The 140,197-nt window shown below is 35.6% G+C and overlaps 20 protein-coding genes across 25 annotated transcripts in view; 12 read left to right on the forward strand and 8 right to left on the reverse strand.

Moving 5' to 3' along the window:
• Positions 1-8,320: 8,320 nt before the first annotated feature.
• On the forward strand, positions 8,321-10,022 carry LOC130718181 (protein COFACTOR ASSEMBLY OF COMPLEX C SUBUNIT B CCB3, chloroplastic). Its single transcript, XM_057568696.1, has 3 exons — positions 8,321-8,458; positions 8,532-8,572; positions 9,415-10,022. The coding sequence occupies exons 1-3, from the start codon at positions 8,398-8,400 to the stop codon at positions 9,955-9,957; spliced, it is 645 nt and encodes a 214-aa protein (XP_057424679.1). The 5' UTR covers positions 8,321-8,397; the 3' UTR covers positions 9,958-10,022.
• A 722-nt stretch (positions 10,023-10,744) lies between these two features.
• On the reverse strand, positions 10,745-19,592 carry LOC130717337 (cleavage stimulating factor 64). Its single transcript, XM_057567538.1, has 10 exons — positions 19,406-19,592; positions 19,075-19,153; positions 18,421-18,595; positions 17,615-17,648; positions 17,258-17,502; positions 17,100-17,177; positions 13,874-13,909; positions 12,964-13,452; positions 12,092-12,349; positions 10,745-11,221 (listed from the first exon to the last, which is right to left on the reverse strand). The coding sequence occupies exons 1-10, from the start codon at positions 19,440-19,442 to the stop codon at positions 11,072-11,074; spliced, it is 1,581 nt and encodes a 526-aa protein (XP_057423521.1). The 5' UTR covers positions 19,443-19,592; the 3' UTR covers positions 10,745-11,071.
• Positions 19,593-21,756: 2,164 nt separating this feature from the next.
• On the forward strand, positions 21,757-28,087 carry LOC130718214 (eukaryotic translation initiation factor 3 subunit C-like). Its single transcript, XM_057568736.1, has 4 exons — positions 21,757-21,898; positions 22,013-22,070; positions 22,175-23,977; positions 26,859-28,087. Exons 2-4 carry the CDS (start codon positions 22,047-22,049, stop codon positions 27,849-27,851), a joined length of 2,820 nt encoding a protein of 939 aa, XP_057424719.1. The 5' UTR covers positions 21,757-21,898; positions 22,013-22,046; the 3' UTR covers positions 27,852-28,087.
• A 3,983-nt stretch (positions 28,088-32,070) lies between these two features.
• On the reverse strand, positions 32,071-35,600 carry LOC130718215 (NAC domain-containing protein 17-like). The gene is made up of 5 exons (XM_057568737.1): positions 35,027-35,600; positions 33,935-34,212; positions 33,530-33,811; positions 32,896-33,445; positions 32,071-32,563 (listed from the first exon to the last, which is right to left on the reverse strand). Exons 1-5 carry the CDS (start codon positions 35,220-35,222, stop codon positions 32,190-32,192), a joined length of 1,680 nt encoding a protein of 559 aa, XP_057424720.1. The 5' UTR covers positions 35,223-35,600; the 3' UTR covers positions 32,071-32,189.
• A 2,373-nt stretch (positions 35,601-37,973) lies between these two features.
• On the forward strand, positions 37,974-41,734 carry LOC130718216 (very-long-chain aldehyde decarbonylase GL1-9-like). The gene is made up of 3 exons (XM_057568738.1): positions 37,974-38,234; positions 38,422-38,779; positions 40,978-41,734. The coding sequence occupies exons 2-3, from the start codon at positions 38,555-38,557 to the stop codon at positions 41,524-41,526; spliced, it is 774 nt and encodes a 257-aa protein (XP_057424721.1). The 5' UTR covers positions 37,974-38,234; positions 38,422-38,554; the 3' UTR covers positions 41,527-41,734.
• Positions 41,735-42,330: 596 nt separating this feature from the next.
• On the forward strand, positions 42,331-44,725 carry LOC130718218 (co-chaperone protein p23-1-like). The gene is made up of 6 exons (XM_057568741.1): positions 42,331-42,463; positions 43,605-43,791; positions 43,873-44,038; positions 44,120-44,163; positions 44,251-44,308; positions 44,411-44,725. The coding sequence occupies exons 1-6, from the start codon at positions 42,459-42,461 to the stop codon at positions 44,524-44,526; spliced, it is 576 nt and encodes a 191-aa protein (XP_057424724.1). The 5' UTR covers positions 42,331-42,458; the 3' UTR covers positions 44,527-44,725.
• Positions 44,726-45,939: 1,214 nt separating this feature from the next.
• LOC130718217 (probable F-actin-capping protein subunit beta) lies at positions 45,940-48,903 on the reverse strand. Its single transcript, XM_057568740.1, has 8 exons — positions 48,663-48,903; positions 48,323-48,393; positions 47,565-47,678; positions 47,286-47,368; positions 47,120-47,193; positions 46,848-46,967; positions 46,523-46,618; positions 45,940-46,291 (listed from the first exon to the last, which is right to left on the reverse strand). Exons 1-8 carry the CDS (start codon positions 48,789-48,791, stop codon positions 46,208-46,210), a joined length of 771 nt encoding a protein of 256 aa, XP_057424723.1. The 5' UTR covers positions 48,792-48,903; the 3' UTR covers positions 45,940-46,207.
• Positions 48,904-50,154: 1,251 nt separating this feature from the next.
• LOC130719909 (F-box/kelch-repeat protein At3g23880-like) lies at positions 50,155-51,285 on the forward strand. Its single transcript, XM_057570504.1, has one exon. The coding sequence runs from the start codon at positions 50,155-50,157 to the stop codon at positions 51,283-51,285; it is 1,131 nt and encodes a 376-aa protein (XP_057426487.1).
• A 1,119-nt stretch (positions 51,286-52,404) lies between these two features.
• On the reverse strand, positions 52,405-60,258 carry LOC130720797 (uncharacterized). Its single transcript, XM_057571494.1, has 15 exons — positions 60,102-60,258; positions 59,830-59,889; positions 59,612-59,702; positions 59,157-59,229; positions 58,567-58,612; positions 58,238-58,348; positions 57,321-57,405; positions 56,788-56,884; positions 55,908-55,968; positions 55,637-55,767; positions 55,053-55,170; positions 54,221-54,344; positions 53,364-53,471; positions 53,195-53,272; positions 52,405-52,991 (listed from the first exon to the last, which is right to left on the reverse strand). Exons 1-15 carry the CDS (start codon positions 60,156-60,158, stop codon positions 52,948-52,950), a joined length of 1,284 nt encoding a protein of 427 aa, XP_057427477.1. The 5' UTR covers positions 60,159-60,258; the 3' UTR covers positions 52,405-52,947.
• A 1,419-nt stretch (positions 60,259-61,677) lies between these two features.
• LOC130719910 (uncharacterized) lies at positions 61,678-64,060 on the reverse strand. The gene is made up of 3 exons (XM_057570505.1): positions 63,802-64,060; positions 62,887-63,212; positions 61,678-62,088 (listed from the first exon to the last, which is right to left on the reverse strand). The coding sequence occupies exons 1-3, from the start codon at positions 64,058-64,060 to the stop codon at positions 61,876-61,878; spliced, it is 798 nt and encodes a 265-aa protein (XP_057426488.1). The 3' UTR covers positions 61,678-61,875.
• Positions 64,061-64,750: 690 nt separating this feature from the next.
• LOC130720215 (ras-related protein Rab7-like) lies at positions 64,751-69,144 on the forward strand. 2 transcript variants are annotated; one of them, XM_057570840.1, is made up of 7 exons: positions 64,751-65,044; positions 65,130-65,156; positions 65,912-66,041; positions 66,147-66,293; positions 66,664-66,744; positions 66,816-66,961; positions 68,783-69,144. In XM_057570840.1, the coding sequence occupies exons 1-7, from the start codon at positions 64,992-64,994 to the stop codon at positions 68,844-68,846; spliced, it is 648 nt and encodes a 215-aa protein (XP_057426823.1). In that variant the 5' UTR covers positions 64,751-64,991; the 3' UTR covers positions 68,847-69,144. The 2 variants fall into 2 exon arrangements, with proteins under 2 accessions (XP_057426823.1, XP_057426824.1); XM_057570841.1 differs by having other exon boundaries at positions 64,759-65,044; positions 65,942-66,041.
• Positions 69,145-70,608: 1,464 nt separating this feature from the next.
• LOC130718208 (uncharacterized) lies at positions 70,609-77,125 on the forward strand. 5 transcript variants are annotated; one of them, XR_009012539.1, is made up of 10 exons: positions 70,609-70,875; positions 70,977-71,028; positions 71,719-71,792; positions 72,644-72,745; positions 73,000-73,143; positions 74,215-74,266; positions 74,788-74,861; positions 75,848-75,937; positions 76,150-76,216; positions 76,851-77,125. XR_009012539.1 is itself a non-coding variant. In XM_057568728.1 (10 exons), the coding sequence occupies exons 1-9, from the start codon at positions 70,748-70,750 to the stop codon at positions 76,185-76,187; spliced, it is 759 nt and encodes a 252-aa protein (XP_057424711.1). In that variant the 5' UTR covers positions 70,609-70,747; the 3' UTR covers positions 76,188-76,209; positions 76,851-77,125. The 5 variants fall into 5 exon arrangements, 4 of the variants coding, with proteins under 4 accessions (XP_057424711.1, XP_057424713.1, XP_057424712.1 ...); XM_057568728.1 differs by having other exon boundaries at positions 76,145-76,209; XM_057568730.1 differs by having other exon boundaries at positions 76,150-76,209.
• Positions 77,126-77,241: 116 nt separating this feature from the next.
• Positions 77,242-83,858, forward strand: LOC130718209 (uncharacterized). The gene is made up of 9 exons (XM_057568731.1): positions 77,242-78,461; positions 78,589-78,640; positions 79,496-79,569; positions 80,115-80,219; positions 80,505-80,516; positions 80,833-80,964; positions 81,765-81,816; positions 82,217-82,290; positions 83,248-83,858. The coding sequence occupies exons 1-9, from the start codon at positions 78,295-78,297 to the stop codon at positions 83,507-83,509; spliced, it is 930 nt and encodes a 309-aa protein (XP_057424714.1). The 5' UTR covers positions 77,242-78,294; the 3' UTR covers positions 83,510-83,858.
• Positions 83,859-88,923: 5,065 nt separating this feature from the next.
• On the forward strand, positions 88,924-93,181 carry LOC130720720 (polyadenylate-binding protein 3-like). The gene is made up of 7 exons (XM_057571408.1): positions 88,924-89,397; positions 90,011-90,789; positions 90,961-91,038; positions 91,139-91,228; positions 91,632-91,931; positions 92,030-92,251; positions 92,680-93,181. The coding sequence occupies exons 1-7, from the start codon at positions 89,121-89,123 to the stop codon at positions 92,908-92,910; spliced, it is 1,977 nt and encodes a 658-aa protein (XP_057427391.1). The 5' UTR covers positions 88,924-89,120; the 3' UTR covers positions 92,911-93,181.
• A 1,978-nt stretch (positions 93,182-95,159) lies between these two features.
• Positions 95,160-98,123, forward strand: LOC130721292 (uncharacterized). Its single transcript, XM_057572056.1, has 3 exons — positions 95,160-95,520; positions 97,284-97,448; positions 97,832-98,123. Exons 1-3 carry the CDS (start codon positions 95,227-95,229, stop codon positions 97,928-97,930), a joined length of 558 nt encoding a protein of 185 aa, XP_057428039.1. The 5' UTR covers positions 95,160-95,226; the 3' UTR covers positions 97,931-98,123.
• A 10,277-nt stretch (positions 98,124-108,400) lies between these two features.
• LOC130720492 (F-box/kelch-repeat protein At3g23880-like) lies at positions 108,401-109,783 on the reverse strand. The gene has a single exon (XM_057571141.1). It carries the CDS (start codon positions 109,688-109,690, stop codon positions 108,590-108,592), a length of 1,101 nt encoding a protein of 366 aa, XP_057427124.1. The 5' UTR covers positions 109,691-109,783; the 3' UTR covers positions 108,401-108,589.
• Positions 109,784-114,686: 4,903 nt separating this feature from the next.
• LOC130720645 (uncharacterized) lies at positions 114,687-116,037 on the reverse strand. Its single transcript, XM_057571317.1, has 2 exons — positions 115,880-116,037; positions 114,687-115,659 (listed from the first exon to the last, which is right to left on the reverse strand). Exons 1-2 carry the CDS (start codon positions 115,961-115,963, stop codon positions 114,949-114,951), a joined length of 795 nt encoding a protein of 264 aa, XP_057427300.1. The 5' UTR covers positions 115,964-116,037; the 3' UTR covers positions 114,687-114,948.
• An 11,280-nt stretch (positions 116,038-127,317) lies between these two features.
• On the reverse strand, positions 127,318-128,154 carry LOC130719911 (F-box/kelch-repeat protein At3g23880-like). The gene has a single exon (XM_057570506.1). The coding sequence runs from the start codon at positions 128,152-128,154 to the stop codon at positions 127,318-127,320; it is 837 nt and encodes a 278-aa protein (XP_057426489.1).
• Positions 128,155-130,782: 2,628 nt separating this feature from the next.
• On the forward strand, positions 130,783-131,473 carry LOC130718256 (embryogenesis-like protein). Its single transcript, XM_057568790.1, has one exon. It carries the CDS (start codon positions 130,896-130,898, stop codon positions 131,349-131,351), a length of 456 nt encoding a protein of 151 aa, XP_057424773.1. The 5' UTR covers positions 130,783-130,895; the 3' UTR covers positions 131,352-131,473.
• Positions 131,474-132,446: 973 nt separating this feature from the next.
• LOC130719912 (uncharacterized) overlaps positions 132,447-140,197 on the forward strand; it is a 20,451-nt gene continuing 12,700 nt past the window's right edge. Inside the window, exons 1-10 of the mRNA XM_057570507.1 lie at positions 132,447-132,563; positions 132,658-132,925; positions 133,033-133,129; positions 133,222-133,343; positions 133,442-133,526; positions 133,616-133,751; positions 133,840-133,994; positions 134,062-134,179; positions 134,317-134,532; positions 134,610-134,759. Of these exons, the coding sequence (XP_057426490.1) occupies positions 132,501-132,563; positions 132,658-132,925; positions 133,033-133,129; positions 133,222-133,343; positions 133,442-133,526; positions 133,616-133,751; positions 133,840-133,994; positions 134,062-134,179; positions 134,317-134,532; positions 134,610-134,759 (1,410 nt within the window). The 5' untranslated portion in view covers positions 132,447-132,500. The remainder of the gene's footprint in view (positions 132,564-132,657; positions 132,926-133,032; positions 133,130-133,221; positions 133,344-133,441; positions 133,527-133,615; positions 133,752-133,839; positions 133,995-134,061; positions 134,180-134,316; positions 134,533-134,609; positions 134,760-140,197) is intronic.

The raw sequence follows: 140,197 nt of genomic DNA on the forward strand, positions 1-140,197 counted from the left end.
AAATAATTTTTTTGCTTCGTCGGAAAATTAAACAAAAAACTAAGGCACAACTACTGGAATCCCTACATAGTCCCTAAGGATCATGGTCTCTAAATCATGGAAAGGAGTAACCAGGATTTCCACACCGGTCTCTCTTTTCCTAGACGCAAGCTTTGCCATGCAATCCGCAGCCCCATTACAATCTCTGGAAATCTGACGAAGGATTACTTCCCATTCTCGCGCGATCCAATCGGCCACCTCCATAGCTAGTGGAACTAGAGTGAAGTGACTGGGGTCTTGAATGAGCCTCAAGGCATTTGCGCAATCACTCTCACAAATAATTTTTCTGAAACCTTTATTCCACGCCATCTCCATTCCTTGACGCAGAGCTTGCAGTTCTGCTACAATGGCATTACCACCCTCCTCTGTCCAAGTAAAGCCCTGGATCCATGTGCCTGTATGATCTCGCAGCAATCCCCCAGCACCCATACGATCCACATCCTCCAAGAAACTGCCATCAACATTCAGTTTTACCCATCCCTGATCTGGTGGTTCCCATCTCTAGCATTAATAATATTATTATATTAATTTAAAAGTTACACCAAATTGGTAAATAAATTCCAAATTTACACTACCAAGGTAAAAAAGTCTAGTTTTTAGTTATTAATAACATTACATGTTATTCATTATTATTATTATTATTATTATTATTATTATTATTATTATTATTATTATTATTATTATTATTATCTTTCCGATGAAGCAAAAAAAATTATTATTTTTGAAAATATTAATTGTTAATTGTGGAAAAGTTCAGTTTCTCATATTTAAAAGTTATTATTATTATCATTTAAATTTTAATTCTTAATGACAAAGTAAAATGAACTTGAGAACAATTGATCAAATATTTTTAACTAAGAAATTTAATATATAAATATTATAAACAAATAGAATATGCTTTTTTGAACTCAACAAATAAATAGACTATGCTAATAGTGAAATGTGCTACTCTACAAAGTGGCATAAAATAGATCAAGTACAGAAACCACAATTTTTTGTCTATTTAGTCTAGAGATTTTCCAATTAAAAAACCAAACTTGCAGCTGTGGTTTAAAATTTAAATTAAAATATATTGAATATTTTTTTTATCGAATATTGAATAATTTATCAAGTGATGGTTCTAGCAGGGCCACAAATCTAGTCATTCGACTAAAGTGTTCCTCAAGGGCCATTTGACTTAGAATTCAAAACTAATTGTCCGGCCCAAAGATTCTAAGGGCCCGTTTGGTGGCCAGGACAGGATAGGATAGGACAGGATAATAATCATATAATGTTGTTTGTTGCGCCAGCAGGATAGGATAACACAATCTTGTCTCCTATCCTATCCTGTCAATCATGTGTAAAAGTTTTTCTGAGGGGGCAATTAGGATAGAACAAGATAGGATACCAGTTATATATTTTCTTTCAGTATCCTAACTCCAAATTAATTTATTTTAATATTATATAATTTATCATTTATAATAATATTAATTAATAAATATAAAAATATTAATTTAACTAAAATGAAAAATAAATAAAATTATTATTCATAAATAGTAAAATAGACAACTCACTTACAAATATTGATTTATTAATAATAATAGACTAATTTAATATTTTCATCTCCTATTATTTAAATATTATTTATCTATTTATATAATAATTTAAATATAAAGTATTTTTGAAATAATAATATTTTTAATTTAGTTAATTTTTACTGTTTATCACGTGTCACAACTAAGTGAAAACCATTGATTACAAATATTGATTTTTTAATAGTAATAGATTAATTTTCTATTTTCATCTCCTATTATTTAAAACTACTTATCTACTTATTGTTGAATGTTACTGTGTAATCCAAGTATTAGTGAGTTAACTAGAGTGAGGTTAACTATGGTTAATAGGTTGAGTTAGCACTTACCTTAGTTAGTAAGTAGCTTTTATATTCTGTTGTGATTGTTAAGCCTATATAAAAGGCATGTATCATTCTGTTTTGAATAATGAGAATATTCTAATTCATTCTCAACTCTATCTCTTCTTACTGTTACTGTTTTCTTGTTCTTTGAATTCCAACAAATTGGTATCCAGAGCGTGTTTTCGATCTTGGACCTGAGAACTCTTGAACCCACCATCGTGTAGCTGTGCCATGCCGTGAAGATGATTCAATCTGAGGCCTGTGTTCCACAGCACCAAAATCTCGTTTGGGTACTTGATAGATTCGATTCTGGGTCTGCGGATTCCGTCGAAATCACCACCCTATTGCTGCGTGCTTGATCAATTCGAGATTGAACCTGAGGGTTTTGGGCGTGATTGTCTTGGGGCATCATCCGATTGCTGCGTGTATTGGGTGTATTTGCTGAGTTCTTGGACAATTTGCGAGTTGTGCTGTTCAGCCAGATTGGGTTTTCTTCTTCACGTTGAACTGAGGTTCTTACCAGGTTGGTTCTCTCTTCTTCACGTTGAATTGGGTTTTGTTCATACTCAGAGGAATTCAGATGGGTGTCAACGGGAATCTGCCTACCATGACTCTTCCAATTCTCACTGGAAAGAACTGGGATCGATGGGTGGTTCAGATGAAAACCCTTTTTGGGTTCCAGGATGTTCTTGATGTGGTGGAGAATGCTTTTACAGCACCTGGTAATAATGCAAGTGAGGAACAAAAGACTGCTCACCAAGAGATGAAGAAGAAGGACATCAAAGCTATGTTCTTGCTTCAACAATGTGTAGATGATGCACATTTTGAAAAGATCACAAATGCTGCATCCTCCAAGGAAGCGTGGGATATTCTGGTGAAGAGTCATACTGGCGGGGAGAAGATGAAGAAGGTAAAACTCCAAACTCTACGTAGACAATATGAACTCTTACAAATGGAGGATTCTGAGAAAATTGGTGATTATTTCACCAAGGTTTTGACTATCACAAACCTTATGAAAGGTTGTGGTGAGTCTGTTACTGATTTGATGATTGTTGAAAAGATCTTGAGATCTTTGCCATCAAAATTCGATTTTATTGTGGTTGCCATTGAAGAATCGAAGGACATTGATAAGTTGAAGGTAGAAGAGCTGCAAAGTTCTCTAGAGGCTCATGAGATGAGGCTCAATGATAGGAATCCGGGAAAAAGTTCAGAACAAGCACTCAAGGCCAGTGTCTACAAAGATGACGACAAGAAGAAAGGAAAAAGGTGGAAAGATAAGAGAGGCAACAACAAGGGAAGGTGGAATCAGAATCAAGATAGAGGTGATCCTGACAAAGTTGAATCTTCAGAAAGAAAAGGAAATTCTGGCAGAACCTATGACAAGCAGAAGAACACTGACAAAAGGAATATAGAGTGCTATAATTGTCACAAGAAGGGTCATTACTCTTATGAGTGCAAAGCTGCAAAGTCTAAGCAGAAGAAGCATAAGGAGAAGGAGGCTCATGTGGCAGAAGATGATTCTGATTCTGATTCTGATCAATTGATGCTCATGGCAACAGTGGCACAAGAAGACTCTCCTTCTTACCAAGTGATGCTCATGCCAACAATTGCAGATTCTGAGAATTCTCTCTCAGAATTATGGTATTTGGATACTGGATGTTCCAGCCATATGACCAGCCATAGAGAATGGCTTGTGAACTATGATTCGTCCAAAAAGAGCAAGGTTAAATTTGCCGATGATAGTTCCTTGAAGGTTGAAGGCAAGGGAGATGTGATAATTCAAAGAAAGGATGGAAAAACTGCTATGATTTCAGATGTGTTACATGTGCCAGACATGAAGTACAACTTGTTGAGCATTGGTCAGTTAATTGAGAAAGGTTTTTCTGCTGTCCTCAAGAATCGTTGATTTGACTTGTTTGATGCTAAAGACAGACATGTGCTGAGAAGCAAACTGACAAAGAATAAAACATTTCGAGTCAACATCAAAACTGTAGCAACACAGTGTATGGCAGCAGTTGAGTCAAGGGATGAATGTTGGCTATGGCACTCAAGGTATGGACATTTGAATTTCAATAGTTTACATCAGCTAGGAACTAAGGGAATGGTTTCTGGTTTACCTATTACATCTATGCCTGAGAAAGTGTGTGAAATATGTGTGGCTGGAAAACAAACTAGGAAGTCATTTCAGTCAGAATTAAACATGAGGGCTAATGATGTTCTTGAGGTAGTCCATTCTGATATATGTGGTCCATTTGAAACACAATCACTAGGAGGCAAAAGGTACTTCATCACATTTGTAGATGAATTCAGTAGAATGACCTGGATTTATGTGATAAAATTGAAGAGTGAAGCATTTGAGATATTTCTGGAATTTAAAGCTGCTGTTGAAAGAGAAAGCGGAAAATTGATAAAAGTACTCAGAACGGATGGTGGTGGTGAATACAATTCTACTGAGTTTGAGTCTTACTGTAATAAGTGTGGAATTAGACATGAAGTCACAGCTCCTTACACTCCACAACACAATGGCCTAGCTGAAAGAAGGAATAGGACAATCCTTGATATGGCCAGAAGCATGATTAAAGAGAAGGGTCTACCTCAGAAGTTTTGGGGAGAAGCTGTTTCTACTTTAGTATACATACTGAATAGATGCCCTACAAAGAAGCTTGCTGGAAAGGTTCCTATGGAAGCATGGACTGGTAGGAAACCAACTGTTAGCCATTTTAAAGTGTTTGGTTCCTTGTGTTTAAGACATGTCCCAGATCAGAAAAGGACAAAGTTGCAAGATAAGAGTGAAGCCATGGTGTTTATTGGATATCACCCTACTGGAGCATACAAATTATATGATCCATCTAGAAGCAAAGTACTGATAAGTAGAGATGTGCTTGTGCTGGAAAATGAGCATTGGGACTGGAAAGGAAAGGCAACCAACTTGAAACAATTTCCATCAGAATTGTTTGAAGAAACAGTTTCAGATGTTGGAACTTCTAGTGATGTTCAATCTCAAAGATCACAGAGGGTGAGGAATATACCTGCAAGGTTTGGTGATTATGAGATGAACAAGGATGATCAAGTGACTGATGAAGGTGATTTGATTCAAAAAGGTGACTTGACACATTGTGCACTAATGGTGGGGTCTGAACCTCTAGATGCTACTGAGGCATTGAAGCATACTGTGTGGAAAGATGCTATGGTTGAAGAACTAAGATCCATTGAGAGGAATCAGACCTGGAAGCTTGTTGATCTACCTCCAGGAAAGCACCAGATTGGTGTTAAGTGGGTTTTTAAGAGAAAACTCAATCCAGATGGATCAATTGCCAAGCATAAAGCAAGGCTTGTAGCAAAGGGATTCTTGCAGAAACCTGGCATAGATTTCACAGAAGTATTTGCACCAGTCGCAAGGGTTGAAACAATCAGATTAGTTGTGGCAGTTGCATGCTTTAGAGGGTGGCCAATGTTTCAGCTTGATGTTAAATCGGCCTTCTTGCATGGACCTTTGGAGGAAGAAGTATATGTGAGCCAACCACCTGGCTTTGTGAAGAAAGGCAAGGAGAGCATGGTTTTTCAGCTGCAGAAAGCCTTATATGGCTTGAAACAAGCTCCTAGAGCTTGGAATAAGAGAATTGACTCTTACATGTTTCAGTTGAAATTTTTAAAGTGTACTGTTGAACATGGGGTGTATGTCAAGGAATCTCCTGAAGGTGGCTTAGTCATGGTGTGCTTATATGTAGATGACTTGTTAGTCACAGGTTCCAACTTGGCAGAAATTGAGAAATTTAAAAGGAAACTAGAATCTGAGTTTGAAATGACAGATCTAGGACACTTGAGCTATTTTCTTGGCATGGAATTCACAGAAACTGCAGCTGGCCTGGTTATGCATCAGAAGAAATATGTGAAAGAAATCTTGAGGAAATTCAATATGTCAACTAGCAATCTTGTCTCTAGTCCAATTGAAGTTAATGTGAAGCTGAAGAAAGAGGAAGACAGTGAATCTGCAGATGGAACTTTGTTCAAACAGATAGTTGGTTCTTTGAGGTATCTATGCAATACCAGACCTGACATTTGTTATAGTGTTGGAGTGGTTAGTAGATACATGTGTAATCCTAAGAAGGTTCACATGCTTGCTGCCAAGAGAATCTTGAGGTACTTACAAGGTACTATGGATTATGGTTTACTGTTTCCATTTGGGAAAAGTAATGTGAAAACTGAAATGGTGTTGACTGGCTATGCTGATTCAGATTATTCTGGTGATTTGGATGATAGAAAGAGTACATCGGGGTATTTGTTTTTGCTCAATGGAGCTCCTATCTCATGGTGTTCCAAAAAGCAGCCTGTTATAGCGTTATCTTCATGTGAGGCAGAATATATTTCTGGCTCTTTTGCAGCATGTCAGGCTTTGTGGTTGGAAGAACTCTTGAAGGAGATGAAGATAACTATTCAGACACCTTTGAAGTTGCTGATAGATAACATTTCAGCAATAAGTTTGGCTCAGAATCCTGTCTCACATGGCAGAAGTAAACATATAGAAGTGAGGTTTCATTTCCTCAGAGAATTGGTGAACAAGGAGCAATTGAAGCTGGTTTATTGTTCCACAGAGTTGCAGCTAGCAGATGCCTTCACAAAAGCCTTGAAGGCTGATAGACTTGATAGCTTAAAAAGGAAGATGGGTGTTGTATCCCTTAAGTACTTGGCTTAGGGGTGTGTGTTGAATGTTACTGTGTAATCCAAGTATTAGTGAGTTAACTAGAGTGAGGTTAACTATGGTTAATAGGTTGAGTTAGCACTTACCTTAGTTAGTAAGTAGCTTTTATATTCTGTTGTGATTGTTAAGCCTATATAAAAGGCATGTATCATTCTGTTTTGAATAATGAGAATATTCTAATTCATTCTCAACTCTATCTCTTCTTACTGTTACTGTTTTCTTGTTCTTTGAATTCCAACACTTATATAATAATTTATAATTTAAATATAAAGTACTTTTGAAATAGTAATATTCTTAATTTAGTTAACGTTTATTTCTTAATTTAGTTAACGTTTATTGTTAATTATCACGTGTCACAACTAAGTGAAAACCAATTGGTTAGGTGCATTATTTTATTTAAAATATAGGCTATCTTCAAGACAATAAAATAGGCTAATTAAGCAATTCTCATCCTTGCATTTGATCTTTTGGTATTTCTTTTTACAAATACCTTTGTACTTCTTTTTATCAGTTACCATCTTCTCAAAAAGCAGCAAACAGAGAGACATTCAAGACTACCCTCATGACTAAATCTAAAATTGGGATTAAATTCTTTCCTAATTTTATTTTTTGGACTAAAGTCATAGGGTCAGAGCTTCCAGACAAGGATATTCTTATCGGTCGAGACATTCACGTCCAGTGCCAAAAGCTTAAAATTCTCTCAAATGGAATCAAGTACAAAAGAGACTTTAAGCCATTTTATTTATTTTAAAATATAGACTCATTCATGAAAATGTAAAGAAATTAAATTTAATAGAATGATCAATTTTTAAATGTATTTTTTATTCAAATATAAATCTGATACATTTTTTCTTATCATATCATGTCCTTATCATGTGTACCTCAAACACAGTATATGATAAGAGTCTATCCTGCTTTTATCATATCATGTTGCTATCATGTTCACATATCATATCTTATCATATCATATCCTGAGCACCAAACGGATCCTAAAGGATACATAACTAAGGCTTTCATCATTTAATAAAACAAAAAAACTAAGGCTCTGTTCGAATGTCCGATGCATTTTTTAGTTTTATATTTTAAAATTAAAATTAGTTTTCAGTTTTAAAAAACAGTCAACATTGAAAGTCAATAATTAACAGTTTTGTAAGTTCACGATAGTGGGTAGTAGATACGACAAGTTAATAGACGGGTAGGTTAGAAATGGTGTTAGAGGTCGATGTTACCTAATGGTAGTAACAGTAGTGGAGACAACATTGGTATTAGAGGGTGGTGGTACGTAGAGGAGGAGGTGGCGATGGTGGCAGCGGTGCAGGGTGGTGGTTGTGGAGGTGGTAGTGCAGGTGGTGGCACCAACATCGTGATGGTGGTGGTGGCGACGATGGAGATAGTGGTAGTGGATGTTACTGAATGGTGAAGACAATGGTGGTAGTGGTGAAAAAAAAAATCCCAGCAACATTGAGAAGGAAAAAAAAATCTGAAGTATTGAAAAAAAAAAGAATTTTTCACATTATCTTATGTACTTTACTGTTATTTTAAAATATATTCTATATAAGTATTATTTTTCAAACACTCAAAATTATTTTGTTTTTGCAAATAATCAACTCATACATGTTTTAAAATTTTAAACAGAAATGGATTTTATATATTAATTTAGTTATTTATAAAAAAACATTATCAACTAAATTAACTGTCCCATGAAACACAATATATATTTACTTTCCTCTCTTCCCTCCTTATCTGATCAGGGTGTTGCTGACAGATGACAATGGCCACGCAATCTTATCTTGTGAATCTGAACTCCTTCCATGCGGGAACCAGAGGTAAGCATGCAGTGAATGCCCAATTCCCTTTTCTATCTTCATTTCACTCTTTTTACTTCTTTCCATTTTGTAGGATGGAAACCTTCGCCTACCAAGTTTGGCTTTGGTGTCTGGGTGAGTAACTAAACTTGGCACACTCGTTTGAGGTTTATGTCTTATTTGTTGCTTTTGTTTCAATTCATGTTCATTCTTGCTTTCTATGTAGAATAATGTCTTAATGATGCATGTGTTGAAGAAAGAGGGACTTGCAATGTGTGAAAGAGCTTTATTTGGAACTCTTACATATTCTCCACTTAGTTTGCTTAAACCTTTGTTTACTTGGACCATTAACACTATCCATACGCTCACAGACACACACAAAATGCAGCAATTGGGGTTTAAGTGTGAATTTATTTTCAGCTATTGGGTAGTTTCTTAGGATTTGGATTCAGATAGTTGAAAAATGTTTGATCCACCCATTGTCACTCCTAATTGAAGGTCACAGTGATTTCTAGGCTACCAGTTATGTTTAATGGCTTAATGCCAGTGTGTTCAAGATTTCAATGATTCCTTTTATCATTTCCCTTGTACTTTCTTAGGACAAGGTTGTCTTCTTGGCATCTTTTCAGAATTTGGGAGCTCATTTTGAGCTAATTATCTTGACATCTAATTTTGCTGTACTTTCTACATTTCCTTCATCTTGTAGTGGTTGTTAACTCATCTTTGATTGACTTCTATGCTTATTTCAAATGCTGACATATTGATTAGTGCTTCTACAGTTCTACTATTGACACAATTTTATTATCTCCATAATGTTTGTTTATATTGGATTTGCATGGTTTCCCCTGTGTTTTTGCTTCTACATTTGCTTAACTCATTCCTATTTTCTTAATAACAGTTTCCATTAAGTTCAACCAAGTGATGTCCTCTGAAGCATTGGTATCTCAGCCTAACTTTTTGATTTAAAAATGTTGCAGAGAAGCTCAAAGTATCCTGCTAAAACAAATCTCCATAGAAGTTCTCCAGTCATGCATTGTTGCTCATGTTACACACAAGTTGGAGCTTCTGCAGACATAACAACATTCTCAATATTGGATGCTGTTGCTACACAAAATTCTCTTTATTCAGATGTAGACTTGAATACTCTCAAGCTTAGTGTACCAGAAACTTTACACGCCGCCTCCACAGATTTCATGTCAGGGTTGGTTCTTGCTGATATTGATCCAGCTACTGCAAAACTAGCTATTGGGTTTCTAGGTCCCTTCCTCTCAGTGTTTGGTTTTCTCTTTATCATAAGAATCGTCATGTCCTGGTACCCGAAACTCCCTGTGGGAAAGTTTCCATATGTAATAGCTTATGCTCCCACTGAGCCTCTTCTCATTCCTACCCGGAAAGTGATTCCTCCTCTTGCTGGTGTGGATGTTACTCCTGTGGTGTGGTTTGGATTGCTCAGTTTTCTTAACGAAATATTAGTTGGTCCTCAAGGACTACTAGTTCTCCTTTCCCAAAAAGTCAATTAGCTAGTTACATTTTTGGAATCTGTAAATGACATAATTCTCAATCCAATCTTCTTGTTGGATTCATAGATATGCTGCAGATATCTTAAAACTAACATCTAACACACTGCATACGTATTAATTTACATGCACACCTTGTGGTTCTATCAAGTAGGTTGGAGATTTTTAGTTGAAAAATTCAGCTTTCATGACTCGTACCTATAAATAATCAATTTGATTTTTGAAAATATTTTATAGATTTAGAAATTTATATTAGGGAGGGGGGGGGGGTCCTATAGATAGCATCTTTTTCCTCAAAGGTATAATAAGGTTTATTGATGTTTAAGTTATCTTCAAACAACGTAATCTTAATCACAAGGTTTATAGAGTTTAGATTTCATTCTCCAAATTTAACTTGCCCAACTCAGAGCACATTTGGAAAACATAGACAATTCCGTAGAATTAATTCTATTGGGTTAAAATCAATTCTACCAGTTGAAATGATGTTTGGGAATTGGGTGTAACACTAAAGCGGGATCAATTTTATATAATCAATTCCACTTGTCACAACAAACAGTTGCTTCAATTAAACATAATCAATTCTGAAATTTTACAACTGAACTTCATAACATTACCATACATAAATCACATCATTTTAACTCACTTTTACCCTACCAATTTAGTAGAATCAGAATCGAAACTCCCAACGTTTATCCAAACACAGGCGTGGCCTTAACAACAGAACGCAGCTTCATGTATATGGATATAGCTCAAATAACAAGGAAAAGATGCTCAGCACACACCAGGAAAGTCAAGTTAACAACAAAATTTTCATCACCAAAATTATTGTTGTACAAAATCTCCCTTCTAAAGGGTTATACACGCTCATGTGGAGCTCCTCACCTCAGCATCAAATGTTTGGAAAGTAATAAGAAAATAAATTACAAAGTGCTAGTGCTCAAAAGAATTTCGATATTCTGAACCTAATCTACAGCAAATGCTAATATACAAGCTGAGCTGACAGGCTTGGTTTCGGTCAAACCATCTTCTGGAAGCTGAGTTGGGAAAATGGACTACCTTGCCTAAAAAATAAGTAGCTGCATTATTTTTTTTAACTGTTCTGATGTGTTCCTGTCAGTTATGAAGGCTGCATATGATCTTGTCGAAGAGACTTCTGGAGCTGAATGACCTGTTGTTGCTGCTCTGGTGGCAAGGAACTCAATTGCTCTGGTGTTAGATTCAACACTTGTTGCAGTAAAACAGACTCCACATCAGGTGGAAGCTGGGGCTGAGCAAATAAAACAAGAATAATGATTTTACAAATCTGGAATCACTGGCTACATTGATAAAAAAAGATAGAGTTCGTTGTGGTAAAACTAATCAAAACAATATCATGTGAAACATTAAAAGCAGGAATGTTGGAAATCAGACATTAAAGGTGTTTTCAGGCAAAAGAAAAAGTTGTATTTTAACCAAAATAAGCGTTGTACACTACCAATGCATAAAACCCCTCTCCTAATTTAGACTTTAGGTTATAAGTTATAACAGACAGTAATAACTAAGGCAGTTGGCCTGATTCCTTAAGTACAGGAAGGTAATTTTCCCAATCTCTAGTTCCACACCAACTAGATGGTCTTGACCCCCAAGGTATATACGAGCGATCTAAAGATGGTTCTGAATGGTGTCAATCAAGTAATCAACTATGTCAGAAAATGCTCGAAAATACTGAATGAAGAGTCCTGGCTCATTGGCCATGTGTGCAAAGCATTAATGTATTCACTTGGCAGTGATATCTTATAAGGAGATAAAAAATCTATCTAGCATAATTGTAAGCTACATATGTCAATTATTTCACGCTTTACAGTTTAAACAACTACAGCATGCACACAATCTAAGGTCAATTTCAGTATTTATTTAAGAAACATGCAACATTAGGCAATGCTGAGGTGTATTCCTGACATCCTTTCTATAAAGTTAGAATAGCTTTTTAGCAACCAAATGAAACGCTATTCAGTATAAGAACCTAAAAATGGATGACGCTGCCATAATTTCGACTTCTAAATTCAAACAAACAAACCAATGATAAATCATCGAATAAACTCATTCAGAAAATTGCTCGCTGTCACTTGTCACCTATGAATCGCCAAGTTAAACATACCTGAGAAGATTGCGGCTCAGGGTACCGCACTTCTGCTTTAGAGGCTGTAGGTGCAGGTAATGAGCTACTTCCAAGAACATGGGAAGATCCAATGGTGACAGGCAAGTCTTTAATCCCCGCAGGAAGAGAAGGGATCCTTCCCTTATCTGATCTCATGAATTTTGATGGGTGAGTGAAAGATTCTGAAAAATCCTGAACCATGTTTGTTTTCTCTACTCCAGTATTTGAATATGCACTGCTACTCGTGGAAGGGCCAGGCTGTTTTAATAAATGATGTTAGATACTTTATTTTAAAGATATACATGTTTTTGGTAGAAAAAGATATATATGTTAAAGAAATAGAAATTGTGTCCAGCTCAGCACTGGCAAAACTTGAAGAGAAAATCAGCTTCTACACATAGCAAATTATACTCGAGCAAAATTTTCTTGAAATTTCAATTTAAGGTAAATAATGTAGAAGATGTAGAGACATCAAAGGTGCTCCATGGTTCTCTCCTTCATAAAACAACTATCTTTTTACAATCCTAGAATATAAAAAACGATGGGGGAACAGAGACACTTTCAGATTTTTCACTTTTGAATCCAAAATCATTCCACCTACACCCAACAACACCTTAGGGATTGTTAAAAACTGAAAATATTCAGTTTATAGGAAGGAGCTCTTTGCTCCTTATTTCTGTTTTCACCTTTCTAACGAAGAGAGTGTTTAACAAACAGCCTATAAAAATTTTAGGAATTATCATGACAGTTTGGATAGTGTACTTTATAAGTTCATGGACAGCTGCACCATATAGGAATTATCATGACAATTTTGTAAAGATACTCACATCAATGCAACATTCAAACACAAAAATACAAGAAATGTGTGGTACCTGAAAGCTTGTATCTGGACGAACCATTTGAATATTATGTGCCCCAGTTGAGCGTCCAACATGTACTGAATGTGGCAAAGAGCCTTGCATTTGCTGGTTCAAAGCAGTTGAACTTGTCGGTTGAATTGGAGGCCTAATAGGCAAACCGACCCCAGATGGGGGACGCACAGAAGGAAGTACCAAATTAGATTGCCCTGACATTGTTCCAATCTGTACAACTTGGTTGGTTGGATAATGTTGTAAGGGTATTCTAGGCTGCACAGGAGGCTTCGAATGAGCAGTTAATTGATTAGGGGCCAAAGGATTATGAGGCATGATGCTGACTTGGCCTTCTTCAACATAAGGTGTCAAACCAGATTGCATCTTATTCTGTCCATAAAGAGGTAGGCCAGACAGAGTTTGGAGCAATGCTGGCTGACCCCCAGGACCTTCATTCGCTAAAGACGGTGAGGTTTGATCTGAAACCATTCTAAGGTTTGGCATTTGTAACTGCAAAAATTATCATGAAAAGAAAGTTCAAAAGATAAAACTGATGGAGGCGGTTGTAGTATCTAGAAGGATACGTTTAAAGGAAAAAAGATATCAGTAGCCTGGTATAAATTTAATTTTTATTTGATATTACATAGACCTTAATAGATCAAAATTGTTTAAGGTTATTATCTCAGAAAGCTGCTACTTTAATCAGTTTAATATTTTCAGTCCCAAGGTATCTTAGTATTTTTATAATAGGCATTTTTACGGAAGTTGTTTCAGTTATTTGAACTTTATTTACTTTATTACTGGGTTGTTATTAAACCTGAGCCTCAGGTTTTGGAACAGCATCTTAAAGCAAATATTAAGTCCTCGTAAAAAAGATTTGGTATAAAAAATAAATGGAATGGACATCGAGCAAAAAGGTAGTGAAACAAACCACTTGGGGGGTCACCATTTGTAGCATTATCTGAGCCTGCAAATACAACAAATTATGAACATAGTGCTCAAAAAAAAAATTATCCACAGACCATGAATTTCTCTAGACATTGGTCCAATGAAACTAAATCATAAATTTGGATGAGACAAGCACAAAACACCTAGAGGCTATATTTCAAAAAAGTAACATATATTGTTTGTCAAATAGAACATGCCAACAAAATTTAACTTTGAATGAAAGAGAAACCAGAAATGTTTTGATTTATCAAAATGAAGAGACATAGAACAGCACCAATTTGAACGATTGAAAATGGCATCCCAAACAATAAACGTCTATTTTATGGAAAGAGAATTACGAGAGTGAGGAAAAGATCGTACAATTATTCATTTTTCATTTGCATATGAAAATGTCCCAAACCTCTGTAAGATTTTAAATTGTTCTCCACCATATAAATATCTTAATTCTATCATTCTTATCAAATTTGTTCATTCCTCATCACACAATTTGATATCAAGCATTTCGTCAGCATGAATGATAGGAACTCAAGGTTAGTTAGTTAGTTAGTTATACTTAGTGAGTTAGTTAGAATGTTATTGAGGCATGTAGCCTATAAATAACAGACATTAGAGAGTTAGTGGAATCTTGGTATTCATTTGGAATTTGGGTTTAGAGAGAGAAGTGGTTCTTTTTCTAGGGTTAGGGAGGGTGTTTGGCATCTCTCTCATGTATCTTCTCTAATTCCCAAATTGGGAATTAGGGTTCTTTTACAGAAACAGTTCTATCAATAAAATCAGGATTCTATCATTGGTATCAGAGCACCGATTCAGGTGCCTGGCCAAGAAGATCCCACAGCAAAACAACATCAAGAAGGAGATGGCTGCAGATTTCGGGAATTTTCTCTCATCAAGGGAAAAGAAGGAAATCATTGGCCTGTTGCGAGAGTTGCAGAAAGAATTCGCAGAGAGCAGAAAGGAACACGAGTCACTTAAAGAGCAGTTGAGAGATCTGAATGAGCGAAGGCAAAAGATGGAACAAGAAAGGCAAGAATCAGAGGCGGCAATCGAGGCTGAGCAAACGGCGGCAGCAGCGGCGTTGTTGAGGGGAAGTGAGACCGCAGCGGTGGCTGGGCAAGCTTCTGAAGCAGGAGAAGACTCAACCTCTGCGATTCAGAAAGCCAATCTTGGAACAGAGGGTGAATCGGAGACAACGGTGGAAGAAGAGAGAGACGCTACGGTGGATGAGCAAGCGTCTGAAACAGAGGGGGTTTTCATTTCTGAGATGAAGCAACTCAATCTTGAACTAGTGGAGGACAATCGAGTAACAGAGGAGGAGTGGCAAAAGAATTCAGGGTCTACATCAATGGCAGAGAAAACCCGCACCTTTGAAGCAGGGGCGTCGCCGGAGAATCTTGAGACCACGGCGGTGAGGGCGATTCAGGGGGAATCAAAGGTTGAAGCACCGCAGAAACCAGAGCCTGAGGCGGAGGAGAAAGAACGAGTTGCGGCAGAGACAGAGCAAGAACGTGCGTTGAGCGTAGAACGAGTATCGTCGACGGTGGCGATTGAGCGATTTTCGCCGAAGCTGTCGCACCAGGGTGGTTGGGATTTCATTAGTGAATCATCAAATCTTGGTTTTTCGTTGATGGTGATGGGCTCGTTCCAATGGCTGCCACCGACACCATCTGATAACGCAGTCCGATTGCTGCATGAGGGAGGGTCATCAGAGTGGAGCAGAAGACTCGTGTCAGGGTTGTTGGGTCCATATCCTTGTAGGTCGCCGGAGGAGAAACAACCACCGCCGGAACCGCCGGATTTATCGGTTGCTCATGCAAAGTTTGCAGATTTAGTAATGACCACAGAGGTGATGATGAGAGTAACCCCGCAAGCCATGGAAACGAAGACAGCAAGCGTTCAGGTAAAGTTACAGCGAAAACCATTTGATTCAACTCTGGATGAGGTGGAAACAGAGATAGTAGCCAATTGGGGGCAAGCAAAGCAAGCTGTTCCAGTAAGAAGAAGCATGCATGTGAGGGACTGCTTCAGGGATACTTGGAACAAGGTGACAAGGCCAGCAGTAATTGGGTACCAGCTGGAACTTTTTCTTCACAGAATGGGCCATACCCATTTCACTAATGGAAAAAATTGGGCCCTAGAGAAGGATAGAGCTGGTCTGATCAAGAGAAGCAGAGTTTTTATGGAAAACAAGGTTGTTCGTATGGGTTGGGTCAACTTATCATACTTTGGGCTAAAACCCAATTTACCCATTGATATGAGACAACAAGAAGCCAGCAAACAAGAGTCACAAGTAATTTTCCAAGTGCTGTGGGAAAGTGACTCAGGTGATTTTCAAGTTTTAGTTGAGATTGTGGAGTTAACTACTGATGTTGGCAATGAAGAAGAGCAGTGGGATCCAGTGGGAATCTGCTGGAATTTCTGCATTATGCCTCTTAGCAGAATGTGTTTTGGGCAACCAAGGAAGGTGTTCAACCACTCATACATGTCAGAGGCTATTTTCTTCATACTATGGGATCCAGGTGGAAGTGGTATTTTCCATTTAGCCAATTACATGATGCAGCCGGGAACAACACCCATTTCAAAGGGTCAAAGTGAATTTTGCAAATGTTCTGCTATGGAGATTTGGGAGACTTCCAGGCTTCAGTTGAATCTTTGGAGTTGACTACAAATGAGAGCATTGAAGAGGAGCAATGGGATCTTGGTGGCAGCTGTAATAGACAACATTGGAACTGTGGAATATTTTTTCTTTTTTGTAGTTGCATTTGGTCCTTCACCTTGAGGACAAGGTGAATTTTCAGGGGGGGGAGTATTGATAGGAACTCAAGGTTAGTTAGTTAGTTAGTTATACTTAGTGAGTTAGTTAGAATGTTATTGAGGCATGTAGCCTATAAATAACAGACATTAGAGAGTTAGTGGTATCTTGGTATTCATTTGGAATTTGGGTTTAGAGAGAGAAGTGGTTCTCTTTCTAGGGTTAGGGAGGGTGTTTGGCATCTCTCTCATGTATCTTCTCTGATTCCCAAATTGGGAATTAGGGTTCTTTTACAGAAACAGTTCTATCAATAAAATCAGGGTTCTATCAATGAACAGCTACCATAAAGGACATCTATGTCATAGACTCATAGCTCAAGTAAATCGAGACAAGTTGGTCATTAAAGAATGTTGTGCTTGCATAAATGAAGAAAGGAATTATATGGGAGAAAATTTCATACCTGAAAAAGTGCCTTGGGCAACTGTGGCCTCGAAAGCAACAGCTGGCGAGCCAGATCATTGTTTTGTGTAGCCATTCCCTGCCATCATAACAAGAACATATAAGTCAAGAAAGGAGAAATTTATCTATGAAGTTGAAATTAGCTTACCCAATAGTTACCTTGAGCTCAGAGATAACCTCAATCAATTGAAACCTGGACATTTTGGCCAGATGCAAAGTTAAAGGATCATGTGCCAATGCTGACTGACTCTGCAAACTATTTTGGTTAGAATGGATGCCAGACTGAGGACCACCTAGAGCTGCTGTCATGGCAGTTGCTGCTGATATGGCAATATGAAGACCAATAGGTTGATGCTGAACAGCTTCCCCATGAACAACTGGAATGCCTGCTTGTTTCTGAGTGTCTTCAATACATAAAGGAGAAAATGAAAACACAAGAACTATAAATCATGCAGAGATTATATCCATGAAATAATTTGTAATAACATATAATAATAGAGATCACAAAGAACCAACCAACATTTGCTGTCATTCCAGGCCCACCACGACCCTGCAGTAAAAGGGGAAAAAAAACATTTTAATCCAAGACTAAAATGACACTTAACACATCACTTCTAATATGACCCACACAAATGAGAAAAAAATGGGTTGGAGAAGGGAACAGCAACGACAAATGTCTACGTTGTCCTGAATGCCTTTGACATTAATTTTGGAATTAATAATGACTTTTAAAGTATTCACTTACTTTAGTGTTTCCATAAGATTAAAGGCTTTAATGCTTCGCAAATTTGAGTAATTGTGGGTAGCTTAATTTATTTGGTAAAAAGTGTAATATTTGAATACGTTGATAATTATTTCCCTTTTAGCCCCACATTAGAGGGCGAACCTCGGCGCAATGGTAAGGTTGTTGTCATGTGACTTTGCAGTCACAAGTTCAAGCCATGAAATCAGTCTCTTGCAAAAATGCAAGGTAAGACTGCATTGATCAAATGCAAGGTAAGACTGCATTAGATCCACAAAGTGAGTTTGGCCCCTTCCTGGACCTCGCACATAGCGGGAGCTTTATAGGCTATAGCACCAGGTTTGCCCTTTTAGTCCAACATTGATCAAATATGATGGCTTATAAAAACAACTCTAACTGAAAATAATAAGCACAAATGAAACAACACATGTCCCAATATATATGACCTTCAGGCACATATGGTTCTATGAATAGTTAGGAACTGAGCTAATTTTCGGGTGATGCCCAGAACTTTTTTTAAAGAAAATATAGACAACATTTAGGAAAAGTATCGCTAGTTCAAGAAATTCCAACAGTTTACCTGTTCTCTATTTCTATCATTCCCTTTATCATTTTCAGCAAAATCAACACGCAACTGCCGCCCATTAATTTCATAACCCTGAAGATTTCGACGAGCACTTAAAGCTGTCTCTTCATCCTTATACTCACAGAACCCATAGCCTTTCGGTTTCCCGGTTTCTCGGTCAATAACTAATCTGTGAATAAAAACAAATCGACATACTTCAACCAAATAAACCACAGGCAGACAGGCAAAAGAGAATTCCAAGAAATTTCAGTAAAAATCCTCACAAAGTCACAATGAAACTTATCCACTAGTACATCAAAAACAAATCATGCAAGTTTCAGTGAGTATAAAGCTACTTCTAGTTTTTTTTTTTGGTATAAACATCCAGTACTCGGTCACCCCTTGGATGCCACCAGATTCAGGATTTAGTCACAGTTAAGATTCATCATCATCCCTCCCCCCAGAGTGTATTGTGTGGGGATTGAACCCGAGAGCAATTCCCACACACTCAGCCTGTGTTGCCAACTGAGCTACCCCTCTTGGATCAAGCTACTTCTAGTTTGATATATTGTCTCTAGAACCAGTTCCACTAATTGCAGAGTAGACTAAATCATAAATTGCTGCAAAAAAGTTATTAAAATCTAGTAAACAAGAGCTTAAATTTGTTACCTGAATGATACTACAGGACCAACCTCCTGGCAGATTTCAATAAGCTGTTCCTCTGTGGCATCATACGGTATATTCCCAACTACAGCAGAATCACCAAAATTGCCACAACCCCATCAACCAAAGGTCATAAATTTCACAAATTTCAATATCAAGAACATCATTCAAGATGGAAATATCAAATCTTTTTATTGAAAAAAGGAAGTGAGGGCAATAAAGACTTCGTTTTTGTGTTTTTTCATCGGAATTTTCGATTCCTATTGATACCCAATGACCCAAAAGCTATGAATAAATCACGAGCGAGAAGAAAAGAGGGAGAGGGAGAGAGAGATACCGAAAACGCAACGATGCTGGGACTGAGAGGAAGCCATGAAATCAACAGCAGAAGAAGAAGGTGAAGCTCTGCTGCTCCATCTTCTTCCTCCTCACCACCATTACTTGTTCACCAGAGCTCTGCGTTTCGATCTTCTATGAGTGCGAGGGTTTTTTTTTTTTTTTTTTGTAATATATTTGATTTGATTTGATTTGATTTCAGATGCACTTTTTTTTTATTTATGTGAAAAATAGCAATAGTATGATAGAAGTCAACAAAAAATATATATTGACTATTATGATAATAGTGAAATCTAAATTAACAAAATCATTATATTATTGCTAAACTCTCATTTTCCCCTAATTTACTTGAAACTATTCCCATCCTTGATATTAGTCCATAGTGAAGAATTAAGTTGAAGATCATAAAATCATTTGACAAGTATAATTGATTAGATGATTATTTTATCGGTATTGAAAGGAGTTGATAATATAAATTATAGACAATTTAAATTTTTATTTTCATACAATTTTAAACCTAATTTATTTTTATCACTTTTTTTTAGTACGTCGGAAAGATAAATTACGTCCTATAGGGATCCATGGACGTTCATCTTCCCAACTCATATGTTACTCAACTCTTACCATTTTAACTATCATTCAGGGGTAATTTTTTTATCACTTCTTTATAAATGAAGGCGATTAACTAAAAGTCGAGAAAAGTATGAGAAATATTAAAATAAAAAACCATAGGTTCGTCCTATAAATAATGGAGGCACTATATGCTAAGAAATGAAGCAAACAAAGATAATTTAAAAAAAAAATCATAGTATGGCCTCACATACTAAACTCATGTTTAGCTAAGAAGTAAGAAATCAACAATTAAATTATTATCTTGAAAAATATGGCTCCATATAACCCTGTCTTCGATAGAGATAATGCAGCGAATGTGATGTATAAGATTCGAGACTTTTTGCACCTTCAATCCAACAATCGGGTGGCACAAACCGAATCTGCTTCAATCGCTATCATATAAAGACCTCTATTTTAACAATATGCGCGCGCATACCTAATAAAATACCCCCAAGTTCATGTTGTAGTGTAGAGTAAGTTCGCAATCCTTTAGAAAAATGCAAAAGCAAGAAGAAATGCTCTAAAGTTATTTCTCACTATTGCTCCACAAGTAGTTATATTCAAAAGAGTTATGATTCATTCACACATCCGCTCCATTTCCACTCAAATTTCTTTCAGTCACTCCTATTCACATGCAACTCAATTATAAATGTTGGTCTTTTATACAAATTATAAATGTTGGTATTAATTTTAAGGATTAATACATTTTTAATTCCCCACATATACACTCTCATCTAAAATCATCTTTGTATATTATTCTCTTGTAACAAAAAAAAATCATCCTTGTATTTTTTTATACTAGTATTTGATCACGCGTTATGCACAGATGAAATAAGAGTACTTTGTCGACATACATCGGACTTTTCATATTTCTTCTCTCATTTTTCTTTTTTAATCAAGTATATATTATCTATTTAAGTTTTTTTTTCTAATCTAGTTACATTCTAATCCTTTATTTTTTTTATAATTTATTATGCTTTGAATCAATACACCAAAATCATTTCAATCTTCCACATGTATATACGAAAACATAAAATACAAAAATTTTGAGTTAATTTTCAAATCAATCATTTAAAATTATTGCATATTAATTTTTTGATGGCATATTTGAAATTATTTTGAATGTAAGATTAATTATTTTTTTATTTTGTTATATAAAAAATAAAACATCTTAATGGTAGAAAAGTCACAATTGACTTTTTTTTTGTTGCATCCGCCAGGGATTGAACCCTAGACCTCTCCCTCCCAACTCATATGTCTGCAGCTCTTACGACTTGAGCTATTGTTCGGGAACACAATTGACTTTTATATCTTATTCAAATATCAATAAAAAATTATTAAATATCAAATTAATACGGTAATTATTTTAAAAAAAGTCACATTTGACTTTTGTTAATTATTATAATGTCATTAATAACTATTAAATGCAATATTAATACATAAATTATTTTTGAAAATATGAAATTATTTAATATTTAAATTATTAAAAATCAAAAATATAAATATGACATCATGTACCTACTAATTATAATATGCTTGTTCTGTCAAAAAAAAAATTTATAATATGCCTGAGAAATCTTACAAAGAAAGACATAGAATTAGATTTAGAGGTGACAGTTATGGAAGTTGTCACTTTTTGATTTCAAATTATGAATCTGATAAGATATGATAAGATAAGATATGATTATTCATCCCAAACAATTTTATTTTGTTAACTAATCCTTGTTATATTATTTCCCCACGCACGCACGCTCGCTCGCTAATCAGGTTATTTTATCCACCAATCAAATCAAGCGACTGTTACATTAGGGTTTGCCTCTCCAACTGCAACTGCGTGACAATCAATCAATCCACCGATCAAACCCTAGTTGCTTCGGAAACGGTAACCCTAATTCTCGTGCCTCTGTGTGTCAAAGATTTTGTTTCTTTTTCACTCTTTACTAGGTTTTTCTTTCATGTTATGAAATTTGATTTTGTTTTCTCCTCTCCACTGCAGATTATTGACTCTTTTTCTCAACTTTTGACCAACAATGGCTTCGAGATTTTGGACTCAGGTCTTTGATTTCACACACATTGTTAATAATTTCTATTACTCTCTCTATATGTGATTGAAGAATATTTTGTTATTAATTTTGTTGTTGTTGTTTCTGAATTACAGGGTGGTAGTGATTCCGAGGAGGAGGAGAGTGATCGCGATGAGGAGGTTGAAACTGTGGCGGTTGAATCCGCCGGTCAAGATGTTAGTAACAGTAACAAGTATTATGCGGAGAATGAGGGTAACAGTGATGACTCTGATGATGATCAAAAGCGCGTTGTCAGGTCGGCCAAAGATAAGCGTTTTGAGGAGATGGCGGCCACTGTCGACCAGATGAAGAATGCTGTCAAAATTAATGACTGGGTGAGTCTGCAAGAGAGCTTTGACAAGATTAACAAGCAGCTTGAGAAGGTCATGCGTGTCACCGGGTCTGACAAGGCTCCCAGGATTTACATCAAGGCTCTTGTGATGCTGGAGGATTTCTTGGCTGAGGCTTTGGCGAATAAGGATGCCAAGAAGAAGATGAGTAGTAGCAATGCCAAAGCCTTGAACGCTATGAAGCAGAAGTTGAAGAAGAATAATAAGCAGTATGAGGAACTGATTACCAAGTGCAGGGAGAATCCCGAGATTGACGAGGAAAAAGAGGAAGAGGAGTCGGATGAAGAGTATGAAACTGATGATGAGATTATCGACCCCGAGCAGCTTAAGAAGCAGCCCGTGCATTCGGATTCGGAAGCCTCTCAATATGAGGATGATAAGCAAGATGATGGAGAAGGACCTTGGGACCAAAAGCTTAGCAAGAGAGACAGGCTTATGGATAGACAGTTCATGAAAGACCCTAGCGAGATCACCTGGGACACTGTTAACAAGAAGTTCAAAGAGGTTGTGGCGGCTAGAGGCAAGAAGGGTACCGGAAGGTTTGAACAGGTTGAGCAGCTCACCTTCTTGACTAAAGTTGCTAAAACACCTGCACAGAAGCTGGAAATTCTTTTCAGTGTGGTCTCTGCTCAGTTTGATGTTAAGCCAGGCCTCAATGGGCATATGCCCATAAATGTGTGGAAGAAATGTGTACAGAATATGCTGATCATTCTGGATGTTCTAGTGCAGTACCCAAACATAAAGGTTGATGATTCAGTGGAACCAGATGAGAATGAAACTATGAAAGGGTCTGACTATGATGGATCTATTCGAGTTTGGGGTAACTTAGTTGCCTTCTTAGAAAAAATAGATGCTGAGTTTTTCAAGAGCCTGCAATGCATAGATCCTCACACACGTGAGTATGTTGAGAGACTTAGGGATGAGCCTGTGTTTTCGGTTCTTGCTCAGAATGTCCAGGAATATCTTGAAATGACTGGCGACTTTAAAGCTGCTTCTAAGGTAGCCTTGAGGAGGGTTGAACTCATCTACTACAAACCACAAGAGGTTTATGATGCCATGAGAAAATTGGCTGAGCTGACAGAAGATGGAGATAATGGAGGGGAGGAGTCAAAAGGTTTTGAGGAAACAAGAATTCCTACTGCATTTGTTGCTACTCCAGAGCTTGTGGCCCGAAAACCCACATTCCCTGAGGATAGTAGGACTCTGATGGATGCATTAGTCTCACTGATATACAGATATGGAGAGGAGCGCACCAAAGCACGTGCAATGCTTTGTGATATATATCACCATGCTCTTCGTGATGAGTTCTCAATAGCCCGTGATCTACTGCTTATGAGTCACTTGCAAGATAACGTTCAGCATATGGACATCTCTACACAGATACTTTTTAACAGAGCTATGTCACAATTAGGTCTCTGTGCTTTTCGTGTTGGACTGATTTCTGAAGCACATGGTTGCTTGTCTGAACTTTATTCTGGTGGAAGGGTGAAAGAGTTGCTTGCACAAGGCGTGTCACAAAGTCGTTATCATGAGAAGACCCCCGAACAGGTACTATTCCCACCCCCACCCCCACCCCCCAAAAAAAAGTTTTTCTTAGCATATATGATGTCTAAATGAAAAGTCACCAAGATCTCCTGTCTGTCTGTCTGTTACTCACCCTGGCCCCTCATTGCTAGGTGTCAGTTAAGGCACTTCTGCTGCTAGGCATTTAGCGTTATTTGCATTTCCTAGGTGAACATCTCTGTTTCATATGATAATGCATTGCATTTGACAATAAAATGATATTAGTCTAGTCTATATGATAATAGCTTACGTGCAGTGGCGGATCCAGGACCCCGAGTCAGGGGGTTCAAATTTTTCAAATAAGCACATCGATAAAAATAAATTAAAAATAACTGTAATATGTTAATACATCAACATAACATACCAATACCATAATCATAATTAACTTCAACATAAAGTGGTTGCAGGGACGGAGGCAGAAATTTCTAAAGGGGGACTAAGATCTAAATGAATATGATTTGTGAAAATAATTCAATTCTCATCAAATAAAGAATGTGCCAAAAAAAAACATAGATATTTTAGTGATAACAAAAAATAGTTTGAGTGCAAGAGATATTTTATATAAAAATAAGAATTATAAGATCATTAACAATTTTTCTTGGCAAACAAAACCAACAACTATATTTGATCATTAACAATTTGAATCTGTTCTGCTAGATTATACTGCAATCTCATTCATAGCTGAGCATATTTGTTCAAATATCCATCAATGATTTACACTAAGACTTTTAGGAAAGGAAAGCATTGTGTAACCAAGTTTTGGATGTATTAATGAATTCAAATGCTGAGTTTAGACCCTCCTTGGGTTTGAAACGTTTCCTGTTAAGGCTAGCCACGCCGTGGCGAAGTTTGTATGCTCTTCTATAACTCTTCAAAACCTTCTTCATCTCCTTCATCTTGTAACATTTGAAATTCTCTTCTCCATGTTTCCATCTGTTCATCAAAATGTCTTAGTTGTTCTGCAACAAACAGTATATTATTGTAGTTTCTTGCAGTAAAATCTCTACCAAAACTCTCTGCAACTCCTTCACATTTTATCATTTCAACCCGAAAGCCTTTACTCATGAACAATTTATCCAGCCATTGCTGTGTAATGGCATTGATCTCTATGTCACTCTCAGCTAACCAGGCAGGCAACTCTTCCACAAAAAAAGATCCCTTCATTGTCCAGAAAGCTATATTTCACTGGTGCCTTTCATCAAACAATTGGTGTGCCCAATTTCATTATGCCCCTTTTCTGCCAATGTCAAACATAATGAAGAGAATGATAACCTTAGCTGCAACATTATGATAATTAAAGGATATAACAAGTGGGAAGAAAACATGAATAAAAAGAGAAAACTCATTCAGGCATTTTGTCATACAGTTTACAGACACCAAAATTTCAATGATGATATGAAGAAAGAAACCTATCATTCTTACCCATCCCCCTCCCTCACTTTCTTACCCAAAAGTTGCTCGCCACTCATTTTATGCCTCTAAATCCCAATCAATTTGAACACTATCAATCTAATTTCTAAACCATTCAAACGATTGAAAAGAACATTGCACAAAACACAACTGTAAACCCATTACCTTGACTCCTTGAGTGCAGATTCCCAACACTGGCAACGCAGAGCACTAAGAGTGGCCTTCTCGTGAGATACAGAGATTGAGAGGCGCGCGGCGGTGGTGGCGTGGCGTGGTGGTGGACTGGTGGCCGGTGGTGCGCCGTGCTCGACTGCTCATGCGTGTGCTTGTTGACGGCCAGACCTACACACCTAGTGAGAGAAAGACTGGGTGAGGGGCATGAGTCTGTGAGTGTGTGAGAGAGGTGTAAGTGGGGTCATGGGTGCAAATTGAAATTCTCAGGGGGTTCAAAAAAGAAACAATACAAGGGGGTAAGTAGAAATTTTTCTTTTTTCAGGGGGTTCAACTGAACCCCCTCACTGCTATGTGGGTCCGCCCCTGCTTACGTGCACTATAATCAACAAGAATAAGTAAACCCTTTACCTAATAGAAAATGGTGTAATGTGAAGAACCATTATGATCGTTTGTTAAGAGGAATTGGGCTAGCATTTGTTTGATCCATTCCCTTTGAGATGCCAATGCTCTGCTGCTCAGGACATGGGGTGGAATTTTTTCCCTCCAGTTACTCACAGATGCTAGTATAATTTTTTTAATAGTCCAGAGTTATTAGTTATCTATTTATTGATTTAGTCTTCTAAATTCAGTTTTGAGGAAACTCCTAATATTTTAATAAGGTTGTGAGATATCAGAAGCTATCAATTTTGAAGGGAATTGAGGGAGATGCTCATGAACAGGGAACCTAATAGCTATACCATTTCTAATTTTTAGCTTGACTCTGTTGAATCAAGCTATCACCAACTAGAGAAATGTGGTTGATTCCCTTGCAAAACAGTCATTTATTGCCAGTGTTCTCATGCATCTGTGTTACAGTCATCATTTTAAATGTAGAACTATTTAAACTTTCTCTAGCTGTTGTTGCCTTCAGTGTGTTCCATTTAGTACTTGAATTTTTTTAAGGGGGGAAAATACATCATTTGAATAGCATTCTATTTAGGCTTTTTTTTCTCTGGGGGGGCAACTGCCCCATTTCAGTTTCATCAGTACCTTATACTTTGGTGATGATATGCCTTGCTAATTTAGCATGATTTCTCTATAATTATCAGTATTTGTAAACTTGTAACCATGTTACTGTGACATTGATGTCTTCCATAGCTTGTATGATAAATGATTTGCAACTGTAAGTTATTTTAACATTTTTATATTACATGTTTCCTTCTCAGTCAATTTTAAAGAATTCCTTTTGAATTGTGAGAATCACATTTGACGTCACAGCTAACTCTTTTTAATCCTCTTTCAGGAAAGGTTGGAAAGAAGACGTCAAATGCCATATCATATGCATATAAATCTTGAGCTTCTGGAGGCAGTTCATCTTATATCTGCTATGCTGCTAGAAGTTCCCAATATAGCAGCCAATGTTCATGATGCAAAGCGCAGGGTCATCAGTAAGACATTTCGTCGCTTGCTTGAGGTCAATGATAAACAAACATTTGTTGGTCCACCTGAGAATGTAAGAGATCACGTTATGGCTGCCACAAGGGTTCTTAGTAAAGGAGACTTCCTCAAGGCTTTTGAAATTATAGTGTCTCTTGATGTATGGAAATTTGTGAAAAACCGGGACACCGTGCTCGAAATGCTGAAGGACAAAATCAAGGAGGAGGCACTTAGGACATATTTGTTTACCTTTGCCTCATCGTATGATTCTTTGAGTGTGGACCAACTCACAAAACTTTTTGATCTCTCTGTTCCTAGAATTCATAGCATTGTCAGTAAGATGATGAGCAATGAGGAGCTTCATGCAAGCTGGAACCAGCCAACTCGGTGTATTGTTTTCCAAAACGTTGAGCACTCTAGGCTGCAGGCGTTGACATTCCAATTGGTAGAGAAGTTATCTATCCTTGCAGAGAGTAATGAAAGAGCTGCAGAGGCAAGGATTGGTGGTGGTGGATTGGATCTGCCTCAGAGGCGGAGAGATGGCCAGGACTATGCTGCTGCTGCAGCTGGTGGTGGCGGTGGAACAGCAGGTGGTAGGTGGCAAGATTTGTCCCTTTCTCAGCCAAGGCAAGGTGGTGGACGCACAGGATATGGTAGTGGTGGTGGAAGGCCAATGGCATTCAGTCAGGCAGCTGGTAGTGGCTATTCTAGGGATCGAACGGGACGGGGAACTGGCGGTGGCTATCAGAGTGCATATAGCGGCGGTTCAGGGAGGGCTCATCATGGGGGTTCAACATTGAGGGGGCACCAGGGCGATGTATCTACTCGCATGGTTAGCCTTAAGGGAGTTCGTGCTTAAAGAATTTTATTTGAGAAAACTCGTAGTTTAAGCTTTCAATTTTGTACCGTTTTATTTGTCAGGTACTTCATCTGAAGTTGCAATGATATTGTTATGGGGGGTTTTTCCCTTATTTTGCTATGTTTTGTCTTTCTTAGGATTGAACTTTAAGGAGTTAAATTTATGTATGGATTTAATTCTTTTCTTGTTGATTTTTGATTTGACAGTTATATCTTTGGAATATGTCCTTTATGTCATCTTTCTGCTTGGATTGTGTATATTGAGCAATGGGGTAACACTGTTTAGATAATTTTTATTAAAAAAATTAGGTGCAGTCCTTGAACTTGAAAAGGCCAATCCATTAATAATCCACAATAAAGCAGCATTTGCGAGCTTCAAGCTTAGCCATTCAATAAAGGCCCCAATCTATGTTAATTGCTAATCTATGTTAATTGCTTTGTTATTTGCGTATGTAATTTCCTTAATTGAATCGGATTCTCAGTTAGCCATTGGTCACTTGTCGGAGGGTTGTCTTGACTCTCACTCTTGTGCTCATCTTGTTAGGGAGATTAAGAGATTGGACTAATTAATAATGAATATTTTATTCATTTGGTAGAAGTTAGAACTAGTGTGTATCGATTTAGTCCCCGTATGATAGCTCAAGTGGTAGGAGCTCGGGGACATATGGGTTGGGTAGGGGGAGGTCCAAGGATCGATTCCTGACGGGTGCGATTTATCTTTCCGATGTACCTAAAAAAAAGTGTGTATCGATTCACATGATCAACTAATTATAGTTGTTATAAAAGGTGAACTTTTTTTTTGTCTTATAGCATCCAGTCTTAGATATAATGAATAAAATATTAATGGGTTAAACCATAAATATAATTTGAATTTTTTTTTACATCGGAAGGATAAATTGCACCCTACAGGGATTAATCCTTAGACATTCCTCACTCAATCCATATGTCTCTAACTCTTACCATTTGAGCTATCATTCAATCATTATATGTAATTTCGAATTATTAGTAATGTTTTTTTTTATAAGCCTTCAATTAGTAATGTTGCCGAAATCAATTGAATGTTTGTGTAAAGAAAATTTACACTAATAGTGCATAAGAATTAAATTCATATAAGTTATATAAGTTTTGGTGGACACAACTTTGACTTACTTTATTTATAGTACCACTCACACAACCTGTTCACGTACCCTAATCCCTATTCATAAGTTAATGTAACACCAACAAGGTATATCCGAAACCGCTAATGTTAGGATTAAGGAAGTAGACTGACATCTCGGAACCCTGTAGTTCTGTTTTGTCAAGTCTATGGTCTTCCCCGTTATGACTTAGAGCATCTCTCACGTCTTATAAGTTACTTGCGATAATAGAGTTTTGGTAGATATAGCTGAGTTTTGTTAAGTTTTTAATTAAGAATTTGATCATTGAGCGGTACATATGAGAAATGATTTATTGGAGAGACTTACTCACTTAATGTAATTTCAAAGCTTTAAAGGGTTATGACTGTCTGCTCTGAAAATTCCTTTGTGCAACAAAAAAATAAGCTAATGAAAAACTTCATATATGATTTTAGTTATACCATTTTATATATGCCACGTGGTATCTAGTTTCATCAAGCATTTTATATAATTAAGTCATCATGACTATCATAACAAATTATGAAGTTATTTCGATCTCAACAGTTGATCTGGGTTTGTGGGATGAGATGTTAATTTGGTTGGGGATTCTAATCTTCAGATGAATGAAGATGAAGTAAATAATTAAAAGTTTGTTATTTTATTAAAAAAAAAGGAAATTGTTAACGGCTGTTATACTTTTTTTAACGGAAGGACTAAAGTGACGGACGTTTGACACTTTGGGGGACCGCGGGATGAATAAAATTCATTCAGGGACGAATGTGAAGTCGGTGGACACTTTCAAGGACCAAAGTGACCATTTACCCGATAACTTATCATAATCTTGAAATTGACTCCTCATTTCTAAATCTTAGCCTCAAAATCCCCCTTACCTTGCTATTATTCACATATCAAGAAATACTTGATCAGTTGATCGCAATACCAGAACCCTAGTAATAAGCATGTTTGTTACACATTCATATCATTCATCTGTTATTGAATTTTACAACTCATACACCTTAAAGATAGGATTTGAGTACAGTATGTGACATAATTTGTTCTGAACATCAAGAACTGACCAAGAAGAAAAACGCCACCTAAAATGTCACCATTCATTGGCATGTAGTCCTTGAACTTGAAGAGGTTGATCCTTCAATAATCCACAACAAACCAGCAATTGCGATCTTCAAATGTCACCATTCATTGGCATGTATGAAGGATTGTTGCTGCTCTATCTTATCTGAATGGAAACGTACATACATGCATATTAACATAATATGTTAGGAGATATTGACTTTTAGATAAAAGATTCGATATATCGATGGTTATTTTTTCAATCTCTAATGTCATCATCCAATTGAAGGTCAAGCTTTGTTATACGAGAAAGTGTGACCCAAACGCACTTTCAAAGTGTGTTACAGGTGTCTCACTTCGAAAGTGCGATAGTTGTCTCACTTTGAAAGTGCGACCTTAACGCATTTTCAAAGTGCGTTTGATAGGGGTATTTTTTTATTTTTTGAATTATTTTGGGTACAAATAGATGTGGGGTGGGTCAGAATAACAATTCTCTAACTAGTCGATGAATCAATAAGCTACGTTTTTTTATAACATTTGAAAGAAACGGAATATAAAACTAAATTTGAATATCAATCGACGCCTGTGTAAATGTCAAATTTCTTTTTATAAATTGAGATAAAAATTCATTAACATTAGACTTAACTAATATCCAAACAAACACTTTGCAAGCACACACACTGATCAGTTTGTTATAAATTTTTGCTAATTATGAAAAATAAGAGTGAGGTAGTTCAAAATAATATTGACTAACTTTTGCAAACATTAAAAGACAAACAAACTTAACAAAAAGAAATGCAAATGAAATCCTTTGACTTAGTCCAAATTTGACCCCAAAAAACAAGACTTAGTCAAAACCACTAAAAAATATTAAAATAATACATTTGATTAAATCATTTATTGTTAAAATAGGTTTTTAGAAGATTGAGTACATCCACACAAAAAATACTGCATATTATTTCTTCATTTAGTACTACCTCCGGTCCTATTTATAAAATTTATTCATTTAGTACTACCTCTGGTCCTGTTTATAAAAATTAAAAAACAAATTTCCACAGTTTAAGAAAATCTAGTTTAAGTGGTTAAGTGCTTTAAATTTGTCCTAAATTAATATTGAACATCTATATTTACCCTTAACTCACTTTTCTTAATTTCTATGCATCATCTTAAGAGAGAAAAAACCATCGAAAAAAATCTTAAGAGAGAAAAAATTTAATTAAATAAAAGTATTATTGTAAGAAAAAAATTAATGCACCCCAAATTTTAAGTTGGTTCTTATTAAAATAAAGAAAGTAAACATCTCATTTGATTCTTATAAATAAGAGTGAAGGTTGTACAATTTTATCCTATTAAATATCAATATAAAAGAATACTTCTCCTAGAAGGAATAGTTTTTAAAACTTATAAATCTATTTGATGCCCTCATCATCTCAGTCAACAACCACCACAAGACCGAGAAACAGCTAATTTAAAAGAGTCTCCAAATACAACATACGAACTATAGCTTTGTTCTTGTGCTTGATCACCTTTGTGTGTGGAACCAAAATTATGGTGGACAGAAGTAACTTTCCTTAGATTTTGCGACTATCCACCATAACTTTGGTCTCACCGAAATTTTCTATCATGCACTTCAAACCATCCTCTATGGCATTCTGGGCATGCTCATCATATCCACGACAAGAGAGTATGTATTTCACTCGTTGCTTACACAGATCAGTGATTCAGGACACAACATATCTATTTATCAACAAGTACTAACAATAAAAATGAAATGCTAATACTGAAGGCATTACTACCATTAAAAGATGATTACACATATAGCTTATATATATACATCTATTTACACAATCCACAAGATGTGGTATAATATTGTACAATCGATCTCTACAATGGAGTGCTCTACAAGTTAATCAAATCAAGATATTAAATAAACAATGAAAAATATAAGACAAGTTCAAAACTTGGAGAGATTTTGATTACCATTACTCTGCAAATTCTTAGGCTGATGGACTTTGGCTACCCTAAAGTTCAATATTCACAAGGAATCAAAATAATTTTATTTTCAGAATATGTTAGAAGTACTATTCTCAGTCATTCTGGGGAGATTCCAAACTAATTATATATAGCACCAAAACTTTGGACTTACATAGAATTCAAGGAGAGATGCATCTCCCTAATACTCTTAAATTTCCAAGAGAAACCCACAAGAAAGCACATAAAGCAACAATAATTGGGAAGAAAAGGAATGAAATTCCCCTCATGCCCGCTCTCTTCTTAGTAGCAGTGTCTTTACCTGCAGCAATGCTGGTGTTCTTGATCCTCACCCTGCTGAAGCTAGACATTCGATTCAAAGCGCGGTTTACCAGAGCGTTTTCAGCAGCTGATGCAGGTGTAGTAGGTATTGACTCCACAAAAGCCCAAAGAGCAGAGGAGAATCTACTTGGAGTCATAGGAATATCCTCCACAGTGCTGCTGCTTTGATTTTCATTGCCTTCAGGAGGATAGTTGACAGATTCACATACGACACCTATACATGACCAGAAACTAGCATATATTAGGGATAACCTATGGCATTTTTTACACAAGAGCCACTTCAAACTGGGCTCAAATGTCATTTTCCCTACGGGAATATATAGTAAAAAAAATCTAGGTTTTAATTTGTGAAGCTCTAAATGGAACAATATTTATATTCTGGAAAGGTTTCTGCCCCCGCATAAGCTGGCATGCCAGTCAGGAGCAGTAAAGTGCGAAGAGCTCAGCCCAAATGAGATGGGAATCTTCCATCTCGATCCATCTCAGAGAAAGCAAAAACATTATTTGGCAGTTTAGCAGCACTGTGTCTTGTGCTGATGACTATACCTGGGGTTGGTAGAGAGTTTGAACCAGCATCATAGCCTTCTTCTGAGCTCAGGATGTTTCTCACATCATGCATCCAGAGTTCATCAACAGCTTGATTGGTCAACAACTGGTAATTTTGACTATCGATATTGCTGTCAACAGTATTCATATATGAATGTGAAACAGTATCATGAGTAATTGGCCCCAAGTCACGAAGAAACATCTCTGCATCTTGAAAGAGATCAAGTTCACTTAACCCATCTTCAAACTGCAGGTTCTCAACATGATTTTCCATATTTGCCAATGTAGGTTCAGTATCAGCTAGATCATTGATTTCCAAGAAGTCATTCTCCTGAAAGAGAAGTTCATCCTCTCTTTGAATGTTGGGAGCAGAAGTGATCTCAGGTGCTTCAGAAACATGCAAGTGGGAAGTAACTGACTGATTGAAGTCAAAGCTGGGCTGTACATCATAATGCTGACTACTAGAGTGAAGGTTTTCACTTGGCTCAGGGAACATCACAGCCTCAGAGAATTGAAACGCAACTGTACTTTGTGTTTCTTCAGCAACAACCTATATGATTTATGAGAAAAAAATCAGACGAAAATAATGTTTAAATTAGGAATGAGCAAATGATTGTAAGCAGCGATCACAAACCTGAGTAAAGTTAAGACCATTCACATGTTTCTGATCAGGGACCAGCTCATCATCCAAAATTCCTCTAATGATCTCATCAATTTCATCATCACACAAAGGCTGCATCAGATCACTAACAGTGTCAGTGACATTATTTGGAGCAACCTGGACAGCTGCAACAACATTAAAATCTACAGGTTCATCATCTGCCCACTCTTCTTCTTTAAATGGTGCACCATATTGTTCACCATTTTTAGGACCAGCTCCACTTTTCTTGAAAACCTTGTAGAGTGCATAATAGTCCTGATGATGAATTCACAAGAAAACCGAAAAGTCAGTAAGTAAATAAATAAATACTCTTAGCGTAATAAAAATGAGTAGCTAAATAAAAATATGTAAAGCAAAATGGTCAATTCGACATGTTACCTTTACACCCTGGCATCTCTTGAGCTCCTCTTCATCTAAGGTGTATTCATGCATAACCCAATCAGTCCTCTCACCACTAGGAGCTCTGCCTAAATAGAAAACCAGTGTCTTTTTTACTCCAACTGACCGAGAATTGCACATCACATTACGATCCTTTCCTGTTGCTTTCCAGTATCCGTGTGTTGTTGCTCGGTTAGACCTTGCACCATTAGGATACTTCCTATCTCTATGACAGAAAAAGAACCATTGCTTATCTCCAGTTTTTAGTAAGGATTGCCCTGCAACACATTACAATCAATCAGAAATCAAACAAGATGAAATTTGAGGTAATCAGTCTTTAATAATCAAAGTAATTAAATATTGGGATTAAAAGCAGGTAGCAATGCACCAATAATATATCCTATCAGTATAATTAATTTGCATACAAACAGCTACAACTTTAAAACTCCCAAAAATCACAACTCCCATAATTCATTCAAAATGAGACAATAAAATAAAATCATATATACAAACAGATCATTGTATCAAGCGGATTTCTCAAACACCTCATTCTATGGATCTACCAAGCACTGACAACATTAACACTTTCCATGCACCATATCAACCAATAGATCACAACAGATTCACAAAGTAGATACTAGATAAAACAGTGTCAATGAAACCCACCACAAAGGGAAAGTGAGAGAAGGGGAAACAGTCAAACACCCTAACAGAGTAACAGGACAGCAAACAAAACCACCCATCAAATACAAATTAATCATAACTCAAGTCGCTTAGATCGACAAATCAAAATAACCCAAATAACACAAAAAAAAAACCTTATTGAAGCAACCCCAGGTCAACTCTTGCCTGAAAAACACATTCAAGGTATCACTCATCTAAAATAAGCATCAATCATAACTTGAACCGAATGGTATTCTAATTCTAACTAGTATTTAGAACACAAAAAATATCTAAACGTTCATACCAAAATCAACAACTTGTAACTGACCAAACTAAAGCATAAAATCAAAGGAACACAAACAACAAAAAGCCCCGAGTCAACGCCATAAAAACCAACAACAACAAAAGATAAAAGGGATGATCAAATACCAGGCAAATCCTCAGGATCCCACTTGTAAACATCAATTTCACGAATCGCATGGAACTTGAGCTTCTTCCCGCAAATCTTCCGCTTGAGATAGTACATGATCAACTCCTCATCCGTGGGATGAAAGCGAAAACCGGGCATCGACGACATCACCTGGCTGAAACAGTCAGCAGAAAGCGCTTCCGAATCCACACCCATTATCGATCAACACTAAAATCCGAAACTTTTCTAATCAAAACCAAAAACCCCCAACCGTATGCAACGATTCGAGCCTTCAGGTATTCGAATTGGGCAGAATAGGAAAAAACCCTAATCAGAGAAATCAAATTCCACACCCCGAAACAAAAAAAGAAACCCACTTTCCGAATCAAGAAGTATGGAAATCGAAAACCCACAACTACATGCTACGATTGGAACCTCGAGGGAGTTGTGGAACGAAGAATCGAAACTGAGAGAGAGAGAGAGAGAGAGAGAGAGAGATTCAAATGTGTGTGAGGGTTTGTGGTTTGGTCAAAGAAGGAAGCTAGAAAAGGTTGGGAAACTTCGGAGGGAAGATTGTTGAGTGGTTTCAAGTGTTTGAGTGATAGTGTGAGTTCTCTGTCAGGATTGGATTGCGTGGGCTTGAAATGTGATGAAAGAGTGATGGAGGGTGATTAGGGTTAGGGTTTATGGGTTTTATGTGAGTTTGGGTGTAGGTGATTGATTTGATTTGGATCTCACACTCTATATCCAAGTCCAACACCTGTGCAAATTATAGTGGTCTGGACCTGTTGGCAGATTGACAATTTCTTTGGCCTTAAACAAATCTATTTTGGAAGGAAATTCACATCAAATAGTTAAATACATTGTAACTAGTATTAATTTATAGTAATATTTATATGAGTCTTGTATCTTGTTCTATTCTACTATAAAATATAACAAACAAAATCAATATCTCATGTTGTCACTTTCAAAAAAAAAATCTCATGTGTGTGTCTCATTTTAACCTATATATCAAACACTACATAAAAAAGTTACAAGCGTGACACCGGTAAGAAAGTCGGTGCAAGCGTTATTCATATAATGTAAAGCACATGCAGTGACTTTTTAAGTTTATAGTCGAATCTCATATCTCAATGACTCAAAGATATATGAATATTCAATGAATGTAATTAATATATAGATGAAATACAATTAAATATCCAACTCTTATGTCTTCCCCGCACTTGTGTCAATCTAGATTTGCTAATTGTTATGAATGGAGGAGCCAATCTCTGCTTACCCTTCATCATTCGAGTATTGAGAGATATGCTCATGAACTCTTTTCATAGAAGTGAGTTTGAACAAATAAAAATTAACATTATAATTTTACTTTCTTGAACTTGTATATTGGTCATTTGGTCTACTTAGGATTTGAGATTGCGATACGGATTGTATTTACATCTAACTGTGTTTTTGGGCTTTGGAGATGTATTGAAGTCCATTAGAAGATTTATAATAATTAGGCCAACATGAGTTTAGCGAGTACATGGCCGAAATTTACTTACTTCTCCACTACATAAGAGTAGCCTCTTTGTACTTCCTTCATTTTTGAATCATTTTTAAAGTTTCTCATATGTGAGAATGCAGTTTTTTTTTTCTAAGGACTTTATGGAGAATTATAAAAGTATAAAGATACTTGTGGCCTTCCAACACCGTGAATTATCAATGAATACTTCTCTTGTAGCTTCTCTATACCCTAAACTTATCACTCTCCATGAGTGGGGCACCAATTCAACCTCACCCTCTCCGCCTTTTGATGTTTCTTCAATCCTTTTGGCCACTTCTACATCAAATAAGATGTCCACAATAACTCATGAAGATTCAAGGCGTGGATCCCCTTATCCCATATTTTTTTCTTCATACGGGGCTAGAGCCCAAAACTAAGGAATGTCACCTCTAAAATAGAGGGTATTACAAGAATCAAACATTAGAGTAATAGAGCTAAAAGCATGAATAAAATCATAAATCTTGCTAGGCATTAACAGTCTAATCCCATTCTTTGCGAAGGAGTCTGCTACTGAGTTGGCTTCTCGAAACACTTGCTTGATGTGGAATTGTTCGAAGGTGTTGGATAATCTGTTAATGTCTTTGACCAGAGAAGCTGCAGGTTTTGTGGGAAGGCAGCCTTTGTTGAATAGATTGACAGCAAAGCTAGAGTCTGACTCAAAAAGAATCCTTTTGAAACCTCTTGCATGGGCAATTCTAGCTCCATGGAGGATCCCCCATAACTCTGCAAGGTTTATCGAGCAGAAACCAAGATTAACAGAGAATCCAACAATGAATTTGCCATCGTGATCCCGCAGCCCCCCCCCCCCCCCAGGCGGCTCGGTTTGAATCTGGAGAGAAAGAGCCATCAATGTTGACTTTAATCCAACCCTCCATGGGTGCTACCCATCTTATCGCGCTAGCACTGGACGCACAATGTGCTAGAGCATCTTCCGCCGCGTCAGCAAATGCCATATTAGAATTCTGGATCATCTTTGCTATTTTGCTACTAACTACAATTGTTGACAGGCCAATTCCCTCAAAATTCAGCTCGTTCCGAGCACGCCATAGCATTTGAAGCATAGTTCCAAAGGTGATGTTTCACGTAGTGCTGTTGCTGGATTGGGTCGCATTTAAGAGGTTATCTGCAAACCACTCATCTAGGTTTCCATTGAAAATACACCTAGTACTAACAATATCAAATAACAACTTTAAATTGGTTGAAAATACATTTAATCATTTTGTATTTGGACTAAAATTGATTGATCACTATGTAAAAAATCTCTATTATTATAGCATCAAAAGTAAACCCATTTAACTTTGTAATTTCCAACGTTGGTGATTGAAAGAGGGAATGATCATTACCACGATTTCTCCCACGTGTCCCAAACAAACAATTTCATTGTTTTTTACGAATAAGAAAAAGCAGGAAAATGCATCAATCATTTTCTTGTCTCCCAAACACGTTTCTCTTTCTCTCTCTGAGAGGGGAAGAGAAGATTAGGGCAAAATCAAAATAAAAACAAAACTAATAATTTTCAAATAAAAATTCCAACTTTTGAAGAGTTTTGGAATCTCACAACTGGCACCAGTGACGTTTATCTATACAGCTTGTGTCCTAGATCTGATCGACTAATGTGCTTTTCTAGCGAACCTGGGTTTCAAAGGTGAAAACCATATATTTTGATCATCTGGGGTATTCTGGTGAGTAATTTTGCCATTTTAGATTATGGGGTTTTCTGCATTGTTGAAAAGTTTCATGCTTTGAGTTTGGTTTCTGAGAATTTCTGTCAAAATCTCACAATTTTGAAAGCTTATGGTGGCAGATTTGTTTGTTTTTTTAGTTATTTTCCAACTCAACAGTTTGACAGTTATGATTTTTCCATTTCAGGGAGTGAAGGAGCTTGTCAAAGTTGAGATCTTTGGTTGTAATGCAGCTTTGACTTGCTGAATTTGTTTCTGGGTTGGGTTGTTTTTGCTTGAAATTGAGTTGTTGAATTTGTTTCCACTTTTAAATTTAAATAATGGTTTTCTGGGAAGGATATGTCAGTGATGAAGTGATGGGCACATTTGCTCCTATTGTGGTTTATTGGGTTTATGCTGGATTTTATCACTTGCTGCCGCCTTTAGATAATTTTCGGTTGCATACTCAGAGAGATGAGGAAAAGAAGAATTTGGTGCCCTTTAAAGCAGTTGTGAAGGGTGTTTTGCTTCAGCAGCTTGTTCAGGCAATTGTTGCACTCACATTGGTTAGTCATTCTAAATTTGAGTTAATTTCTACTTAGTAGTAATTGTTCGCATTTGTGGTTATTGGAATTTTGACTGAATTAATTGATCATCGTCATCAAACCCTTGAATACCCAAAATGAGTGCAAACAGAGTGTAATAATTTTAGTAGTTCTAAGCCAGACAAAAAGAGCTAATACAAAGTGATATGAATTAATATTTGAGATTAGTTTCTATGCACAGACAGTGTAAAAAATTTTACACAGTCATTTATTTTTCAAGCATACCGAATGAAAAACAATTCAATAAAGTGGAATGAATGAAAATCAGTTACTACAACTTCATAGTTACTATTTCGTTTTCATTTTAATTAAGGAGTCTGATCTTTCCATTACAAAACACTAAGCTTTTACTGAAGTCTAAAAGTCAGAATTGCCTATCATCGTTTTGCACGAATTTGCTCAGCTCCAAATATTGATTCTGTATTAGGTATATATTTGGCATGGGCTGGATTGCACAATGTGTTTAATACGTGGTCCATCACATTTATGATGTGGGATATTCATGGGTGATCTATCCAGTTGCTGATATCAGTGATATGTAAATTGTTTGATGTTACATTTGAACTGCCATTTAGACTAGTTAGGTGGCATATCAATAGAAAAATACATATGACACAATGTTTAAAATAGTGATAACGCATAGTAATAAATATAATATTTTTAAAAAAGAAAATAGTATATGTATTTACATAACAATTTATATTTATGTATTTTCGTTGTTTTTCGGTGTACCAAAAGAAGAAAAGATTTTCATTGATGGGCTGATGATGGCTCTTTTCATGGGAATTTAGATTCACTTTAGTCTAACTTTCAGCCTGAGTTTGTATTGCACTATTTTACCCCTGATAGAAGAAGAGTAATTACATCAGTAGGCAAGATACAAAACTCTTCTCTGTGTTTGGATCAACGTTGTCAGAAATAATTTTGGTAAAAGTGAGTGAAGTGGGTTTAAAGTGAAATGATTTATATTTGAATACATTTATGGGAAAAGTGAATCTATAGGGTAACATTGTGAAATCCAATTATAAAATCCCATAGTTGATTATGTCCACTGCATAAACTACTCTTATTAGCTTCTCCGTAGAATTAATTTTGGGACTAGAATCAACTTTCTAAGTTGATCGCTAAACATCTATATACCCACCTAAAAGTGATTCCGATCAATGATAATTTATTTTGAGGCTCCCAAACATGGAACCTAACACACTAAAATGATAGCCTATAAGCAGCAAGTTTAAATGCTCAAAATGCAACAAAGCTGTGTCCAATCTCTTTGTATATTAGAAATATAATTTCCCTGGAAAAAACCACAAGCAGAGCCCCAAACACTTAAGTACACTTAATCACATAATAGATCCAGTGGGTAAATTTCCAACCAGATAGGCCATAGAACTGCAATAAAATATAGGATGCTTTTTACTTGTTTTTGACGTTGGTAGTCAGATATTCAGTGATAAATTAGACAAAGTTTGTTGACCTTATAACATAGATGTTTTATTTCCTGATCATGCAGTATTTGTGGTTATCCTTGAGTTTTGTGTGAAAAGAATTACCTTTTTTTGTTTGTTTTTGTTGTTGGAAACTAACCAATGCAGATGTTATGTTGCCCAATACTCCCTTTTACTTGGTTATTAGAATTTCTAGGGTACCTGAAAATTGCTCTAACAATATTCAGAACACTGATCCTTTGGCTCCTGTTTGTAACTTAGTACAAGTAATTTGTCTTTTGCAGATATATATTAGAAATCGTCATTACCTAGAAGAATGAAGGCTTGGTTCTTGTTATTCAGATCGATATACAATGTCAATTGAACAGATAGTATTTCATTTTGAACTTGGTTATGTAGTACTTGAGCTTTATAAATTTGGTTTGGCAAACAGATGAACCTACCATGAAGTCAGTTATATCCCTGGCTTCTGTACACTTATGAGGAATAATTATTTAGTGGATATTTACTTCTTAAATTATGAGTTGTTTTCTCGGATATTGAATTGAACTCTTCGAAGTTTTCAGACCCTAGTAGGGAATTACAGTTGTTGACTCATAGTGAATGCCTGAAGAGAGAAATTACAGTTATGTTAAATAGCCAATACTTTGCTGTAGACATACTCTTTCGTTGTTGTTGAATGACTAATATAGTCTTGCTACAATTTTGCAGTTGACTACAACAGCAAATGCAAACGCATCTGGGGTTATAGTGCAGCCTTCTATCACCAAGCAAGCTTTGCAGATCCTCATTGCGATGTTTGTGATGGATTCATGGCAGTACTTTGTGCATCGGTACATGCATCAGAACAAGTTCCTATACCGCCATATCCACTCCCAGCATCATAGGTTGGTTGTTCCTTATGCAATAGGAGCCCTCTACAACCACCCGATGGAAGGTCTTCTACTCGACACTGTAGGTGGGGCCATCTCATTCCTTGTCTCAGGGATGACCGCGAGAACAGCCGTAGTGTTCTTCTGCTTCGCCGTTGTGAAAACCGTCGATGATCACTGTGGACTCTGGTTGCCTGGGAATATCTTCCATTTGTTTTTCCAGAATAACACAGCTTATCATGACATTCATCACCAACTACAAGGGCTGAAATACAATTACTCTCAGCCATTCTTTCCCATATGGGATAAACTTCTTGGGACACACATGCCTTTCAATCTCGTAAAGCGTCCTGAAGGGGGGTTTGAGGCAAGGCCTGCAAAGGACTAGTACACTGTAATTTTTATTGCACCACTTTTTTTTCTTCCTTAGAACTACAGGGGTTTTCTTCTGCAAAACATTTCTCTAAGCTGATTGGAGCTTACCAGTTCTTTTTTGTGGTCGCTTGACAGTGTTATTATGTGACAGTAGGTTTGCCAACCCACCTTGTGTAGCATAACTTTAATGTGGTTAAGAAGCTTTTTCATTATTGTTTTTATGTAACATTTTTTTAAGGTATAAGTTGCTAAAAAAGTACCAGGTTTTTACACTGCCATATTTGTTATTTCTACTACTGGCTTAATTGTACATATTAAAGAAGTTAAAGAAGTTTGGGTAGGATCAGGGTATCTTTTTTTTCTTGGGATTTTGTTCCTTAATCCTAAAGGGGTTAAGATATCAACTCTTGGATTAGCTTCCCCCTCCCCTAGAATCAGTTCTCACATCTTCACATCTACAACCTATTCATATAAAATTCTTTCTAGAATTGATTTTGACTAAAATCAATTATAAAGGGATTTGAAGAAAGGCCTAATCATCGGTCCCACAAGATTAATTCCCATTACGAAAAGAAAGGCATTCTATTAACGATTGGATTTAAACTTTGTTAGTACGAGGAAACCAGATGAGACTCACTCTTAAGTAACAACACTGGGATTTCTTGGAAATTATATTTTTTTGTCAAATTTTAATTTTACTGACATTATTTAAATTAATTATAACTTTTTTTTAACGTGAACGGAATAATGTGGTAAAAGAAACATGCCGTAAATATTAACCATTGATTTTTCCGATGTAAAAAAAAAAAATATTAACCATCGAGAAAAATTCAATTTGTGATATATAGGTGCTATAAAACTATAACCCTTGTGTGCTCGGTGCTATAGCTTAGAAAACCCACCGCACTTCACACTCTGAGTCTGTTTTCCCGAGAAAATTCCAGAATGAGGTGCGTTTTCTCGAGAAAGTTCCGTTACACCGTGTTTCGTTTCCTTGATTTATGTCTTGATTTTTAGGAATTCCTTAGGACTTTACTTTTGTTGATTTAGGTTATTTGCTCATGCTGTATGTATGTTCTTCTCTGCTAATTTAACTGGAAAACAAGGATTTGCTTTCCTAGTTGTAGTTGATTTTCAATTCCATCCATTATCTGCACCATATGTTTTGACTTTTGATGTCTCAATTTGATTTCACACTCAAAACAGACGTTTGGTTAATGTAGGGGGTGTGAATTTCTTAGATTGATGCCCATTTAGATGTTCTGTACTGTTTAGCATGCATAAGAAACTGAGATTATGACCCTTAAAATCTAGGACTAATTGGTTTTAGAATCTTTACTAGGGTCACATGTGATGGAACTAAATGTATTCCAATCTGGGGGTCTATTAGTATACTTTGAATTGATTTAGCCATGGAATTACATAGAACAAGAAGTTGGTCAGAATACCCCCTTGCACTTCTCTTTGAATTTCACTTGTTGAGTAGTTGTGTAATGGATTATCTTTGAGATTTATATTTCAGCAAAAGTTTGGATACATTTGAGTCGACAATTTAAATAAAGTTTAGTTGAAGAAAAATTTCAAAGTTTTAGATCATAAGCTGTTATTTTGTTTATGTTCGTAAAAATTCCATGGGTGGTATGTTTATGTCATTATGAGTAAAGAAGACCATCGAAGCATCGATAAGGAGGGTTGGTAGACCTAATGAAGGATAGTCCATTAGTTAGATAACAGGGAGATTAAAGAAAACTATATGTCAAACCATAAAGATTTTGGTTTAAATGATTTATTATTGAACTTGGTTCTTAAATGGACATTCGGTATCATTTGATCTATGTAGCTGACTTACCAGTGGGAAAGGATTTGGTTGCTGTTATTGCTAGTATTATTTTTGCTTTTTACTGTAAAAAAGTAGCTCAATGGTTGTTATTATTTGATGTATTAGTTAAGTATACTGTTGTGACTTGTATTGTTTAAGTAAGTTGTGGGAAAAACAAGTCATGCTGTGTTTCTGTGTCAGTTCAGGACATAATATTAAGCAAAATTTCCAGTTGTTTATATCCCTGAATTCACTTTGAATTTTAATTACAGTCGCCATCCTCCTGTCAAATGGGCTCAGAGATCTGATGAGCTCTACATAACTATTGAGTTACCTGATGCTCAGGATGTGAAGCTTATACTGGAGCCAGAAGGAAAACTTTATTTCTCTGCAACTGCTGGTCCAGAAAATATTCCTTATGAGTTTAACTTTGACCTGTTTGACAAGGTTGATGTAAATGTAAGGGCCAGAATTCTCATATTGGTTTGTTAATCATATCTTTTCCACAACTGTCTAACCATATGTATGCTGATCTTTCAGAATAGCGAATCCAGTGTTAGTAAAAGAAATATCATCTACTTGATAAGCAAGGCTGAGAGTAAATGTTGGGACAGATTGTTAAAGCAGGGAGGGAAACCACCGGTGTTTTTGAAGGTAGATTGGGACAAGTGGGTTGATGAAGATGAGGAACAAGAGGATGATAAACGTTAGTAATTATACTACTATTTCTCTGAATACATTCCATTTAGCATAAGTTTGCTCATTTGCAATTGCATATTGTTTTCAGCTGGGCCTGGCGCAGACATGGACTTTGGTGACTTTGATTTTTCTGTAAGTTGCGAAATTTTAGTTCATAATTCACGTATATTTGTGACTTACTGAGTTCTTGGCACTTTCTTTTTTTTACAAAAAATCCAGAACTTGAACATGGATGGAGGCGAGGGACTGGAAGACGTGGCAGATGATGATGATGATGGTGAGAACATCTAACCGTTGTCTGTTATTTAATTTATGGAACACAGCTTTATTAATTCTTGTGATTTTAAGTCTTAATATGGAGTTTGTTTGGCTTGTTTAGATGATGAGAGTGACATAGAAGATGAGGTCACAGGACAAGCATCAGCTGATAATGAACCTGACTCAAAAGGCGCCGTGAGCAGCAATCCTAGTGTTGAACCTGATGCTAAAAAGTAACTTGAAATCGTAGACCTTATCATAGAAATAGCCTGCACTGTAAGGATGGGTATTTCAACTTACAAAGCTTGCGTGCTTGGATAGAAACCTGTTGGGATTTTTAGGTTGCTCACTGATTTGCTTCATTTTGCATTGGATTTTTTTAACAAGAGGAGAGTTGGCTATGTATGTTATCATTACAGCGCTATTATGACTGCCATGTCTTGGTTTGGGTTAGGTGGTTTAGTATGTGAAAAAAGGTCTCGTAGGTGATGTTAAATATCATATTGACCAAGAGCTACGACAAAAGAAGAATTATGGTGAAAGAAGTACACTTATAAATGAGAGGATTGCCTCACCTCTAGGATAGTTTTTTGGGGATTAAGTTAGGTTCAATTAAAATTCTACACATAAAATCTGATCCTAGATACATTGTGTGACCACCAATTGAGACTACTCCATTGATATCTCATGATGGCGATTTAGATTAAAATTCTATGACATCAAAGCTAATCCTGGATTCATTGTTTGACCACCAATTGAGACTGCTTTGTTGATATCCCATGATGGGGATTTGGATATGAATAGGAAGTTGAACTCCACGTTCCACTTGTCCAGTTCTGGGCATGAGAGGTTGTTAAGTCTTGTATTGACTGAGATATATGACAAATGAAGTACAATCCTCACTTATAAACTAGTTTTTATTAAAGTTTGTCTCACCCCAAATTCTAATATGTGAGATGGCATCACAAAATGATTCAAACCTCTCTTAACCATAGAAAGTCTTTAGTGCACAGAGCATTCCATAATTATTTCTTCTCATCTCAAGATGATGATAACCAGACAAGGGTAACACAATGAGCCGTCCATTAGACAAAAACTTCTACACTTCGACTCCATGTGATGATTCTATTTCCTTTTTCTTTTAATCATGAGGTCGGTTGCAAAAACTTCTACACTTCAGTTTCTCTTTCATCTAAATTTCACTCATTTTTCTTTCTATATCTCTCTTCCTTTCCTTTCATATCACTCATTACATATCTAACTTCTATTTCTTTGGAGGTTGAAATGAAGTGTAAGTAGATCTTTATACTTTCAAATATAATAATGTGTAATGGAAGAGAAAGTGAAGTGTGAACGTATCATTACTCTTTGAAATATTCTTAACCGAGTTCTGCTATACAGTGCAAATAGAATCTCCACAGAAAGGAACGAGAGCACATCAGACAGCTTCTGATTACGGGATTCAAAGCTACATTTTTGTCCTGCTGCTTTCGTTGAATACAATTTGCATAATCTGAGTGTTTTAGATTGAAATACTAAACTTTCAAATCGCGCAATCAGGTAGAGTTTGAACACATTGTTAGCATTCTCTTTTTATCCAAAATTCTTGGGTTGAGTTTCGAGTTAAACTATGTTTCATAGTCAAACATGTAACACGTTCATCAGCTCAGGCATTATCATAGGCACCAATATTGGAATTCCACAGTTCTGTTAAATCACCGTTCCAATATCAACAACAATGACCATATCCACCAAGAACGCAACAGTTTACATTCAACATCACACACAACTCCTCTGCAAAATAGGACCTTCCATACCACCAACCCTTGTGAAACTACCTACTTCAAATACTGTAATACAAATTCCCAGCCATCACAAGAATATCAAGTAACTCACCGCCACACCATGGAATGGTACATCAGCTCTCTGGAATTCTCATCTGCGCCACTTCAGCCGGTGGTCTTAGTGTGCAAACCATTTCTCTTGTTTTCCCAAAGTATACCTGTAATAACATGCATTAACATACAGATTATTGACAAGCTAAAGTACAATCCACATTTGAAATGTTATAGCTACGAAGTAACCGATCATTGATTTGATAACTTCCCAGAAGAAAATCTGATCTCAAACACCAACCCTACCCCAACCAAAGAACATGCAAGACACAGTACAGAAACTGATGCTGAGTGCAACAAACATGTAGTTAAAGCTTGAATCCAATATCAAGAGGTACCTGATCAAGTGAGTTCCTCAGCTTACTCTCCATTTCTTCAATCATTCTTCCCATGTTACAAAGATGTCCATCAGCAACTGATAGCTTCATATTCATCTGAAGTATAAGCAATAAATAATTTAGGATGACAAAAAGAGCTTACAGAAATTACGAAGTCTGATGCAATCTATGTGGCTTCATCAAGCAACAACCATATGATTGAATATTTAATAAAGGTGCATTGTTCATCAGGTGACTTCTTGAGACAGAAAGCAATCAAACTTTGTATACAATTGTTAACCAGAAGATCTAATTGTCAACATGACCAAATTCTAATAGAAAATACCTGACGTCTAATTGATCCAGACAAACTGAAAGTTCCTGATGACTCATTACTTGTAGTCAAAGTCAGCATAACTGTACTGGTTAAACGATAATTGGTGTTTTCCTCTTCCTCTGGTCCCACCTATATAAATTTTATTTTAAAATTAACCATCAAGGAAAGAGTCTGAAAAATATAAACTAGTGTTATATTTTTCCAAAGGATTAAAAGTCATTATGAGTATGACACAGCATTTATCAGTGCTTAGTCTTCAACTCAATGTAAAGACACTTTACCTCTATGACATGTATAGCATCCCATGCTCCTTCCTCTAGATATCCGCGTCGACCTTGCCCTGTCTTTGAGCCATCTATAACCACAAAATTGGAAACAATGGCACATCAGCAGGAAAGGTTAAAGGGATGGAAGTTTTTTCCCATTATACTCAGACAGCAGGTTTACCTTTCTTTATTAAAAAGCACGCTACAAAACCTTCATTGTCATCTTCCCACATATAAACGGATGAAATGCCACCTTCATAATACCTGTGACATTATCCATTAATGGTGCATTTTGTTTTAAAACAAAATAGATAAGTAATTATATTCAGACAGATAGCAGGAAGAAAACACAGGATGATTCATTTTCAACTGATTTTTTTCTCTCTAGGAAGGAAGGTTTCTTATTAGTCATCTAAAAGAGCCCATAAGCTCAAAAGGTGAAGTAAGGAAAGGACCTCACTGGTCACGATATATTGCAAATATGTCATTTGCTTCAATTTCGAGCTTCCTCAACTCCGCAGAAGGAAGCGAACCATCTTCCAATGGTGGATGGTATTTATTCGACCAAGGTGATCTGCAGAAAGATACAATAGAATAATGAATTTATCACTGTCCTTCCCTGAATATTAGATGCATTAAGGGAGGGGGGGGGGGGGAACAGGACACTTGAAAGATAGAAATTATCATGGATCTGTCTTTAGCAACTGAACTACTTAGTGCTTAGCAAAAAAAATTGGAACCGGTCTCGATTTCGAGATAAGGTATTTTGTAGAATAGACTTCCATTTTTATAAGCATTTCCATATTCATCACAATACCAGCAAATACATTAAACTTTTTTACTTAGATTAAAAAACATAGAATTAACCATATCTTTTGTGGCAGAAAATCTTCTTTAATTTCCCTCTTTCTCTGATTTTCTCATGTTTTCTCCCACAACCATCAACTTGCCATATCTTTACCTCATATATAGTTCAAAACATAAACCTTTTCTTTCATTTGTTAAAACTGTGAGAATTTCAAATTTTGAAACTATGCAAAACATGGTTTGATATTTTATAAGTTGTAACATTCATTCTGTAAGTGCTACTAAGTACTGAGTGAAAATTCTATTCAAAGAATTGGCTAGTCATACTTCATAAAGGCCATGCTACTAACTACAACTTATTTGATTAAGCATATCATGTTTCACCACAAACCACATTTAGAGATAATGAACCTGTAAGAGTCAGCATCTCTGTTATATTCACACAGTATGAACTCCTTCCCACTATCCACATCGCACAAAACCTGTTTTGACATCCAAAATTTTACCACAATCAAAATTTGAAAGCAATTAGGCACATAAAATGCCCTGCACCCAAATTAAAATTAACCCAGATAGTCACAAATTATTATCATTCAGCTTCAGACCCATCTCAATTTCTTCCCCAAAATCCAGTCTTTATATAAATGGTATTCCCAAAACGAGCTGAAAGGGTGGAAACAAATGCAATTGCAAAGTGGGTCGGGAAAAATCGAAAAAAAAGCTAGAGAGAGAGAGAGAGAGAGAGAGAAACCTGGAGGGGCTGGTCGACCTGAGAGAGGAGATCGGAAGAATGGTTTGGCATAAGGCTGAGAAGAGCGGAGAGGGCGGTGTCTGTGTGCTTGGGTGGAATCCGCCGCATCAGTCCCATCGCAGCTTCCATTTCTCTCTCTCTCTCTCTCTAGTTTCTCTCTCCTCTCCTTTGAAATGCAGAACAGAACAGAACAGAGAGGAAGAACAGGAAACTGTCTGAACCGATGATGATTTTATGCGACTTTCCCTCCTCTACTTTCTCTCTCTCTCCCTTCCTTAAAACATAAGATAAATTGCACGGACCAGAAATTGATCTCAACTCATATTTTCCGGCTCCTACCATTTAAGCTACCTATGAGGACTCCCTCCTCTCTTTATATTTTGTGATAAAATAAAAATATACTGAAAAATGTATGAAACAATTATTTTAAAGTTAAATGTCACTTATAATTTGTTGTTTGTCACCGAATAATTACTCAAGTGAGTTTTAAAAAAAAAAACTCAAGTGGTAAAAGATAAGGAACATATGGGTTGGTGGTGAGGTTAAAAGATCAACTCATGACGGATGCAATTTAACTTTCCGATGTATAAAAAAAAGTTTCCTACTAATACATCTTTTTAATCTAAAATGGTTTAGTAAAAAAATTCAAAGTTTTAGTCACATAAATAAATATTTTAAATAGGTTAATGTGACGTAATAAGTAATAGAGGAAATTGCTCCGACATCACATCGTGTTTATGAGTCTTTCTAAATGGCATATGAAGCATTTTACAAACTAGATGAGAGATATGTGCAATAATGACAAACCTCATGAGGTAAATGCAATTTACCCTAATAACATATATTTACCATATTTTAACATTCAAAAAACTCACAATAGGAGATTAAAAAAATCATTTCGTAAAAAAATCTCTTTTTCTAGGATAAAAAAAATCTCTTAATTATTCAAAGATAACTGTCCTCTATCCTTTGCGATCTACATTTACATTTGGGATTGGACAACTGTGTAACTACATTGTAATTGAACTCTATTTTAAATTTTAAGATCTAAATGATAATTCTTATCCTAAGAAAATCAAATCCTATTTAATTAAATAGCGAATTGCTGAGAGCACGGAAATGAAATTCACATCCCTTGTTTTCTTTATTTGATTTGATGTTCTGATTGGAAATTTTATCTCAATCTATTGTAACCATGTATTGTTACAAAAATCTAATTGGATAATTTTAAATTTCATAAAGATTGTTGCATAATCTCCCCATGCTAATTAGCGGTGCTCATTCAAACAAAAAAAGATCTGAAGTTTTACATGTTAAAAAAAGATTTAAAGTTTTAGGATTTTATATTGAATTACCATTAAAATTTTCTCAATCTTTTTCTTTTGGAACAAAGGGTTAAAAGCCCATAACTATTTCAATTGGTTATAATAATCAATACAAAACCTAATCTACTCTGTCTCCTCAACAAGTGATATCAGGGTTCGAATGCAACATGAAATCCCAACTGTTTTTCTTTGAAGAACTTCTAATAGAAATCTTGTCATGGCTTCCTGTGAAATCTATCATAAAATTCAGGTGTGTGTCGAAAACATGGAAGTCTCTCATCTCTGATTCTCAATTCGTAAAACTGCACCTTCAACGGTCATCTTCTAGAAACACAGATTTCTCCCAAGCCTACTTACTGATAAGAAGTTTCGAATTACATAATGAAATTTTGGATCAAGAATACGTCACATATCCCTCTATAAGTTCACTATTGGAAAGGCATCCAACCAGGGTAGCAATCCGAAGTCGTCTCCACGATCACCATTTCATTGGAAGCTGCAATGGCTTGATTTCTTTGGAAAAAGCAGATTGCACAACTGAAAAATATTCCTCCCAAGTGTGTTTCTGGAACCCAGCTACAAGGTCAAAGTCTCAACATTCACCACCTTTATATGATCATGAAAGTAGTGGATTTGGGTTTGGTTATGATTGTTTGAGTGATACTTACAAAGTGGTGGCAGCAATGCTCTTTGAGAAGACAATGGTAAATGTTTATAACATGGGTGATAGGCGCTGGAGAAGAATCCAAGTTTCCCCTTTTCCTTCTTTACATCTCGAAAGAGGAGTTGCGGTTTATGTGAGTAACACCCTTAATTGGTTAGCAACTATACCGGCAGATATAATGCAAGAGAACCTTGGTATTGATATGTACACAATTGTTTCGTTTGATTTGGGGAAAGAAGAGTTGATACAATTGCCATTACCTTATTCTCCTCGGCGAATATATGAATTCCAATATTTTGAGCCAATTCTTGGAGTTTTGAGAGGTTCCCTAAGCATTTCTCAGAATGACAGTAAAACACATAATTTTGTGCTTTGGCAAATGAAGGAGTTTGGAGTTCACAAGTCTTGGACTAAGTTGTTTAGCATTATTGTCAGCGAAAAAATTATATACAGGCCCTGTTTTGCAATTTGCATGGATGAGAATGGTGATGCCTTATTGTTCACAAAATATGGTATCTCCCAACTAGCTCTCTATACTAAGAAAGAACATAAATTAGAAGGCTTAAAGGTTTCTAACCGGTACTGGGGCCGTCATGTCAATAATTATACTGAAAGTTTGATTTCACCTTATTAAAAGTAATTACTTTTAACATCTTTTAGTTATTACCATTAGACTTTATTCTGAAATCATGTATTGTTTCAAATTCTCGTTGGAGATTAGGATAGAAAAATACTATTGAATGGACTATGTAAGTACTTTTTTTTGGTACATCGACTGTGAGTACTTTTAGTAATGCATTAAGATATTATACATAAAGTTTTGTCCTTTTAGATATTGTTAGGGATTATAAGAAATTTTAAGCATCGGATCAATTTGTTCTTGTTTTATATTTTGCTAGTGCATAAACCGGTGAAGTGCATGTTTTATAATGTCCTTTAACCTAAATGTACATGTGAGACATTATAATGATATCATCAATAGAAAAAGCTATTTATAATGTTTGGAAAGCCAAATGTGTGGGTGGAATTTGCTTTCCGGTGGAAATTAAACACAAACTAAATAGCTAGAGTTCCATTGATATTTTTGTAACATGAAACATAAAATCATATAATTAAATTACTTGAGTTTCAAAATATTAAACTTTAAATTACATAACTAAAATGACATAATTATCATATTAGATAGCTAAAAGATAATCAAACTCAAATAAAAACTTGAATTTTCATAGGTGATATTATATAAGTAAGGTTCCTCTACTTCCAAAATTTTAACTTTTAGGTGGATGTGGGTTCCACTACTCAATCATTCTTCATACTAATAGACCTCAGTTTCAATATATGAATGAACAGAAAGGGACCAAGCCTATCCATACACACATGATAACAAACATAGAGCCATTATTAACCCACCATCATGGAGGAAAAGGTAAGGAAAGGTTTGAGTTGTTAAGGTGGTTCTACTTTTTCCCACATGATGACTGTCATGTTTGGAGGAGTTTGTTTGAAGGCAACCCTAGATTGGAGGCATGGACAAGCAAAGTATTGGGAAGTAGCTTTTGTCTGTTTTAACAGCGTCATCTTTGCAAATCTGAATTCTACATGGATTGAAATGATTTTTTTTCTTTCTTTTAAAGGGACAATTTAACAAAATTTGCTACTACAATCAAGCCAATATATAATTCGCTTCTCCAAACAAGTTGCTTGTGTTCTTTTGGAAGCTTTGTTTATATAAATTAATATTACAAATTCAATAAAATAAAGTTGCTAATAACTTAAAGGATTGATTTATGAAGAAAAAATTCTTACAAAATGAAAATAAAAAACAACAAAAATGACTTGTTGTAGCACACTACAAGTGTATGTTTGTGTTGCATCACGAGCGGAGTATGAAAATCTCTCCACACAACACATTGAGCTAACAAAGAAAACCATCACGTCGTCAAGACATTGGATTTGTGGACGTTATTTCTTATACAATGTATGACTTCATACTCACACTTGATTTCTCAACATATTGTTATATCCCTTGGTATGACTTCCAAAGTCATGTATGTGAGAAGCAAAAATTTGTCACTTTTGGTTCAACATCCGTTCACAAACGAAGAAAAAATACATACTAAATTACAATACACACACAGGTCTGAAGTGTAATCTGCATTTGGCTAAATTTCAATGACCTGACTACTAGAGTTCTAAATTCTAAACAATGAGCCAATTTGACTCAGGTTGGTTAGGTTACAACTTACAAGCTATGTAGAAGGTCTAAATAATATAATGGAGATGACCACTGAAACCTTCATGTACTTGAGTTGAGTTTGGCACGTCGTTCTTCATACGATGCTGGATTTAATTCAATAAGAATAATATATCAATCAGTAAAATAATGGGGAAAAACTAGGACAAGGTAGTATATTCTGTGAAAACAATTTGGTTTGAAGCTTTGAAGAAAACAAAGCATTCACTCACATCCTATTTATAACAACCATTTGAGTTTTTTATTTTATTTTTACATAAGCTTTAAAATATAGCAGGTGACAACTCACGCTCAGTTGGTCGTGACATAAGAGGGACATAGGAGGCTTTTTTCTTCGTGGTTCCTCGACTAGGCGGCAAGCTTTGATCTAAACAAGAACTGTTATCAGTACAGTAGATCATAGAAAACAAGAGTAATCAATGTGATTGGAAAGCGATCAGCTAACGTGTTTGCTGCACCATGTAAAAGAGGCACACAATTAAGAAGGGCTTCATGAAAGACTGCAGCTTGAAGCTGGAAAGTTTGGCATTCATTAACCAAGTGTATACGAAGCGCTTCTCCTGCATCTACGTATTCAATAAATAAATAAAATTCCAGTCATCAAACTTCTAAGTAAAATACTCAAATAGGCAAGCAAAGAAGAAAATGGAAATAGGATGCAGCCAAAAATGAGTTTGATAAACTCACTCCTATAATTTTTAGAATTTGGTTTTGGACCAAAGTCTACCCTAAAGCTAGCTCAAGGGTGATGAACTGATGATTATTCTAACCATTTATTAGGGTTTCTTTAGCCATATCTCTAGTTAAATTTAGGACCTTAACACACTCCCCTCATGCCTAAGGCTAGATATCTTTTTTTCCCAAAAAAGAAAAAAATATGCGGGTGATCCACTTTAAGTGGCCCATGCTAGAAATATAATATAAAAACTATTCATGTGTCTTCACCCAGTCATGAACCAGCTATCAATAGCTTTGCGTGAAGACACATGAATCGTTTTATATTATATTTCTAATATGCACGCATGAGCACATTGGGCTTGAAGCGTTTACAATGTACAAGTCCACCTACCCCGTGCTGAAATTCAACTTTTTTAATTAGAAGAGTGGGGGCAACAAAGATTGAACTCTAGACCGCTTGGTCGTAGAGGTTCTAATATCATGTAATTATCTCAAAAGCTTAATCTATTGAGTGAAGCGATTGCGAATAAATTTATACTATATTTCTAACACTAACTAATAATGTTTTCCCACAAGAGAATCCAACTATACAATCAATCACCATCACGTATTTTAAAGTCTTACAAATTAGAAATACCTGATGAACACATAAACTTAATATCTTCAAATTCGCAGGACTGAAGAACCAATGGAACTTCTGAAGACATAATGTACTGGGGTTTCCTTGGGGTCTTATTAGTATCTAGGAGCATATCAATCACCTAGGAATTTAAGCATCAAACATATTAGCTCAAACTGAAGAATAAAAAATCCATATGCAAATTGAATTGTCCTAGAATTTATTATACAATGTGCTGCTAATATAAAAAAGCTCATAAAAAAATAACAGACAATTCCTCTTAAGCAAAAAGGAGAATGTGACACCCTCATAAAAAAGAAGGCAACACAATTCCTCTACAAAAAAAAATTAAGAAGTCTGTCCCTAGGGTGTCTAAGGTGTACCCTGACTGTGGGATTTGGTAACAATGACAGAGGAATGCAAGATGGAAATACTTTCAACAGAAAAGATCTCTCCCTATGGTTGTTCATACAATATTAAGCTATTAACATTTTTGACATCTGATTGCAGCCATTTAAGAAAAGTAATAATCTCAATAGTGACGGAATTGTAATCGAGCCATTGTATGTTGCAGCAGAGACAGAATACAGCCATTTGGCAAGTGTTACCTCTATTAGGCCCACAAAAATCCTTTTGTTCAATCTAAATAATCTTAACACCAGACCCTTTCTTAATAAATTTGGTTTCAGGAAGTAAACTTGGCAAACATGTCATATAGATGCAAGTTATGTCGACCAATTTAGTTCAGAACACCAATTCTGTTGTACACTCTTAAAGCCTAAAGGACTAACAAGGCAACAAGTAAACAAATTTTCAAAATAATTTATATATGAGGGTGTTAGGTACCAACATTTGGAGATTCAAGACCTTTCCCAACCAAGAAGAGCACAGCAACCATGCAGCGAACCTGATGCCACAGAAAAGCGCTACCTCTGATTTTAATCACCCAAAGTTGATTACCACCATACCTGCAGGTCAATGGGAAAGCATGCTCAGACTTCAAGCCCAAAAACTTGAAAATGACAAATCAGAGTTTTTATCAGGCAGATACAATTAGTTTTTATCAAACAACGCCAATCACAGCTCTGCATTCTGAAATGAAACAAGTAATAAGGATTTCGTTTTTGGAATACATTAGGTGAAAAAAAAAATTACTAGTCTCATATTGCTCTCTTGACACTCAAACATAAACAATATATTCATTCAAAGTCCTAACGAATTGAGTGCATGTTTTGAAATTCATCTACAATCAGTGGGAGAATAGTACATGATATGTAATTTTTTCTGAAAAGCTCGTCAGTGCGATAATGGTGCACATTAGTAACTCCTATTTACATAAATTTTCAGGTGTTGATTTCCAAAATAAAATTTCAACAGCAAACATGAACACAAACTCTCTCATAAGGGTAAGAAAAACTGTCTACCAATCTTAACCTCACATCTGTAGGAAAAATCTCAAACATCGTGATGCGTCGCCTGTAGTTGTGCACATTTGTAGCATCCATTTTGCAGAAGTTTCTAAAGTCATGTTCTCCTATAAGTTTTATTCCAGCACTTTCCATGGCCTGATGTGACATAAACCAACGAGAAGTCTTTACAATTCATATGTCTCTCAAATCTTTAACATGATTGGAAACAGAGAAGAGAAAAAGAAAGACAAAGCAAGGTTAATTTTTTTTTTTTTTACAGAAAATGGTTTTCCTACCGGAATATTCAAACCCTCTTTCCAAAAGAAATATTTATACTCCCTGCTTAAACAGCTGAACCTGTACTGACAAAGCAAATAAGCAACATGATAATAAAATAGAATAATTTAAGATATCAAGATTCATTAATTAGTTTTATTTATTTAATGTATTACAAGATCTTTGGAATATGAAGGTTAATGTTATAAAGACAACAATTCAGCTTGCATCATTACCCTACCTAAAAATTCAATGAACCATTTAATTTGACCCTTCACCGGGAAAAAGTATGGTTAGCTTACTATATCAAAGCTGTTGAGACAAATGAAATCGTTATCTAGTAGAAATGTACAATTAGTGATTCCAATGATCCAGTCTAAAGCAGTCTTCTCTGTTTCATAATGCACTTGCCCATGAAAGGAAAAGCTATAATGGATAAGCATCCTATGCATTTCAACGTCAATTTAAGTTTTCAAAACAACTATCTTACCAACAAGCTGAAAATTCAAACTCCACTCATACATATATGTAAATGTAAAATTGAGAAGACCTTCTGTTGTCACTATACTGGTTTATATATTCACCATGAACTGGAATAACACGAGCCAAAGTTGGCTACCCTTATTGTTAGAATACACCTTATATCGTGATCCCCCGAGCAAACCAGATCAGTCTTTACTTTTTACATATTTGAGTGCTCACACGAGGGATCCATTGCAGCCAAAAGTATTTTGTAAGATAACTACACCCATTTCCAGTGTTGCACCATTGCTTACCTCCTATGGTGCAGGATACCACGAATGTAGTTGTTCCCTTCTATATGGTTTCTCACTGCTATCACTCTTCTATAAAATTTGATCATCATATCTGAAAGTAGAGTTGTAAAGAATGCTTACAAACCTTGCATGGAAATCAACAGGAGCAGGACACCAGCCCAGAATTCGAATGTCATTCGGAAGGACTCGATTTAGCACCCTCACATAATCAATTTCCCCTTCTACAAAAAAGTTGGTATTATAGAAAAAAGGAAATAAATATGTATAGTTCTCCACACAGATGTAAATAATACAAACAAACAGTCAAAACCAATGCTTTGATGATCATAAAATGGCAAGAAATAATAACCATTAATTTTTTTTATTTAAATTTATAATTGGCAAAAATTGACACGTCATCTTTTTTGCGTCAGTAATATACAACTCAATGGTCAGGAATTTGACAAAGTCCACATAACCTACTTAGGCAACCATATTAACTCATTGCATTGACTTAATGAAACTGTTACATAAGTGGGAAAACACGGAAACCAACGCAGGCATCTTACAAGAAAAAACCATATACACATGTGTGTGGGTGGGGGGGGGGGGTGCGAGACAAGAAAGCAACAAAGAAAAAGCTCAATCTCATTCATTTTCAAAGCTTATTCTGCTAACCATGTTGCTCTTCTACAATTTCTCCAGAACTTCCCGTGTTTGCCCCAGATATCTTGAGGTTTGATCTCAGGTAAAGAGCTATCACCTGGTTTAATGTGTTGCAATCATCAGAGCCAATTAAATAACAAATTAACAAATTATATGATTATCCATATATCAATAATAGAATAGTAAAAATCATGATTAGAAATTTGATGCTGATATATAACCTACCCAACTCATACAATTCAGCTTTCCAATTTTTTTTGCCTGCTAACTAATTCCAAACAATATAAATTATTAAGGATTGCATGATAAAGAATCATTATTTTTCAGGTTTATTGTTTGATTTACTTCTTTCTTTTCGCTGTTCTGTCCAGATGAAACTTGAAAGACTTCACCTTAGAAGGAATCGTTTTAGTAGCTTTTGAAAGGGTTTTTTGTAAGTATAATAATCATGGTTTGGGAACTGATAAATTGGAAGAAAAGATACACATCAACTCAGCCCAGAAGAATCAAGGATCCAAACGTTTCAAATAATACAAGTGAACTGAGCCTAGCAGCTATAACAGATTCCAATTCAGGTTTCAAGGAAAATTAAGGTCCCCAGAAATGATGGAAGTGTGAAACCTTGAATGTGATAGAATGCAAGGGAAGAAAGTCAATTGCAGTAAACAAAGCCCCTTTGAAGGATAAATCCGCAATATAAAGGTCTTCCCAAACTGTAAGGAGCCCCAATTTAAGTGTAAATGTATTAACTTGTTTACAAATTCTCCTTCCAGTCCCCAAAAGTACCTCACCTCACAATTGGTAATGGGAGCATCTTAATAGAAAATGGAAAAGATGAAATTTTCATTTTAATCATGTTAGGTATTAGTCATTGACTCGTTGCTAATAGAAAGTATTCTCTTTTATGAGACCCTTGCTCATCAACTTACTTGTCCAACAGAAGAAACCCCTTTGTCTGTTCTACCACATCTTGAATACTGTGACTCCTTCTTATCACCAACCAATAGCCTTATTTTCGCAAGAGCTTTAAAAATTTCAGACTGCAAGAAAAACGATTGATGATAAATAAAACAGAGACATTCGTATATAACATTCGCCATAATTTTACAAGACTATCTAACAGTTGACAACCAGACTACTTCGTCCAGCACAAATAATAATTTCAGATGAATATGGAAATTTCTGCTTCATGGCGCTCATGCCCAATTTAAGCAGATTTTGAGAATTACTGGCTTGTGTGCCTTTGAAGAAAACAAACCTCAACTGTTGGTTCCATTTGAGCCTCTGAAGCAAAACCATAGAACCTGTATTTATAACCTAGTCAGAAGACCTTAATATTATATACCATGCAGAATTTATATAATTTTTAACTCAGCAAATACCAAGCAAAATAAAGAAGAAAAACAGATAAATGATAGGAAGGTAAAAAGCACAAGATGTTTCTGATTAAATTTTAGGAAAAATTGAATGATCATGGGAATTTCAGATTATTAATGATCTATGTAACATCACCTCCAAAGCAAGCTCCAAAATTATATAAATACTTATTAAAATAGAAATCTATAATTGAGAGATTGTAGTATGATCTTGAGATATACTATCATATGTTTTTTGGGTGCATTAGAAAAATAATTAATATGAAATGTAAAATCTGTCTTTTCAGTATAGTTTAACACCTCAGAAGAAATTGCAAAGACAGAAAACAGCAAAAATAGCTTTTTTCTACTAGGAAATGAAATATATAGGCAGGGGAGAGAAGCTTGAACTCTTGACCACAGGATAACTCAGAAGATATGAAGCAAATTATTAAGATAGATAATAAAGACTCATAATAGGGACAGCATATACCTTTTTCCAAAGTACATGACTTTTAAAGCTACATATCTCTTGCTATGGTGACTCATAAACCTTGTATTATAGCCTGTATCACGATGCAGAAGCTAATTTAAATATGCGAACCTACAAAGCTAAACCGAAATCTCTCGTGATATTAAAAATAAAATAATGTTCCTTTGTCTTTTCAATTTCATTAGAAGCTATAGAATGTGAAAAAGTGGAAACCAGAGTACACAGAAACGAATTCCTATAAAAAGTTGATGGAGCAGAAAAACATAAACAAAGTAAGCATAAAATGAAGAAAGTAATCTATCAAACATTCAAACTCAACAGAGTTTCTAATAAGAACACAAAGTGAAGCTTATAGTTTCAATTTTATTCTGAAAGAAAAATAGTATTTTCATTGTAACATCCACCACATAGGTGCCACTACTGGTCCCTTAAAGAACATATTGAGAAAAAAAAACCTGTCATTTTCTCTATCTTCTCTTCTGATTTTCGGTTGCCTTTTATCGATCCCGTGTTTTTCTCACCAGAAACATGTAACTTTTTCTCCATCTGCATCACAGTGTTATACAAATTTCTTTGAAGAATGCAGATGAAACCCATTTCTCCTTTTTTTAATTTGTTATAAAACTATTGAAACATAGAGCTAAAAATGCTAAGAACTGTGAAAAATGGTAACCTCATGAATGTGAGAATCAGCAAGTTGAGATAATAGCTTTGCATTCTCAGCTTCTAATTCCTGATTGTATGAATGAAAAATCACAAACCAATAAGAAAAAACCAAACAAGAAGATAATCTTGCCATGATTATAAATTGAAATGAATTTGTAGTTTTTCAAAGCTTCCTCATCAAACTTGCCTACAATCAATCAAATACGTATCTCAACAGAGAACACTGTAACTAAGCTAGTGAGTGAAACAGGAATTGGAGTAGACGGTGAAAGAAACTACCTTGACCCTAGCTTGCAAGGTGGCTATGTGGTCGACATCGCTCAGTTGCGTCGCCATGCTCAACACAGAGTCACACTCAGCACCTTCTCCACACTGTTGTTTGATTTGGCGGTGTATTTGCGGCGGGTTTAATTGCAATGGTTTTTCATTTTTCAGAGCAAAAATCAACCCTATATATACCAGTAAGCAAATAAATTTTAAATAAATTATATTTTTAATATGAAATTCCTTTTTCTTTAATTTCTTTTAATTTTGGAACACTCTGTATTTTTTACACTTGTTGACCCCTCCTTTATATTACTCAAATACTTAACCATTATTCCCATTCACAAAAAAATATTTACAACTATTAACAACTCTGTGTACACTTGCGAGCAGATCCAAATTCATTTGAACCTCGTTTGAAATAGTTTATTTGAGCAAGCGCTTATGATGAAAGTGTTTTGAAGAACTTATGTAAAACTTTTAACTTATCTATAAGTTTGTGTTGAACATATTTTCATAAGTCGTTTATTAGATTATAAATAAGAGATTACAATTATTTAATTAAGACCCAAACGTGAATATGTTTGGGAAACTCCGCTTTTCTTTTCACGCTGTGGCATTCCAAGATGAATATTAGCATTTTGGGTGGCTTTTCCTTGAATGCAATGAGATGTCTACACTCTACACAAACCATGTGATGATTCGTCTAATTTGTTCATTGAATTTTTGTTCCTTCAAACAATTAGGAGCTATTCTCTCTTAATGCTCACACAAGTGCTGGCTTCATCCACAGATGCTAAGACATTTTTCCCTTTGCTTAGTGGATTTCATTTGTTGCTGAACTGAAGGATAAGCATAATGGATTTTAGAAGCAACTGTTTATACGGCATAATTCTTGCATCAAGTTCTGCTCTTGCAGTAACTTCATCTCGTAAGTGAATGTTAAGAAAAAGGAAACTGAAATATCATATTAACATCTTGAAGCCATTGAAACAATTTAGAATAAGGCTGAGAACTTTGTGCTGCTAGGTTACTTAAAACTGTATCTCAGTTTTGAGATTCCTCTGCACCATATGCAAGAACATCCTCTCACAGGTTACAACATACAATTCAACAAACATCACATCATCTATTTTCATTTATATGGGCCATCATTTTGCTACAACTTCACTATTGCATTCATTTTGTTTTAAGATTTTCAAAACACCAACTTGAAGTAAGAGGCACTGATGCATTAAGATATTCTCTTCAATGTTTCCCATCACAAGAAACTTGTGTTGCCCTTTCTGCAACATAAGTTTCAGAATATGATGACAGGAAACTCTTCATTTGTTTCAAATTAAATAACAATCACCATCACTAAATTAACCCCATGGGCGAATATGATGGCGGGAAACTCTTCATTTGTTTGGAAGAAGCATGACTGAGCACTTCTTAACAAATCAAGTTCAAATTGCTCCCCAGTTAATAGCTTCTACGCTTGTTGTGATCATAATGATGTATGTAATCCCAGCTAGAATATAAGATTCCACATTAATACAAGCTGCAGACTAATATACAATTCTTACTTACTTTGGAGCATAAAACACAATGAAAAAAGAGAAATAGTATACAATTAAAGATAAACAGGGTGTACTCGCTGAGCAAGAGCATATACTCTATAGGTAACATAATCATCATTGTTGAAGACACCTACACTATTGATTAATCCTATAACATTGAAGATTATACAATGCATAAACAAAAATGTCACCTTAAAAAACGAGACCAAGGCATCAACCCAGTTCAATCACAGACCAAAGTTTTTTAGAAAACCCTTGGTCCTCTTCCTCATGCGGGTGAAAACAATAACTACACAAGCTACTATCCACGGAGAGAAGTTCACACCAGAAACGTTGAAATTCTTGATCCACTCCGGGATATCCTTCCAAACTAGCATGATCATAATTGTTATTAGTAACACCCCAACCAAGATCCTGGTCACCGGTTTGAGTAGTGAGTCCTGCAAAAGGAAAGTTTTTAGCAAATAAAAATAGAGTACACCCTCAAAGTCATTTAATATCAAACTGAACACACTGAAGCATGTTCAGTTTCAAATTTGCAACTTGCAAGTGCTTAAATTGATTCTCCACAATCAGAATCAATTTATTTTAGGAGTTTGAATGTTTTCTTTTACAATTGATTCTAGCTCCAAAATCAATTTTGGGATTAAGCTACAAATTCTAGCTTCTGCAACGGACATAATCAAATGTAGAACTTCACAATATCACCCTACAAAAATCACTTTTTGCATAAATGAATCAAAACATAAGTCACTTCAATTTCAACTATAACGTTTAGCACAATCAATTTTACCAAATCCAATTCTATTCAACATCAATTATGATAATGTTGATGCGAGCGAACATGCACTTAGGCCCCATTTGGGAGAGGCTATTTAAGCTTATCTGATAGCATAAGCGCATGTGTAAGTATTTGGGAGAGCTTATGCAAACAGCTCGGGGGTCATAAGCTGTTTTGAGCTTATTTTCATAAGTAAGATGGCTTATAAAAAAAAGTTTATGCTTATATATAGCTTATTTTCAATTTATTTCAATAAATTTTTTAAAATAACTCGCGTAAGCGTTTATGGTCTCTTATGACCATAAGTGCTGTTTTCCCAAACGGGGCTTAATGTTCTAAACATTTTCATCACCAATCAAACATTACCATAAGATACACAAGGTTTCAAATTGCAGTTCACAGCCACAATTGCAGCCCCAGTGTAACGGGAGAGAAGAGAGGAGAAAGGAGTACTGACCTTGGGTTCAGCGTCGATGTAAAGAACGGCACCGTGGCGGTAAGGAAGAACGGAGGTTCCATCTTTAGGGTTGAAGCGGATGGGGGCGGCGCGGCCAGATTGGGGGTTGAAAGCGAAGATGGATTTGAGAAAGTGGTGGTGGAGGATGTCACGGACTTCCAAGCGGTCACGTTCCGACCCGCCCAGTTGAGATTTGAACACCGCAATGGGTCCTCGACCTTGCCGGAACAGGTGGATCTCCACCTCCTTCGTTTCTTCTCCGGCGAGTAACGCCGCTGTCTCTTCTTCCTCCAGCTCCAACGTTTTCTTCTTCTTCGGTCTCAAATCTCAATCAATATTCTTCTCCTTTGTTGTCAAGTAATCGCTAGTTTCACACTCAATCCTTCGTGTCCATAATGCTTTGTTTGTTTGGTTTATAGGAGAAAGAGGGAAGACAGAATATGAGTAGAAAGAAGAGGTGAGGAAAAAATTTTGTTGTTTGGTAGTATTATATAAATAAATAAATGAGAAAGAGAAGAAAAAATATGACGTGGATTTTCTCTTTGTTTGTTTGGTTGAATAGAGAATTGAGAGATTACATTGTTTTTTTTAAATAACATTTTTATCTAAAGTATTTAAATATTTGTAAGTAAATAATAGAATAATAGGCTCAAAGGGTATTGTCAAACTTATTATAGTAGTAAAAAGTGGTTGTTTGAACCCGTAGATTGAGAGTTCTCTTCTTGATATCGAATGACGATGTCAAAGTATACCTTGCTTCCACCACTAAAACAATTGCAAGCAAATTGTTTCAAAACAAACCCTCTGAAACCAAGTTTTGCCGCAAAGGTCAAAGACCAACATAATGGCATCGATTTCACCAATAACAGAGAAAGGCTAGGAACTATAAAAAGATGTGTCAGCCGCCATTATTACACCATGATCGATATGCGCCACCATGCCCAACTTTACAACATTTATCAGCCCTCCATAACGCGTCGACATTAACCTTTATCGTGCCAGCTCGTGGTTGTCGCCAAACCGCAGATGTAATTGAACTTGATATGTTCACGGGCGGTAGTTCTGATCCAGGGGACAATGCCACCAGCCTGAGAGAGAGCTCTCTCACAGTTGAACACCTTCTACTAATGGACAACATAATTTCGTGCTTCCCAAATGATGTAGAACATAGCATGGACCTAGAAATCACACCGTGAATACCCTCCTGACGTACTCTTGTCCAAAATTCACAATCGAGTGAAACTCCACCACGTGGAGGAACAACAACAATGCGAAAACAGACAGAGCAAATACTTGATGGCTCCTCCACACAAAGCGCAATGTCAATTCAAGTCCAAGTGAATCACAAAAAACTTTGCTTAGGCTAGTGGGTACTCCGAGAGATCTCGCCACAAAACTTCTTTGCAACAAGGCAACTCGGGACTTGCCCAAAACTACTTCCAAAGCTTGGGCACCAACGTGGGAGAGGACAAGGTTGTGGTCTCACCTGTCTTAAAAAACTCACGATGCTAAAAGTATCTTCTTTAGATAAATGCTAGCAACATTTTCTTTTGGATATTTTTTCAAACACTTTCTATGTTGGTTAAAATACACGTGAGTCCTACCACTTTGAAAATGAGACTCACTAATTTAGTGAGATCACATGAATTTGAACCAATCATAGAGATAGTGTTTGAGAGAGTGTACAAAAGAGAGTGTTGTTTTCATAAGAATTATCATGTCAAATCTAAAACATATTTAATGTTCGATTCTAAATACCGTGAAATATGATTTGGTGGGAAAAGTGTACTCATGAGAATCTAAACTCATGCATGCTACCAATAATACTACTAGCATGTACTATTATTAAGTGCTACTAGCATGCCAGATCACAATATTGAATTATCTACTCATGTTTTACCAAACAAGGATGGGTGAAGTTGATTGAATATTTCGCACGTTGTACACATCATCCATACCAAAAATGCAGACAGCGATCGGAAATGGCGTCCCTTTTCCCTTTCTGTGCTGGAAGCTGACCCCCAAACCAATAACCCAATAAACAACACCAAAACGAGCTTCAAATCACCGATTGCATCCCCACCCAGTACCCACCGTAACCAGCCATGTCAACGCGCCGGCGAACCTTGCTCAAGGTCATTGTCCTCGGCGATAGCGGGTAAGTCTTAGCATTTCCCTGCAACTCTGCTTTTGGTAACGCAATTGAATTCACTCACCCCTTTTTCGTTCATTGCCATTGTCAGGGTGGGAAAGACCTCGTTGATGAATCAGTATCCTTATTCCTCACACGCCGGTTCGGTGGCAGTTTGGTAATTTTATGCGTAATCGTTTCTGGGTTTCTGCTAATTTACTCCATCTTTGATACCCTTGTCCTAAAGTTTTGATTTTGATCACGTTTGGCTTAATTTTCTAGTTTACTTTTGGGTTCCTTAATAAACTTTCTCATGTTTGACTATTGTAAATGAACAACTTTTTGACTTTTCTAGGTTAAATCAGTTTGACCAGCGTGAAGCTCAAATGTATTAGACAAAAAAATATTGGCTTTGGATTTAGAGGTAGTTTAGATAAACTCTTCAATAAGCATTTATAGGGAAAGTAATGTTTTAAATTGCGGTTGCGATTCTGGCATTGTGGAAGATTGCAGATAAATGCGACTAATGCGTAGGTAATTGCAATCATGGCCTCATGGGAGGCCTCCAAAAGTTGCGGACCGTGAATTAAAACCTTAGGAAAAGTTGAAATGAAATTCCAATAATATGGTTGAAATCAGCTTCTGTACCTTAACTTAGAACTCCGAAGCTCCCTTGTCTTACCTTGCTACAAATATGTATATAAACTTGGGACTTTTCTTAAGTTAGAAATTGAATTTTTAAGAAGCTCTTATAAACTAGAAGGCAATCCAAATTGGCCTTAATAAGGGTGCTGTAAGGCCTTAGTTCAATTAAGGCTTCTGAGAAGTTGATGAGTTTTGCGTTTGAGGTCAATTTAATGATACTTCTATGGTTATTCCTTTCATGGAATTTAGCCTCTGTGGACCGTTAACTAAATTGTATAGATATGTGCACAAGAGGTTTAGTCAGCAATATAAGGCTACAATTGGTGCGGATTTTGTCACTAAAGAACTCCAGATTGACGACAGACTCGTCACTCTACAAGTGGGTTTCCCATTTCAATGGTATTTCAGTATTTATTTGTTTTTTTGTTTTAGGATTATTTTGAGACTTGTGTGTATTTGAATGTTTTGTATGTCTGATTGGTAGATATGGGACACTGCTGGGCAAGAGAGATTCCAAAGTCTTGGAGTTTCATTTTATAGAGGGGCAGATTGCTGTGTTCTAGTTTATGATGTGAATGTGATGAGGTCATTCGATACCCTTGACACCTGGCATGAGGAGTTTCTCAAACAGGTTATTCCTGTCCTTTTCTAGATGCTACTTTTATTGCATGTGTGCTTTGAATTATAGTTTGCATATTTGGTTCTGTATGTGATTTTTTCTTGATATTTTATAGCCTATGGTTATGAAGATACACTTCCAGTTTAGTTTGCTCATTATGCCCTGGATCTCATAATCGTTTTGTATTTTGTTCTAATTCTAACATAAAAGTCAGAATCTTGGCATCAGCAAATGAAAACAAATTTAGACTCTTCTTTCAACTTTTTGCAGCCTTAATTCACCTTACAATTTATTGGATTTGTCCCTCTTATATATGACCTACAACCATTGTACCTTGCTAGATAAGCTTTCTCTGAAGTTTTATATTTTCATTGTGACGCAGGCAAACCCTCCTGATACGAGGACATTTCCATTTATATTGCTTGGAAACAAGATTGATATTGATGGTGGGAATAGTCGAGTGGTAGGAAGATTTTATCACACTTCTAAGCTTCCTTATTTTATTTGAAAATGTCTAAACTATCTTATGTGCAGGTCTCTGAGAAGAAAGCAAATGACTGGTGTGTTTCAAAAGGGAATATCCCCTACTTCGAGACATCTGCAAAAGAGGATTACAACGTTGATGCTGCATTTCTCTCTATTGCCAAGACTGCTCTAGCCACCGATCGTGAACAGGACATGTAAGTTGTCATGCACATTTACATTATCATATATGGTAATCAATAATTCAAGTAAGACGAAGAACTAGGACTATTATTATGAACTTATTAAGTTACAATCATGTTGGGCTATATTTATGACTGGATCAATCTATTTTGTTTATTTCTAACCAGAGCAATGCTACTTAGTGAATATCTCTGTCCAGCTCTATAGCTGGATAGAGACACTCAAACTGGTAAAAACTAACTTCACTCTCCTCACTCCCTGTAAAATATCTTGGTTTTTCTAGAATACTCTTCCAAACCATAGGTCTAGAATAGTACTGTGCCTGGTTTAAACTTAATATACAGCGAACATGCTACAGGGAACTTAATAGAGGGTGGTTCCCTGTTGTGCATCGCATGTCACATGTAGCTGTTCTTTTCCCAAGGTTTTAACTTAATGTAAAATGTCTTTTTATTCTATCTTAAATTTTATGCAAAATAATAAATACTTGGGAGGATAACCTTTTGTTGAAAACCTCCTTAATCAGCTGCTATAGATGATACATATGAAAGAAATTGATCTCTTTATGACCTCCATCTTATGGAATCGCTAGCTGTATATGCGATAAAGAAATTCCTAAACCTCCACCCATCTACGGAATATTGGTGGTTTGTACAAGTCATTGCTTGCCACTCATATCAAATATGAGATAATCTCAAGCCATTGACATGTTAATTAAAAATTCAAAAATCATAGCTAACTATTTTTGTGAACAAAAGAAAAAGCTAAGTCTCATTCATTTTCTTAGAAAGCAATATAAGCATATATGTCCATCAAGGGCAAGAAATTATCTGACTAGGACTTGATTAGCCATATGGAAAACCCATAGCGTCACAGAATATTTCCATTAAAATCCATCCTCTTTTAGAATCTTCGCAACTTGTTCTTCCATGTTGTCAACTGGTTTTTTAAGCTTCTACAATTGTATGTGGCTTCTGTAATGTCATCATTGCTGTTTTAATATATTGAACTGACTTGAGAAATAAACTGATTTGACTGAATTACTTGTGAGATTATTTCTCAGCACTTTGAATTTTTATTTACCATGATACAAAATTGAATCCCTTAATACCAGGGATTTAAATACAGCCACTAAATCCGTTTCGTAATCTAAATCATATTTACAGTTAATCAAATTGATAGAATGCAGAGAGAGAAATCTTATGAACGAAGATTTAGAAACTGGAATCTGAATTCATCATTCAATCTGAAGTACAAGTAGATAACTTATAGTACGTGTCTGGTCAGTTATTAACAGTAACAGAAGTACAACAGTAATAGCAATCTAACAAAGTTACTAACAGACTTAATACAACTGAGACATAGCTAAGCTTATTCATACAATAACATGAATTAATATATTCAATGTAAGAGCAACATTAAGAAAATAAGGAATACAAACTCCATAAGATGTATGTAATAGATGTCTTTCTCTTGAATTTTTTTCCAGGTTGTAGATTGCTTTGGAAGAAAATTTGCTAAAATTGATAACGTTCTTCTAGCTTTTATACACACAAAATAGGCTAGCTATCTTATATGGAGATATTCTTGATGATGCTCTATTTTCCTCGCGACTAATTAAGTAATCATGTATTACCCTCAATGGACCGATAAATACCATTATTCTATTCAATATGCTTTAGTTGGTTTTATGAATATGTATACTTGCTAAAATTTCCTTTTTTTGAGTTCTCATTTCTTAGTCAATTTGGCCTAATAAAATTTTCAGATTGAGATATTCGCAGATAGCTGCTAATTAACTGACTTCTGAACTCATTTTTTAAAATTCTTCGCAGATATTTTCAAAATATTCCAGAGGCGGTTGCTGAGAGTGAGCAGAGGGGTGGATGTGCATGCTGATATAGAGATACTGAATGATTTTAGCCACTCACCTTAATGCTGTGGTTCAAATTCTTCAAATTCTTTTTGATGATATAGTGTACACTGTTTGCCATGATTGTGTGAGTAAACCATGTACCTTGATGTTGCCATTTTGATAAATTGTGCTATTGTAGTCCTGTTTTTTAGTGAAGGACGAGCTTGAGAATGTTGCACTAAAAGCATGTTGTATTGACCACGAATTATATAGGCTTAAAGTGCTTTTTTTTAATCTTCGATTGTCAAATTGAGATGTGGAATGGAATGTTAATATTCTGTTTTCCTAATGTTGGAGGGAGGGATAGGATCTCAAGTCATCTCTCCATGATTAATCATTGCTGGATATGATTTTGATTTGTATATGGGTTCTATCACCCATTAATAAATTAGGTAGAGAATGTGACATGTAAAGCAGAATGAGAAATGAAAAAGCCAACTTGGACTGGCTAAAAGAATTCAAGAGTTGGATAAGATTGTGCACATCAATGATTCATTTAAAAAGAAAACGAAGTAGAAAACTTTTATTTTGTTTCTTAAAAGGACAATTAGAAAAATCTATTTCATTGTGTTTTTTCTTTCTTTCTTATAAGTGAGACTTTTCATATAAGTGATAGTGGCTTAGAAGGAACTAATTTTTAAGTTTTAAATGACTAATTTTGTTTTTGTTTTGTGGTCCACTCAATAACATGGACGGAACTAAAAACCTTTTGACGGAGTGTGGAATACAAACTCATTGAAAGAGTGGAATTTTATTTATTTTAGAGGAATTAAAAAAAAAAGACTTATGACCTACTCATGTAGATTTTTTTTTGGTTGCAACTCATGTAGAATTTTAAATAGGCTTTTAAACCTTAAAAAAAATCCAACAAATTGCCATGCTAGGTATTATCTTATAATCTTGCTTGCTTGTTTGTTTCTTGTAACTCGTTAGCCTATGAGTTTGCTATCTTCCATATAAGTTTATCATAACATGCTTAGGCTCTAAATTTTTTAACCTACTATGACTATGCCTATTTACAAAATGTCACCTATTTCTACCTCTATATATAATTTCTTTAGAAAATTGTTTCTCAATTTTTAAAATTGTTACAAAATCACTTTTATTCTACTTACTCCCTCAAATCCTAATTTTCTAAGAGCATCTCCAATGGAGTCCTTAATTTGAGATCTTAAAATAAGATCCGAATCTTATTAGATCCCACCATTGGAGCTATCCTACATGACATGAGATCTTAGCAAAAGCTAAGACCCGTGTCTTAGCTCAAGTACTCTCAAATCCGGGATCTTAAATAAAATAATATTTTTTTCTCTCCTTTCAATACCAGAACCAAAGTTAAAAATAGTGAGAGAAATAAATAATATAAATATATTGAGTACCGTGGGTCCAGTCAAAAATAAAATAAGATCTCAACCACTAGAGTGAAATGTGCATTGTGACCTTATGAGTGTCTTAAATCTTATGTGACAGTCTGAGCCCACAAAAAGTGAGTTAAGTCCCAAAATAAAATCCTACCATTGGAGATGCTCTAAGTGAAGTTCTCTTATAAATTGACTTAATTAAATCATTTTAAACATTCTTCAACCAAACTATTAAATTTCACCTAGATCTTTTAAGAACTCTAAATTTTTTTCTTTCAATCCCTAATTAACGGTGCGTTTATTTTAGCTTACACGTAATTTGTATTTTGACATTCAATTTTTTTTTGTATTTTGACTATCCTTTTATTGCAAGCTGCAACGTGGTTCCTTAGCATCCCCATGTTAAGGTTCGAGTTCCAACACGCACGCACCCTTCTTCTTCTTCTTCTTCTTCTTCTTCTTCTTCTCATTTTGTCTCTATAGCATTGGTAGCTATTCATTACTCTGTTTCTGAACAAGTAAGAATGGGGAAGATTCCATTGGCAAGTGGTTTGAGAACTCTCTTCACTGTTCTCGGAGCTCTCATGCTCGCTACTCTTCTCTACACAATCTTCACAGATGGTCTTCCATTCCGCAAAGAGCTTCTCACACCGTAACCTCTCTCTCTCAATCTCTTTCTCTGTTTTCATTTTTCATTGTAAATTCAATACCATGATCATAGAATTTTATACCATTTTCTTTTATTTGATTCAGATGGATGGCAGCAACTTTGGTTGATTTCTACATCAACATTGTACCTTTCAGTGTAAGTCAACTTCTTAACTTCATTATCTTTTCAACATTCTAGATAATAGACTTAGATTGCCTGCACATGTCTCTTAATTAGAAAATTAGAGTTTCTTTTTTATCTGGAATCAGTTCATTCTTGTGTTTTACTTGGTAGATTTCCAAGTATGGGGTAAAAGTAGTTTTGAAAGTGGATTCCAACATGATATGCAAGGATTATGTACAAAGATATTTATTGATGCAAATATACACACATCAGGTTGCACTGTTAATTCTGTTAAAAAAAGGATTATCAGTGATAAGTTTTTGCAAACGTGAGTTCTTGATATTCTAATTTGAAATATACATGGTGCAGGATTGAGTCACTAGACTGGTCTTATGGTGCGGTATCTTGGATTGAGAAATGAAGTTGTCATTTTATGTCTTGTTTTAATTATTCTGTGATTTGGAATTACAATTGTATTACTGCCTCTCTGTGAATGTTAGGCACAGTTTTCTCTTGAAAGGTTGTCAATTATCACTTGTGCTATGCGCCCTTGTAATTTTTTATGGAAATATGTCTAGTTGAGGAGACCTGAATTTCCTTGTTGTGTTTGTGATGTAATCCCTTGCTTTTCTTCTGTAGAACCCACTTGCAATTTTCAAATTTAAAATCATATTTCCTTTAAAAAACTACTGATGCTTAATGGAGCTTTGTCTATCGCATCAGGTCTGGATTGCTTACAAGGAATCAAACTGGATCAGCTCACTTCTGTGGATAATTTTTCTTGTCTGCTTTGGAAGGTATCCTCCTTTGTCATGATTTGGCGTTATCTTAATTGAATAATAGTCTTGGTAATATTGCTTAACCAAGGAAACTAGGAAAGTATTAATATATAGCCCATTTTTAACCTGAGCTATGAGAAGAAACACATTAGCAAGATGGTCTATGCTTCCTTCTGATACTGTTCCAGTTTATATTACCTTGTTCTGCTACTACTGGCACATAAAATAAAATTCCTATCACATGTAATGGTTTCTTATTTTTAGTTTAAATATAGCTCTCGGTGCTGTAAAAATGTGCATGGCACCGTATAAGTGAATATCAGATGTCATGGTTTCTTATTTTTATTTTAAAATATAGCTGTCACAGTGCTATATAAATGTGCATTGCATATTCGAAGTAAATATAGGGATCTGATAATGCCACAAATTTCATCTTTGAAATGAGTTTGTTAATGCATCATATACTTCTTTCTTAGTGGTCTGTATAAGAACAGTTATGATGGTGATTAGTTTGTGTCAGCCACATAGTTGTTATTTTTCATATTTCTTATGTAAATTGGATTCTGTCAAGAGAAGAATCAAATTATTTCCTTTTGTCTCTCTGGTAATAATAGTTCTACTGGATTCAAAGTTCTCCACCCTCCCCCTCCCCCCCCCCCCCCCCTTCTAATTTGTTCCACCTTTGATGAAATCTAGCAGCGATACTCTAATTTTCATATTAATATCAAAACACAGAATATCCCTATATAAAAGCTCTATTAATCATGAGTTTCTTAGTTGTTTATTATTTTGTTTACAATCATTTTAAGGAATCTCAAGAGTGCTAATTTATTTTCACCATTTCTTTTTGGTATTTTTTATTGTTTCAGCATTACCACATCCGCCTATATTGTTCTGCAATTTGTGAAGCTGTCATCTCAAGAATGTTCACAGGATCCCATGTATTATGTTCTGTTGCGGCATCCACATAAGTATGTCTACAGAAATACAACTACAAAGTCAAGTTCTCCCTGCATTTTCCATTATTTTTAGAATTTATTGTTTCTCTCTTCTTGTTAAATGTTAAGGCAGTTGTTCTCCAGTTTCATCCAGCTTATTCTTCTACTTCTCTTGCATTATTTATTATGGAGATTGACCAATTTGCTTGCTTTGTTTCTGAACATATTGATTATCTTCCTTTATTCATCATCAGTTCCAATTGACTCAGAGATGTTGTTTTATGAAGGAATGATGCAGAACCAAAAGGAAAAATTTCTTTTGTTGCGATGCTAAGAATCATTTTCAGCATTTTGGGTGTTGTTATGCTTGGAACTTTGGTTTACACTCTTGTCACTGATGGCTCTCCTTTCCGTACAGAGCTTTTAACTCCGTAAGTGCTCTGTATTTGTTATTGTTATTCTTGATGTCATTATCCTTGTTGTCAAACTTAAAGATGATTGAATCATTCTAATATTAAGCTTGAGTTGCATGAATGACAAGCATTTTCTTCTTGTAGGAAGAATATTCCTCTCCCATGATAGTATTTAACTTCACTTTTCTTGTTTAGTGGGAAAAAGCACATATTCTGATTATCAGTTAATCACTCACATTTGACGTCATGTGCTGTCTTCTATAGAGTTGACTGAATTAATACCAATTGTCTGTTTTTTTAACTGTTTTTTGGGTTTAACTTTGCTTTCATTGTGATGGAGTGACTTCATCATGAACCTTTTGAGGCCTTAGAAAATCATTGTTTGGAAAAACTGAGGACAAATTTTTATGCTGTGCGGATGAATGGTTACAATCTTTGTTTGACTTTGGTTCCCAATATACAACTTTCTTAATTAAATGGTTTTAAAAACTTGCTCCTGTTAAGTGTTTTTTGTCAGAGGCACCAGGAATCTAAACTCTAAAGTGCGGAAAATTAAACACTAGATAGCTAGTTATATTTTGTAAGTAGAGGTTCAAACTGAAATTGTACTTCGAATTGTTATTTATTCACCACAATTAACCAATCTTTCTAAGAATTTTTGGTTCCACAAAATACAAATAGACCTATGCTACCTTATTCTACACTGGAATATCATTACACAATTGGTTGTATATGTGATAGTTTTGCAAGATTTGCTCAAAGCTTTCGGCTGACTTCTCGACAAAAAAAGCTTGCTCCTGTTACAGGCTATGTACCTGTTATTGTTAGTGAACATTTAAAAGTTTATGCATAGAGTGCAGTGTGGAGAACATTGATTTTAAAAGTTGAGATTTATAAGGTGTTTTATTTTCTTCATTTTCCTTAATTGAATATTCACCGAGGCCAAAGCATGTACTTTCTGTATCTCATTCAAGTATATATTTATGACTTTGCATGCTTATGTGAGTATATCTTCTCCAAGATTTCTGCTTGTCATCTTGTCCCTGTCATCTATTTTGAGTTAATGTTATAAGCTCCAAAATGTTGCAGGTGGATGGTTGCAACGCTAGTTGATTTCTACATCAATGTCACAGCTCTAGCAGTATGTCTACATTTTTTCATCTTAGTTGATCTAAATTATACGAAGTCAGTAATTTATTTTGTTAATTTGGACGATTAAGGAGGCACTTGAAATTCTTTTTTTTCGTCCAAAAACAATATATAAGTTAGACTATAACAGTATAAATCAAATCTGCTTTTGGGCTTCCTTCTTCCCTCTGTTATTTTAGAGGAGGGTTTGTTGGTGTCTCCTCTTTCATGAGGATAGCAGTTTATCTTTATTAATATATTCTTTTGTTTTCGAAAAAAAAAAATCAAATCTGCACTTCGGATTGTATTTAGTGGCTATAACTTAAAGATTTAGGTAATAGTAGTATTTCATTGTCAATAGTTGTGAAAGTGATCTATTTTATTGCTGACCACTAAACGATCTGGAGATAATCAAAGTCAAAATAATTATGTCCACAGGAATATGATCAATACTGTATAAGAATGTAAAAGTTTGATTCCAGTACACTTGTTTTTATCTCAATATAACTATCCTAACTATTCAAACAATACCAGGTATGGGTTGCCTACAAAGAATCTAGTTGGATTTGTGCAGTCCTTTGGATAATTCTATTGATATGCTTTGGCAGGTTAGTTCTCACAATATTAAGTTTATTTATTAGTTACTGATTAAACCAGTTATTATGACAGATGTTATGATTTCCAATGAGCAACGTTTTTTCAATTATACTTTGATTTGTATATCAAATTTTGGTAGGTCAATGAGTCACTTTGTCATAAAAATGACAGTTTGCCCTGTTTTACTGCTTTTCTTGAGCATATTCGGGAAAATACAAAAAAAAGACTGATTTTCATTTTGTTTCCTGTTTAGATGTATGCTAGAACTGATTGTTTCTTTGCTTTCATAACCATAAGTAAAGAAATGGTTAATGCCAGTTATAAGTTATAACACATACTAATTTGTGTATCTGGGCTACTTGACTTGTGCTTTGAGTAATATCTTGTTCTAGTTACCCCCGATAAGTAACTTTTTATTACTCAATATCTTCTTTGTCTTGGCAATTGTAAAATCTGATAATTATATAATGAAATGTGAGATAAAATAAACAATTTTCTCAAAAATATTTTCAAGTTGTTAATTATGTGCATATCCTGTTAATTTTTCACCTTATCATAAGGCGCATGCTTCACTAGGTATCAAACTATAAGTTAGTTTACCAACAAGGTGTCGGTCTATGGCAGGCAAGCTAGACACCCGTAAGGGTATGACACAAGTTCAAACCCCGAGAAAGTCACATGTTGCATGTGATTGTCTCGGTTTTGTGAACATGACTAATCTTACCCTAAACGGGGGTGGAGACACCTGTCGAAGACAAAAAAAAAACTATAAGTTAGTTTTAAAGATAGTTTTCTCATTCGACAGTTATTCGTTCACTACTTTCTGTAATATTCTCGCTGCCAGTTTGTGTAAGCATGTATATATATTTATTGCAATAAGAGTAATTATGATGATTTAGTCCATTTATTCAAGATCATTCTCTATACTATAAGTTCTAATAACTCTTAACATCTTGTCTTTGGTGGTTAACGGTAATTTAATTGTTCAAATTTTCAGCATTACTACTTGCGTCTACATTGTCTGCCAGCTGTTGCAGATATCTATTCAAGATCATGCTTACCTTGTTTTAGTGCCTCATGGTGACAGGCAAGTCTAAAGCATTATTTTAGTAAACTGGAGAATCCTTTGATGGTCAAGAAGTTAATTCTCTAAGACTGTTGATTTTATCACTGGTCACTTTACCCTTATATGATTAAACAGATAACGGAAGATGAAGACCATCCAATCCAACCTTTAGTTCTCTCTCTTTATGTTTATAGTTTACTTAGAAACGTTAATACTTATTGTTGGTAGGGCAGAAAACAAATATAAAGGGCTTTCAGGCGAGGCAACATAGCAAAGGTGTTAATGAACAAAAGGCATGTGGTATGTTCTTGCAGATCTCTGAGTGAATTGTGTGTAAGAGCAATGCTAGCAGCCATAGTATAGTCAAAATCAGGATTATGTCTTTAATCGGAAGGGGTTGTTAATTGTAAATCATATAATCGTAAGATTTAACAACAACAACAACAAAAAAGTTTCTGTTGCAAATGTGGTCAGATTGTGCAGTTAAATTTGCAATTCAGCCAGAAAATGATTACAAATGATTAAGGCCCCGTTTGGATAAACAGCTTAATTAAGCGCTTATGGTCATAAGCGCTTATGTCATAAGCGCTTATTCATAAGCTATTTTTAAAAATTTATTGAAATAAATTAAAAATAAGCTGTTTTTCATAAGCTGTCATGAGTAGCTTATGAAAATAAGCTGAAAATAGCTTATGGCAGGTCATAAGCTGTTTGCATAAGCTCTCCCAAACACTGGCATAAGAGCTTATGTTGTCAGATAAGCTCAAATAAGCTCTTCCAAACTGGGCCTAAGTGATTTTAATCGTGATTTTGACTACTATACTAGCAACTAGCAAGTGCAACATGAGATTTATCTGATAAAAGGGTGTGTTATGAACATATTCGTTACATGTAAAGCTTAACATCTGGCCTTTACTTTGATTAATAATTACAGGGACAAGAAAAGTGATAAGATAATCCCTGCACAGATACTGTAACACATGAAGGCAGAAAATTAACTTACCACAGGAGATTGTCTCTGCGAACGATGGTAACAACTAGACAGTGTCGTTCTCCTAGACATAAATTAAACAGTTATTATGTAAATATTTGTTGATTATTCTACTTCGGTGTGTTATGTAAGCTTTGATTATTTCCCTGTATACTGTATTTAATTTCAAAGTTTAAAACGTGATTTAATTATAATTTTTTTGGATTTTTTATGGGAAATTTGTGTTTTCATTGATGTGAAGAAGAAACATTACACAAGTCCATTATGACTAAGCTTTGACATAAAATCCGCCGCCTTATTACCATTCCTACCAATATATGAAAGATGAAAGGAAATAAACAAGCTAGCAAGAGCCTTCCTTGATCAGCTCTTTGGTGTATGAGCTTGCAGCAGATGGGGTGGATTTAAACGCCCAAACCAGAGATTTTTTTTTTGATATTTGAGGTATATTTCATACATTTTGTGATCAGTGTTTAGTGTTAAGTGTGAGTGTTGTTGTGATTTTCCTCATGTAACTAAAAAAAAGTGCGAGTGTTGTGAGAGGTTAGTCATTGCTATCGGTGGTGATATCCTTCTCTGAAGAGCTAAGACAAAGTAGAGACAGACAAACCGAACGCTGAAATGCACCCTTCCTAAGCTAGAAACCTATGACATTCTCTAACTGGAGCCTCCAAAACATGAGAACCAAAAGGGAAATAACGCCCCAAGTGAGCCAAATGGTCTGTAAAAGAGTTGCCATCCTAAGAGTATGTTGAAACTTCATAGCCCCGTGTTCCATATTAAGATGACGAAAGCCATATCACCATAAAGACGAGACAAATTAAACTTCAGGAGAAGAGAGAAGAGGAATGAATGACCTTAAGAGAGTCATTCCCAATTGATTATATTAAGTTATTATTTAATATATTTATTACCAAGAAAATTTGCTATTTTTTTTAAGTGAAATTTTGTTATTGCTTAATGAAAAAGTATAAAAAGTATGATAATGACATAGTGATAAAATTAGAAAATGAGCATATAAATAATTAATCTTATCCAACCCTCTCATCATTTTCTTCATTCTGAGAAAAAAACCATATAGTGGAGTCCCCACACTAATCATTCTCTTTTTCCCTCTACCAAATGTAGGTGGTGAGGCCTCTCCCTCTCTCCCTCTCTCCCTAGTCCCTCCCTCCAAATTCCAACTCTTTCTGGTTTTAAGTATGTGCCTCCAAACAATGCATGAGTTACCACTAAACTCATCTCTTTACCTTTTACTGCAACCTGCAAACAATGCATGAGTTATCACTAAACTCATCTCTTTACCTTTTACTGCAACCTGCAAACAATGCATGAGTTACCACTAAACTCATCTCTTTTCAGTTCTTCTTCTTCTTAATACGCTTCAATGCATCACTCTGCTTCTCAACAACAAGCGAGAATGGCGCCGAAGAAGGTTTCATTAGCATTTGCTTTGAAAACTCTCTTCATTATTCTCGGAGTGGACATGCTTGTTATCCTTCTCTTCACTGTCATTGGAGATGGTCATCCATTCCGCAAAGAAATTTTCACACCGTAACCCCCTCTCTCTCTCATACAATGACCATAGAATTTTACAACTATTTTTTTTAATTTCAGTTTATCTCTTTCTCTCTTCATGTAATGAAGTTGTGATATTTGCCCCTGCTTTTGTTTGATTCAGATGGATGGTAGCAACTTCGGTTGATTTGTACATCAACTTTGTAGCTTTGTGTGTAAGTCAACTACTCTACTTCATTATCTTGTTCAATAGAATTAGGTTGCCACCACATGGCTCTATTTTTTATTTTATTTTTTCAATTAGAAAATCAGAGTTTCTTTTTTTTTTGTGAGGAATCACTTCATTCTTGTGTTTTTGTATGAAGCTGTTGGTACTAGGTTATAGGTAGTAGTTTTTGCGAAGAATTGATTCTGATTGTTAGAAATAAAACCATTCATATGACCCTTACCCAACTTTTGGGATAATTGGTTGCTTGACACTGATTTATGACAAGATTAAAAGTGAATTCCAACGTGCTAAATGGTGATTATGTATAAGGATATATATGGATGCAAATATACAAGCATGAGTTGGCACTTTTAATTTTGTTCAAAAAAATGTACGTACTGAAAGGGGGAGATTAATAGTGATGATAAGTTTTTGCAAACACAAGTTTTTGAGATTCTAGTTTGAGATATACATTGTGCAGGATTGAGTCACTAGTCTGGTCTTGTGCGGAATCTTGGATTGAGAAATGAAGTTGTCATTTCATGTCTTGTTTTAATTGTTTTGTGATTTGGAATTTCAATTGTATTACTACCTCTCTATGAATGTTTAGTGAAGTTTTCTCTTGAAAGGTTATCACTTGTGATATGCTCCCTGGTAATTTATGGGAATATAAGTCTGGTTGAGGAGACCTGAATTTTGTCTGCAGAACCCACTTGCAATTTTCAAATTTAAAATCATATTTCATTTAAAAAAATACTGATGCTTGATGGAGTTTTGTCTAATTGATAATATGTCAGTCAGAATAACTTCCTCAGGTGAAGTTCCATTCCATAAGCTCTGATATATTTGTCTATCACATCAGGTCTGGATTGCTTACAGGGAATCAAACTGGATCAGCTCACTTCTGTGGATAATTTCGGTTGTCTTCCTTGGAGGGTATCCTTCTCTGTCATGATTCGGTGATATCTGAATTGAAATGAGTTTGTATATGCAACATACTTTTTTCTAAGTGGTTTGTATAACAATAGTTATGTTGGTGATTTGTTTGTGGAGTTTGATTATTCTGCACTGTTACACTGATCCAATTGTATTACACCTAAACAGCCTAAACAGTTAAATTCAGAGGTTACACTGACAGGGCATTTATATTAAATCCCTTTGTTTGTATTTGCCACATAGTTGTCATTTTCATATTTCTTACATAAATTGGTTTCTGTTGAGAGAAGAATCAAATTGTTTTCTTTGGTCTCTTTGTTAATTATAGTTCTACTAGATTCAAAGTTTCTCCCCTCTTCCTATTTGTTAGCAGTGATACTCTAATTTTCATATTATTATCAAAGTGCACAATATCCCTATATAAAAGCTCAATTAATCATGAGTTTCTTGGTTGTTTTTTTTATCTTGTTTATGATCATTTTAAGGAATCTCAGAAGTGCTAACTTATTTTCACCATTTCTTTTTGGTATATTTATTTGTTTCAGCATTGCCACATGTGCCTATATTGTTCTGCAATTTATGAAACTGACGTCATCTCAAGCATCTTCTGAGGATCTCATCTATTATGTTCTGTTGCGGACTCCACATAAGTATGTCTACACAAATACAACTACAGAGTCAAGTGCTCTCTACATTTTCCATTATTTTCAAAAGTTATTAACTTTCCTGCTTCTGGTTAAGGCAGTTATTCCCCAGTTTTCATCCACCTTATGCTTCTACTTCTTCTCCTTCATATGTTATTATGGAGATTTATCGATTTGCTTACTTTATTTCTGAACATATTGATTTTCTTCATTTATTCAGTAAGAGGATGGTTAGATTTCTTGAGTTTGATTAACAGTTTGTAGAGTCTTGTCAATATCAAAGAAGCAAAGAAATGATACAAGGTCTTACAACTTGATGTTTTTATTTTTTATTTATTGGTGAAATCTACTGAGCTTTTAGGTGCAACTTGATGTTTTTCTTTTCTGCCCATTGCTAACTTTTATGATGTATATATATATAATTTTTATTCTTGTTGGGTCAACTATTCCTTCGGTGTTGAATTGTTCCATACATGTATATGAAGAAAAGGTTCTGGATGATATTTAGAGAGTCCAATTTCATGATTTAGTTATCTGTATGATTCAATATATAATCTCTTCACTTTCATCAACACTTTTAATTGACTCTGATAAGTCGTTTTATGTAGGAATGATCCAGAACTAAAAGGAAAACTTTTTTTGTTGTGATGCTGAGAATCCTTTTCAGCATTTTGGGTGTTGTCATGCTTGGAACTTTAGTTTACACTCTTGTCACTGCTGGTTCTCCATTCCGTATGGAGATTTTTACTCCGTAAGTGCTTTGTATTTGTTATCGTTATTGTTATTATTGATGTCATTATCCTTGTTGAATTGTCAACATAACGATGATTGAACCCTTCTGATATATGATTGAGTTGTGCATGAATGGAGCATGCATTTCGTCTTGTACGAAGAATATTCCTCTCCCATGATAGTATTTAACTTCGCTTTTCTTGTTCAGTGGGTTAAGGTACATAACCTGATTATCAGTATTTATCACATACTGAGTTGACTGAATTGGTATCCGTTGTGATTGAGTGACTTCTTGGTAAAACTTATCAGGCCTTAGAAAAATTATTATTTGAAAAAGCTGAGGAAAAATTTGTATACTGTGTGGATGAATGGTTACAATGTTCTTTGTTTGACTTTGGTTCCCAATTGTCTTAATTATATGGATTTAAACTATTTAGATTTCATAAGCTTTTACAGTAAATTCTACTTTTTCACAGAAAGTCACAGCCTGGCTTGATCTCTATAAAATCCAAATACAATATTAAGGCATCTAAAACTTGCTTCTGTTCTCCATGCTCTGTACCTGTTATTAAACATTTGAAAGTTCATGCATAGAATGCAGTGTGGAGAACATTGGTTTTAAAAGTTAGATCTCCAAGGTGTTTTATTTTCTTCATTTTCCTAAATTCAATATTCACTGAGGCCAAAGCATGTAATTTATGTATCTCATTGAAGTATATATTTACTACTTTGTGTGAATCTTCTCCAAAGTTTCTGCTTGTCTCCTTGTCCCCTGTCATCTATCTTGAGTGAATGTCATAAGCTCCAAAATGTTTGCAGGTGGATGTCAGCAACATTAATTGACTTCTACGTCAATGTAGTGGCTCTAGCGGTATGTCTAAATCTTTTCATCTTAGCATATCTAAATCATACAAAATCTAAATTTATTGTTAACTTGAAGGATTAAGGTTTAAGTAGGCACTTATAGAATTGTTTTCTTTTTTCCAAAAAGTTAGATGTTAGATACTTCTGGAACAGTATAAATGAAATCTGCACTTAGAGGTGTATTTAGGGGCTATAAATGAAAGATTTAAGGAATAGTAGTGTTTCACTGTCTATTGTTGTGAAAGTGATATATTTTATTGCTGACCACTAAATGATCTTGAGATAATCAATGTCAAAATAATTGAGCACAGAGGGTTATGATAAATACTACAAGAATGTAAAAAATCCATTTCAGTGAACTTAATCTTGTCTCAGGATAACTATCCTAACTATTCAAACAATACCAGGTCTGGGTTACCTACAAAGAACCTAGTTGGATATGTGCAGTCTTTTGGATAATTCTATTGATATGCTTTGGCAGGTTAGTTCTCACAATTTTAAGTTTGTTTATTGGTTACTGATTAAAACAAGTTATTATGGCAGAGGTTATAACCTCCAATGAGTAACTTGTTTGATTTTCAACTATACTTTTGATTTGGAGGTCAAATTTTGGTTGGTCAAGAGAAACTAATGTATTATTTATTTAGTGTCATATAAATGTCACAAGAAATGCTAGCAACACACTCTTTTATATACACTCCTTACACATTTCAACGTGATTGGTCCAAATTTTAAGAAGTCATCACATTTTTTAAGTGAGAGAAATACATTGACTATTTTGTAAATAGACCAATCATAGAGTGTATTTAAAAGAGTGTCGCTAGTACTCCTTGTAATGTCACTGCCATGTATTATTAGTGTTTTCTTTGGGGGGGGGGATATTTGGGATTATAAACAATAGAAATAAAGACTGATTTTCATTTTGTTTGCTGTTTAAATGTATGCTAGAAGCATAGAGCTGATTGCTTCTTTGCTGTTTGTATTTCTGGTCTACTTGACTTGTGCTTTGAGTTATATCATATGATAGTTACCTCCAATAAGTAACTTTTCATTACTCAAGATCTTCTTCGTCTTGGCAATTATCAAATTGGATAAGTCGATAACTGTATGGTAAAATGTGAGATTAAATGAACTCCCAATTATATTTTCAAGATGTTAATTGTGTGCATATATATCCTGTTGATCTTTTACCTTATCATAAGGTACATGTTTTACTAGGTATCAAATTATTAAGTTAGTTTTAAGACAAATTGTTCAGTTGGAAGTTAAGTTATTCCTTCAATAGTTTCTGTTATATTCCTGCTCCCCACTCTGTAAGCATGTAAACACAATCAGACTAATAAGATAATTGAGTCCCTTTTTTCAAAGATTCTGACTCTATACTAATTAACTTCTTGTATTTTGTGGTTAACGGTAATTTACTTGTTCAAACTTTCAGCATTGCTACTTGCACCTACATTGTATGGAAGCTATTGCAGATTCAAGATCCTGCTTACCTTGTCTTAGTGCGTCAAGCCGTCAAGGTGACATGCAAGCCTGAAGCACCTGTTTGTTTTGATTGTTTAACGTATAAATTTGGGTTGAGCTGGAGAATCCTTTTCATAGATGACTGTACCTACTTATTTAATAATAATAATGTAAACGTTGTTATAATCGCTCTCATACTCAAAACAATATTTATTATGAAAATAATAATCTAACAAACTATATACATCAAAATTAAGCAGTTCAAGAAATATTACTTGAAGCTGACTTCATGTAATAATATTTTTAGAAGTTAATGTTTTGAACATATTGTGTACTGTCTTAAAAATTGTCACGCTTGCCAGCTTTCACTTTCAAGCTCTTAAAGAAACAAAGAAAAGAGCAAAAGCGACGTCGAAACACTTGTCAACCAATGAAAACCATTCCAAAGCAATAGTAAAGCATCAACAAATCAAGAAAAAGTACTTTCAAAAAAAAAAAAAACAAATCAAGAAAAAGTCACGTATGTTTTTTCTCCCACGACAAGAAATATGATTTTAAGTATTTTTTTTTTCTATAACATCTTCAAAGCGGGTAACCATGTAAACATGAGACTGATTAATCATCTTGACTTCGCAGTCATGAGACTAATTCTTCATGACACTCTCGGAAATAAAATATGTAGGTCTCTCCTAGTAAATCATTCACAGTATGCATTACCCATAAATCAAATCATTGACTAAATGTATAAGAAATCCAACTAAATATTAATTGTGCTAGATCTTGTTGGTAATTTTTTCGTATTTTGATTAAAAACTTCTTTTGCCTTTAGAATATTTTTTTATTAAAAGAGAGAGACGACTTTTTTACACTACTGGCGTAATAATATTGTAAAATAATTACTAAATTAGTGCATCTTTTGAAAATATTACAAATTTAGTGTAAATGGTCGTTTTATTTTCTAAATAATATTAAAAAATAATTAGCAAAGAGGGGTAGTTTTAGACATGTAGGAGTTGATGTTGATAGGGTCCTTTGAATTTTTGCAAGTTTTTTTGCGAATTTCTAAGAATTCTTGCATGTACGGATTCCTGCGTGTTGCCTAGACTGCTGACAATTGAATTTGCAATATTTTTTTTCGAATTGTTGCCTGCTTGAAACTTACAACTTCCTGATCAAATGAGGCAGTAATGGTCTGCATAATACACAATAAATTCTGGGAATTCTCAAAGGTTTTATATTTAATTCTTCAGTAGGTATAATGAAATGAATGATGCCCTAGTGATACTGATTTAATGATTTATTCAATTGACTTGGAGTTCAGGCGAGAGTTCGTGCATGCAAAAATTCTCTGCAATTCGCAAAAAAAACTTGCGAATCAAGGAACCTCATCCACGTCAGATCCTATATGTCCAAAACTATCCTATTTTGCGAAATATTTTTTCACCCCTTTATACTATATTTTTTTTAACATTATCCAAGAAAAAAACCTAAATACTCAATGTCATATACGATTATTTTGGTACATCGGAAAGATAAATTGCACCCGTCAGAAATCGATTCCTAGACCTCCCCTTACCCAATTTATATGTCTCTGAGCTATCATACGGGGACGTCATGTACGATTTTGGAGGGAGCAAATTTATTTCAAATCCTTACATAAAACTCGCCAACCAAACAACGATTTCACTTTTTTTTATTATAAATATGGTCATTCCAAGATACAACTCCTTATGTCAAAAAAAAAAAAAAGATACAACTCCTTGGTTTAAAAAAAATTCAAATAATTACAAATAAAGAATAATTGTAAAAATGCATCAATAACAATATATAATTGTTAATCTAGTAAACAATTTAAATAAAATAGTAATAGTAATAAAATTTTAATAATAAAAAATTAAATTATTTATAAAAATATTAATATTTAATAATTAATTGAGGATAAATATCAATTTATTACTAATTTGACTTTATTATTACTTTGACTTTATTACTATATATTTTTCACAAAATTAGAAATTATATATTTTATTAATTTAAAAATAATAAATTAATAATTAATTGAGTTTAAATATCAATTTATTACTACTTTGACTTTATTATTACTTTGACTTTATTACTATATAGTTTTCACAAAATTAGCAATTATATATTTTATTAATTTAAATATAGTAAATTAATAAAACATATTCTAAATTATTATATTTATTTTATTAATGTTTTAAATATATAGGCTTATTTGATTAAAGGAAAAAATTAATTCATATTTAAAATCACATATTTTTACTAATTTTCTGTTATATATTTCTCAATTTATTATTAAATCAATAATATTAATTATTAGTTATTATAAATTTTCTATTATTATTTTATTTAACATTTATTTTAATAAATTAACAATTATATATTTATTGATGTATTTTTACGCACATTCTTTATTTGTATCTTGGAATGACGACATTTTTAATAAAAAAGTGGTTGTTGTCATTGGTGATTTTTATGTAAAGATTTAAAATAATATTTCTACCACCAAAATAGTAAACAAACTGACGATTTACACTAAATTTGTATAATTTTCAAAAAGTCCACTAATTTGGTAATTATCTTACAATTTTACAGGCTAATAGTCAAATTAGTCCCTAAGTTTGTAACAGGGTTTAATTTTAGTCTCTTTGAGAAAAATGATGTTTAGTGGCGGTTTTTAAAAACCGCCAGTAAATTAAAAAATGACCGCCACTATACGTTATTTTTTTCATAGGAACTAAAATCAAACTCGATTATAAATTGAGGGACTAACTTGACCATTAATCTATTTTACACTAGTGTAAAAAAACCGAGAGAAACTCAAACAATAAAAGAAACTAGGCCACTACACTGCGAAAGAAAGCCGTAAAAAATCACTAAATAAGAAGTTTATACTTGTAGTTTCTCCAACCAATGCATATCAATAGGAAACTCATGAGCCTCATTAGCCAAATAATCGGCAACCTGATTAGTTTCATGATATACTTGAACGGATTGCATAATTAGATTCAACCACAATATTACTAAAATCTAAGCTCCAAGCTACCTCTTGTGCTAATAAAATACCCCACAACTAGGGGTGGAAATAGGTCGAGCCGAGCCAAACTTTGCGTGGTCTAGGCCTGAACTGCATTCTCTTTTCGTGGCCCAAGCCTGGCCTGTGGCCTATCAATAGGCCAAATTTTATGGCTTGGCCTGACCTTTTTTAAGGTCTGGCCTGACCTACAAGCCTTCTTAAAAGCCTATTTAACAGACAATTTTATCAAAAGAAGGTCATTAGGCTGACGGGCTAATAAACCTTTTATATATCATTGCACTTTCTTTTCAAATAAAAAAACCTGTATCATTGCATTTCATAAACTAAACCTATATCTTTGCAGGAGATGTGGACTTAGCAGCGGCAGATCGGCAGTGGCGGCTGGCTGCAGCCTCCGTCCTGTGTAGCAGAGGAGGTGCTATGTTGAATATGTCTGGAACATTTCTAATCTAGGTTAGGGTAGGGACTTAGGGTTTTCTTTTATACTAAAGTACACATCAGTTTTAAAAAATATATATATATATAATTAAATTATATTTATTTATATTATTAATAAAAATAATATATAAGTAGGCCGACATATCAGGCTAAATAGGCTTTTAAAATTGTTTGAGTCTGACCTTTTTAGTTAAACAAGCCTTTTAAAAAGCCTAAGTTTGACATTTTTAATAAACGAGCCAGGCCGGGCCGAGCCTCAGACGAGCTGAGCCATGGGCCCCTGACGAGCCGCTTGGCCTATTTCCACCCCTACCCACAACCTACCATTAGGACATTTGTTTCTCTACATAATCCAACCCATCCAACATCATGTGCTAGCTATGCAATTACTGACTTAGGTCGTAGGAGGTTCGATTGATTCATACTTACAGAGAAGAGAATGTTTGCGCGGATTATTTGACCAAAACTGGAGCTTGTCGACATGCAGTCTATGGACTTCCTTCTTGTTCATGACCCCTTCGAGCTTGAGCCTTTGCCTTTAGCACATGCTTAGGAAATAATTTTGCTCGAGTGGTTGCCTCGGGTGGTTTTCCTTTCTTTCTTTGTTGTTTCTTTTTCTTTTTTAGCTTGTACAAAAAAATAAAGAGTTTGATGACTCACAAAATACATTAAAGTGTATGAGAAAAATTTCATAAAGTTAGCCCTATCATAATATCAATGTTTCCGACTCCACCATAATAACTTCCCGTAAAAAAATATGTTGATCACATACAAAATATACAATTAGGTAGGGTCATGAAAAAAGTTTGATTTAGAAATGTTTAGTTAAAATAATTAAAAAACATGCATTACCGCTATAAATATTTTTTACACTGACATCCAATGATTATTCGTCACGTGTGAAAGTAAGTTTAAATTCAACATAAAAAATCATGCAACTATTTCTAATAAGGAACTAGACATTACATGAAATGATTGAATTACATTAACGTCACATCAAAACTTGACTCATGATACCTATTTGGGATTTGGGAAGGCTTTTTTGGTAGCAGGAGATCAAGCCAATTCTTCAAATTTGATTTGAGGGTCATGGACTGGATGAAGGAGAGCTTGAGAAACTCCATTTTTCTGAGGCGCAATCCTCAGTGGCCTAAGTTGTTCGTTGTGTTGGTGTGGTTGATTTGGGAAATGAGAAATGATTGCATCTTCCAATTGCTAATCATCGATGCAAATCGTATCATTGGTTATGCTAATTCAGTAAGAGTGCGTGAATTTGAGGCGGCAAATGCTGTTGTCGCTAGAACATGCTCATTAATTAGTCAGATTACTACTCGACAGAGTTGGAGGTCCTCTAACAATGGTTGGTTCAAATTCAATTCAATAGTTCCATGAAGAAGAAGAACAATGTGACAGGACATGAGGAGCCTTAAGAAACATTGTCGGTGGGACGATCACAGGGTTAGGGTTCCGCAACAATCCGGGAACAACTAATCCCTTGTCGTTTAGTTATGGACTATTGTACGACATTAAATGTAGTGTTGAATTACTCTTATCCAAATACGACCATAGAAAGCGATTCTGTTGTGGACCTGGAACCATTCAGCTAATTCTCTCAAAGCGCTCTTCATTCATTCTTATGTATAAATGCGCTTCATTCCGTCAGTTACTTAAAGTAATTCGCCCATAAAGGAATACCGTTTCAATTCGCTTCTACCAAATCGAACTCAACGACAACTGACCGTTTAGCGCGCGCTTCTCATGTTTCGCGCGCTTCTCGCATTTCACGCGCTTTTCATATATGTATAAATACGCTTTATTCTGTCAGTTACTTAAAGTAATCAGCCCATAAAGGAATACAGTTTCAATTTGCTTCTATCAAATCTAAGTCAACGGTAACTGATTGTTTAGCGCGCGCTTCCATGTTTCGCGCGCTTCTCGTATTTCGCGCGCTTTTCATGATTTATCACTTAATGTCATGCAATAGGTTTGTGAATCGAGTTCTAGTGTAGCTTTTGTTTATCCCAAACAAAACACACACATATTTTATGGTACTTGATTTTCATGTGTTGCAAAACAAAAAGTAACACGTCATCATGCCCCAACCAAGAAACGCAGAACGAAACGAGACGTTGGACGCAGCTATAAAACACAACACCTCGTACTCTTTTCCTCTTCCTCTGTTCTTCTCTCTATTGTCTGTCTGTCGGAGCCAGAAGAACAAACAAGAAAAATAAAAATAATAAAAATATTTTCATTTTTCTCCTAGATTTCCATTCACTGTTCTCTCGCTACTCCTTCTTCTCCGTTCAATTCTCTGTTCGTTGATTGTTTTTTTGCGGGAAAAAGGAATGGCGGCGGCGGCGATGACGACTCCAGCGGTGGTGGCTCAGACTGCAACAGCCCCGGTTGCTCCGGTGACGGCTCCAGCGCCGGCATTGGTCGGAGGAGGGCCATTTGCGAATGCGTCTCTGTACGTAGGCGATCTCGAAGGGAACGTGAACGAGGCGCAGCTGTATGATCTGTTCAGCCAGTTGGCTCAGATTGTCTCGATTAGGGTTTGCAGGGATCAGACCAAGCGATCCTCTCTCGGTTACGCTTATGTCAACTTTGCTAACGCTCAGGATGGTGAGTCTTCTTCGTTCTTGTTTGATCTTCTTAGTGTTTTTGCATGCAGAGTGACTGGATCATGTTTATTATTATTTTTTCTTATTGTTATTTAATTAGACTGAGAGATCAGTCACTGATTAAAAAAATGGAAATTTTACTGGACTGATGCTAATGGAATCAATAATTTTGTAGTGAATTTTGTTTTCATGTGTGATGGTGATTGATTGGTAGAGGGGAAATTTTGGGTGGCTGCTGTTTTTTTTACTGATATGATTGATTAGATGTGTTGTTACAAGATTCACATCATAACTGCTGCCTGCAACTGATATTGATTTCAGGATGAATGAGGTTTTAGCCTTGCTGAGTTGAAATCTCTATGCTTTGATTTTACTGTGGGTTGTATTTTTATTATTTTATTGTTACCTTGTGTTTTTTGCATAGTAGTCAATCGCGGATTGCGGCCTGTCGCGGATGACCCCCAAAAGTGAAATCCCATACAAGGGAAGGCCGTGAATAGTGGGATTTTGCAGCCGCAATCCCGTCACGGCAGGGGTCTACGAGACGGCGCCGCTATCGCGCACTATCGATAACTATGGTTTTTTTATCTTATTTTTGCTTCCCTGATTTTCAGCGGCTAATGCATTGGAACTTCTGAACTTCACTCCTGTGAATGGGAAGCCTATTCGGATTATGTTTTCTCAGCGTGATCCGAGCATCCGGAAAAGTGGATATGCCAATGTGTTTATCAAGAACCTGGACACATCAATTGATAACAAGGCATTGCATGACACTTTTGCTGCCTTTGGCCCTGTGCTTTCTTGTAAGGTGGCTGTTGATGCATCTGGTCAGTCGAAAGGGTATGGTTTTGTGCAGTTTGACAATGATGAGGCTGCCCAGAATGCCATTAACAAGTTGAATGGCATGCTGATTAATGATAAGAAAGTCTATGTTGGACTCTTTGTGCGGCACCAGGAAAGGGGTCGAGCAAATGGATCACCCAAGTTCACTAATGTTTATGTCAAGAACCTTTCTGAATCATGCACTGATGAGGACCTGAAGCAGCTATTTGCCCCCTTTGGTGTGATAACTAGTGCAACAGTTATGAAAGATGTGAATGGCAATTCCAAATGCTTTGGCTTTGTGAATTTCGAGAGCCCAGATTCAGCGGCTGCTGCAGTTGAGAAGTTGAATGGGACAACTATCAATGATGACAAGGTTTTATATGCGGGAAGAGCTCAGAGGAAAGCAGAAAGAGAAGCTGAGTTGAGAGCCAAATTTGAGCAGGAAAGAATTAGCAGATATGAAAAGTTACAAGGTGCTAACTTGTATGTGAAAAATCTTGATGACAACATCAATGATGAAAAGCTGAAGGATTTGTTTTCCGAGTTTGGAACTATAACATCGTTCAAGGTATGTTAAAATTCTCATTATATGTCTCTCTGAATCTCTATACTTTTTCGTGAATAAGTGCGACCATATAAGCCCTTGTTCGAGTTTACCTTATACATTCAATTAGCCTCTTTTACTGGTTGGTTTTATTGTTATAATTTGAGGAATTAAATTATAAATTGTATTTATTAGGTGATGCTGGATTCTTATGGGAATAGCAAAGGTTCTGGTTTTGTGGCCTTTTCTACTCCTGAGGAAGCAAATCAAGCCGTAAGTCAATAAATTTTTTGGTTTGAAGAGGTGTGGCTGAGCTACATATTTCCCTTTCTTTTATTGAACGCATGCTCTATTTTTATCATCTTTTGTTCAGATGACTGAGATGAATGGGAAGTTGGTTGGTCGGAAGCCTCTCTATGTTGCTGTCGCCCAGCGCAAAGAAGACAGGAAGGCTCGATTGCAGGTAATGCTTTTTTTAATATCATTATTCTGACTCAAATCCGTACTACATTATTAACATGCTGTAGCTTATAGTTAAGTTGATTTTCATTTGTTGAGATATTCATTTATAGTTTATGATTCGTGTAAATGATTTTTCTGGAGTATTAATGAAGTTTCATTATATCTTATTTATTTTTTTGGTGATTTTTTTTTTTTGTGTGCGAGTCATTTGAGTTATATTTCGCCCTCCCTGTCTAAATCTTTTGCAGGTTGAAGTTTGACATATTCAATCCCCCCTTCCCCCAAACAAAACAAAGCTTCTTTACATCTATAATTTTTTAGCATAAAAATCATGGTTGTTTGGTTGTGTTTAGGAGTCTATCCTTAAACTCCACTGGTGGTATAACATATTGACTTTTCTGCAGGCTCATTTTGCTCAAATCCAAGTACCTGGTGGAATGGCACCTCTGCCTGCAGGAATTCCTGGATATCATGCAGGGACCCCAAGACTTGCCCCTCAACAGCTATATTATGGTCAAGGGTCACCTGGCTTCATGCCCCCTCAGCCTGCTGGATATGGTTTCCAGCAGCAAATGTTGCCAGGAATGCGGCCTGGTGTTGCTCCAAATTTCATTATGCCATACCAGGTTCAGAGACAGGGTCAGCCTGGGCAGAGAATGGGTGGTCGACGAAATGGAAACCTCCAATCAGGGCAGCCGAATCAAGTAATTATTCCTTATGACTGAAGTTTGAGTTTTTTTTTGTTTTTTTTTATAAATGATTTTTTTACACTTAATAATCTTTTTAATTTTTTTGAAAGCAGGTGCCACATCGCAACTCCAACCAAGGGTTTAGATATATGGCCACCAATCGAAATGGTATGGACCCATCTGTTGTTCCTCAAAGTTCAGTGGGTCCAGTGATGCCCATGCCCTTTGATGGTTATGGAGTTACTGCAGCTCCTGCTGAAAATCAGCGTCCCGCGGTGTCATCTGCCACACTTGCCTCAACTTTGGCTTCTGCTACCCCAGAAAATCAGCGCCTGGTATGCTTACGTTGTTATTTTACATGTAGGATCTATGTATTATTTCCCCTAGAGTAAATTGAAATTTTGGTCTCTTGAAATGTACTTCATCACACAGTCCTTCATTTAAATAATATTAGGGCTTAGTCCTTAAATTAGTCAGACTCTTTTATGTTACTCCTTTTGCTATCTTTGGTAGGGAATAACGTAAAATGAGTTTGTAAATTTAAAGGACAAAATCATACACAAATTAAATCAAGTATTGAATTCTGGTTGAGATACATATTCTAGGACTAAATTACCATTATACTAATTTTTGGTTTTTCTTTGAAGTAGGGTTTCATGCCGATCATTTAATTTGAAATCACCAGTATTATGACTTGACCAAATTTCGAATTATCATTGTATGAGAAATTTAATCTTTGTTATATGTTGTTTAAAATTAACAGATGTTGGGAGAACATCTATATCCCCTCGTGGAGCATCTTACCCCAAACCAACATACTGCAAAGGTGACTGGGATGTTGCTGGAGATGGACCAGTCAGAGGTAATACATCTTATTGAATCTCCTGAGGACCTGAAGATGAAGGTGTCTGAGGCATTGCGGGTCCTTCGTGATGCTGCTGCACCAGGTTCTGAAGTTAGTGATCAGCTTGGCTCATTCTCATTGAATGAATGAAATAATCTCCCGTTTTAGCGGTAGATGTTGCAACGCAACATATTTTGGGCTTATTGAGCTAGTATTATTTATGGAGTCTCTTGCGATTTTAAACTTTATCAGGATCACAGGTTTCCTTTTTGCGCGATAATTTATTGGTGGATTAAAGGATTTGTTTTGGTGGGCCTTTTTTGGCTTCGTTTTAGTATTTTCATATAGGACCGAATTCACAGTAAAGGAGTTTATTAGCCTTTGACAATAAATTTATTTTAAAGGACCTATTTTAGACCTATATGATTTGATATGGGGTTTTGGTAGAAATCCTTACTTTTCTCTTTTAATTCTTGATGTGATTAATGTTCTCTGTTGGTGCATCTGATTTTGGGTTTGGAAATCCAGCTCAGTCGGATGAACTCTCGACTCTGTGTGCCCTGCAAATGCAACCCAGGTACATTGCCCGATGTTATTTTATTAGCAGTAGGTCATGAGGACTTGCCATTACTCTTATGCAAGCATAAGACCAATATATCTATTATGGTATTCATTTGGTTGCACATTTGAGCATTGAATTACTTGTGCATGAAGTTTTTGCTGCTTTATGAAGTTTGTTCTGAATTTTGTATAATATTTAGGAAAGGCAGTCCTCGTTCAAGCTGAAGCATGGAAGTTATTTTAGAATGTTCACTGCTCCTGCTCCCCCCTTTTTAAAACTAACCTAGGTCAATCCCAACCTTTTAGGATCAATTCTTTCGTTCTTATAAGAGCATGATTTGTTAGTTTGTTTTTCATTTTCATTGAAAATTGTTAATAGAGCTAAAACTGTGTTTGGTTAAAGTATACAAATTATTTTTCATTAAAAAAGTTCTAGAAAAGGGTCTAAATTTGAAAACAAAAACAAGTTGTTTCAAACATTTTCTTTAAGAACGAAAACCTTGATTGAAAACACGGTGACAAACATGTAGTTTTCATGACATTTTTTTCTTTTTGTTTCTTTTGCTTAGTTCACTCATCAGTTGATTCTTTTTTATATCAACCCCATAAAGGTAAAACCACCCCAAAGATGTATTTTATTCCCTTCTCATTGCTCTCTTTCTTCCATTGATTCTTGTTTTTTCTGTATATATGAAGTAACCAATGGCCTTATTATATTGATCTCTTTACATGGATCTCTTCATAGTTATTGAGGGGCTTTTATACCCCAATGATGTAGTTTCATTACTTATGTACGGAATAGTGCACCTTAATTTTATTTTATTTTTAATTTTATTTTATAGAAGTCTACATTCCTAATTGAAACTTATCTTAATTTTTTTTATAATAAAAGTTTTCATCACAAGGGACGATTTGTCATTTCTTTTTATTTTTTAATGAAGTCTACCTTCTCAAGGGAGACTTCATTTTTCTTTTATAGAGTCTCCACCAGAGATGGCGACTCATTTTTTTCTTTTTCTTTTTACAATTTTTTATGTTATACTTTATTCTATATATATACACCTTCACCCACCAAACATTTATTTCATAATGAGAGAGAAGCTCCAAAGACTTGAGAAGCTCCGTACATTTCACCTCACAAATAACCACTCTCTATAACCACGACTCTAACACGGGCAAGACCATCACGCATGACAATAGCTTCGGCCAACAGGGGGTAACCTCCCACTCCATAGGGGTAAAAAACCAAACAACCACTAACTGCGATCATCTCGTATCAGGCCAACACCTGTCATACAATCCTCATGCTCATGAAAACTACCATCCACGGTGAGTTTTACCACCCCAACCGGTGGACGATGCCACTTAGCACACATCATCACTGCATTTCCCTCCATTATCTTGGGACCCATATAAACTCATTGTGGTCATAAAAAATCCGATGCCAAACTTCTTGCTATGTCCACGGATTCTCGTCAAATATCATGTTATTTCGCCACTTTCATAACCCCCCATAGCATACCTACTTCAGGCTTGACTGCTCACCCAAGTAACAAGATCCTAATGGTGAAAATCCACCCAATTAAATGCACCCATCTTCAACCAAATCTCCCTCAAATGCATCACCGAGGCAATAAATCGAGTCTTCACAAACCAAAGAGCACCACGTACAAGCCAGAGAATTCGCTACACTTAAAACAACTAGAGCCCACTTAAAGAGTATTATTCATTCTAATCCAAATAAACATCCTACACGAAATTTATTAGATAAATAAAAATTTAATTTATCAAATTATTGATTTTTTAAAAAACATGAAAATGTTATTTAAGCTCTATTGTACTTGTACGAGGTAGCAAGCAGTGAACAAGTTCAACCCTCAGTAGACCAGACTAGACACTGTAGCCATGCATCCACACCTTGAGAGTGTCCTCTGGACCGACGACCAAATCTCTCGCCGAATTTCCGACCTCGCCGCTCAAATCTCCGCCGACTTTCTCGCCTGTTCTCCGCCGCCAGTCTTTATCGGCGTGGCCACCGGCGCATTCCTCTTCCTAGCTGACCTCGTTCGCAAAATCGACCTCCCCATCACCGTTGATCTCATCCGAGCTGAATCCTACGGTTCCGGAACTGTGTCCAATGAAGCACCCACCATTTCTTTCGGTTTGAAGGTTGACATCAAAGACCGCCACGTTATCTTGGTATTATTCACTATTCACCCCTCTTCACCACTGTGTTTTGCAAGTATCATTCAAGTTAAATTGTCCTGGATCTGCTTTACAAATCATGTTAATTTGCTCCTGTTAAGTGCATTTTTTTGGTTCTGTTCATATTAGACTTAAGTACTCTTAGTCTTAAATAATATGCAAATATGTGAATAATGGAAGACAATTGATTTCAAATTGAAATGAAATTAGTGTTATCAGTTTTTTTTTCTATTCAAACAAGTGTAGAGAGGAAAATTGGTATCCCATAATTAAAAGATGTTTTACTTTAGGCTTTGTTTGATATCTAATGAATGACTTATTGAATAGAATGGAATAGTGTAGGATGACATAGAACTGGATAAAATGCAATGAAAACATCATACCAATATTGATATTTATGATAGAATGGAAGAAGATTTCCATGTCGTCGTGTGGGAAGTGAACTAAAGGATAAGTAAATTTGTAAGTAGTAAGTTTGTTTCATTTACTGTTCTTAATTGGGGAAAGAAAAATAGAGACACTGAATAGAACAAACTGGTGAATTTTATTTGGTTAAATTACATTTCATCTTTTTTTTAAAGATTCTAAATAACAAAAACAACATCAAGTCAAGATTTTTATCACTAAGTGGATTGACTACCTGGATAAAAAATGCCATAATAACCTATCATATGCTAAGTCTAAGTTCAAGGATAGGGCATTTATCTCTTTTAGTGGTTTGGCCTATAGTTTTTTTTTGGAGGATTTTGCTTGTCGTTACGAGGAGTTTATGCAAGAAACAGCCACGTGGCTTGTTGTCCGTGAGTGCAGCTCTCTTTTTAACTCATATTTGACTTTTTTTGAAAAAAATACTTCAACCATTATAACCCTTCATGCGTTTCATTTCGATGTGTGTAGCATTACTCTCTTTTGGATCTCTTTACCTGAGTATATTTTTAGCATTTGTAGCATTAATCATTATAACCCAGGATAACACATGTTGTAGACATTGAAAACTAAGGAAATAAAGATGTTTGTGGCCTGGGGGGATCATTATTGGGTTGTGTGGTAGCTGTGTGGCTGGTTGACGGTTGCTTGAGGATTGTTCAGCTAGTCTTGGACAAACAAAGGATGAAAGGCACAAAGCAAGGGTTTTATTTTAGCAACCAGACCTTTACATTATGTTTCCAAACAAAACCCTATAATATCTTCCAAAAAATGCCATGATATCAACATTTGACGACTTTTTTTGGAGTTTTGTCCAATTCTTCCAATAGTGACCAAATAATGCCGCGATGGCAGCTGGCCGGCTGCTACTCTGAATTGCAATGCTACAAGACAGCCTGGAGCGGCCACGAGCCGCTATGCATTGCTACGGCACTATTGTGTGCTATTGACAGCCTTGATGCAGATCAGCTAAGATGAGTCCATACCATCTTTTCTTTAAGGAGAGCTCTAATGGTTATATTTCCAAGCACTTATCCATTGTAACATTCTAATTTCTACATAAGTCCAGTAGGGTTTAAAACGTGTATTTTGAAATTAGTGGAAATGCATTTCCAGTCTGCTGGAACTTCTGAATGTTAGTTCTTTGTGATGGTGTGTCTTAAATACGATACTGTTTAGGAAAAAACATAATTACGTTTCTCTTTAATTTGCATCTGTACTTTGGATCTCTAATTTACTATTTCATCTTCTATTACTTGTGTCATTTTCCCCTCCCCTCTTTCCTAGTCCTATGTTATGTCTGTATTCATGTAGTTGTAATTGATAATCAGGTTGAAGACATTGTAGACACAGGACATACTTTATCCAGAGTTAGTGAGCACTTGAAATCCAAAGGAGCGTCCTCTGTCTCTGTGTGCACTCTCCTTGATAAACCTACACGGAGAAAAGTTAATTTACAGCTGGTGGGTGACGAGAAATACTACAGGGGATTTGAGGTATGATGCAATTGAACATGATATATGATAAGTGAAGGAGACTTCCTAACATGTTCAGCATTATGATGCGGCTTTGATTTTCCATTTTCATGATTACTTTATCTTCTAATAAACTTCTTCACATATCAATGTCCTATTGTCCTATTAACCTTTGGGGCAGAAGTGTATTCTAGATTTGATGCAACTTATGGTAATTTCAATTTTCAATTTTTCTGCTGGTATCTGTTCTTTATCTCCACAGATATTTTCTAGCATGAATCTCTGCTTATGCAATAATATTCCTAGATTCTAGCACTGACATGAAGTACTATGATCTGACTAATAAGCAGTGTGAGTTTGAGAGTCATATATACTCATTCTGTTTACATGTTTCTCTCATGCAGTGTCCAGACTATTTTGTTGTTGGTTATGGATTGGATTTCGCGGAGCTGTATAGAAATTTGCCTTACATTGGTGTCTTGAAGTCTGAACATTATGAGTGATGCTATTTTTTGTCCTTGCTACTGCACTAGGTGGAAGCACAAAGCATAGACCACGTCACCACGGTGTTTTAAGCCATATAACACATGGTATTTTAAGAAGGAAATGCTCGAGATACAGTTGTATGCTACTAGTATGTGATATATTTATTAGTCACTCTAAAATTTGAATTTAGTTTTGACATTTTTAAAATCCCCCCTCATTTTTTTTGAAATAGATAGCAAGTGAGCACCCACTATACTAACGTAACATTGATGACTATTTTATATTTTGGTACATAGGAACAGAACAGAAAAGAAAAGAGAAACAAAAGCTAATTCCTCATATCAGCTACCAGTAAAGGTAAGAGACTCTCAGGAGAGGACAATTCCAAATAAGAAAACCATGTTCCTCATTAGCCTTATTTTAGCTATCTTGTCTGCCATAGAATTTGTCTCCATTTTGGCAAAACTGAAAGTGACTTCCCCTCATTTTGCATTAGAGTGATAACCTTGCTTTCACCTGTGAAACGTGCATACAGATGGAGGTTCTTAGGAGCCCCTTGACTAAGAAGTAAGAAGGTTAAGTAGATTATCTGATTCACTTTGTGAATTCCCTAAAACCATGCCAGATTATGACCATGGGTGACTACTAAGTTGTAGTAGGCAATGCAAGAAACACATCACCTGTAACCTTGTAACCTCGGAACTGTCGCATCCTGCAAAAGGTTGATAAAAGTCAACATTTAATCTGATCCAACACTCTGGAGAGGTATTAGGAAAATCAGGATAGTAGAAGTGTCTCCAATGGTCATCCATAACCCAAGAATAGTCATCATTCTGCACGATGAAAATAGAGAGAAAAACTTAATTGTAAAACTGAATTGATTCAACCGAATGAATGTTTACAATGAGTGAAGAGTATTTATATCCTGATTAAGCTATGAATGAATTATGAAACTAACAAAAACAGAATCTTACTACTCTTAACAACTAACTGCCTGAGCACTTTTAATCGAATTTATTAACTTGCATTGCTCTTTCTTCTCTTTATCCTTCCTATCATATAATAAGGGGACTCCAATATGAAACATTTTGGAAAGAATAGTCACTAATCAGAGAAACTATTCCCATGTTAAAAGGAAAGATTATGTTATGCAGAAAAACAACTGATGTTGGACGCCACTCATTCTTGACATTGGAGTCAAGCATCCTTATAATATTGATCCATTAGGACCAGGTAACAAACATTCTTTGATGAACATCAGGAGGGAAATTGATAAAAAGATTGTGAAAACACCAGCCATCATTCCACACATCTCCGTTGATATTATTACCCATTTCCTTTGGGTGGCATGCACGTCTAAATTGTATGACTTTTATCATGTTTTTCATATGAATTTTTTGCTTAAATATTATATTACCTTTACAGAACTCTCATATTTCATGATGAATATGCTATAGATTGGTCACATGTGGAAAAAGTTAAAATAGTAGAAAAACAATGAAAAATGAAGCAAAAAGTCAAACTCACTGCGAGTATGGTGTGGTACTTGTAAAGCACAACCATGTGGTTAGTTAAATTCAGAAGCACGATAGTGTAGTAAGCCATCACACTCGTGCTGGATTACTTTTTAGGAGCACGACCATGCATGTTGGTGCGGCCAAAACTAGTCTTTAGTTCTAATCACATTCTATCGAATAATGTTATGTTTACAAACAATTTTCACCTCCACCTTACCTAAAGAAGAAAAAAAATGAAACAAATGAGTGATATGATTTGTGATGTGACAGGAAATGCAGAGAGAGAAAAGAAGAAAAATGTGTGGAAATGAGATGGAAGAGAAAGTAAGGTGTGTATATATCATTAGAACAAGGCATGTCCCAGAGGAGGACGAAATAGACAGATGTTGATAGCTTTAGAACACGAGTCTCGTTAGGATTTGGAGTTGGGGATCATTGAAGCGCTTTGATAGGTTCATTGTGGGATTAGTTTTTTTTTTCCTCCTTGTTGTATGATGTTAGCTACTATGATTATTATGCTTTCATTTGTATCATGAGCGGCCAAATATCCACTCTCAAGGTTGCGATGTGGTTGCGATGTAGGAGATAATTTAAACCTCGTTTTTATGTGTGTTTACTTTATATAGTTTCTAATTATTTTATGTTTCTTATGCTTTATGACGTAATTAACCGTATATAAAGTAGGTTCACTCACTACATGGAATTTATGTTCAGTGACGATCATTTACGTCATTATAAGTTTAAAAAATTGTCCAATGAGTATCTTATGACAAAAATTGTGTTTGTCACTAGTCGTCACACGTACTCAAGTCACTAATACATTAGTAGAATATTTTAAAATGTCACTAATGTTGTTTTTTGTGACGATAATATCACCCCTATTATATATACATATAAAAAAGTAAGTCATCACAAAAATCAATATTACTAATGATTACTTAATTATTAGTAAAAATGTATACCGACGATTAAAACCGTTGTAATACATGTGCAAAACTATATATGATCCTACCATTTAACGAAGGATTTACAACCGCCGCAAAATAAAAGTATTTGTAAAATTAATGTGGCAATTCCGAACCGCCATAAACTTTTTTATAATTTCCACCAGACGAACTAATCAAACCTAAAATCCTAATTTGTAATTCATCATACTATGCAATCAAAAATTGTACGCATCCATAAATTTGGATTGAACTATTTTTAAGTTAAAAGGTCTAACAAGTATTATAATATAAAATAATCCACACATAAACATAACAAAATTAAACAATAATGGTGGATCATAATTCATGAAGTTATATAAATAACTATTATTTATTAAAATTTTCAAACAAAACTTATAGTTAGATAATATTATCATAATGTCTTATATTGCCTATGTAGTCCCACTGAGATATTATGTTGCTCTCAAAAACTCATCAAACTCGAATAGACTTTATGTTAATCTTAGAAGCTCATAGTACCACACCGAGTTTCTTGTTGATTTCAAAGTATCATTAAGCCCAATGGAGATTCATATTGATCCCACAAGTCCCTGAAGCCCGATAAAGCTTCATGTCGATCTGAAAGGAACATGAGGGTCAATTAGGATGTGTGCACAAATTCTAATATCGGGAAAAATATTTGTTGGGAGAGACATAAAACCATTTTTCAAACGAGTGATGATATTCGTCAAAGTCCAAAAAATAAAAAAAAAATATTTTTTGTGTTTGTTGTGTTGAGCCCATAACTCTGGCCCATTATGTTCAAATTAGGGCTAGAGTTAACTCCCTATAAAAATGATCAATTTTCCTATTCACAGGAGACGCTTCCTTCACTTTCTAACCTAACCTCCCCCGCTGCTCCTCGTTTGACCCGTCGTTTCACCACGACTCACTCGGCCACCACAATCTCCATAGCCTCCACCAAAACCAAACACCAACACATCAACAACCCCATCCTTCATTCCCTTCATGACCCATCAACCCCATCTTGTTCCACTTATTCTTCTTCTTTCTTTCATTATCATAACGCCTCACACTCCAAAACATACTCATATGGCCCATCACCATCCAACCATCATCATCGAACTAGTTTTGTAGCCAAGCTTTTCCAATCACCATCATTTATTCTTCGATCGTCTTCAATATGTGAGGTTTCGGGTTTCCGATCGCATCCATATTCGTCACAAAAACAAAGGTTCTTACTTTCTTTACAATTTCAATCTCAAATTTATTCTCTTTCCGATGTATACAAAAAATCTTTGATTTATTCATGTTCTCATTCATTGGTTTGATTTTAATTAGTTCTATCTAATTTATTGTTAGCTTAAATTTGTTCACTATATTTTGTAATATGTTTTTGTTACTTTCATTTGATTTGATATGATTCCTTTCCTACTTTGCTTCTAATTTTGTTTTTATTGGCTCTATTGTTAATTGTTAATTTGATTTTGAATTATTTTATTTGGTTTCATTTCCTCATTAATTGGATTCTAGTTTAGTTATTTTTTAGATGAGATTCAGTTTTTTCAGCTGTTCAAGTTTTGTTTTAATATGTTTAATCAGAGATCAAAAGATATTTTAAAATACGCTAAGGAATAATTTTTTTATTTATTATAAAAAAGCTTGTACATATAACCCAGAGGCAATAGAAAACCTTGTCATTCACAAGGAGATACTAAGGCTTATAGAGATGGAGGAGTATTATTAAATCCAAAATCTTAAGGTCCTTAATTCTCGGGGTATTTATCATCCATGTAAGTGTCATCTTCAAACACTCAATCCTTCAAATAAGCTCAATTCAAAATTTGAGCCATCTAAGGCCTCTTTAAGTTAATCTTTCACATAAATGTCTTCTGCATGAGGCCCTATAACCTGCATTTATGGATAATTTTCATTTATATGAATGTTGCCAATGTCGACACTCTAGGAACCCCTCAAGTCCAAATGGTCAAGCTGAGGACTGCTTGACAAAATTCGAAGAATGCTTGTGTTGCTCATGAGATGGTAAGTCATCTCCAAATGCTTTTAGTTTTGGCATGTTTGAGGCAATTGAAAAGAACTCATCATCTTCCAAGGGCTTGCGGGAAGTTTCTTTCAGGTACATGTTCCGGTGCGAAAATTCTAACAATTTGCAATTCTTCCCAATTGTCTCTAGCACTTGGGGGCCCATTTTGAGAAAACAACTCACATGTAAGGAAGTAATCATTGAACATTTTGAAGTAAATTCTTCCATCATACAATCACTCTATGACTTTAGAGAAGCAACTTGAGTGATTGTATGATGGAACAATTTACTACAAAATTCTCTATGATTACTTCCTTAGGTGCGAGCGACTTCCTCAAAATTGGTTCCCAAGTGTTAGTGACAATTGGCAAGAACTGCAAACTTTAAGAATTTTTGCACTGGAACATGTACCCGAAAGATACTTCCTGCAACCTCTTCCAAGATGGTGAATCATTTGCCATTGCTTCAGACATGCCAAAACTGAAGCATCTGGAGATGACTTACCATCTCAAAGGCCATACATGCATTCTTCAAAAACTATATGTCCTTTATTTGACCATCTGGACTTTAGGCGTTGTTGGGGTGTCGACATTGGCGACATCTGTTTCAATGAGAATTATCAAGAACTACAGGTTCTATATGGCCTTGTCTGGAAGATATTTATGTGAGAGATGAATTTAAAGCGACCTTAAATGTCTCAGATTTTAAAATTCAATTTTATTTGGAGGATTATGCGTTTGATGTTGACATATACATGGATGATGAATACCTTGACAATGAAGAACTTGAAGATTTTGGATTGAATGAGTCTCCTCCAACTCCATAAGCCATAGTATTTCTCTTTGAATGACTAGCTTTTATAATGCCCATGGCCAATATTCATAGGTTCTTTTGTATATATAATAAATAAATTATTTATTCAACATATTTTAAAGTATCTTAACTCCGCCTATGCTTGCATAGCCGGTCCCAAGCCCGGGTAAAGGAGAAGGGTTGTGTCAGGTCTCATCATCCAACGTTAAACTCGTCAATATCTTCAATATATTTTAAAGTATTTCACGATCTTTTATTTTTTCAGTATGTTAAATTACTCACGTAATTCCGACCTAGGTGTGGTGAACGACAGATTAAAGGACCCCTCTAGAGTGCAACTCCTAGAAATCGAACTTTCTACCTATGAGTTCAACCAATTACTTTTTACCACTAAGTCTGACAGCGGTTGAGTTATGACTTTTCCTAATCAGCCTAGCATTAACTCTCCATTGTTATTTTAGAAGGAGAATCATTCGGGATATTAGTTTACTCGAGTCATTGTGACCCGACCTAACTTTTTCTTCCAAGGAACATTCATGACTTAATTCATGTTATTTTCTACCGTGTGTAAACTAAAGGCCCTATTAAGATTTTCCTTAAGCTACATAAGGTAAATGAAGCTCATAAGTCAAAAGGCTTGTCTTCCTTATCATGTTATATATGAAATAATAACTACAGGAACATTAAATGCTTTTAAAAATGCAAAGATTAAAACATGCCTCTAAGCTTGTCATGCCTCTAAGCTTGTTTTGGGAAATCTCCCAAACCAATTGTAGGCACTCAGAGTAGATCAGAAGTTTTCATTAGCTGATAAGCGGGAATGATGAACGGATAATGGAGAAATATAATTGAACTATTATATTGGAGATGATCTCAGAGTTTAAAACTTGGACAAGTGTCAAGTTTCCAATTGACTTCCAAACTTATTGGCAGCTTAACATCTAATTTGACCATAAAGCACTTTGTTTTTGTAAGAAAAAATCATAGGCATAAATGGAAGGGCACCAAAAGCAACTCATGGTTATATGGAATAAAAAATATTTGTTTGTCTTAGATAGTACCGTTCGATTTACCGTTAGAGATTATGAATACAAAAAAACTAACAGTTCTCAATGCGTTTTTTGAAGAAGTAGCAAGTTGAAGCTTTAACAAAAAAATATTTGGGATGTGTATTTTTTCATTTTCATACTTTCTAATGATAAACAAATAAGACAAATGTTACCTTTTTGGTGACTTGTGATATTCAATTAGGAAACCCACATAAAAGTAAGTGATATAAAGATCACCAAGTGCATGTGGCGTTAGAGCTAATGCAAACATGATTTCACATGTCTCGGCCATTAAGTCTTATAAATGGAAGAAAAAAACAAAACAAAATGAAACAATACTGATGGATAATAATTCATGAAGTTATATAAAAAAAACATTGTTTGTTAAAATTTTCAAGCAAAATTTATAGTTAGATAATGTCATCATAATGTCTTATATTACCTATCTAGTCCCATAGAGATATCATGTTGCTCTCAAAGACTCATCAAACTCGAATAAACTTTATGTTAATCTTAGAAGCTTATAGTACCCAATTGAGTTTCTTGTTGATTTCAAAGGATTAATTAGCCCAATAAAGATTCAGATTGATCTCACAAGTCCACGAGGCCCGATAAAGCTTTTCATGTAGATCTGAAAGGCACATAAGAGTTAATTAGGATTGAGAACAAGTTCTAATTTCAGGAAATACATTTATTAGGAGAGACATACCATTTTCCAAAAAAGCGGTGATAAAAAAATGAAAAAAAAATTTGGGCCCATAACTCTGGCCCATTGTGTTCAAATTAGGGTTAGAGCTAACTCCCTATAAAATGACCCATTTTCCTATTCACAAGACACGCTTCTTTCACTTTCTAACCTAACCTCCCCCGCTGCCCCTCGTTTGAGCCACCATTTCACCACGACTCACTTGACCACCACAATCTCCATAGCATCCACCTAAACCAAACAACAACACATCACCACCCCCATCCTTCATTCCTTTCATAACCCATCAACCCCATAAACCTTATCTCGTCCCACTTATTCTTCTTCTTTCTTTCATTATCATAATACCGCACACTCCAAAACGTACGCGTAAGGCCCATCACCATCCAACCATCATCATCGAACTAGTTTTGTAGCCAAGATTTTCCAATCATCATCATTTATTCTTCGATCATCTTCACTGCGTGAGGTTTCTGATATCATCCACCACCATAATATTCATCCCAAAAAAAGTTTCGTTGCAATTTAGATCTCAAATTTATTCTCTTTCCGATGTTTAAAAAAATCTTAGATTTATTCATGTTCTCATTCATTGGGTTTATTTTAATTATTTTTATCTTATTTTTTGTTAGCTTAAATTTGTTCACTATATTTGTATTAAATCTTAAATTTATTCATGTTCTCATTCATTGGGTTGTTCTCATTCACTATTTTTTTTTTTACTTTCAATTGATTTAATATGATTCCTTTCAAATTTTTTTATTGGCTCTATTGTTTATTGTTAATTTGATTTTAAATTATTTTATTGGGTTTGATTTTCTCATTAATTGGATTCTGATTTAGTTTATTATTAGATGAGATTCAGTTTTCAACTGATCAAGTTTTGTGTTAATATGTTTAGTCAGAGATAAAAAAATTTTAAAATATGCTAAGAAACAATTTCTTTATTTATTATAGAAAAAAGCTTGTACATATCAACTAGAGGTCATAGAAAACCTTGCCATTCACAGGGAGGTATTAAGGCTTATGGAGATGGAGGAGTATTATGAAATCCAAAATCTTCAAGTCCTTAATTCTCGGGGTATTTATTATTCATTTAAGTGTCATCTTCAAACACTCAATCCTTCAAATAAGCTCAACTCGAAATTTGAGCCATCTAAGGCCTCTTTAAGTTCATTTGTCACATAAATGTCTTCTTCATGAGGCCCCATAACCTGCAGTTATGGATAATTTTCATTTACATGAATGTTGCCAATGTCGACACTCAGGAACCCCTCAAGTCCAAATGGTCAACCTGAGGACTGCTTGACAAAATTCGAAGAATGCTTGTGTTGCTCATGAGATGGTAAGTCATCTCCAAATGCTTTAGTTTTGGCATGTTTGGGGCAATAGAAAAGAACTCATCATCTTCCAAGGGCTTGCGGGAAATTTCTTTCAGGTACATGTTCCGGTGCGAAAATTCTAACAATTTGCAATTCTTCCCAATTGTCTCTAGCACTTGGAGGCCAATTTTGAGGAAGCAACTCACATGTAAGGAAGTAATCATTGAAAATTTTGAAGTAAATTCTTCCATCATACAATCACCCTGTGACTTTAGAGAAGCAACTTGAGTGATTGTATGATGGAACAATTTACTACAAAATTCTCTATGATTACTTCCCTAGATTTAAGCTCCTTCCTCAAAATTAGCCCCTAAGCGCTAGAGATAGTTGGCAAGAGCTGCATACTGTTAGAAGTTTTCCACCGGAACATGCATATGAAATATACTTCCTGCAAGCCCTTCCATGATGGTGAGGAATTTTCCATTGCCTCAAACATGCCAAAACTGAAGCATCTGGAGATGACTTACCATCTCATAAGCAACACCTGGATTCTTCAAATACTATCAGACTATCCTTAATTGACCATTTGGACTTTAGGGGTTGTTGGGGTGTCAACATTGGGGGCATCCATTTCAATGAGAATTGTCCAGCACTACGAGTTCTATGGGGCCTTGTGTGGAAGACATTTATATGAGGGATGAATTTAAAGAGACATCAAATGCCTCGGATTTTAAAATTGAATTTTATTTGGAGGATTATGTGTTTGAGATTGACATTGACAAAGATGATGAATACCTTGATAATGAAGAACTTGAAGATTTTGGATTGAATGAGTCTCCTCTAACTTCATAAGCCTTAGTATTTCTCTATGAATGACTAGCTTTTCGAATGCCCATGAGCTCATATGCACAGGTTTTTTTTGTATATATAATAAATATATCAATAAATTATTACTTAGCACATTTTAAAGTATCTTAACTCCGCCTATGCTTGCATAGCCGGTCCCAAGCCCAGGTAAAGGAGGAGGGTAGTATAAAATCTTATCTTAACTCCGCCTATGCTTGCATAGCCGGTCCCAAGCCCAGGTAAAGGAGGAGGGTAGTATAAAATCTTATCTTAACTCCGCCTATGCTTGCATAGCCGGTCCCAAGCCCAGGTAAAGGAGGAGGGTAGTATAAAATCTTGACAGCCAACGCAAAACTCGTCAATATCTTCAATATATTTTAAAGTATCTTATGATTTTTGATTTATTAAAAATATTAGTTTATAAGATATTTCCTAAATAGTAAATAACCTAACATTAATTCTCCCAAACCAATTATAGGCACTCAGAGCAGATCAGAAGTTTTCAATAGCCGATAGGTTGGACTGATGAACAGATGATGAGGAAATATAACTGAACTATTATATTGGAGATGGTCTTAGAGTTTAAAACTTGGATCAATGCCGATTAACTTCCAAACTCATTGGCAGCTAACATCTATTTGACCATAGAGCTGTTGTCCTTGTCAAAATTTTGATAGGCATAAAGTGGAAGGACACTAAAAGAAACTTATATTGATATGGAATCCGAAATGTCCTTTGTTTGTCTTGGACATTACAAGTATGAAATAGGACCTTAGCCCGTTTAACTTACTGTTAAAAATTATGAGCACAGGAAAATTATAAGTTCCAAATGCAGAACACATGAAAATTATAAGTTCCAAATGCACTTTTTGTTGCAAGTTGCTGCTTCAACAAAAAGTGTCTCAAGGTGTGTGTCTTTTCGTTTTTATATTTTCAAACAGTAAACCAAACAGACACTTCTCTTCTTACCCTTTTGAGTTGTGACTTGTGATATGCAATTAGGAAGATTCACATAAAAGTCAGTGACATAAAGAATCAGAAAAAGATCGCATGAAACCTCTATAGAACGTTATTTTCAAATGAAAATACATTTCAAATGAAAATACATAAGAAGTTAAAACCAAATTCACACTATATCTCAATACCGTATGGTACCGCATCTATGTGTAAGTACTCTGCAAAAGCCATTTTCAAGTAATGTGAGATTTGAACAAAGCACATAATATCCATCAATGATTCTAAGTTTTAAACATTCACACACAAGAAATATTAAATTTAAAAGCTGCCAAAATTACATTTCAGTTTTCAACCACAATACATGTATTGTATATGCATTATCTGATAACATAGGCATAGCCACTATTATTTGGGGAAATCTTTAATATACAACAAAAGCAAACTGCACTAACTTCATAAGCATAATTTCAAGTTTTCAAAAACATGGTGAAACCAGGCTCTCAATGTAAATAAATTGTTCATACCAAACCTTGTCGCTCTGAATTTCAGGAAACTCCAATCTGCCTACCTTGGAGTCATACACAACCGCTCGAACGAAGGTAGTATACACTAGAACCACACCATCCTCTGACATGCACAATGGCTCTATATGAGGTACAAACCCAAAAATCTGAAGTTCCACATGAGGGATAGCCATCAATTTAACCCAAGACTCCTTAACTCCATACTCCTTCATTAGCCACACAACCAAATGAGTTTCCTCATGATCAAAACAAACACAAAGACAATCTTTCAAAACTGCTTGTATAGGCCCCTCAGGGATGTCATCACCAAAATCAGGCAATGACAAATGCTGAAATGCCTCTTTTCCCAAATCAAAAGAAAGCATTACCCACTTTTCTCTAGCCCCACTTGCCACCCAATTCAAACTATTACCTACAAACTTCCCTAACCCATTTGTGGGATCACCAAGGAAACTCAAACCCTGAATTGTGGTCCAAGAATCATCACCAAATGCATAAACCTTAGTAACTGTTCTATGAAGATTATCACTACTAGGATCAGGAAAAACAAGCACAACCTTGTAGTTACCACTCACACAATCATAACCAAAACCATGACACATTGCAATCTCATCATCATCAACCTCCATAAACGGTGATTTCCTAGAAACCAACCTGGTAGAAGGGTTCCACAACCGAACATCACCATTGTAACAATCAGCCAAACACATCAACCCATTACAGGATCCTAGGATTTCATAGTTGTGTCTCAACATGAAGTCAACATTCTCAGGAAAAGTCAACGGGTCGTTAAGCAAGGAGTTGACGGAGCAAGATATTACCTCTTGGCCGGTTCTGGTGGGTAGCAGCAAGCGGTGGCGGGTCAAGGCTGGGTCGACGGTGGAGCTGTGGAGGTGCAATTTGGCGAAGTGGGTATCGGAGATAATGGAGTTCCACTGCTTGGAGACGCACTTGAATCGCATGAGAGACTTCACGGGGAGTTTCGCGAGGATTTCACAGAGGAGATCACATGGGAGCGGTGGTTGTGGCGGAGCGTCGTTCTCACGCGCCATCAGAGTTTCATTTGGGTTTTGCGTTTCGGTGGATAGAGTTCACAAGACTTATCTAGCATGGTTTATTTGTCACTTCCCATTTATTAATTGCTACATCTTCTTTAGATAAGCATCATCAATTTTTATTTTTCATTTTCCATTTATTCCATTTTCACTTGAGTTTTTTTTTTTTTATGGCTACATTAGTTGAAGCTTCACATTAGTGCGGGGTTGGTCTTCTTCGAGAGCATGGCTACCAAAAAAGTTTTCATTGAGTCTGACTCTGCCTGCTATGTTCGATTTTGGACTCGAGGATGTGAAGCTTCACACTCATGTGCCCCCTGGTGAGCCAAATTCGACGTGTTGAGGCAGTTCTCTCATGTAGGTTGGGGTCATGTGTTTCGTGAAACTAATGCGGTTGCAGATAAGCTTGCCAAGCATGGGTTGAGTGGGAGCTTGGAGTTGACGGTCCTTAAGACTTTGCTTTCTATTCAGTAGTTTTTACCTATTTGGTAGCTTTCACGTTAGATGCGGCCTTGACTGTGTTCTCTTTTTTTTTTTTGGTCAATTGACTGTGTTCTCTAGAGGCTTCTAGTTTTGTTTAGTCTTGCTATTGGGCTGTGAAGCCCACCTCCAATTATAAAAAAAAAAAGTTGAAGATAGAGGTGCATTTCTAGAGGAAAATATGATAGGAGAACTAGTAAATTGTCCTTAAAAAAAGTTTGTTCAATCAACCAAATTATATATTAATTACATTTTCTAAAAATGATTCAATTTAGTATTTAAATTTCTAGATATATGTATCCATTTTTTTTTAATCTCTTCTAATTTTTTCTTTTGTTATACGTACAGTACATAGTGGTTAAGCAATTGCAGAAACTATTGAAACATTGTGGCCCTTGACGATGAATATTTTAAAAGACCACACTTTCCATTGAGCTCTGTTCAAGCACACATTAAATATCTACGATACATCTTTGTAAATAATGGCCTCAATAACGCTCAACAACACTCTTTCTAAACATATAAAATAGGACAAAGATCACCATAAATATAAGGTGAATCCAACCATATCAATAATACAAAATAAAGAGATACAAGCAAAGAATTCGAAGAATAAAAAGAAAAGAATAATTCATGAAAATTAAATATAAAAATAAAATCACAAAAAATTTTAAGTAATAAAATACTCCCTCCGTCCCTAATTATAAGCTAAAGTTGTAAAAATCACACTTATTAAGAAAGCCTTAATTGATGCATTGGTTTTCAAAAAAAATGTACAACTTTCTATGTTTACCCCTATTTATGATAACACTTTTTCATCATTGTACTACTAATGGTGGTGCTCCACTACCAATAAATGCAAGGGTGAATATGGAAAGAAATATTAACTTTTGCAATGTTAGCTTATATTTAGTGACACAAAAAAAGTCTCAATGTTAGCTTATAATTAGGGACGGAGGGAGTATTTTATTACTTAAAATTTTTTGTGATTTTATTTTTATATTTAATTTTCATGAATTATTCTTTTCTTTTTATTAAAATAATTAAATGAAATATTGAACAACAAAACATCTTTTTTGGTACAACGAGTGGTTGGTTCAAGTGGTACATGCTTGATTCCCCCCTTAAGCAAGGTCTCGGGTTCGAGTCTTGTGGATGAAAAAAAACTCCGTTGGGAGAATTAACCACACCATGATGTGGATGTCCCGGCTCGAACATGATTGTCTTCGAAGGAGAATACATGTCTTACATGAAAAAAAAAACATATTTTTTGGTGTGTGCACAACAAAACATCTGAGTACCTTCAAATTAGATTAATTTCACTTTAAAAAAAAAAAAGATTAATTTCCTTTTAAAGAAAGAATTAGAATAATTTGTCTTTTTTTTTGAACGGATAATTTGTCTTTTTAAAGAAAGGTAACTAACTAATCTAATTCTCCAAACTTTTTCTTTGAATTCTTTTAAATTATCTATCTTATTAAGATTGTCGTTATCAATCAGATTAATTTTAAATTTAATTCAATCCTATATCCGTTTGAAGATTTGGATTGAATTAAATTTTTTATTTTTTATATATGTGTATAAAGAAGTAGTAAATAAATTGTTTAATAAATAAAATAAAATTACCAAAAATAAATAAATAATATAATATAATTTTCTAAGTAATTCATCTACAAATCATAATACTAGAATTGGTAAAATTAAGAATTTTTTATTTTATTTTCATGAGCACCAAAGGCATCTCTAGACTCTAGCTAACGATTAAAAATATTCAACGAAAAAAAGAAGCTAACATTCTAACAATCAGAAATTAATGCCTTTTAAGTTTGAACCAAGAGGTAAGGGTTGTTTCATTTGGCTTCCTAGGCCTGTATTTGTCATGCCACCACCAATAATCCTGTGAATCACAGCATCTCCATCTTCCTTGGCTTTTATGGCCTCTTCATAAAAAATGAAACTCCTCTGCCTTTTTCTCCTAGTGTTTGAACTCAACTCGAGCATGTTTTCTGGCTAGTAGATAACCCATTAACGCATAGGTTAAAGAGAAAAGGCGAAAGTGGATGTCCCTGCCTAATTAAGCATTTCTCAAGATTAAAAATAAAGTCATTCACCAACACAGCCAAAGATGCTGTAGAAATGCATGTCTTTATCCAACTTATCAACCTCTCACCAATTCGATAGATAACCCCATTCAATGTTATCATACACTTTAGCAAAATTGGTTAGGAACAATTCACCCTCCCTTCTCTTGAGAAAATCAACCACTTCACTTACTATTAAAATGCAATTCAATATTTACCTCCCATACGTGAAAGCAAATTGATTTGTAGAAATTATATAAGGCATTACCAATTGTAACCTGGCTGCAAGAACTTTATATATTGGACTTTGTAACCTCCCGTAACCTAGAATGCTATTTACGTGTGCCACAACTAGTTTTGGGGTGGTTTTTCTTAAAGAAAACGCTCGAGCAATCTTGGACGCCACAAAATGCACCAAATATTTTATTGGACTCAAATTTTACTAGCAATCTTGGACGCCACAAAATGCAAATTAGGTTTACTGGCAATTTACAGGCGCCAGTTAATGTTGAACACCAATTGAGAACATAACGAGAAAATCTCATGGTAAATAATCTGCAACCTTAATGCCTTTCTGAAACCTTATGGTCGGGGGGTCATTGGAAATTTAACACTTCACCAAACAACATCCATCAGCCCTACAACAACATCAACCAGTCCTACAACAATTAACTCAAACGTAACCAACATGTTAAGTAGGAAGGCCAATCCCAATAATCCAAACCTTGAAAGGCCAATTGGAAACAGAAACACCCACCAGCTTTAGAGACATGGTGTGTGATGAAATCAAACAAACCACACATCTCTAATGTGAAACTGAGGTTACACCCCTAACTAAATTACAAAAGCAAACAAGGAGGGAAGCATGCATCTGCATATATGTGCATTATGAAAGTCAAATTTCTGCTAGTAGGCTGATTATTTATGGAGGTTTGGTGTGTTAGGAACACTAACAGACAAGGCTACAGAAGGAAGTATCCTCCTTTGATAGACTTAGAATCTGAACAGAAAGGTACATCAAGAAAAATAAAACTAAACCATAGTACCAATTTGACTTAGTAATAGAAATATTTTATAGAAATTATAAGAAGGCCTAGGTACCTGCTTTGTTCCTCCAAAACCATTCGAAATTCCTCCATAACTTCATCCCCTTGCAATTTAAACAAGTTAGCCTAGAAAGGATATAAAGCTAAAACAGGTTCCTACTAAATAGTTGCAAAGGGAAAATATTTCATATGAAGACTTTAGCAAACTGAAGCCCTAAACATTTCTTTCATTTATACCCATGTTTCCTTTGTAAACCAGTGTATTTTCCATTTTTGACAGATCCAAATTCAGCACCTCAAAGGCACTTATTCATGAAACAATTTTACAAAGTTATTCTCTAAATTAAAAGGGAGGAACAACTATCGGATGTCCCCAAAAGGACAAGGGAGGAACAACTACGAGTAAGGAGGATAATATATCCTCCTAAGCAACATTGAAAAACCAATGTGAAAGTTGTACCAATTTGATGAAACATACATGAGAAATAAGATAGTTGAGGTTGTTGTAGGTGGGAGGCACTAACATAGTTGCATGAAATAAAATTTGATCCCCAAAAGCAAAGATCCAGCATTGGGTTTACCAAAGATAGAGCTTGAATTTCCCTTTCTAACTCATTATCACTACTCCTATCTAACCCAAGTATTTTAAGAACCTAAACAGCAGCAGCCTTGGCAATGTTTGTCAGCAAAGCTGGGGATTTTATTTTCAGGCTTTTATTTCTTTCAACTTTATTTTCAATTTTATTTCTAGATTAACCTACTGAGATCTTGAATGTTTGTGTTGTCTTACTTTTCTATAAAACTGTAATACCAACCAATGAATAATACAAGAAAACCAGTCACTATAAAGCTAATCTTCAATTCATTCATTACTTTCTAGAAACCAAACCCATCCTTCTCTACTGCTTACTTTAACATCTAATAAAGTACAGAAAGGAAACATAATTATTGAATAAACCAACATTGCAGATAAACTATATGCTTTTCAATTGCTACATTGGTCCATATACTTTTAGCCTTTTAGGCTTGAGAAAATTTAAGTTAATCATGAAATTTACACTTCAATCAATTTAGGAGATGATATATAACTATATTATTAAGTTTGGTTTGGACTAAGGAAAAAAAAGTTTTCAGAAGTACGAGAGGTCGAGAGCATAAGAAATACAAAAAGCTTTTTTATCCAACAATTCAAATAGATGGTGTGCTAGATATGTATCCAATTTTTAAGTTTTTTAATTTTGGATATCTTCTAAATTCTTCTTTGTCATACATATACAGGTTAAACAATAGCAGAAAATATTCAAGTACTGCGGCACCTGCCTGATGAACTCTGTTTTAGCACACATTAAGCATCTATTACAGCTTTGCAGATGATGGCCTCAATAATACTCAACAACACTTTCTAATTAGAATAGAATCCAAAGATCACAGCAAATATAAGGTGGCTTATAAAAAAAAACTACAAATATAAGGTGAATCCAACAACCAGTTATACAAAGCAAAGAGATATAAGCAAAAAAATTCAAAGATGAGGCTTCACCAAAACATCTAACACCCTTCATTCTGTGATAAACAAGTTTCAAGCTTCTGACGCACAAGAAGTCAGTCTTATAAGCTAAGCTTGGAAGGCTCCATAAAATGAAACATATCATGGTGGCGAAACTAGACTCTCATGATAAATCCCTCCATGCCATTGACGTGGTGAACTTCGCTTAATCCTACAACGACGTCCAAATTGGCCATTCTTTGAGTCATACGTAACTAAATAAGAACAAGAACATGGAGTTCTAAGAACAACAAGACCATTTCCCAAAATGCACAAGGGATTAAGATGATGAGGGGCATTGGATCTACAAATAGGGATTCTAGAAATATGGAACTTACGAGGGATCGTCATCACTTTAGTCCAAGACCCCTGAACTCCATAGTCTTTCATCAACCATAGAACTAAGAGAGTTTTGTGAGAAAATTGCCACACATAAAGATAGCTATTGGAGACAGCCAGGTCAATACGCCCAACTTCATCCTCCAGCATAGGAGGTAGCAACAATTTACCATGAGTCTCATTTTCCACGTCAAGCGAACTAATCATCCATTTACCAGAACCATCACCTTTTGCAGTAAGCCAATGCAGATTACCATTCACTAATGTCTGGCGCGAACCCCAACTAGAACCCCAACCGGCACTAGCGACACCAAACGGGAGATCCTGAATCGGTGTTCTCCAATTACTTTCACCAAAGGTATAAAGCCTACCCACCATTTTAATAATACCATAACCAACTTCAACCCCAAATGCTAGCACCTTGTACTTGTCATTGACTTTATCATAGCCAACAAATGCATTCTGGATACCAATCTGGTAAAAGGGTTCCACAATCTAAAACAATCATTAACATCACACAAACACAGTAATCCATTGATTGAACCTACAAAATGGTTGTACTCTCCTTCCATCTTAAATTTACGTTTTTCATTAAGGGTTGGTGGGTTTTTGAAGAATGAATTCATAGAATATGTAACAACCTTGCTCGAATCTTCGGAAACTAAGGCCAATCGAGGGTGGGTCATGATTGTACCTGAGTTTGAGGTGTGAAGGTGATCTTTCCCAAATTGGGGATGGGTTCGTCTAGTAACGCCGGCGGTGACAGCCTCCGTGACATGGCGGCGGCGGTTTCAATGCTATCAAGCACCACACTTTCCCTGCTCGGACTTATATTCTTCACAACTTCACGTCATTTTGTGATTTAACTATTTATATGGGTGAGTGAGTGGGGTGATGTGTAGATTTTAATTAAAGTGTTATTCAAAGAAACCTTGAGGTAGGGGTGTTCGCGGATTGGATTGGATCGGTTTTGAGGAGAAAAATCATCCGATCCGATCTCATCGGTTTTATGATTTTGTCATCCAATGGATTTTTTACTAAATTCAAATCCGAACCAATCCGATCCGATCTATAGCGGTTTGGATTTGATTGGATTGTTCGGTTTTTGTTTCACTTTTTTTTACTTTGAAATTGTGTTGTATAAATTTTAAAAATACATAATATATGATAAATACAATGATACATAATTTATAACATTAATATAACATTCATAAATTATAACATAGTCAATCAATTTTAAAATTATGATTATAATTGTTTACTTTGATGCATGTATATAGTAAACTTTGATGCATGTTTGATATAATCAATATATATACAATAAATATGTACTATGTAAGTGTAAATGGAATGATATATTGATATATGTATAACTAAAAGTATACATATTTGTGAATGTTCGGTTTGGATTGGATTGGTTCGGTTTTGGAAATCAAATCCGAAATCTGATCCGATCCAATAAATAATTTCGGTTTTTTCAATTTTCAATCTGTTCGGTTTTCGGTTTGATTGGATTTCGGTTTTTTTGGATCGGTTTGTCGGTTTTGTTTGGATTGGTTCGGTTATGAACACCCCTACCTTGAGGGGTGTGAATGAATGGGTTAAACTATTTATATTCTTTTGGCATGCTCAGTTCAGCATTGACAACTTGTTGCATTGGTTTTGGTTTGATATGGCATTCAATGAATGAGATTTTCTAACTCTGTTTTTCTGGTAGTGAAGAAACTAGTTAATTAAGATGTTTAGAAGACAATAGGAATGGTTCTCTTTTGTTTACATCTCTCTCAGAGTCAGTTGAGTAATCAACATAGAGCATATGAATATTTAACATAATGTCCTATCTAAATGTAGATTTCAGAACAATTTTCAGAAAGCTGTAATTGTTTACTCACTATATAGCCAAACATTTTTCTAGCTTCAAGTCTAAGGTCTTCAAATGTGGCATGCAGCTCATCAGTTAGTTTCTACAGTTCTACTTAAGTGATGTAATGTGATGATTGGCATACTAAAATTATCCAAGCATTGGGAGTGAACAAAGTTTGTTATATGCTGAAGTTACGTGGTCTGCTACTACACTAATCAAAATAACTCGTTAACATTTCTCAGCTACATTAGTGAGCTTTAGGTATGCAGTGTTACAACTTACAATAAATAAAGAAAAGTGCGATTGAGATGATTGATTCTACGATACATCTTTGCAAATATTGGCCTCAATAACACTCAACAACACTCTTTCTAAACATATAAAAAAGGAAAAAGATCATCACTAAAAATATAAGGTGAATCCAACCATATCAATAATACAAGATAAAGAGATATAAGCAAAGAATTCGAAGAAGAGATTTCACCAAAACAACTCAAACTATGTAATCTATGATAATAAAGTTATATGTAGAGCTTGGAAAGCTCTGTACAAATGCAACATATCATGGTGGTGAGACTAAACTCTCATGATAAATTCCTCCGCGCCATATCATTGGTGAACTTCGCGTAATCCTACAACAACGTCTAAATTTGCCATTATTTGAGTCATAGGCAACTAAGTAGGAATGGGAACATGTAGCTGTAAGAAGAACAACACCATTTTCCAAAATGCACAAGGGTCTAAAATCAGGAAAGTCTTTCTTGTAATAACATCTAGAAATATGGGATCTGGAAAAATGAAAATTGTAAGGAATTGTCAATTTGTCATCAATTTAGTCCAAGACTCTTGAACTCCATACTCTTTCATCACCCATAAAACTAAACGAGAAGTTTTATAGTAAAAGAGTTGACACACATAGAGATAATTATTGAAGACATACAGCTCAAGCCAATAGTTATTCTCGTGACATTCCAGTTTATTAAATTGAGGAGGTAGCAGTATTTCACCATAAGTCTCTTTTTCCACATCAAAGGAAATAATCACTGGTTTACTAAAATCATTCAACCAATGCAGATTGCCATTCACACTCACATATGTCATACACTTAGCATTAGCAGGACATGGGAGATCCTGAATCGTTTTCCAATAACTTTCACCAAAGGTATAAAGTTTGGCCACGATTTTACCACCATCGACCCCAAATACTAGCACCTTGTACTTGTTGTTCGCTTTATCATATCCAAAAAAAACGTCATAATAGAACATAAGATTTTCGGGAAAAAGAGTGGGCGGCGATCTTTTAGACTCCAATCTGATAGCAGGGTTACACAATCTAAAACAACCATTATAATCACGCAAACATCAATCCATTGAGTGAACCTATAAAAATGTGCTTGCCTCCAATCTTGAAGGTCAGTTTTTCAGTAAGGGTTGGTGGGTTTTGAAAGAATGAATTCATAGAATATGTTGTGGCCTTGGTTGAATAATCGTAAACTAAGACCAACCGCTTGTGGTTCATGATTGTATTTGAGGCATGAAGGTGGTCATTGACAAATTGGGTATGAGAGATTAGAGTTTTCCATAATTTACACACGCACCTAAATTGCAAAAGGGATTTCACCGGAAGCTTCACTAAGATCTCATAGATGAGTTCGTCCGGTAAGACCGGCAACCGCGACAGACTTGGTGACATAAGGACGGTGGTGATTTCAAACATACGGTTCAATGCTATCTGCAATCACACTTTTATATCCCTGCAATGCTGCCCTACATTAACAGAATTGCTCAATTTTAAAACGATTTTCTTAGATCCCTAAAAATAACGATTTTCTTAGAGATAAGCCCATAATAACATTAAGTAAATATGCTCCTTAAAAATAAAACCAAATCTAAATATTTTTCTTTTAACGTGACTAAATCTAAATATTATCCCCATGGATATATCCTTTGAAATTATAAAAGCCTGATATACGTGATCTTCATGATTCTTAATAAGTAAAACTCCAAACAAATCAATCCGAATAAAAAGTATATACGGTAAACATTTATATAAAATTGATAAAATAAATAAGAAAAAGGAGGTGCATGCACGGATAGTATAAAGCTTTTTTTTTTTAATTTTTGTTGGATTTCTATCTCAGAAATCCCTTGAACGCAATTGATTATCACAATCAATGCTAGATTTAGGAACAATCAACACAAGAATGAATCTTGAAGTAAACGTAGGAAAGAATGAAGCTCTGATTGAATGAAGAAGATGAATATTATTGATACACTGCACTCACATACAGTGAGTGCCTTTTATTCATTACACGGGGATCACAATTAACAACATACAGACTCTGAAGGACCAACTAATAAACTCTCTAAAAACACAAGGACCTAATCTGAATTACCACTAATTCCAACACTCCCCCTTAATTCAGAATACTCTCAGCAGATACAATCTTCAGCTTCTTACACAAAGCTGCAAACCTCTCAGGCCTTAATGGCTTTGTAAACAGATCTGCAAGCTGGTCCTCAGTTGGACAATGAACCAACTCTAGTTTCCCTCTTGTGACTTGGTCCCTCAAGAAATGAAAACGAGTCTCTATATGCTTACTTCTTCCATGAGCCACAGGATGCTTGGCAAGATCAATAGCTGACTTATTGTCAACCAGCAACTTCATAATTCCAGAAGTTCTCAGTCCAATTTCCTCCATCAATGTGTTAATCCATAGAGCTTGACATGCACCAAATGAAGCTGCAACATACTCAGCTTCACAAGATGAAAGTGCTACTATTGGCTGCTTCTTGGAACACCATGAGATTGGTGCATCACCACACAAAAACACATAGCCTGTAGTACTTTTCCTATCATCCTTGTCTCCACTCCAGTCACTGTCGACATGACCTGTGACTTCCTTCTTCACATTGTAAGCATTTCCTGGAAACAACACACCATGACTAAGGGTTCCTTTAATGTATCTAAGTATCCTCTTGGCAGCTAGATAATGAGACTCTTTAGGATTCTCCATAAACTTGCTCACAAGTCCCACACCATAGCTAATTTCAGGTCTACTACAACACAGATACCTTAAAGAACCCACTAGTTGCTTGAACAATGTAGAATCAACTGACTTCCCAGTATCTGCCTTAGTCAGAACAGTACCACACTCCACTGGAGAAGTCACAGCATTACACTCAGCTAGATTAAACCTCCTCAATACCTCAGCCGCATACTTCCTTTGGCTCATGAAAATTCCTTGCTTAGTCCTGAGAAATTCAATTCCCAAGAAAAATGAAAGCTCTCCCATGTCACTCATTTCAAATTCAGATTCCATCTTCTCCTTAAATTCAACTATCTCATCTTCACTGCTCCCAGTAACCAAGAGATCATCCACATACAGACACACTATGATCATTCCAGTGTTCTTTGATCTCTTGACATATACACCATGCTCAGAGATGCATTTTACAAATCCCAACTGATTCAGAAAACCATCAATCCTCTTGTTCCATGCTCTAGGAGCCTGCTTGAGTCCATACAAGGCTTTATACAACCTATAAACCTTGTGCTCATCACCATTAACCTCAAAGCCAGGAGGTTGTTGGACATATACCTCTTCATCAAGAGGTCCATTGAGAAATGCAGATTTAACATCGAGCTGATGCAACCTCCAATTCTTAAGACTAGCAGTAGCAACAACCATCCTTACAGTTTCCATTCTGGCCACAGGAGCAAAAACATCAGTGTAGTCAAGCCCTTCCTTCTGTTGAAAACCCCTTGCTACAAGCCTGGCCTTATACCTAGCTATAGAGCCATCTGACTTTAACTTGGTCTTATAGACCCATTTCACAGAGATAGCCTTCTTCCCTTTTGGTAAATCAACAAGACTCCAAGTCTTATTCTTCTCAATAGAACCAAGATCTTCCTTCATAGCTAAGATCCAATTATCATGATGAAAAGCCTCTTAAACACTCACTGGCTCAATCTCAGCATTCAAAGCTAGATGAACCAGATCACCTTCATGTGTAACCTCATTGTCAGGAAATAGCACATAGTCATCTAACCTAGCAGGCAAGTGTCTTGATCTTTGAGTCCTCTGAACCACATCACCAGTAGGAAGATTCACAGTTCCTTGTACAGCTGATTCGCTTGATCCTTCATTCACATCTGTTTCAGCATCAGGTAACAACTCAGGAAAATTAAACTGAACTTTTGCACTGGATCCCACTGCTTCATCATCAGGCCAATCCCATGTTGTTTCTTCATCAACAACAACATCTCTACTAATGATTATACCATTTGTCACAGGGTTAAGTAGTCTATAAGCACTTGTAGAGTGATACCCCACTAGAAGTAGCTTCTCACTCTTGTTGTCCAGTTTCTTCCTCCTTTGATCTGGCAAGTGTCTATAACACACAAATCCAAAAACCTTAAAATGTTTCACAATTGGCTTCAAACCTGTCCAAGCTTCCTCAGGTGTCAAAGACTTCAATCTTTTGGTAGGACACCTGTTGAGAATGTAAGTGGCAGTAGATACAGCTTCACCCCACAGTTTCATTGGTAACTTCTTGCTACTCAACATACTTCTCACCATGTTAGCAATAGTTCTATTCCTCCTCTCAGCCACTCCATTATGCTGAGGAGTATATGGAGCTATTATTTCATGATAAATTCCAGCTTCTTCACAAAATGCTTTCATCTCCTTTGAAACATACTCACCTCCACCATCTGTTCTCAGGGTTTTTATGCTTCTACTGCTTTGCTTCTCAACTAACATCTTGAACTTCTTAAAAATCTCAAACACTTCTGACTTTCTGGTTAGTAGATAGGTCCACATTTTCCTAGTATGATCATCAATAAAAGACACAAAATATCTATTACCACCTGATGACACAACCTCAAAAGGTCCACACACATCAGAATATACCACATCCAATGCATCCTTAGAATTCACTGGCATACTCTCATGAAAAACATTTCTAGGCTGCTTGCTCAATAAACAACCTTCACACAACTGACCAGAGACCTTTACCAGTGGAAGACCCTTCACCATATCTTCATTATGGAGCTGATTCAAGCCTTTGAAATTCAGATGACCATATCTGAGATGCCAAAGCCTATCCATATTTGAAGTACTTGCTTTCATACACTGTGCATCACTAGTGTTGAGATCAACCTGAAAAGTCTTGGTTGTTGCCAATGCTAATCTCAAAATCAACCTATACTTTGGATCAAACACTAACAGATTCTTCCCTTTAGTCTTCAATGAATAGCCTTTCTCAACCAACTGCCCTAGGCTAATCAAGTTATGTTTCACACTGGGAACATACAACACATCTGTGATAAATGCTTGTTTTCCATTCTTCTTTTTGATAAGAATCCTTCCAATACCAGTTGATCTAATAGTGCTATTGTCAGCAAACCTAACACTACTAGATTTCCTCTCATCCAAGTCAACAAACCACTCTTTGTGACCAGTCATATGAGATGAACAGCCTGAGTCTAAGTACCAGGTGTTCTCATCAAGCATGTGAGAACTAACAGCAGAATTTACAACTTCACTACCAATAAGGCTAGGAATTTGAATAAAACTACTACTAGATTCATCATCAGGGACAACAAACAATACCTGCTCACCATCTGATTCATCATCTTCATGAGCAGAATAAGCTCGATCATCACCACTTGTCTTGTTACCCTTCTTCTTATTTTTGCATTCATAAGCATAGTGTCCATACTTTTTACATGCAAAACACTGAACACTCTTCTTGCTTTTTCCTTTCTTGAACTTATCTTTATCCTGATTCTTTTCCTTGGAATCCCACTTCTTCTTGGATTCACCTTCATCCTCATGTGAAGACTGCCCAGAATCCTTGTTCTTCCAATTCTTCTCCTTGAAGGTCTTAGAGTTGCTACTCCACTTCTTCTTGCTGGTACCACCATGAGCATACAATGCTTGTTCAGTTTCTCTGTCAGACTCTCTCAGATTCAATCTTATTTCATGAGCCTCCAATGAACCTTGAAGCTCCTCAACCTTCATTGTATCCAAATCCTTAGACTCCCTTATAGTAGTAACTATATGATCAAATCTTGTAGTCAAAGATCGAAGAACCTTTTCTACAAGCATTTGATCATTCATAGTCTCTCCATTCGTCTTCATTTGGTTTGTCAAGGTCTGAAGTCGAGTAAAAAACTTAGAAATCGTCTCTGATTTCTCCATCTTCAGAGCTTCATACTGTCTTCTGAGAGTCTGCAACTTGACCTTCTTCAATTTTGCCACACCTTCGTAGCTCTTGTTCAGAATATCCCACGCCTCCTTCGACGTTTTCGCCGCTGCAATTTTCTCAAAATTTGCAGGGTTAACACACTGATGGATAATGAACAGAGCCCGCATATCTTTCTTCTTCAGCTCCTTATGAGCAGCGCTTTGCTCCGCCGTTGGTTCCGCCGGTAGAGCATCATACCCAGAAGTCACCATCTCCAGAACATCTTGAAACCCGAAGATGACAAGCATCTGGGTATTCCACCGTTCCCAATCACTCTTGCCGTCAAGAACCGGCAACGAAGCTGGGAAATTGCCATTCGTTCCAGCCATCACCTTAAAAGAAGCGTCCACTTCCACCGGAGCTTCCAACGGAGCAAGCACCTCCGTTGTGACTGATTCACACTCCGTCGTAGATCGCCGTGCACGGGTGGTGGCTCACGTCGCCGGATCGTGAAGCTCTTGATACCACTGTTGGATTTCTATCTCAGAAATCCCTTGAACGTAATTGATTACCACAATCAATGCTAGATTTAGGAACAATCAACACAATAATGAATCTTGAAGTAAACGTAGGAAAGAATGAAGCTCTGATTGAATGAAGAAGATGAATATTATTGATACACTGCACTCACATATAGTGAGTGCCTTTTATTCATTACACGGGGATCACAATTAACAACATACAGACTCTGAAGGACCAACTAATAAACTCTCTAAAAACACAATGACCTAATCTGAATTACCACTAATTCCAACAATTTTCCGGTGTAAAAAAAAAACGTATAAAGCTTTTTATACAGTAAATCAATTAGATTTTTTATAAAAATACTTGTAAGTTGTAAGATTTTTTTTTTTGAAAATTAAGTTGTAACATCAATCAGATTAATTTAAAATACATGTATGTATCATCAACTAGTTAAATTAAAGAGTTTAATTTTGATGCACCGACGGTGTAAAGCTTTTTTACACTGTCAACCAATCAGATTTCAAGGATGTGACATGTCAATTAATGAAATTAAATGAAAAGAGATATTTTCTCATATTCTTGAAATCTGATTGGTTGACGGTGTAAAAAAACTTTACACCGTCGGTGTATCAAACTTTTTCTCTAAATTAAATGTTTTCCGATGTATCGGAAAAAAAAAAACTAGTTAAATTAAATAAAAAAATTGATTTTTCACGCATAGGGATGGCAATTTTGCCCAAACCCATGAGTACCCGCCCGAACCCGATCCGATTTGACGGGTAAAATCCGAGTTGACTGGATTTGGGTTTGGGTTTTGCCCGTTACTGTAGTCATTTATAGGTTTGGGTTTGGTATTAGTTAAATCCGTGTCCATACCCGCCCAAACCCGAACCCAAAAATACCCGAAACATAAAATTACAAGAAAACCCTCATACATATATATATTTATAAACTTTGTTCTTAGTGTTTGATGATTAATTGTACTTTTGTATGTTTGAGAAAGTAAACTCTAAACTATTGTTGTCTCACTTTAGTGATGGATGAGGATGATGAATAGTTTTTTTGTTTTCTTTCTATGAATTTTACTTTTTTTTTATATGAAAGTAAGTTCTGGATTGAGTTGCTACGTAACTAATGGGTTTGGGTTTCGGGTAAATCCGAAACCCAATGGATTTAGGCATGGATTTCATTTTATCGCCCATAAGGTTTGTGTTTGGGTTTGGGTTTGGGTTCTGGGATTTGAGTTTGGGTTTGGTAATTATAAAACCAGTGCCCGATCCTACCCGTTGTCATCCCTATTCTCGCATCTTAATTGAAGTATGATTGGATAATTGGGAATCACAGTGCACCCAAATTATTCTCTAGAACTCAAAGGAATAAAATTATATTTTACTACTTAACAATTTTTGTGATTTTATTTTTATATTTAATTTTCATGAATTTTTCTTTTCTTTTTATTAAAATAATTAAATGAAATATTGCACAACAAAAACATCTTTTTGGTACAACGAGTGGTTGGTTCAAATGGTACATGTTTGATTCTCCTTAAGCAAGGTCTCGGGTTCGAGCCTTGGATGAAAAAAAAAAACTTCATTGGGATAATTAGTTACATTGATGCGGATGCTCCCGATTCAAACAGGATTGTCTTTCGAAGGAGGACACCTTTCTTACACGAAAAAAAAATAAAATTGGTCTGTGCACAACAAAACATCTGAGTACCTTCAAATTAGATTAACTTCCTTTAAAAAAGGAATTAGAATAATTTGTCTTTTTAAAAAATGGTAACTAACTAATCTAATTCTCCAAACTTTTTCTTTCAGTTCTTTTAAATTATCTATCTTATTAAGTTTGTGGTTATCAATCAGATTAATTGAATTCAATCCTATATCCGTTGGAAGATTTGGATTGAATTATTTTTTTATATATGTATATAAAGAAGTAGTAAATAAATTGTTTAATAAATATAAAATAATATAATTTACTAAGTAATTCATCTACAAATCATAATACTAGAGTTGGTAAAATTAAGGATTTTTTATTTTATTTTCATGAGCACCAAAGGCATCTCTAGACTCTAGCTAACGATTAAAAATATTCAACGAAAAAAAGAAGCTAACAATCAGAAATTAATGCCTTTTAAGTTATTTTTTTTTTTACAGCAATGCCTTTTAAGTTTTAACCACGAGGTATAAGGGTTGTTTCATTTGGCTTCCTAGGCCTGTATTTGTCATGCCACCACCAATAATCCTGTGAATCACTGCATATCCATCTTCCATAGCTTTTATGGCCTCTTCGATCATAAAAAATGAAAATCCTCTTCCTTTTTCTCCTAGTGTTTGAACTCGACTCGACTCCAACAAACATGTTAAATAGGAAGGCCAATCCCAATAATCCAAACCTTGAAAGGCCAATTGGAAACAGAAACACCACCAGCTTTAGAGACATGGTGTGTGTTGAAATCAAACAAACCACACATCTCTAATGTGAAACTGAGGTTACAGCCCTAACTAAATTACAAAAGCAAACATGGAGGGAAGCATGCATCTGCATATATGTGCATTATGAAAGTCAAATTTCTGCTAGTAGGCTGATTATTTATGGAGGTTTGGTGTGTTAGGAACACTAACAGACAAGGCTACAGAAGGAAGTATCCTCCTTTGATAGACTTAGAATCTGAACGTACAGAAAGGTACATCAAGAAAAATAAAACTAAACCATACCAATTTGACTTAGTAATAGAAATTCTGACCGAAATATTTTATAGAAATTATAAGAAGGCCTAGGTACCTGCTTTGTTCCTCCAAAACCATTCGAAATTCCTCCATAACTTCATCCCCTTGCAATTTAAACAAGTTAGCCTAGAAAGGATATAAAGCTAAAACAGGTTCCTACTAAATAGTTGCAAAGGGAAAATATTTCATATGAAGACTTTAACAAACTGAAGCCCTAAACATTTCTTTCATTTATACCCATGTTTCCTTTGTAAACCAGTGTATTATTAAGTTTGGTTTGGACTAAGGAAAAAAAAAAGTTTTCAGAAGTACGAGAGGTCGAGAGCATAAGAAATACAAAAAGCTTTTTTATCCAACAATTCAAATAGATGGTGTGCTAGATATGTATCCAATTTTTAAGTTTTTTAATTTTGGATTTCTTCTAAATTCTTCTTTGTCATACATATACAGGTTAAACAATAGCAGAAAATATTCAAGTACTGCGGCACCTGCCTGATGAACTCTGTTTTAGCACACATTAAGCATCTATTACAGCTATGCAGATGATGGCCTCAATAATACTCAACAACACTTTCTAATTAGAATAGAATCCAAAGATCACTGCAAATATAAGGTGGCTTATAAAAAAAACTACAAATATAAGGTGAATCCAACAACCAGTTATACAAAACAAAGAGATATAAGCAAAAAAATCCACAGATGAGGCTTCACCAAAACAACTAACACCCTTCATTCTATCATAATCAAGTTTCAAGCTTCTGACGCACAAGAAGTCATATAAGCTAAGCTTGGAAGACTCCATAAAAATGAAACATATCATGGTGGTGAAACTAGACTTTCATGATAAATCCCTACATGCCATTGAAGTGGTGAACTTCGCTTAATCCTACAACGACGTCCAAATTGGTCATTCTTTGAGTCATACGTAACTAAATAAGAACAATAACATCCCGTTCTAAGAACAACAACACCATTTCCCAAAATGCTCAAGGGTATTAGGCGAGGAGCATCGCATCTACAAATACGGTATCTAGACTTGAGAGGGATCGTCATCACTTTAGTCCAAGATTCCTGAACTCCATACTCTTTCATCAACCAAAGAACTAAACGAGTTTTGTGAGAATATTGCGACACATAAAGATACTTATTGAAGACATGCAGGTCAAGACTCCAAATTTCACCCTCCAGCTCAGAAGGTAGCAACATTTCACCATGAGTCTCCTTTTCCACGTCAAAAGAAATAATCACCAATTTATCAGAACCATGACCTGGCCCAAGCCTAGGCAGCCAATGCAGATTACCATTCAGAAATGTCTGACGCGAGTCCCAAGAACTCCTGGCACCAAACGAGAGATCTTGAGTCATTGTCCTCCAATTACTTTCACTTTCACCAAAGGTATATAGTCTGGCCGAGAGTTTAAAAGCACCATCAACCCCTAATGCTAGCACCTTGTACTTGTCATTCACTTTATCATAGCCAAAAAATGCATTATTAGGGATCCAGTGTCTACTAATCTCTTTAGGAAAAGCAAGGGATTTCCTGGAAACCAATTTGGTAGAAGGGTTGTACAATGTAAAACAACCATTATTAATATCACGCAAACACAGTAATCCATTGATTGAACCTACAATATGGTTGTACTTTTCTGCCATCCTAAATTTACGTTTTTGAGAAAGGGTTGGTGTGTTTTGGAAGAATGAATTCATAGAATATGTTGTGGCCGTGTTCGAATCATCGTAAACTAAGGCCAATCGAGGCTGGGTCATGATTGCACCTGAGATTGAGGAGTCAAGGTGATCTTTCGCAAATTGAGGATGGGAAATTAGGGTTTTCCATGATTTGCATACGCAATTGAATCGCTGTAGGGATTCCACCGGAAGCTTCAGAAGGATCTCGTAGATGAGTTCGTCTGGTAACGCCGGCGGTGACAGCCTCCGTGACATGGTGGCGAGGCGGTGGTTTTGAACGTCGCCACTCTCTCCCTGCTAGAAATTATGGGCTCGTTTGGCACGTCGTATTAGGCATGATAGTATAAGCTTATACAATACATTATGAGTTTATCCATTGTTTGGTGATGACATTGTATTGTATAAGCTTATCCATCAAAGTCCCCTTATACGTTAAAATGACGTATTATTTAATTCATCATGCGAGTGATGGATAAGGCATGATAAGGTTGTGATGTATAAGTCACCATCACCACCACCCTCTATTGCTGCCAACTTACACCACCATTGACACTACCACCGCCACCACCCGATCACCGTCGTCGCCGCCACCACCACCATAATCACTGCCACCACCACCCTATCGCCACCACCACCACCATTGCCTCCACCCTCCACCGTCGCCGCCACCCTACTAAGCTTCCACCGCCTTACCACCACCACCACACCCTATCGTCGCCAACACCACAACCACCATCGCTGCCACCACCGCCACCATCCGATCACCACCACCGGTGTTGCCGCCACTGCCACCACCACCGCCGCCGCCCTACCGCCACCACGGACACCACAACCACCACCCTATCGCCACCACCACCATAATCGTCGTCACCACTCTATTGCCACCACCGCCCCCACCGACACCACAACCACCACCCTATCGCCACCACCACCACCATTGCCTCCACCACCGCCTTACCACCGCCTTACCACTACCACCCTATCATCGCCACCACCACAACCACCATCGCTGCCACCACCACCACCAACCTATCTCCACTGTCACCACCACCGCCACCAACACCAACCTACCACCATTGCCACCACCACCAACAACCTACCACTACTTCCATCACCACCGCCACCACCGTTATAATCACCTCCATATTTGATTTTTATTATATACCATTATTCAATACTTCATTAAACATAAAATTGCATTAATTTAAACGATATGGTAAATTATACAGAGTATGTCCAAACGCTTGATAGTATAAGAAAGTTATCAGGGCTTATACTATCAGGCCTAATACTATCAGGTCTTATACTATCAAGCCTTATACTATACATCGCACCAAACGGGCCCTATATATTCTTCCCAACTTCACAATATTCTGCACCTGAGTATTACTATTTGCATTAAATTGATTTTTGGTTTTCTTATTTAACCTTTTAGTGACTTTTCTGTTTTTCTTTTACAGGAGGAAAATACTCAAAATAGTAACTTTTCTGTTTGAAGATCGGGGTCAAATTAATTTTTCTAGATCTTATTTTATTCTTAAAAAATACTAAATTAATATTTAAGTGCATAATAAAAACATACTTTGTTATAGGGAAAAGCCCATATTAAAATTCATACATCACTCTTAAAAATTATATTTTTTAAAAAAAATACAAGTAATATTTTTTTAATCAGACAACGCAAAGAAGTATCTGACACGTGTCGTGTCGTTGTCATTCGTGTGTCGGTGTTCGACACTTCACTCCATATATAAGAAGTGTGTGTGCTTCATAGGTTTTTACAAACTTTATGGAAACTTACTAACAAACAATGTTGTCATTACTACACCGATAACTTTATTTTTAAGTAAGCTTTCGACAACGTTGTCCTCAATAAATTTTAGACACTATAAGAAACATGGCATTTACGAACAGTCTGTTACTGAAGGGCACAAATTTGTCATTGATCGACTAATTTACCGACGGTTCAACCTCAATATTGATTTCTCAATTAGCATTTGTCATGACTTACTTTGCCTTAAAAAATGACTTATTCATCACTAAGGAGTCAGATCCTTCATTTAAGTTCGGGCTTCTCTCATTTATTCACGCTTCAATTTCTCTTTTATTTTATTAACAATTACTTTTTTATTTCTCTATTTATTTTCATATCATCATTTACCGTATCGTATCTCTTGTTCCTAGATGTAAGAGGGTTTGAGGCGTAAAGAAAGTTTATTTTAACTTATTCACACCTCATTTATTATTTCATCTCATTTCTACTCACTTTCTTTTCTTATATCTTTCATTTCCTCTTCATATCACATAATCTACTAATGGCCAAAAAGTCTTGGGCATTGACCTCGTCATGAAATATTACTAACAATTTTTTAAAACTCATCAATAATTTATACGTTTTAAACCATCACACATTTTTTTTTCTTCTCTTCGTATCTCTCACTTTATGTGTTACCATGAGTTTGAGAGAAGTGTGAATAAACATTAACTTGACACTGAGCTAAAATATCACTCATGTGAATCCCACTAAATCGGAAATGCGACTCATGTTTTCAATGGACTCTAGTCACTCTACTAATAAAAAAATGAGAGTCTTGTTACCATTTTGTTCCACCTATATTTTCTCTTTACCTAAAGGTTTAAGGGCCTCTTCTTCTCTCTCTCGCCTCTGCAACTTCCAACTGCACCTGTGAATTTCACCGAGCATAATGAATCGACGCGCGAACGTTTCACTCTTCAACTCATTCTTCAGAATCGGACACTCTGTTCGCCAATCTCCAATACCCACTTCACTGATTCCCTTCACATCATCGACTCACATCATCCCCGCTTCAAATTTCCACTCTATATCCAAATTCGCGATTATGCACAATCTGAGAAGTTTCTGTGGTGGGTCGAGCGAGGTTGATCAGAACAAAGAGGTGGACACCATCAACCTCAAGTTTGTAGAAGCGAGGGAAGAGATAGATATGGCCTTGGAGTCCAAAGAGACTGTGTATTTCAATGAAGAAGCTGAGTGTGCTCGTGCTGCTGTCAATGAGGTTGTGGGCATGTTTGAACGATTGTTGGCGAGGTTGCCGGAGAAGGATAGAGCAGCTTTGCAGAGATCAATGGGTTTGAAGATTGAACAGTTGAAAGCTGAGCTTCAACAATTGGATGAGTAAGAGTAAGACACTTTTCTTTATTTGATGGTTGTTGCTTATGCTAGTCAATGAGTTTAGCTCAGGGATTCTTAGGGTATTTAATTTTGGTGTAATTTTAAATAAATAGATTGAAAGCCATCTTTGATGATGGTATGTGTTTGGATAACAATTGAATGCAACATGTAGGATGAATGAATGAAGTGAAAAATATTAAATGTAATGCAATTAAAGTGTGATTAGAAATAACTACTGTCTAAATGGTTAGTAGGGTTAATTACCCTTGATTGGCTGTAATCTACTACTTCTTATTCTCGCATTACTGTAGCTATAAAACATCTAATCACAGCTTGACACCTGTCTTTATTTGACTTAGTTCTGTTTGTTTTTTTTTTTTTTCAAGTGAACGAGTCTAGAACGACGTCGTTTTGCCTCCGACACTGTTCATCCCTGACTCCCGTGAACCCTAAGTCTCTAATCGCGTGTCTTCTCTTCCTCTCTACCTACTCCGCCGTACGATCCACCTCCGTCTGATTTCGAGCCTTCTCTCTCACAACCGTCACTTAATCTAGGTGTGGTTCCGTGTTAGCCTTCGTCCTTCAACCTCTCTGTCAGCAATCCATCAATAGAGTCTCTTCCGATTGATCTAATGAGGAATTGCTTTCTGCAGCCGCTTGATCTTTATTTGAAGCCAACTTTGCCTTCGATTAATGGTGAACCAATCCCTGATCTACAACACAATTGGTTTACTGTTGATTTGTCATCCTCCTCACGAAAACCCCAACTACTATGGTTGAATGCATCAGCTGAAGTTGTATACTCTATCAAATGGTCAGTATCAATCCCAATCTTCATTTATTTTATTCATTTTGTTTAATTTCTGTGTCAGTGTATTGTGTTCTGTTGTTGTCAGTTCAGTTTTAAAATTTGGCTATAAATACCCCTGTTGTGAACCCTCATTCTCATCATTCCCATATCCCAATCCTTCTGGTTGAAACCCTTTTCTTCTATTCTTCTATTTTATCTCATTCATTGATCTACCTGATTCTTGCTGTGTTGTATTCTTACTGTGCTTTTACTGATTCTGTCTTTGCAGAGATGAACTCCATTCGAAGTTTATGCCCTGGTCGACAAGCATGGAAAATCAGAGCTAGAGTTATTAGAAAGTGGGAGATGGCACCTAATGCTGAACCTTCCAAACCTTATGCTATGCAGCTTGTGTTGATTGATTCAGAGGTATTTTGTTTTACTTTATTTTAGTAGTCATTGATTTTACTTTTCATCCTCATGATATTGGTGTATTTATATGAACTTCATGATTATTTGTCAGGGTTGCAAAATAGAGGCAAATATTAAAAAGTATTTGATGAGCAAATTCCAGAGGGATATAGTTGAAGGAAATGTTTACATTTTTACATTTTTCGTTTTGGTGGACAACAATGGTGCTTATCGTGCTGCTGAACATGAGTACAAAATTTTGTTCAATAGTAAGACTAAGGTCCAAATTGACCAGTGTGATACCATTCCAATGCTTGGGTTAACATTGAAGGATACATCTGAAATTAAGATGACTATGGGGGAGTCTGACTACCTTATGGGTTAGTTTGTCTTATTTGTGTTTATTTAACAACATCCAACATTTTATTTAATGAGTACTATACCTGTTCAATATTTTGATACATTTATTATGTGTTTTCTTTGGTAGATATTATTGGGTTGGTCACAGCTGTATCTGATGAGCAACAATTTCCAAAGTCTGGAAATGTTACTAGAAGAATTGAAATGGAGATTACTGATGACAAGTATGTTGGTTTTATCTTTTTGGCTATTCATTTTTTTCATTTACAAGTATTTGATTAGCATATTGAAAGTTGTTATTTATTATTTTTGACAGGGGAAAGATCAAGATGTCTTTATTTGGCAAGTACGTTGATATGGTTAAAGGATTTCTTGCTGCTGATGGAGTTCGACTTGCAGTTATTGTTGTGCAATTTGCCAAAGTTAAGACATACAGAGGTATAATATGCAAAACAAATTTTAGAACATGTCTATAGCTTCTTTTATTAGGATAGCAGGTTTAGTAGTTTGACCAATTTCATAATATTCCTATGTAGGAGAAGTTGTTATTCAAAATGTTATGCAAGCTACTAAGTTGTTTTGGAATGCTGATATTCCTGAAGTTTCTGTTTTTCGTGATGGGTAATATGTTTGAACTTTTATAATATATTCATGTTCTATTAGATTACTCATTGATTTATGACCTAACTATATTTTCATATATTCTGAAGTATTGCCTTACATGGTCTTGATTCTGATTTGCCTATTGGTAAAATTGGTGGTGGATTCCGCAATGTGCCTGCCAATGAGGAGTTTATTAGCATGTATCCTAAGAAGAATATTGTGGAGTTGCATGACACAGCTGAGGTATTATACTAATTTTTGTTTCATTGCTGTTTTGGTATTTTATATCAAGTATAATTAATTGTGTTTTACTTGAATGCTACCAATATAGGAGGGTTTGTTCATAGTCCTAGGAAAGATTAGTGGATTAATTGAGGGTGAGAAGTGGTGGTATGCATCTTGCCAATGCCGCAAAGCTGTGACTATTGAAGATGGTCTTTATTACTGTGGTTCTTGCTGCACTCATGTTGTTGAGTTTACTCCCAGGTATGATGTGTTTAATGTTTAATGTGTTTATTCTGTTAGTTGATTGAGATTTTATTTGATTGTGCAGATTTCGCCTCAAGTTTGAGGTTTGTGATGGAGATGAACTTGCTACATTTGTCATGTTTGACACAGATTGTCAAAATATGCTTGGGAAAAGCTGCAGAGAGTTGGTTATGTTCTCAAAGGTTATTAAATCAGTAGGAAGTGTATTTATTAGATATTTTGAATTCTCTTTTGCAGTTTATTTGCAGTTTATTAGGTATGAACTATTAAACTGGAAATGCAATTGTTGGTGATATATTTTGGTATAAAAATTGTGCAGGGAAAAGCTTCTGATGAATACCCTGATGATATAAAGGCACTTATTGGAAAGGAGGCTCTTTTCAAAGTTGAGAAGTTAAGTGACCATGGAACAAAGTATGATGATTCATACAAAGTCAAGAAAACATGTGATGACAAGTTCATAATTGATCTTTTCAATGACAAGACCAAGATTGAAACCCCAACAAAGGTCTGCTTGACATACTTTAATGAAACTGTTTAATACATATCTTAAGTTCAGGATTGTAGTTTCCACTTAATTGTATTAACATTTAATTTGTTTTATTTGTGCAGTTAATTATTGACCCATATGGATCCAACTTTGAATCAGATGACAAAGAACCTTTGTTTACTGATAGTTCTCTTGGTTCTGCTAGCCAATTCTCTTCTGTTGCTGACACAAATGTTTCTGTTGATGACATTTCTCCATTTGGAGATTCAGCTGTTAGTGTGCTAGCTTCCAAACCAGGCAGTGAAGATAGAAGTACATCCAAACCTCCTAGGAAGAAGAGGTTGGTCCAAGTGAAGAATGAAAATTGAAGCTGTTATTATGATACTATAATGAACATCTTTAGAGTAGTATTATGGTTGTTCTTTCATGGATATCAAATTCTATTTTGTATCTCTAAGTATTATGAAGTGTGTCACCATTCTGAGTAGTATTAATGTGTTTGGGTGTTATCTATTATATAATTAGATTTCAGGGATTCTAATGTGTAACTTCCAAGACATATGTTTATTTGAAGCTTCTTTTTATATAACCTACTTATGTTGTTTGTAATGAATTGTTTTTTTTTGTTCTTTTGCTTCTTTTGGAAATACACACACATATTGAAATTACAAATCATCCCCTTTATAATTAACCTGTATTTGATATTTGAACAAGACAAAGTTTGAAATTTAATGATTAAGGTCCTTTGGAAACGGATTTGGATTGGTCACAAATTTCATTGTGGAGCAAAACAAAACTAAATGTTTGGATTCAGTACCCTTCATGAAATCATAACATAGATATTCCAAATTACATGGTTAAAATTCCAGATGTGTTACAAGTCTGATTTTTTTTTTTTGGGGAAATCATTCTTAAACTTAGGAGATTAACAATCCAGATATTCATACAACAATAAGGTCACACTTTTCTACATCTCATATATTCCAGTTCATAGCTCATAAAGAGTGATTGAAAAGATGCAGCAGTTAACGACTGTGAAATTTTTTGACTTCAAATGTGTTTTCCTCTTCAAGATTATAGAACTTCAATTGGTCCCTATCATGGAATCTATTGTCTTTGCAAAATTTGTACCATCCATCGCCAAACACACATTGTCGACGTCTTTTCCTATCCCACTTCATTATCCATTTATGAGTTTCCCCACTAGGCAATAACATGTTGAGTGATTTCGGTCGGTGTTTGAAATGCTCATTCACAATTGATACTGGAACACTATAAAAAACAGAATTTTATATAAATAAAGTCAGGATTTATGTTGAGATGATAAATACTTTAAAGATAAAATTGAAATATTACCAAATTTTGACCCCCCTTGCATAATGCACTTCTCAGAGTAGAACTTCAGAAGGGTTCATTCTCAGCAACAATGTTTACCTTGACTTTGGGTGCAACTATTGTCCTTAATATAATTAGTTCCTCAATTTGTTTGTTGAGATGTGGTTGAAGAATCATTCCATTTTTCTTTTTCCATTCCTCAATATATGTTTTCATTATGTTTTTCTTGCCATTGATCTAAAGTGCCCACAATATTTAAGAAATTTAGATTACATGTTTGGATGAATTATTTGTAAAGGGCAAACTATATTAAATTTTGTCTATATTGGTGCTGTATATTATGGATGTCAATCTGAGTAGTAGATAAGCTTGATCAGTATGCTGCTCCTTTTATTAGAAAAGTAGTATCAATGGACCCTAGAATATTTTCATTTGAATTCCTTATCATTTTAATGAGTTTCCTTTTTTCAGTAAAATGATTTGTGTGTCTTTCATATTTGTTGTTCAACTTTTTTCCTTTCTAGCAAACTTCTCATAGTTCTAATATATATACTTACCTACTCATATTGATTATTGTTTTTATGTCTTCTTGCAGATATTAACGTGCAACGAAAATGTATGCTCTTCGTTTGAGATCTCCCCACAGCAACCCAAGAATTTTTGTCAAACCTGTCAATCCTGCTACGGTATAAATTTTATTTTACACATTTTCTAAATACTGTATACAATGAAGGTATGAAAAACGGTAGAAAGGGGGGGTTTGAATAACGTTTTCAGTACAAAAACTACCACCTTAAAGATTTGTTAATCTTTTCGAGAACTAAGTGCAAAAGATAGAGATAGAAAAGCACACAAGGATTTTATCCTGGTTCACTTGATAAATCACTCAAGCTACTCCAGTCCACCCGTTAAGGTGATTTCTTCCTTCTTAGAATGAAGGCAATCCACTAATCAGGTAAGAGTTACAACTGCACTTGAAACCTACAAGTGACTAACAATTACACTGACTTAGCTCACACTAAGATTCACTCTCTTAGTCTTCTCTAGGATCCGATCAACCTTGATCTCCTAAAGGAAAATCAAACAACTGTTTGAGGTTGGTGTTTACAAGGGTTTGCTTCTGAATAAGCTGAGTGTAAACTAAAATAAATTACAAGATGAAAGAAAGCTTAGAATATTTTGAATATCTTGCGCGTGTGTTGCTTCTCGTATATTTTTCTTCTAGCCGCTTCTTTCAATCTTCAGCCTCTATATATACTCCAAGGATTAGGGTTGAGCGTTGCATGGAAATGCTACCGTTGGAGGGCAGTTCTGGAAAATCCAGCTTCTGCTGTGGCTGAGAACGTTAGGTAGGTCGTCAGGAAGGTACACTTGCTTTTGTACTTGGATAGCGACTTGACCTTTTAACCTAGGAGACTTCTGATCAGAGGAATGCTTCGTATTGGAACTTGTGAAGCAGGTTGATCAGAGTCAGAGGGAAAGCACAGATCCTCTGACCATTGTATCTTCTGATTCTGAACTCAGAGGGAAGAACATGGCCTTCAGAGTTTCTTGCTTCTGGACTTCAGAGTTTCCACTATTCAGCTTCTGGATCTTCAGAGTCTTCTACACCATCGGAACATCTGAACCTTCAGTGTTTCTTGGTTGTCAGAACTTCTGGATCATCAGAGCTTCTAGCGACTGAGTCCTCATCAGAGTTTGTATAGCTTCAGATCTTCTGAAGCTTTTCCACTGTTCATACTGAACATGGTGAATGCGAAAGCGTTGCTTGGGTTACCCTTTATACACAGTGCTTCTGATTTGTATGAAATTGAGTCAGGGTCAGAGCCTGTAAATAGCACACTCAGAAAAACACGTTAGAGTACCACAATTGTTCATATCAAAAGGTTAACTTGTAATCATCAAAACATAGAGTTGTACTACTAGATCAAAACTTGATCTTACAATCTCCCCCTTTTTGATGATGACAAAACTAAGATTTTTGATGAACAATTCTTAAACATTAAACTGAATTCACTCAGAGTTTAGAGATATAGAATAAGACTTATCCTGATGTGAATAGTTTATCTTGCTCATTCTGAATTCAAGTCACTGCTTGATTCTGAGCTTAGCTCCCCCTGAATCTAATACTTGATGAAAACGTTAGTAAAGTCTAGATTCTGAGCTAAATCATATAAGAGTTCAGAGTGAAAAGCTTATGACATAGATGAAAAACGAATAATCAGAGCGCATAAGTGATCAGAGTCATGGACAAGGTATCAGAGTCTTGGGTATCAGAGTCAACTTAGAATCACTTCAGAAGAAGTGAAATGTATTCCTTGTATTTGCCCAGTGACACATCTATGGTCATGAAGGTGGAACTCTTAAAATCTCCAAAAGAAAAATAAGTCACACTAACACATCTTACACATCAAAAACTTGGTTTACTCCCCCTTTTTGTCATAAGCAAAAAGCTTGGGGTGTGAAAAACTTAGCTTGAAGTACAAGGTACTCCCCCTTAGAGAAGGTCTAAGTTGAAAGAAAATGAAGACGATGTAAGAATCAGAGTGAGGCGATAATAAATAGAAGAGTTAATGCAAGGGATGAACGTTTACCACCGGTCAAGTGAGGAAATAGAAGGGTCAGTTACCAAGTACTTAACCTCGAGAAACTGTAAGAGCATTAACTTTCAGAGAGAAAGTGAAGCCTATAAAAACGTTGGAGAGAAAGGTAAGCTTCACACCTCGAATAATATTCAGAAAAAAATGGCATCATACAGAATGGCATTAGAAGAGCTCAGAAGGAAGGCGTTTGAGGAAGATATGTTCCTCAATATTAGGCATCCCGATGGTACAAAGACCATACAAGAGCTGACGAAGACACTGCTTGAAGAAGATCTTGGTCCAGAGAGGGAGAAAGATCTGAAGGAGTTCCTCTGCTTCGTGGAAGAGATTCAGGAGCTTTGCCAGCGGGAGCTGAATCTGCTGGAAGAGAAGGAGACTGTGGAAAAGAGACTCAAGACGACAGAAGATAGTCTAGAAAAAGATGATCTGAGCATCAAACTTGGCAACATAGAGTATGCATTGGATCGTCTGGAGAAGGAAAGAGTGGAGCAGCGCCAAGAATGCAGGAGAATGAGGAAGGATCCTCCATTCTAGATATAGGGAATAATGTATGATGGAAAGAATTATGATGTAAACATAGAACAATTATGAATAAAACAGGTTTTGCAAACATATGTGCCACAAATATATATAGATATATGCATATAGAATCACAAATGAACAAATTAAAGTAAGTAAATAAGCAGAGTTTAAATAAAACAACGTTAAATAAAAAGGAAAAGGAAGAAAAAGAAGAGATCCAAAAAAAAACTAAGATTTGGCAGTACGGCGCAGAAGTTCCATCATCATGTGCTTCAGCTCAATCAGCATGGATTCATGAGTGTCAAGACGTTGTTCCATGATGTCGAGTCTGGATGAGCTTGTCGGAGTAGAGCTGGAAGGAACGTTCTGAGCAGCTTGAGGTTCTGGAATGGAAGCAGAAGCAGCAGGAGTAAACAGAACTGGTGCAAGTCGCTCTGCCTCAGCCTCAGCTTCAAGACGTTCGGCCTCAAGTCTGGCTTGTTCAGCCTGAGCTGCTGCTTGACGGGCAGCTTCTTCTTCTTGTTCTTTCTGTCTCTTGGCTTCTTCAATGGCTTCAAGAAGCTTGGTTCTCTGTTCGAGTTCATGAAGAGCCACCCTCCTAGCAAACCTTTGCTTTGCAGCCTCAATGCTCTGACTTCCCTCTGCATGCAGGAGCTGCAGCATAACGGGAAACTGAGCCACCAGCCAAGTGCTCAAATTGTTCCACTCATCAGTCACATTTTCAGCATTCTCACTGAGGTCAGTCTGACCGTGCACATTGCGGAGCCTCAAGGAGGCTTCATGATTGAAAATATTGATGCACTCAGAGAGAGATGTGGGTTGAAGGTGAGTATAGGGAATGATGGAGAGGTTGGGTGCAGGAGAGGCTGGGTGATTGCTGCTATGAGCTTCAGAGGTACCTTGTGGAGAACCAATGTTAATTATGGGAGCATTTGGTTCAGAGGTTCCACGGTGAGGGTCTGAAGTTTCAACCAGAGGGTGAGGTGATCTAACCGAGGATTGGTTAGATACTGATTGTTCAGGTTCAGGGTCTGGTTGAATTGGCTCTTGTTGGTCAGGGACAGGGTGAGCCTGTTGGACTAAGGGGTCTGCCTCTTGGATAGGATTGGCCAAGATAGGTTCATCTGGGTCAACTAGACGTTCAGGTCTAGGGCCAGGATATTGCCTAGGGCTTGGACAGGTAAGGTAATATTCTTCCAAGGCAGATACCTTCTCTTTCCTAACCTCCATGAATTTTCTAAGTGATTCAG

The sequence above is a fragment of the Lotus japonicus genome, chromosome 5 (assembly GCF_012489685.1).
Source record: "Lotus japonicus ecotype B-129 chromosome 5, LjGifu_v1.2".
Lineage (NCBI taxonomy): Eukaryota > Viridiplantae > Streptophyta > Magnoliopsida > Fabales > Fabaceae > Lotus > Lotus japonicus.

Coding starts and splice junctions, on each gene's coding strand:
- LOC130719910 (XM_057570505.1), bottom strand. CDS start 64,060: ATGCTATGTTCTACATCATTTGGGAAGCACGAAATTATGTTGTCCATT. Junction 63,213..63,801: donor TGGCGCATATCGATCATGGT/GTAATAATGGCG, acceptor ATATTGATTGAG/ATTTGAGACCGAAGAAGAAG. Junction 62,089..62,886: donor ACATCGACGCTGAACCCAAG/GTCAGTACTCCT, acceptor TTCCTTTTGCAG/GACTCACTACTCAAACCGGT.
- LOC130720215 (XM_057570840.1), top strand. CDS start 64,992: ATGTCAACGCGCCGGCGAACCTTGCTCAAGGTCATTGTCCTCGGCGAT. Junction 66,294..66,663: donor ATGAGGAGTTTCTCAAACAG/GTTATTCCTGTC, acceptor ATTGTGACGCAG/GCAAACCCTCCTGATACGAG. Junction 66,962..68,782: donor ACCGATCGTGAACAGGACAT/GTAAGTTGTCAT, acceptor AATTCTTCGCAG/ATATTTTCAAAATATTCCAG.
- LOC130720645 (XM_057571317.1), bottom strand. CDS start 115,963: ATGTCACGGAGGCTGTCACCGCCGGCGTTACTAGACGAACCCATCCCC. Junction 115,660..115,879: donor CCTTCACACCTCAAACTCAG/GTACAATCATGA, acceptor CCCTTTTACCAG/ATTGGTATCCAGAATGCATT.
- LOC130718216 (XM_057568738.1), top strand. CDS start 38,555: ATGGTTTTCTGGGAAGGATATGTCAGTGATGAAGTGATGGGCACATTT. Junction 38,780..40,977: donor CAATTGTTGCACTCACATTG/GTTAGTCATTCT, acceptor ACAATTTTGCAG/TTGACTACAACAGCAAATGC.
- LOC130718209 (XM_057568731.1), top strand. CDS start 78,295: ATGCATCACTCTGCTTCTCAACAACAAGCGAGAATGGCGCCGAAGAAG. Junction 78,462..78,588: donor CGCAAAGAAATTTTCACACC/GTAACCCCCTCT, acceptor TGTTTGATTCAG/ATGGATGGTAGCAACTTCGG. Junction 79,570..80,114: donor TCGGTTGTCTTCCTTGGAGG/GTATCCTTCTCT, acceptor TATTTGTTTCAG/CATTGCCACATGTGCCTATA.
- LOC130718208 (XM_057568728.1), top strand. CDS start 70,748: ATGGGGAAGATTCCATTGGCAAGTGGTTTGAGAACTCTCTTCACTGTT. Junction 71,793..72,643: donor TTTCTTGTCTGCTTTGGAAG/GTATCCTCCTTT, acceptor TTATTGTTTCAG/CATTACCACATCCGCCTATA. Junction 72,746..72,999: donor CTGTTGCGGCATCCACATAA/GTATGTCTACAG, acceptor TGTTTTATGAAG/GAATGATGCAGAACCAAAAG.
- LOC130718215 (XM_057568737.1), bottom strand. CDS start 35,222: ATGGGTGTGGATTCGGAAGCGCTTTCTGCTGACTGTTTCAGCCAGGTG. Junction 34,213..35,026: donor GGATCCTGAGGATTTGCCTG/GTATTTGATCAT, acceptor AATGTGTTGCAG/GGCAATCCTTACTAAAAACT. Junction 33,812..33,934: donor AGAGATGCCAGGGTGTAAAG/GTAACATGTCGA, acceptor ATTCATCATCAG/GACTATTATGCACTCTACAA.
- LOC130720720 (XM_057571408.1), top strand. CDS start 89,121: ATGGCGGCGGCGGCGATGACGACTCCAGCGGTGGTGGCTCAGACTGCA. Junction 89,398..90,010: donor CTTTGCTAACGCTCAGGATG/GTGAGTCTTCTT, acceptor CCTGATTTTCAG/CGGCTAATGCATTGGAACTT. Junction 91,932..92,029: donor AATCAGGGCAGCCGAATCAA/GTAATTATTCCT, acceptor TTTTGAAAGCAG/GTGCCACATCGCAACTCCAA.
- LOC130720492 (XM_057571141.1), bottom strand. CDS start 109,690: ATGGCGCGTGAGAACGACGCTCCGCCACAACCACCGCTCCCATGTGAT.
- LOC130717337 (XM_057567538.1), bottom strand. CDS start 19,442: ATGGCTTCCTCTCAGTCCCAGCATCGTTGCGTTTTCG. Junction 19,154..19,405: donor CCAGCATCGTTGCGTTTTCG/GTATCTCTCTCT, acceptor ATTCTGCTGTAG/TTGGGAATATACCGTATGAT. Junction 13,453..13,873: donor AAATGGTGACCCCCCAAGTG/GTTTGTTTCACT, acceptor TAATTTTTGCAG/TTACAAATGCCAAACCTTAG.
- LOC130721292 (XM_057572056.1), top strand. CDS start 95,227: ATGCATCCACACCTTGAGAGTGTCCTCTGGACCGACGACCAAATCTCT. Junction 95,521..97,283: donor AAGACCGCCACGTTATCTTG/GTATTATTCACT, acceptor ATTGATAATCAG/GTTGAAGACATTGTAGACAC. Junction 97,449..97,831: donor AATACTACAGGGGATTTGAG/GTATGATGCAAT, acceptor TCTCTCATGCAG/TGTCCAGACTATTTTGTTGT.
- LOC130718214 (XM_057568736.1), top strand. CDS start 22,047: ATGGCTTCGAGATTTTGGACTCAG. Junction 22,071..22,174: donor CTTCGAGATTTTGGACTCAG/GTCTTTGATTTC, acceptor TCTGAATTACAG/GGTGGTAGTGATTCCGAGGA. Junction 23,978..26,858: donor ATGAGAAGACCCCCGAACAG/GTACTATTCCCA, acceptor ATCCTCTTTCAG/GAAAGGTTGGAAAGAAGACG.
- LOC130720797 (XM_057571494.1), bottom strand. CDS start 60,158: ATGGCGACGCAACTGAGCGATGTCGACCACATAGCCACCTTGCAAGCT. Junction 59,890..60,101: donor CCTTGCAAGCTAGGGTCAAG/GTAGTTTCTTTC, acceptor TCATACAATCAG/GAATTAGAAGCTGAGAATGC. Junction 55,969..56,787: donor CCTGTTGATTTCCATGCAAG/GTTTGTAAGCAT, acceptor TTGTCAGTACAG/GTTCAGCTGTTTAAGCAGGG.
- LOC130718256 (XM_057568790.1), top strand. CDS start 130,896: ATGAATCGACGCGCGAACGTTTCACTCTTCAACTCATTCTTCAGAATC.
- LOC130719909 (XM_057570504.1), top strand. CDS start 50,155: ATGAAATCCCAACTGTTTTTCTTTGAAGAACTTCTAATAGAAATCTTG.
- LOC130718217 (XM_057568740.1), bottom strand. CDS start 48,791: ATGGAAGCTGCGATGGGACTGATGCGGCGGATTCCACCCAAGCACACA. Junction 47,194..47,285: donor GTGCTTTTTAATAAAGAAAG/GTAAACCTGCTG, acceptor TTGTGGTTATAG/ATGGCTCAAAGACAGGGCAA. Junction 46,619..46,847: donor CTGGATCAATTAGACGTCAG/GTATTTTCTATT, acceptor CTTATACTTCAG/ATGAATATGAAGCTATCAGT.
- LOC130719911 (XM_057570506.1), bottom strand. CDS start 128,154: ATGGCAGAAAAGTACAACCATATTGTAGGTTCAATCAATGGATTACTG.
- LOC130718218 (XM_057568741.1), top strand. Junction 44,164..44,250: donor TTGGTGACTTTGATTTTTCT/GTAAGTTGCGAA, acceptor CAAAAAATCCAG/AACTTGAACATGGATGGAGG. Junction 44,309..44,410: donor GGCAGATGATGATGATGATG/GTGAGAACATCT, acceptor TGGCTTGTTTAG/ATGATGAGAGTGACATAGAA.
- LOC130718181 (XM_057568696.1), top strand. CDS start 8,398: ATGACAATGGCCACGCAATCTTATCTTGTGAATCTGAACTCCTTCCAT. Junction 8,459..8,531: donor CTTCCATGCGGGAACCAGAG/GTAAGCATGCAG, acceptor TCCATTTTGTAG/GATGGAAACCTTCGCCTACC. Junction 8,573..9,414: donor AGTTTGGCTTTGGTGTCTGG/GTGAGTAACTAA, acceptor AAAATGTTGCAG/AGAAGCTCAAAGTATCCTGC.